The following is a 144,179-nucleotide window of genomic DNA, read 5'->3' on the forward strand; positions in this document are numbered from 1 at the left end:
AGTGGCTAGTATATGAAGTGGCTAGTTATTAAGTGGCAGCTAATATCAATAGCAGTGTTATACCTGTGTTTCATTGGTTGCATCTTCAACTGATATTTGGAATTGACTCCTGTCTCTCCTTTTCACCAACAGGTAACTACAGCGGAGAGCTGATCACTGTGTGTTTATTGCTAAAAGATATATTTGGTAACTACAGCAGAGAGCTGATCACTGTGTGTTTATTGCTAAAAGATATATTTGGTAACTACAGCAGAGAGCTGATCACTGTGTGTTTATTGCTAAAAGATATATTTGGTAAATTGTTAAGTGGATTAATATCTGTAGTCAGCAAAAACTTTGTGATTGACTGGGGCTTAGTGATCTCACATTTGGTAGTTGATTAACACCTTTTGGTGGAGGGTTGCTGTGTGGGGGAGGGGGTTGTAGTCACAAAGAGCATGTGTTTGTAGACTTACTTAACCAGTATAGTATAGGACGCTAGGCCTATTAGGACGCTGCAGTGGCTAGTATATGAAGTGGCTAGTTATTAAGTGGCAGCTAATATCAATAGCAGTGTTATACCTGTGTTATATTGGTTGCATCTTCAACTGATATTTGGAATTGACTCCTGTCTCTCCTTTTCACCAACAGGTAACTACAGCAGAGAGCTGATCACTGTGTGTTTATTGCTAAAAGATATATTTGGTAACTACAGCAGAGAGCTGATCACTTGGGGTGTATTGCTAAAAGATATATTTGGTAACTACAGCAGAGAGCTGATCACTGTGTGTTTATTGCTAAAACATATATTTGGTAAATTGTTAAGTGGATTAATATCTGTAGTCAGCAAAAACTTTGTGATTGACTGGGGCTTAGTGATCTCACATTTGGTAGTTGATTAACACCTTTTGGTGGAGGGTTGCTGTGTGGGGGAGGGGGTTGTAATCACAAAGAGCATGTGTTTGTAGAATTACTTAAACAGTATAGTATAGGACGCCAGGCCTATTAGGACGCTGCAGTGGCTAGTATATGAAGTGGCTAGTTATTAAGTGGCAGCTAATATCAATAGCAGTGTTATACCTGTGTTTCATTGGTTGCATCTTCAACTGATATTTGGAATTGACTCCTGTCTCTCCTTTTCACCAACAGGTAACTACAGCAGAGAGCTGATCACTGTGTGTTTATTGCTAAAACATATATTTGGTAACTACAGCAGAGAGCTGATCACTGTGTGTTTATTTCTAAAAGATATATTTGGTAACTACAGCAGAGAGCTGATCACTGTGTGTTTATTGCTAAAAGATATATTTGGTAAATTGTTAAGTGGATTAATATCTGTAGTCAGCAAAAACTTTGTGATTGACTGGGGCTTAGTGATCTCACATTTGGTAGTTGATTAACACCTTTTGGTGGAGGGTTGCTGTGTGGGGGAGGGGGTTGTAATCACAAAGAGCATGTGTTTGTAGACTTACTTAACCAGTATAGTATAGGACGCCAGGCCTATTAGGACGCTGCAGTGGCTAGTATATGAAGTGGCTAGTTATTAAGTGGCAGCTAATATCAATAGCAGTGTTATACCTGTGTTTCATTGGTTGCATCTTCAACTGATATTTGGAATTGACTCCTGTCTCTCCTTTTCACCAACAGGTAACTACAGCAGAGAGCTGATCACTGTGTGTTTATTGCTAAAAGATATATTTGGTAACTACAGCAGAGAGCTGATCACTGTGTGTTTATTTCTAAAAGATATATTTGGTAACTACAGCAGAGAGCTGATCACTGTGTGTTTATTGCTAAAAGATATATTTGGTAAATTGTTAAGTGGATTAATATCTGTAGTCAGCAAAAACTTTGTGATTGACTGGGGCTTAGTGATCTCACATTTGGTAGTTGATTAACACCTTTTGGTGGAGGGTTGCTGTGTGGGGGAGGGGGTTGTAATCACAAAGAGCATGTGTTTGTAGACTTACTTAACCAGTATAGTATAGGACGCCAGGCCTATTAGGACGCTGCAGTGGCTAGTATATGAAGTGGCTAGTTATTAAGTGGCAGCTAATATCAATAGCAGTGTTATACCTGTGTTTCATTGGTTGCATCTTCAACTGATATTTGGAATTGACTCCTGTCTCTCCTTTTCACCAACAGGTAACTACAGCAGAGAGCTGATCACTGTGTGTTTATTGCTAAAAGATATATTTGGTAACTACAGCAGAGAGCTGATCACTGTGTGTTTATTTCTAAAAGATATATTTGGTAACTACAGCAGAGAGCTGATCACTGTGTGTTTATTGCTAAAAGATATATTTGGTAAATTGTTAAGTGGATTAATATCTGTAGTCAGCAAAAACTTTGTGATTGACTGGGGCTTAGTGATCTCACATTTGGTAGTTGATTAACACCTTGTGGTGGAGGGTTGCTGTGTGGGGGAGGGGGTTGTAATCACAAAGAGCATGTGTTTGTAGACTTACTTAACCAGTATAGTATAGGACGCCAGGCCTATTAGGACGCTGCAGTGGCTAGTATATGAAGTGGCTAGTTATTAAGTGGCAGCTAATATCAATAGCAGTGTTATACCTGTGTTTCATTGGTTGCATCTTCAACTGATATTTGGAATTGACTCCTGTCTCTCCATTTCACCAACAGGTAACTACAGCAGAGAGCTGATCACTGTGTGTTTATTGCTAAAACATATATTTGGTAACTACAGCAGAGAGCTGATCACTGTGTGTTTATTGCTAAAAGATATATTTGGTAAATTGTTAAGTGGATTAATATCTGTAGTCAGCAAAAACTTTGTGATTGTCTGGGGCTTAGTGATCTCACATTTGGTAGTTGATTAACACCTTTTGGTGGAGGGTTGCTGTGTGGGGGAGGGGGTTGTAATCACAAAGAGCATGTGTTTGTAGAATTACTTAACCAGTATAGTATAGGACGCCAGGCCTATTAGGACGCTGCAGTGGCTAGTATATGAAGTGGCTAGTTATTAAGTGGCAGCTAATATCAATATCAGTGTTATACCTGTGTTTCATTGGTTGCATCTTCAACTGATATTTGGAATTGACTCCTGTCTCTCCTTTTCACCAACAGGTAACTACAGCGGAGAGCTGATCACTGTGTGTTTATTGCTAAAAGATATATTTGGTAACTACAGCAGAGAGCTGATCACTGTGTGTTTATTGCTAAAAGATATATTTGGTAACTACAGCAGAGAGCTGATCACTGTGTGTTTATTGCTAAAAGATATATTTGGTAAATTGTTAAGTGGATTAATATCTGTAGTCAGCAAAAACTTTGTGATTGACTGGGGCTTAGTGATCTCACATTTGGTAGTTGATTAACACCTTTTGGTGGAGGGTTGCTGTGTGGGGGAGGGGGTTGTAGTCACAAAGAGCATGTGTTTGTAGACTTACTTAACCAGTATAGTATAGGACGCTAGGCCTATTAGGACGCTGCAGTGGCTAGTATATGAAGTGGCTAGTTATTAAGTGGCAGCTAATATCAATAGCAGTGTTATACCTGTGTTATATTGGTTGCATCTTCAACTGATATTTGGAATTGACTCCTGTCTCTCCTTTTCACCAACAGGTAACTACAGCAGAGAGCTGATCACTGTGTGTTTATTGCTAAAAGATATATTTGGTAACTACAGCAGAGAGCTGATCACTTGGGGTGTATTGCTAAAAGATATATTTGGTAACTACAGCAGAGAGCTGATCACTGTGTGTTTATTGCTAAAACATATATTTGGTAAATTGTTAAGTGGATTAATATCTGTAGTCAGCAAAAACTTTGTGATTGACTGGGGCTTAGTGATCTCACATTTGGTAGTTGATTAACACCTTTTGGTGGAGGGTTGCTGTGTGGGGGAGGGGGTTGTAATCACAAAGAGCATGTGTTTGTAGAATTACTTAACCAGTATAGTATAGGACGCCAGGCCTATTAGGACGCTGCAGTGGCTAGTATATGAAGTGGCTAGTTATTAAGTGGCAGCTAATATCAATAGCAGTGTTATACCTGTGTTTCATTGGTTGCATCTTCAACTGATATTTGGAATTGACTCCTGTCTCTCCTTTTCACCAACAGGTAACTACAGCAGAGAGCTGATCACTGTGTGTTTATTGCTAAAACATATATTTGGTAACTACAGCAGAGAGCTGATCACTGTGTGTTTATTTCTAAAAGATATATTTGGTAACTACAGCAGAGAGCTGATCACTGTGTGTTTATTGCTAAAAGATATATTTGGTAAATTGTTAAGTGGATTAATATCTGTAGTCAGCAAAAACTTTGTGATTGACTGGGGCTTAGTGATCTCACATTTGGTAGTTGATTAACACCTTTTGGTGGAGGGTTGCTGTGTGGGGGAGGGGGTTGTAATCACAAAGAGCATGTGTTTGTAGACTTACTTAACCAGTATAGTATAGGACGCCAGGCCTATTAGGACGCTGCAGTGGCTAGTATATGAAGTGGCTAGTTATTAAGTGGCAGCTAATATCAATAGCAGTGTTATACCTGTGTTTCATTGGTTGCATCTTCAACTGATATTTGGAATTGACTCCTGTCTCTCCTTTTCACCAACAGGTAACTACAGCAGAGAGCTGATCACTGTGTGTTTATTGCTAAAAGATATATTTGGTAACTACAGCAGAGAGCTGATCACTGTGTGTTTATTTCTAAAAGATATATTTGGTAACTACAGCAGAGAGCTGATCACTGTGTGTTTATTGCTAAAAGATATATTTGGTAAATTGTTAAGTGGATTAATATCTGTAGTCAGCAAAAACTTTGTGATTGACTGGGGCTTAGTGATCTCACATTTGGTAGTTGATTAACACCTTGTGGTGGAGGGTTGCTGTGTGGGGGAGGGGGTTGTAATCACAAAGAGCATGTGTTTGTAGACTTACTTAACCAGTATAGTATAGGACGCCAGGCCTATTAGGACGCTGCAGTGGCTAGTATATGAAGTGGCTAGTTATTAAGTGGCAGCTAATATCAATAGCAGTGTTATACCTGTGTTTCATTGGTTGCATCTTCAACTGATATTTGGAATTGACTCCTGTCTCTCCTTTTCACCAACAGGTAACTACAGCAGAGAGCTGATCACTGTGTGTTTATTGCTAAAAGATATATTTGGTAACTACAGCAGAGAGCTGATCACTGTGTGTTTATTTCTAAAAGATATATTTGGTAACTACAGCAGAGAGCTGATCACTGTGTGTTTATTGCTAAAAGATATATTTGGTAAATTGTTAAGTGGATTAATATCTGTAGTCAGCAAAAACTTTGTGATTGACTGGGGCTTAGTGATCTCACATTTGGTAGTTGATTAACACCTTTTGGTGGAGGGTTGCTGTGTGGGGGAGGGGGTTGTAATCACAAAGAGCATGTGTTTGTAGACTTACTTAACCAGTATAGTATAGGACGCCAGGCCTATTAGGACGCTGCAGTGGCTAGTATATGAAGTGGCTAGTTATTAAGTGGCAGCTAATATCAATAGCAGTGTTATACCTGTGTTTCATTGGTTGCATCTTCAACTGATATTTGGAATTGACTCCTGTCTCTCCTTTTCACCAACAGGTAACTACAGCAGAGAGCTGATCACTGTGTGTTTATTGCTAAAAGATATATTTGGTAACTACAGCAGAGAGCTGATCACTGTGTGTTTATTTCTAAAAGATATATTTGGTAACTACAGCAGAGAGCTGATCACTGTGTGTTTATTGCTAAAAGATATATTTGGTAAATTGTTAAGTGGATTAATATCTGTAGTCAGCAAAAACTTTGTGATTGACTGGGGCTTAGTGATCTCACATTTGGTAGTTGATTAACACCTTGTGGTGGAGGGTTGCTGTGTGGGGGAGGGGGTTGTAATCACAAAGAGCATGTGTTTGTAGACTTACTTAACCAGTATAGTATAGGACGCCAGGCCTATTAGGACGCTGCAGTGGCTAGTATATGAAGTGGCTAGTTATTAAGTGGCAGCTAATATCAATAGCAGTGTTATACCTGTGTTTCATTGGTTGCATCTTCAACTGATATTTGGAATTGACTCCTGTCTCTCCATTTCACCAACAGGTAACTACAGCAGAGAGCTGATCACTGTGTGTTTATTGCTAAAACATATATTTGGTAACTACAGCAGAGAGCTGATCACTGTGTGTTTATTGCTAAAAGATATATTTGGTAAATTGTTAAGTGGATTAATATCTGTAGTCAGCAAAAACTTTGGGATTGTCTGGGGCTTAGTGATCTCACATTTGGTAGTTGATTAACACCTTTTGGTGGAGGGTTGCTGTGTGGGGGAGGGGGTTGTAATCACAAAGAGCATGTGTTTGTAGAATTACTTAACCAGTATAGTATAGGACGCCAGGCCTATTAGGACGCTGCAGTGGCTAGTATATGAAGTGGCTAGTTATTAAGTGGCAGCTAATATCAATAGCAGTGTTATACCTGTGTTTCATTGGTTGCATCTTCAACTGATATTTGGAATTGACTCCTGTCTCTCCTTTTCACCAACAGGTAACTACAGCGGAGAGCTGATCACTGTGTGTTTATTGCTAAAAGATATATTTGGTAACTACAGCAGAGAGCTGATCACTGTGTGTTTATTGCTAAAAGATATATTTGGTAACTACAGCAGAGAGCTGATCACTGTGTGTTTATTGCTAAAAGATATATTTGGTAAATTGTTAAGTGGATTAATATCTGTAGTCAGCAAAAACTTTGTGATTGACTGGGGCTTAGTGATCTCACATTTGGTAGTTGATTAACACCTTTTGGTGGAGGGTTGCTGTGTGGGGGAGGGGGTTGTAGTCACAAAGAGCATGTGTTTGTAGACTTACTTAACCAGTATAGTATAGGACGCTAGGCCTATTAGGACGCTGCAGTGGCTAGTATATGAAGTGGCTAGTTATTAAGTGGCAGCTAATATCAATAGCAGTGTTATACCTGTGTTATATTGGTTGCATCTTCAACTGATATTTGGAATTGACTCCTGTCTCTCCTTTTCACCAACAGGTAACTACAGCAGAGAGCTGATCACTGTGTGTTTATTGCTAAAAGATATATTTGGTAACTACAGCAGAGAGCTGATCACTTGGGGTGTATTGCTAAAAGATATATTTGGTAACTACAGCAGAGAGCTGATCACTGTGTGTTTATTGCTAAAACATATATTTGGTAAATTGTTAAGTGGATTAATATCTGTAGTCAGCAAAAACTTTGTGATTGACTGGGGCTTAGTGATCTCACATTTGGTAGTTGATTAACACCTTTTGGTGGAGGGTTGCTGTGTGGGGGAGGGGGTTGTAATCACAAAGAGCATGTGTTTGTAGAATTACTTAACCAGTATAGTATAGGACGCCAGGCCTATTAGGACGCTGCAGTGGCTAGTATATGAAGTGGCTAGTTATTAAGTGGCAGCTAATATCAATAGCAGTGTTATACCTGTGTTTCATTGGTTGCATCTTCAACTGATATTTGGAATTGACTCCTGTCTCTCCTTTTCACCAACAGGTAACTACAGCAGAGAGCTGATCACTGTGTGTTTATTGCTAAAACATATATTTGGTAACTACAGCAGAGAGCTGATCACTGTGTGTTTATTTCTAAAAGATATATTTGGTAACTACAGCAGAGAGCTGATCACTGTGTGTTTATTGCTAAAAGATATATTTGGTAAATTGTTAAGTGGATTAATATCTGTAGTCAGCAAAAACTTTGTGATTGACTGGGGCTTAGTGATCTCACATTTGGTAGTTGATTAACACCTTTTGGTGGAGGGTTGCTGTGTGGGGGAGGGGGTTGTAATCACAAAGAGCATGTGTTTGTAGACTTACTTAACCAGTATAGTATAGGACGCCAGGCCTATTAGGACGCTGCAGTGGCTAGTATTTGAAGTGGCTAGTTATTAAGTGGCAGCTAATATCAATAGCAGTGTTATACCTGTGTTTCATTGGTTGCATCTTCAACTGATATTTGGAATTGACTCCTGTCTCTCCTTTTCACCAACAGGTAACTACAGCAGAGAGCTGATCACTGTGTGTTTATTGCTAAAAGATATATTTGGTAACTACAGCAGAGAGCTGATCACTGTGTGTTTATTTCTAAAAGATATATTTGGTAACTACAGCAGAGAGCTGATCACTGTGTGTTTATTGCTAAAAGATATATTTGGTAAATTGTTAAGTGGATTAATATCTGTAGTCAGCAAAAACTTTGTGATTGACTGGGGCTTAGTGATCTCACATTTGGTAGTTGATTAACACCTTGTGGTGGAGGGTTGCTGTGTGGGGGAGGGGGTTGTAATCACAAAGAGCATGTGTTTGTAGACTTACTTAACCAGTATAGTATAGGACGCCAGGCCTATTAGGACGCTGCAGTGGCTAGTATATGAAGTGGCTAGTTATTAAGTGGCAGCTAATATCAATAGCAGTGTTATACCTGTGTTTCATTGGTTGCATCTTCAACTGATATTTGGAATTGACTCCTGTCTCTCCTTTTCACCAACAGGTAACTACAGCAGAGAGCTGATCACTGTGTGTTTATTGCTAAAACATATATTTGGTAACTACAGCAGAGAGCTGATCACTGTGTGTTTATTTCTAAAAGATATATTTGGTAACTACAGCAGAGAGCTGATCACTGTGTGTTTATTGCTAAAAGATATATTTGGTAAATTGTTAAGTGGATTAATATCTGTAGTCAGCAAAAACTTTGTGATTGACTGGGGCTTAGTGATCTCACATTTGGTAGTTGATTAACACCTTTTGGTGGAGGGTTGCTGTGTGGGGGAGGGGGTTGTAATCACAAAGAGCATGTGTTTGTAGACTTACTTAACCAGTATAGTATAGGACGCCAGGCCTATTAGGACGCTGCAGTGGCTAGTATATGAAGTGGCTAGTTATTAAGTGGCAGCTAATATCAATAGCAGTGTTATACCTGTGTTTCATTGGTTGCATCTTCAACTGATATTTGGAATTGACTCCTGTCTCTCCTTTTCACCAACAGGTAACTACAGCAGAGAGCTGATCACTGTGTGTTTATTGCTAAAAGATATATTTGGTAACTACAGCAGAGAGCTGATCACTGTGTGTTTATTTCTAAAAGATATATTTGGTAACTACAGCAGAGAGCTGATCACTGTGTGTTTATTGCTAAAAGATATATTTGGTAAATTGTTAAGTGGATTAATATCTGTAGTCAGCAAAAACTTTGTGATTGACTGGGGCTTAGTGATCTCACATTTGGTAGTTGATTAACACCTTGTGGTGGAGGGTTGCTGTGTGGGGGAGGGGGTTGTAATCACAAAGAGCATGTGTTTGTAGACTTACTTAACCAGTATAGTATAGGACGCCAGGCCTATTAGGACGCTGCAGTGGCTAGTATATGAAGTGGCTAGTTATTAAGTGGCAGCTAATATCAATAGCAGTGTTATACCTGTGTTTCATTGGTTGCATCTTCAACTGATATTTGGAATTGACTCCTGTCTCTCCATTTCACCAACAGGTAACTACAGCAGAGAGCTGATCACTGTGTGTTTATTGCTAAAACATATATTTGGTAACTACAGCAGAGAGCTGATCACTGTGTGTTTATTGCTAAAAGATATATTTGGTAAATTGTTAAGTGGATTAATATCTGTAGTCAGCAAAAACTTTGTGATTGTCTGGGGCTTAGTGATCTCACATTTGGTAGTTGATTAACACCTTTTGGTGGAGGGTTGCTGTGTGGGGGAGGGGGTTGTAATCACAAAGAGCATGTGTTTGTAGAATTACTTAACCAGTATAGTATAGGACGCCAGGCCTATTAGGACGCTGCAGTGGCTAGTATATGAAGTGGCTAGTTATTAAGTGGCAGCTAATATCAATAGCAGTGTTATACCTGTGTTTCATTGGTTGCATCTTCAACTGATATTTGGAATTGACTCCTGTCTCTCCTTTTCACCAACAGGTAACTACAGCAGAGAGCTGATCACTGTGTGTTTATTGCTAAAAGATATATTTGGTAACTACAGCAGAGAGCTGATCACTTGGGGTGTATTGCTAAAAGATATATTTGGTAACTACAGCAGAGAGCTGATCACTGTGTGTTTATTGCTAAAAGATATATTTGGTAACTACAGCAGAGAGCTGATCACTTGGGGTGTATTGCTAAAAGATATATTTGGTAACTACAGCAGAGAGCTGATCACTGTGTGTTTATTGCTAAAAGATATATTTGGTAAATTGTTAAGTGGATTAATATCTGTAGTCAGCAAAAACTTTGTGATTGACTGGGGCTTAGTGATCTCACATTTGGTAGTTGATTAACACCTTTTGGTGGAGGGTTGCTGTGTGGGGGAGGGGGTTGTAATCACAAAGAGCATGTGTTTGTAGAATTACTTAACCAGTATAGTATAGGACGCCAGGCCTATTAGGACGCTGCAGTGGCTAGTATATGAAGTGGCTAGTTATTAAGTGGCAGCTAATATCAATAGCAGTGTTATACCTGTGTTTCATTGGTTGCATCTTCAACTGATATTTGGAATTGACTCCTGTCTCTCCTTTTCACCAACAGGTAACTACAGCAGAGAGCTGATCACTGTGTGTTTATTGCTAAAACATATATTTGGTAACTACAGCAGAGAGCTGATCACTGTGTGTTTATTTCTAAAAGATATATTTGGTAACTACAGCAGAGAGCTGATCACTGTGTGTTTATTGCTAAAAGATATATTTGGTAAATTGTTAAGTGGATTAATATCTGTAGTCAGCAAAAACTTTGTGATTGACTGGGGCTTAGTGATCTCACATTTGGTAGTTGATTAACACCTTTTGGTGGAGGGTTGCTGTGTGGGGGAGGGGGTTGTAATCACAAAGAGCATGTGTTTGTAGAATTACTTAACCAGTATAGTATAGGACGCCAGGCCTATTAGGACGCTGCAGTGGCTAGTATATGAAGTGGCTAGTTATTAAGTGGCAGCTAATATCAATAGCAGTGTTATACCTGTGTTTCATTGGTTGCATCTTCAACTGATATTTGGAATTGACTCCTGTCTCTCCTTTTCACCAACAGGTAACTACAGCAGAGAGCTGATCACTGTGTGTTTATTGCTAAAACATATATTTGGTAACTACAGCAGAGAGCTGATCACTGTGTGTTTATTTCTAAAAGATATATTTGGTAACTACAGCAGAGAGCTGATCACTGTGTGTTTATTGCTAAAAGATATATTTGGTAAATTGTTAAGTGGATTAATATCTGTAGTCAGCAAAAACTTTGTGATTGACTGGGGCTTAGTGATCTCACATTTGGTAGTTGATTAACACCTTTTGGTGGAGGGTTGCTGTGTGGGGGAGGGGGTTGTAATCACAAAGAGCATGTGTTTGTAGACTTACTTAACCAGTATAGTATAGGACGCCAGGCCTATTAGGACGCTGCAGTGGCTAGTATATGAAGTGGCTAGTTATTAAGTGGCAGCTAATATCAATAGCAGTGTTATACCTGTGTTTCATTGGTTGCATCTTCAACTGATATTTGGAATTGACTCCTGTCTCTCCTTTTCACCAACAGGTAACTACAGCAGAGAGCTGATCACTGTGTGTTTATTGCTAAAAGATATATTTGGTAACTACAGCAGAGAGCTGATCACTGTGTGTTTATTTCTAAAAGATATATTTGGTAACTACAGCAGAGAGCTGATCACTGTGTGTTTATTGCTAAAAGATATATTTGGTAAATTGTTAAGTGGATTAATATCTGTAGTCAGCAAAAACTTTGTGATTGACTGGGGCTTAGTGATCTCACATTTGGTAGTTGATTAACACCTTGTGGTGGAGGGTTGCTGTGTGGGGGAGGGGGTTGTAATCACAAAGAGCATGTGTTTGTAGACTTACTTAACCAGTATAGTATAGGACGCCAGGCCTATTAGGACGCTGCAGTGGCTAGTATATGAAGTGGCTAGTTATTAAGTGGCAGCTAATATCAATAGCAGTGTTATACCTGTGTTTCATTGGTTGCATCTTCAACTGATATTTGGAATTGACTCCTGTCTCTCCTTTTCACCAACAGGTAACTACAGCAGAGAGCTGATCACTGTGTGTTTATTGCTAAAACATATATTTGGTAACTACAGCAGAGAGCTGATCACTGTGTGTTTATTTCTAAAAGATATATTTGGTAACTACAGCAGAGAGCTGATCACTGTGTGTTTATTGCTAAAAGATATATTTGGTAAATTGTTAAGTGGATTAATATCTGTAGTCAGCAAAAACTTTGTGATTGACTGGGGCTTAGTGATCTCACATTTGGTAGTTGATTAACACCTTTTGGTGGAGGGTTGCTGTGTGGGGGAGGGGGTTGTAATCACAAAGAGCATGTGTTTGTAGACTTACTTAACCAGTATAGTATAGGACGCCAGGCCTATTAGGACGCTGCAGTGGCTAGTATATGAAGTGGCTAGTTATTAAGTGGCAGCTAATATCAATAGCAGTGTTATACCTGTGTTTCATTGGTTGCATCTTCAACTGATATTTGGAATTGACTCCTGTCTCTCCTTTTCACCAACAGGTAACTACAGCAGAGAGCTGATCACTGTGTGTTTATTGCTAAAAGATATATTTGGTAACTACAGCAGAGAGCTGATCACTGTGTGTTTATTTCTAAAAGATATATTTGGTAACTACAGCAGAGAGCTGATCACTGTGTGTTTATTGCTAAAAGATATATTTGGTAAATTGTTAAGTGGATTAATATCTGTAGTCAGCAAAAACTTTGTGATTGACTGGGGCTTAGTGATCTCACATTTGGTAGTTGATTAACACCTTGTGGTGGAGGGTTGCTGTGTGGGGGAGGGGGTTGTAATCACAAAGAGCATGTGTTTGTAGACTTACTTAACCAGTATAGTATAGGACGCCAGGCCTATTAGGACGCTGCAGTGGCTAGTATATGAAGTGGCTAGTTATTAAGTGGCAGCTAATATCAATAGCAGTGTTATACCTGTGTTTCATTGGTTGCATCTTCAACTGATATTTGGAATTGACTCCTGTCTCTCCTTTTCACCAACAGGTAACTACAGCAGAGAGCTGATCACTGTGTGTTTATTGCTAAAAGATATATTTGGTAACTACAGCAGAGAGCTGATCACTGTGTGTTTATTGCTAAAAGATATATTTGGTAAATTGTTAAGTGGATTAATATCTGTAGTCAGCAAAAACTTAGTGATTGACTGGGGCTTAGTGATCTCACATTTGGTAGTTGATTAACACCTATTGGTGGAGGGTTGCTGTGTGGGGGAGGGGGTTGTAATCACAAAGAGCATGTGTTTGTAGACTTTCTTAACCAGTATAATATAGGACGCCAGGCCTATTAGAACGCTGCAGTGGCTAGTATATGAAGTGGCTAGTTATTAAGTGGCAGCTAATATCAATAGCAGTGTTATACCTGTGTTTCATTGGTTGCATCTTCAACTGATATTTGGAATTGACTCCTGTCTCTCCTTTTCACCAACAGGTAACTACAGCAGAGAGCTGATCACTGTGTGTTTATTGCTAAAAGATATATTTGGTAACTACAGCAGAGAGCTGATCACTGTGTGTTTATTTCTAAAAGATATATTTGGTAACTACAGCAGAGAGCTGATCACTGTGTGTTTATTGCTAAAAGATATATTTGGTAAATTGTTAAGTGGATTAATATCTGTAGTCAGCAAAAACTTTGTGATTGTCTGGGGCTTAGTGATCTCACATTTGGTAGTTGATTAACACCTTTTGGTGGAGGGTTGCTGTGTGGGGGAGGGGGTTGTAATCACAAAGAGCATGTGTTTGTAGAATTACTTAACCAGTATAGTATAGGACGCCAGGCCTATTAGGACGCTGCTGTGGCTAGTATATGAAGTGGCTAGTTATTAAGTGGCAGCTAATATCAATAGCAGTGTTATACCTGTGTTTCATTGGTTGCATCTTCAACTGATATTTGGAATTGACTCCTGTCTCTCCTTTTCACCAACAGGTAACTACAGCAGAGAGCTGATCACTGTGTGTTTATTGCTAAAAGATATATTTGGTAACTACAGCAGAGAGCTGATCACTTGGGGTGTATTGCTAAAAGATATATTTGGTAACTACAGCAGAGAGCTGATCACTGTGTGTTTATTGCTAAAAGATATATTTGGTAACTACAGCAGAGAGCTGATCACTTGGGGTGTATTGCTAAAAGATATATTTGGTAACTACAGCAGAGAGCTGATCACTGTGTGTTTATTGCTAAAAGATATATTTGGTAAATTGTTAAGTGGATTAATATCTGTAGTCAGCAAAAACTTTGTGATTGACTGGGGCTTAGTGATCTCACATTTGGTAGTTGATTAACACCTTTTGGTGGAGGGTTGCTGTGTGGGGGAGGGGGTTGTAATCACAAAGAGCATGTGTTTGTAGAATTACTTAACCAGTATAGTATAGGACGCCAGGCCTATTAGGACGCTGCAGTGGCTAGTATATGAAGTGGCTAGTTATTAAGTGGCAGCTAATATCAATAGCAGTGTTATACCTGTGTTTCATTGGTTGCATCTTCAACTGATATTTGGAATTGACTCCTGTCTCTCCTTTTCACCAACAGGTAACTACAGCAGAGAGCTGATCACTGTGTGTTTATTGCTAAAACATATATTTGGTAACTACAGCAGAGAGCTGATCACTGTGTGTTTATTTCTAAAAGATATATTTGGTAACTACAGCAGAGAGCTGATCACTGTGTGTTTATTGCTAAAAGATATATTTGGTAAATTGTTAAGTGGATTAATATCTGTAGTCAGCAAAAACTTTGTGATTGACTGGGGCTTAGTGATCTCACATTTGGTAGTTGATTAACACCTTTTGGTGGAGGGTTGCTGTGTGGGGGAGGGGGTTGTAATCACAAAGAGCATGTGTTTGTAGAATTACTTAACCAGTATAGTATAGGACGCCAGGCCTATTAGGACGCTGCAGTGGCTAGTATATGAAGTGGCTAGTTATTAAGTGGCAGCTAATATCAATAGCAGTGTTATACCTGTGTTTCATTGGTTGCATCTTCAACTGATATTTGGAATTGACTCCTGTCTCTCCTTTTCACCAACAGGTAACTACAGCAGAGAGCTGATCACTGTGTGTTTATTGCTAAAACATATATTTGGTAACTACAGCAGAGAGCTGATCACTGTGTGTTTATTTCTAAAAGATATATTTGGTAACTACAGCAGAGAGCTGATCACTGTGTGTTTATTGCTAAAAGATATATTTGGTAAATTGTTAAGTGGATTAATATCTGTAGTCAGCAAAAACTTTGTGATTGACTGGGGCTTAGTGATCTCACATTTGGTAGTTGATTAACACCTTTTGGTGGAGGGTTGCTGTGTGGGGGAGGGGGTTGTAATCACAAAGAGCATGTGTTTGTAGACTTACTTAACCAGTATAGTATAGGACGCCAGGCCTATTAGGACGCTGCAGTGGCTAGTATATGAAGTGGCTAGTTATTAAGTGGCAGCTAATATCAATAGCAGTGTTATACCTGTGTTTCATTGGTTGCATCTTCAACTGATATTTGGAATTGACTCCTGTCTCTCCTTTTCACCAACAGGTAACTACAGCAGAGAGCTGATCACTGTGTGTTTATTGCTAAAACATATATTTGGTAACTACAGCAGAGAGCTGATCACTGTGTGTTTATTTCTAAAAGATATATTTGGTAACTACAGCAGAGAGCTGATCACTGTGTGTTTATTGCTAAAAGATATATTTGGTAAATTGTTAAGTGGATTAATATCTGTAGTCAGCAAAAACTTTGTGATTGACTGGGGCTTAGTGATCTCACATTTGGTAGTTGATTAACACCTTTTGGTGGAGGGTTGCTGTGTGGGGGAGGGGGTTGTAATCACAAAGAGCATGTGTTTGTAGACTTACTTAACCAGTATAGTATAGGACGCCAGGCCTATTAGGACGCTGCAGTGGCTAGTATATGAAGTGGCTAGTTATTAAGTGGCAGCTAATATCAATAGCAGTGTTATACCTGTGTTTCATTGGTTGCATCTTCAACTGATATTTGGAATTGACTCCTGTCTCTCCTTTTCACCAACAGGTAACTACAGCAGAGAGCTGATCACTGTGTGTTTATTGCTAAAAGATATATTTGGTAACTACAGCAGAGAGCTGATCACTGTGTGTTTATTTCTAAAAGATATATTTGGTAACTACAGCAGAGAGCTGATCACTGTGTGTTTATTGCTAAAAGATATATTTGGTAAATTGTTAAGTGGATTAATATCTGTAGTCAGCAAAAACTTTGTGATTGACTGGGGCTTAGTGATCTCACATTTGGTAGTTGATTAACACCTTGTGGTGGAGGGTTGCTGTGTGGGGGAGGGGGTTGTAATCACAAAGAGCATGTGTTTGTAGACTTACTTAACCAGTATAGTATAGGACGCCAGGCCTATTAGGACGCTGCAGTGGCTAGTATATGAAGTGGCTAGTTATTAAGTGGCAGCTAATATCAATAGCAGTGTTATACCTGTGTTTCATTGGTTGCATCTTCAACTGATATTTGGAATTGACTCCTGTCTCTCCTTTTCACCAACAGGTAACTACAGCAGAGAGCTGATCACTGTGTGTTTATTGCTAAAAGATATATTTGGTAACTACAGCAGAGAGCTGATCACTGTGTGTTTATTGCTAAAAGATATATTTGGTAAATTGTTAAGTGGATTAATATCTGTAGTCAGCAAAAACTTAGTGATTGACTGGGGCTTAGTGATCTCACATTTGGTAGTTGATTAACACCTATTGGTGGAGGGTTGCTGTGTGGGGGAGGGGGTTGTAATCACAAAGAGCATGTGTTTGTAGACTTTCTTAACCAGTATAATATAGGACGCCAGGCCTATTAGAACGCTGCAGTGGCTAGTATATGAAGTGGCTAGTTATTAAGTGGCAGCTAATATCAATAGCAGTGTTATACCTGTGTTTCATTGGTTGCATCTTCAACTGATATTTGGAATTGACTCCTGTCTCTCCTTTTCACCAACAGGTAACTACAGCAGAGAGCTGATCACTGTGTGTTTATTGCTAAAAGATATATTTGGTAACTACAGCAGAGAGCTGATCACTGTGTGTTTATTTCTAAAAGATATATTTGGTAACTACAGCAGAGAGCTGATAACTGTGTGTTTATTGCTAAAAGATATATTTGGTAAATTGTTAAGTGGATTAATATCTGTAGTCAGCAAAAACTTTGTGATTGTCTGGGGCTTAGTGATCTCACATTTGGTAGTTGATTAACACCTTTTGGTGGAGGGTTGCTGTGTGGGGGAGGGGGTTGTAATCACAAAGAGCATGTGTTTGTAGAATTACTTAACCAGTATAGTATAGGACGCCAGGCCTATTAGGACGCTGCTGTGGCTAGTATATGAAGTGGCTAGTTATTAAGTGGCAGCTAATATCAATAGCAGTGTTATACCTGTGTTTCATTGGTTGCATCTTCAACTGATATTTGGAATTGACTCCTGTCTCTCCTTTTCACCAACAGGTAACTACAGCGGAGAGCTGATCACTGTGTGTTTATTGCTAAAAGATATATTTGGTAACTACAGCAGAGAGCTGATCACTGTGTGTTTATTTCTAAAAGATATATTTGGTAACTACAGCAGAGAGCTGATCACTGTGTGTTTATTGCTAAAAGATATATTTGGTAAATTGTTAAGTGGATTAATATCTGTAGTCAGCAAAAACTTTGTGATTGACTGGGGCTTAGTGATCTCACATTTGGTAGTTGATTAACACCTTGTGGTGGAGGGTTGCTGTGTGGGGGAGGGGGTTGTAATCACAAAGAGCATGTGTTTGTAGACTTACTTAACCAGTATAGTATAGGACGCCAGGCCTATTAGGACGCTGCAGTGGCTAGTATATGAAGTGGCTAGTTATTAAGTGGCAGCTAATATCAATAGCAGTGTTATACCTGTGTTTCATTGGTTGCATCTTCAACAGATATTTGGAATAGACTCCTGTCTCTCCTTTTCACCAACAGGTAACTACAGCAGAGAGCTGATCACTGTGTGTTTATTGCTAAAAGATATATTTGGTAACTACAGCAGAGAGCTGATCACTGTGTGTTTATTTCTAAAAGATATATTTGGTAACTACAGCAGAGAGCTGATCACTGTGTGTTTATTGCTAAAAGATATATTTGGTAAATTGTTAAGTGGATTAATATCTGTAGTCAGCAAAAACTTTGTGATTGACTGGGGCTTAGTGATCTCACATTTGGTAGTTGATTAACACCTTTTGGTGGAGGGTTGCTGTGTGGGGGAGGGGGTTGTAGTCACAAAGAGCATGTGTTTGTAGACTTACTTAACCAGTATAGTATAGGACGCTAGGCCTATTAGGACGCTGCAGTGGCTAGTATATGAAGTGGCTAGTTATTAAGTGGCAGCTAATATCAATAGCAGTGTTATACCTGTGTTTTATTGGTTGCATCTTCAACTGATATTTGGAATTGACTCCTGTCTCTCCTTTTCACCAACAGGTAACTACAGCAGAGAGCTGATCACTGTGTGTTTATTGCTAAAAGATATATTTGGTAACTACAGCAGAGAGCTGATCACTTGGGGTGTATTGCTAAAAGATATATTTGGTAACTACAGCAGAGAGCTGATCACTGTGTGTTTATTTCTAAAAGATATATTTGGTAACTACAGCAGAGAGCTGATCACTGTGTGTTTATTGCTAAAAGATATATTTGGTAAATTGTTAAGTGGATTAATATCTGTAGTCAGCAAAAACTTTGTGATTGACTGGGGCTTAGTGATCTCACATTTGGTAGTTGATTAACACCTTTTGGTGGAGGGTTGCTGTGTGGGGGAGGGGGTTGTAATCACAAAGAGCATGTGTTTGTAGACTTACTTAACCAGTATAGTATAGGACGCCAGGCCTATTAGGACGCTGCAGTGGCTAGTATATGAAGTGGCTAGTTATTAAGTGGCAGCTAATATCAATAGCAGTGTTATACCTGTGTTTCATTGGTTGCATCTTCAACTGATATTTGGAATTGACTCCTGTCTCTCCTTTTCACCAACAGGTAACTACAGCAGAGAGCTGATCACTGTGTGTTTATTGCTAAAAGATATATTTGGTAACTACAGCAGAGAGCTGATCACTGTGTGTTTATTTCTAAAAGATATATTTGGTAACTACAGCAGAGAGCTGATCACTGTGTGTTTATTGCTAAAAGATATATTTGGTAAATTGTTAAGTGGATTAATATCTGTAGTCAGCAAAAACTTTGTGATTGACTGGGGCTTAGTGATCTCACATTTGGTAGTTGATTAACACCTTGTGGTGGAGGGTTGCTGTGTGGGGGAGGGGGTTGTAATCACAAAGAGCATGTGTTTGTAGACTTACTTAACCAGTATAGTATAGGACGCCAGGCCTATTAGGACGCTGCAGTGGCTAGTATATGAAGTGGCTAGTTATTAAGTGGCAGCTAATATCAATAGCAGTGTTATACCTGTGTTTCATTGGTTGCATCTTCAACTGATATTTGGAATTGACTCCTGTCTCTCCTTTTCACCAACAGGTAACTACAGCAGAGAGCTGATCACTGTGTGTTTATTGCTAAAACATATATTTGGTAACTACAGCAGAGAGCTGATCACTGTGTGTTTATTTCTAAAAGATATATTTGGTAACTACAGCAGAGAGCTGATCACTGTGTGTTTATTGCTAAAAGATATATTTGGTAAATTGTTAAGTGGATTAATATCTGTAGTCAGCAAAAACTTTGTGATTGACTGGGGCTTAGTGATCTCACATTTGGTAGTTGATTAACACCTTTTGGTGGAGGGTTGCTGTGTGGGGGAGGGGGTTGTAATCACAAAGAGCATGTGTTTGTAGACTTACTTAACCAGTATAGTATAGGACGCCAGGCCTATTAGGACGCTGCAGTGGCTAGTATATGAAGTGGCTAGTTATTAAGTGGCAGCTAATATCAATAGCAGTGTTATACCTGTGTTTCATTGGTTGCATCTTCAACTGATATTTGGAATTGACTCCTGTCTCTCCTTTTCACCAACAGGTAACTACAGCAGAGAGCTGATCACTGTGTGTTTATTGCTAAAAGATATATTTGGTAACTACAGCAGAGAGCTGATCACTGTGTGTTTATTTCTAAAAGATATATTTGGTAACTACAGCAGAGAGCTGATCACTGTGTGTTTATTGCTAAAAGATATATTTGGTAAATTGTTAAGTGGATTAATATCTGTAGTCAGCAAAAACTTTGTGATTGACTGGGGCTTAGTGATCTCACATTTGGTAGTTGATTAACACCTTGTGGTGGAGGGTTGCTGTGTGGGGGAGGGGGTTGTAATCACAAAGAGCATGTGTTTGTAGACTTACTTAACCAGTATAGTATAGGACGCCAGGCCTATTAGGACGCTGCAGTGGCTAGTATATGAAGTGGCTAGTTATTAAGTGGCAGCTAATATCAATAGCAGTGTTATACCTGTGTTTCATTGGTTGCATCTTCAACTGATATTTGGAATTGACTCCTGTCTCTCCTTTTCACCAACAGGTAACTACAGCAGAGAGCTGATCACTGTGTGTTTATTGCTAAAAGATATATTTGGTAACTACAGCAGAGAGCTGATCACTGTGTGTTTATTGCTAAAAGATATATTTGGTAAATTGTTAAGTGGATTAATATCTGTAGTCAGCAAAAACTTAGTGATTGACTAGGGCTTAGTGATCTCACATTTGGTAGTTGATTAACACCTATTGGTGGAGGGTTGCTGTGTGGGGGAGGGGGTTGTAATCACAAAGAGCATGTGTTTGTAGACTTACTTAACCAGTATAATATAGGACGCCAGGCCTATTAGGACGCTGCAGTGGCTAGTATATGAAGTGGCTAGTTATTAAGTGGCAGCTAATATCAATAGCAGTGTTATACCTGTGTTTCATTGGTTGCATCTTCAACTGATATTTGGAATTGACTCCTGTCTCTCCTTTTCACCAACAGGTAACTACAGCAGAGAGCTGATCACTGTGTGTTTATTGCTAAAAGATATATTTGGTAACTACAGCAGAGAGCTGATCACTGTGTGTTTATTTCTAAAAGATATATTTGGTAACTACAGCAGAGAGCTGATCACTGTGTGTTTATTGCTAAAAGATATATTTGGTAAATTGTTAAGTGGATTAATATCTGTAGTCAGCAAAAACTTTGTGATTGACTGGGGCTTAGTGATCTCACATTTGGTAGTTGATTAACACCTTGTGGTGGAGGGTTGCTGTGTGGGGGAGGGGGTTGTAATCACAAAGAGCATGTGTTTGTAGACTTACTTAACCAGTATAGTATAGGACGCCAGGCCTATTAGGACGCTGCAGTGGCTAGTATATGAAGTGGCTAGTTATTAAGTGGCAGCTAATATCAATAGCAGTGTTATACCTGTGTTTCATTGGTTGCATCTTCAACTGATATTTGGAATTGACTCCTGTCTCTCCTTTTCACCAACAGGTAACTACAGCAGAGAGCTGATCACTGTGTGTTTATTGCTAAAAGATATATTTGGTAACTACAGCAGAGAGCTGATCACTGTGTGTTTATTGCTAAAAGATATATTTGGTAAATTGTTAAGTGGATTAATATCTGTAGTCAGCAAAAACTTAGTGATTGACTGGGGCTTAGTGATCTCACATTTGGTAGTTGATTAACACCTATTGGTGGAGGGTTGCTGTGTGGGGGAGGGGGTTGTAATCACAAAGAGCATGTGTTTGTAGACTTTCTTAACCAGTATAATATAGGACGCCAGGCCTATTAGAACGCTGCAGTGGCTAGTATATGAAGTGGCTAGTTATTAAGTGGCAGCTAATATCAATAGCAGTGTTATACCTGTGTTTCATTGGTTGCATCTTCAACTGATATTTGGAATTGACTCCTGTCTCTCCTTTTCACCAACAGGTAACTACAGCAGAGAGCTGATCACTGTGTGTTTATTGCTAAAAGATATATTTGGTAACTACAGCAGAGAGCTGATCACTGTGTGTTTATTTCTAAAAGATATATTTGGTAACTACAGCAGAGAGCTGATCACTGTGTGTTTATTGCTAAAAGATATATTTGGTAAATTGTTAAGTGGATTAATATCTGTAGTCAGCAAAAACTTTGTGATTGTCTGGGGCTTAGTGATCTCACATTTGGTAGTTGATTAACACCTTTTGGTGGAGGGTTGCTGTGTGGGGGAGGGGGTTGTAATCACAAAGAGCATGTGTTTGTAGAATTACTTAACCAGTATAGTATAGGACGCCAGGCCTATTAGGACGCTGCTGTGGCTAGTATATGAAGTGGCTAGTTATTAAGTGGCAGCTAATATCAATAGCAGTGTTATACCTGTGTTTCATTGGTTGCATCTTCAACTGATATTTGGAATTGACTCCTGTCTCTCCTTTTCACCAACAGGTAACTACAGCGGAGAGCTGATCACTGTGTGTTTATTGCTAAAAGATATATTTGGTAACTACAGCAGAGAGCTGATCACTGTGTGTTTATTTCTAAAAGATATATTTGGTAACTACAGCAGAGAGCTGATCACTGTGTGTTTATTGCTAAAAGATATATTTGGTAAATTGTTAAGTGGATTAATATCTGTAGTCAGCAAAAACTTTGTGATTGACTGGGGCTTAGTGATCTCACATTTGGTAGTTGATTAACACCTTGTGGTGGAGGGTTGCTGTGTGGGGGAGGGGGTTGTAATCACAAAGAGCATGTGTTTGTAGACTTACTTAACCAGTATAGTATAGGACGCCAGGCCTATTAGGACGCTGGAGTGGCTAGTATATGAAGTGGCTAGTTATTAAGTGGCAGCTAATATCAATAGCAGAGTTATACCTGTGTTTCATTGGTTGCATCTTCAACTGATATTTGGAATTGACTCCTGTCTCTCCTTTTCACCAACAGGTAACTACAGCAGAGAGCTGATCACTGTGTGTTTATTGCTAAAAGATATATTTGGTAACTACAGCAGAGAGCTGATCACTGTGTGTTTATTTCTAAAAGATATATTTGGTAACTACAGCAGAGAGCTGATCACTGTGTGTTTATTGCTAAAAGATATATTTGGTAAATTGTTAAGTGGATTAATATCTGTAGTCAGCAAAAACTTTGTGATTGACTGGGGCTTAGTGATCTCACATTTGGTAGTTGATTAACACCTTTTGGTGGAGGGTTGCTGTGTGGGGGAGGGGGTTGTAGTCACAAAGAGCATGTGTTTGTAGACTTACTTAACCAGTATAGTATAGGACGCTAGGCCTATTAGGACGCTGCAGTGGCTAGTATATGAAGTGGCTAGTTATTAAGTGGCAGCTAATATCAATAGCAGTGTTATACCTGTGTTTTATTGGTTGCATCTTCAACTGATATTTGGAATTGACTCCTGTCTCTCCTTTTCACCAACAGGTAACTACAGCAGAGAGCTGATCACTGTGTGTTTATTGCTAAAAGATATATTTGGTAACTACAGCAGAGAGCTGATCACTTGGGGTGTATTGCTAAAAGATATATTTGGTAACTACAGCAGAGAGATGATCACTGTGTGTTTATTTCTAAAAGATATATTTGGTAACTACAGCAGAGAGCTGATCACTGTGTGTTTATTGCTAAAAGATATATTTGGTAAATTGTTAAGTGGATTAATATCTGTAGTCAGCAAAAACTTTGTGATTGACTGGGGCTTAGTGATCTCACATTTGGTAGTTGATTAACACCTTTTGGTGGAGGGTTGCTGTGTGGGGGAGGGGGTTGTAATCACAAAGAGCATGTGTTTGTAGACTTACTTACCCAGTATAGTATAGGACGCCAGGCCTATTAGGACGCTGCAGTGGCTAGTATATGAAGTGGCTAGTTATTAAGTGGCAGCTAATATCAATAGCAGTGTTATACCTGTGTTTCATTGGTTGCATCTTCAACTGATATTTGGAATTGACTCCTGTCTCTCCTTTTCACCAACAGGTAACTACAGCAGAGAGCTGATCACTGTGTGTTTATTGCTAAAAGATATATTTGGTAACTACAGCAGAGAGCTGATCACTGTGTGTTTATTTCTAAAAGATATATTTGGTAACTACAGCAGAGAGCTGATCACTGTGTGTTTATTGCTAAAAGATATATTTGGTAAATTGTTAAGTGGATTAATATCTGTAGTCAGCAAAAACTTTGTGATTGACTGGGGCTTAGTGATCTCACATTTGGTAGTTGATTAACACCTTGTGGTGGAGGGTTGCTGTGTGGGGGAGGGGGTTGTAATCACAAAGAGCATGTGTTTGTAGACTTACTTAACCAGTATAGTATAGGACGCCAGGCCTATTAGGACGCTGCAGTGGCTAGTATATGAAGTGGCTAGTTATTAAGTGGCAGCTAATATCAATAGCAGTGTTATACCTGTGTTTCATTGGTTGCATCTTCAACTGATATTTGGAATTGACTCCTGTCTCTCCTTTTCACCAACAGGTAACTACAGCAGAGAGCTGATCACTGTGTGTTTATTGCTAAAAGATATATTTGGTAACTACAGCAGAGAGCTGATCACTGTGTGTTTATTGCTAAAAGATATATTTGGTAAATTGTTAAGTGGATTAATATCTGTAGTCAGCAAAAACTTAGTGATTGACTGGGGCTTAGTGATCTCACATTTGGTAGTTGATTAACACCTATTGGTGGAGGGTTGCTGTGTGGGGGAGGGGGTTGTAATCACAAAGAGCATGTGTTTGTAGACTTTCTTAACCAGTATAATATAGGACGCCAGGCCTATTAGAACGCTGCAGTGGCTAGTATATGAAGTGGCTAGTTATTAAGTGGCAGCTAATATCAATAGCAGTGTTATACCTGTGTTTCATTGGTTGCATCTTCAACTGATATTTGGAATTGACTCCTGTCTCTCCTTTTCACCAACAGGTAACTACAGCAGAGAGCTGATCACTGTGTGTTTATTGCTAAAAGATATATTTGGTAACTACAGCAGAGAGCTGATCACTGTGTGTTTATTTCTAAAAGATATATTTGGTAACTACAGCAGAGAGCTGATCACTGTGTGTTTATTGCTAAAAGATATATTTGGTAAATTGTTAAGTGGATTAATATCTGTAGTCAGCAAAAACTTTGTGATTGTCTGGGGCTTAGTGATCTCACATTTGGTAGTTGATTAACACCTTTTGGTGGAGGGTTGCTGTGTGGGGGAGGGGGTTGTAATCACAAAGAGCATGTGTTTGTAGAATTACTTAACCAGTATAGTATAGGACGCCAGGCCTATTAGGACGCTGCTGTGGCTAGTATATGAAGTGGCTAGTTATTAAGTGGCAGCTAATATCAATAGCAGTGTTATACCTGTGTTTCATTGGTTGCATCTTCAACTGATATTTGGAATTGACTCCTGTCTCTCCTTTTCACCAACAGGTAACTACAGCGGAGAGCTGATCACTGTGTGTTTATTGCTAAAAGATATATTTGGTAACTACAGCAGAGAGCTGATCACTGTGTGTTTATTTCTAAAAGATATATTTGGTAACTACAGCAGAGAGCTGATCACTGTGTGTTTATTGCTAAAAGATATATTTGGTAAATTGTTAAGTGGATTAATATCTGTAGTCAGCAAAAACTTTGTGATTGACTGGGGCTTAGTGATCTCACATTTGGTAGTTGATTAACACCTTGTGGTGGAGGGTTGCTGTGTGGGGGAGGGGGTTGTAATCACAAAGAGCATGTGTTTGTAGACTTACTTAACCAGTATAGTATAGGACGCCAGGCCTATTAGGACGCTGCAGTGGCTAGTATATGAAGTGGCTAGTTATTAAGTGGCAGCTAATATCAATAGCAGAGTTATACCTGTGTTTCATTGGTTGCATCTTCAACTGATATTTGGAATTGACTCCTGTCTCTCCTTTTCACCAACAGGTAACTACAGCAGAGAGCTGATCACTGTGTGTTTATTGCTAAAAGATATATTTGGTAACTACAGCAGAGAGCTGATCACTGTGTGTTTATTTCTAAAAGATATATTTGGTAACTACAGCAGAGAGCTGATCACTGTGTGTTTATTGCTAAAAGATATATTTGGTAAATTGTTAAGTGGATTAATATCTGTAGTCAGCAAAAACTTTGTGATTGACTGGGGCTTAGTGATCTCACATTTGGTAGTTGATTAACACCTTTTGGTGGAGGGTTGCTGTGTGGGGGAGGGGGTTGTAGTCACAAAGAGCATGTGTTTGTAGACTTACTTAACCAGTATAGTATAGGACGCTAGGCCTATTAGGACGCTGCAGTGGCTAGTATATGAAGTGGCTAGTTATTAAGTGGCAGCTAATATCAATAGCAGTGTTATACCTGTGTTTTATTGGTTGCATCTTCAACTGATATTTGGAATTGACTCCTGTCTCTCCTTTTCACCAACAGGTAACTACAGCAGAGAGCTGATCACTGTGTGTTTATTGCTAAAAGATATATTTGGTAACTACAGCAGAGAGCTGATCACTTGGGGTGTATTGCTAAAAGATATATTTGGTAACTACAGCAGAGAGATGATCACTGTGTGTTTATTTCTAAAAGATATATTTGGTAACTACAGCAGAGAGCTGATCACTGTGTGTTTATTGCTAAAAGATATATTTGGTAAATTGTTAAGTGGATTAATATCTGTAGTCAGCAAAAACTTTGTGATTGACTGGGGCTTAGTGATCTCACATTTGGTAGTTGATTAACACCTTTTGGTGGAGGGTTGCTGTGTGGGGGAGGGGGTTGTAATCACAAAGAGCATGTGTTTGTAGACTTACTTACCCAGTATAGTATAGGACGCCAGGCCTATTAGGACGCTGCAGTGGCTAGTATATGAAGTGGCTAGTTATTAAGTGGCAGCTAATATCAATAGCAGTGTTATACCTGTGTTTCATTGGTTGCATCTTCAACTGATATTTGGAATTGACTCCTGTCTCTCCTTTTCACCAACAGGTAACTACAGCAGAGAGCTGATCACTGTGTGTTTATTGCTAAAAGATATATTTGGTAACTACAGCAGAGAGCTGATCACTGTGTGTTTATTTCTAAAAGATATATTTGGTAACTACAGCAGAGAGCTGATCACTGTGTGTTTATTGCTAAAAGATATATTTGGTAAATTGTTAAGTGGATTAATATCTGTAGTCAGCAAAAACTTTGTGATTGACTGGGGCTTAGTGATCTCACATTTGGTAGTTGATTAACACCTTTTGGTGGAGGGTTGCTGTGTGGGGGAGGGGGTTGTAATCACAAAGAGCATGTGTTTGTAGACTTACTTAACCAGTATAGTATAGGACGCCAGGCCTATTAGGACGCTGCAGTGGCTAGTATATGAAGTGGCTAGTTATTAAGTGGCAGCTAATATCAATAGCAGTGTTATACCTGTGTTTCATTGGTTGCATCTTCAACTGATATTTGGAATTGACTCCTGTCTCTCCTTTTCACCAACAGGTAACTACAGCAGAGAGCTGATCACTGTGTGTTTATTGCTAAAAGATATATTTGGTAACTACAGCAGAGAGCTGATCACTGTGTGTTTATTTCTAAAAGATATATTTGGTAACTACAGCAGAGAGCTGATCACTGTGTGTTTATTGCTAAAAGATATATTTGGTAAATTGTTAAGTGGATTAATATCTGTAGTCAGCAAAAACTTTGTGATTGACTGGGGCTTAGTGATCTCACATTTGGTAGTTGATTAACACCTTGTGGTGGAGGGTTGCTGTGTGGGGGAGGGGGTTGTAATCACAAAGAGCATGTGTTTGTAGACTTACTTAACCAGTATAGTATAGGACGCCAGGCCTATTAGGACGCTGCAGTGGCTAGTATATGAAGTGGCTAGTTATTAAGTGGCAGCTAATATCAATAGCAGTGTTATACCTGTGTTTCATTGGTTGCATCTTCAACTGATATTTGGAATTGACTCCTGTCTCTCCTTTTCACCAACAGGTAACTACAGCAGAGAGCTGATCACTGTGTGTTTATTGCTAAAACATATATTTGGTAACTACAGCAGAGAGCTGATCACTGTGTGTTTATTTCTAAAAGATATATTTGGTAACTACAGCAGAGAGCTGATCACTGTGTGTTTATTGCTAAAAGATATATTTGGTAAATTGTTAAGTGGATTAATATCTGTAGTCAGCAAAAACTTTGTGATTGACTGGGGCTTAGTGATCTCACATTTGGTAGTTGATTAACACCTTTTGGTGGAGGGTTGCTGTGTGGGGGAGGGGGTTGTAATCACAAAGAGCATGTGTTTGTAGACTTACTTAACCAGTATAGTATAGGACGCCAGGCCTATTAGGACGCTGCAGTGGCTAGTATATGAAGTGGCTAGTTATTAAGTGGCAGCTAATATCAATAGCAGTGTTATACCTGTGTTTCATTGGTTGCATCTTCAACTGATATTTGGAATTGACTCCTGTCTCTCCTTTTCACCAACAGGTAACTACAGCAGAGAGCTGATCACTGTGTGTTTATTGCTAAAAGATATATTTGGTAACTACAGCAGAGAGCTGATCACTGTGTGTTTATTTCTAAAAGATATATTTGGTAACTACAGCAGAGAGCTGATCACTGTGTGTTTATTGCTAAAAGATATATTTGGTAAATTGTTAAGTGGATTAATATCTGTAGTCAGCAAAAACTTTGTGATTGACTGGGGCTTAGTGATCTCACATTTGGTAGTTGATTAACACCTTGTGGTGGAGGGTTGCTGTGTGGGGGAGGGGGTTGTAATCACAAAGAGCATGTGTTTGTAGACTTACTTAACCAGTATAGTATAGGACGCCAGGCCTATTAGGACGCTGCAGTGGCTAGTATATGAAGTGGCTAGTTATTAAGTGGCAGCTAATATCAATAGCAGTGTTATACCTGTGTTTCATTGGTTGCATCTTCAACTGATATTTGGAATTGACTCCTGTCTCTCCTTTTCACCAACAGGTAACTACAGCAGAGAGCTGATCACTGTGTGTTTATTGCTAAAAGATATATTTGGTAACTACAGCAGAGAGCTGATCACTGTGTGTTTATTGCTAAAAGATATATTTGGTAAATTGTTAAGTGGATTAATATCTGTAGTCAGCAAAAACTTAGTGATTGACTAGGGCTTAGTGATCTCACATTTGGTAGTTGATTAACACCTATTGGTGGAGGGTTGCTGTGTGGGGGAGGGGGTTGTAATCACAAAGAGCATGTGTTTGTAGACTTACTTAACCAGTATAATATAGGACGCCAGGCCTATTAGGACGCTGCAGTGGCTAGTATATGAAGTGGCTAGTTATTAAGTGGCAGCTAATATCAATAGCAGTGTTATACCTGTGTTTCATTGGTTGCATCTTCAACTGATATTTGGAATTGACTCCTGTCTCTCCTTTTCACCAACAGGTAACTACAGCAGAGAGCTGATCACTGTGTGTTTATTGCTAAAAGATATATTTGGTAACTACAGCAGAGAGCTGATCACTGTGTGTTTATTGCTAAAAGATATATTTGGTAAATTGTTAAGTGGATTAATATCTGTAGTCAGCAAAAACTTAGTGATTGACTGGGGCTTAGTGATCTCACATTTGGTAGTTGATTAACACCTATTGGTGGAGGGTTGCTGTGTGGGGGAGGGGGTTGTAATCACAAAGAGCATGTGTTTGTAGACTTTCTTAACCAGTATAATATAGGACGCCAGGCCTATTAGAACGCTGCAGTGGCTAGTATATGAAGTGGCTAGTTATTAAGTGGCAGCTAATATCAATAGCAGTGTTATACCTGTGTTTCATTGGTTGCATCTTCAACTGATATTTGGAATTGACTCCTGTCTCTCCTTTTCACCAACAGGTAACTACAGCAGAGAGCTGATCACTGTGTGTTTATTGCTAAAAGATATATTTGGTAACTACAGCAGAGAGCTGATCACTGTGTGTTTATTTCTAAAAGATATATTTGGTAACTACAGCAGAGAGCTGATCACTGTGTGTTTATTGCTAAAAGATATATTTGGTAAATTGTTAAGTGGATTAATATCTGTAGTCAGCAAAAACTTTGTGATTGTCTGGGGCTTAGTTATCTCACATTTGGTAGTTGATTAACACCTTTTGGTGGAGGGTTGCTGTGTGGGGGAGGGGGTTGTAATCACAAAGAGCATGTGTTTGTAGAATTACTTAACCAGTATAGTATAGGACGCCAGGCCTATTAGGACGCTGCTGTGGCTAGTATATGAAGTGGCTAGTTATTAAGTGGCAGCTAATATCAATAGCAGTGTTATACCTGTGTTTCATTGGTTGCATCTTCAACTGATATTTGGAATTGACTCCTGTCTCTCCTTTTCACCAACAGGTAACTACAGCGGAGAGCTGATCACTGTGTGTTTATTGCTAAAAGATATATTTGGTAACTACAGCAGAGAGCTGATCACTGTGTGTTTATTTCTAAAAGATATATTTGGTAACTACAGCAGAGAGCTGATCACTGTGTGTTTATTGCTAAAAGATATATTTGGTAAATTGTTAAGTGGATTAATATCTGTAGTCAGCAAAAACTTTGTGATTGACTGGGGCTTAGTGATCTCACATTTGGTAGTTGATTAACACCTTGTGGTGGAGGGTTGCTGTGTGGGGGAGGGGGTTGTAATCACAAAGAGCATGTGTTTGTAGACTTACTTAACCAGTATAGTATAGGACGCCAGGCCTATTAGGACGCTGCAGTGGCTAGTATATGAAGTGGCTAGTTATTAAGTGGCAGCTAATATCAATAGCAGTGTTATACCTGTGTTTCATTGGTTGCATCTTCAACAGATATTTGGAATTGACTCCTGTCTCTCCTTTTCACCAACAGGTAACTACAGCAGAGAGCTGATCACTGTGTGTTTATTGCTAAAAGATATATTTGGTAACTACAGCAGAGAGCTGATCACTGTGTGTTTATTTCTAAAAGATATATTTGGTAACTACAGCAGAGAGCTGATCACTGTGTGTTTATTGCTAAAAGATATATTTGGTAAATTGTTAAGTGGATTAATATCTGTAGTCAGCAAAAACTTTGTGATTGACTGGGGCTTAGTGATCTCACATTTGGTCGTTGATTAACACCTTTTGGTGGAGGGTTGCTGTGTGGGGGAGGGGGTTGTAGTCACAAAGAGCATGTGTTTGTAGACTTACTTAACCAGTATAGTATAGGACGCTAGGCCTATTAGGACGCTGCAGTGGCTAGTATATGAAGTGGCTAGTTATTAAGTGGCAGCTAATATCAATAGCAGTGTTATACCTGTGTTTTATTGGTTGCATCTTCAACTGATATTTGGAATTGACTCCTGTCTCTCCTTTTCACCAACAGGTAACTACAGCAGAGAGCTGATCACTGTGTGTTTATTGCTAAAAGATATATTTGGTAACTACAGCAGAGAGCTGATCACTTGGGGTGTATTGCTAAAAGATATATTTGGTAACTACAGCAGAGAGATGATCACTGTGTGTTTATTTCTAAAAGATATATTTGGTAACTACAGCAGAGAGCTGATCACTGTGTGTTTATTGCTAAAAGATATATTTGGTAAATTGTTAAGTGGATTAATATCTGTAGTCAGCAAAAACTTTGTGATTGACTGGGGCTTAGTGATCTCACATTTGGTAGTTGATTAACACCTTTTGGTGGAGGGTTGCTGTGTGGGGGAGGGGGTTGTAATCACAAAGAGCATGTGTTTGTAGACTTACTTACCCAGTATAGTATAGGACGCCAGGCCTATTAGGACGCTGCAGTGGCTAGTATATGAAGTGGCTAGTTATTAAGTGGCAGCTAATATCAATAGCAGTGTTATACCTGTGTTTCATTGGTTGCATCTTCAACTGATATTTGGAATTGACTCCTGTCTCTCCTTTTCACCAACAGGTAACTACAGCAGAGAGCTGATCACTGTGTGTTTATTGCTAAAAGATATATTTGGTAACTACAGCAGAGAGCTGATCACTGTGTGTTTATTTCTAAAAGATATATTTGGTAACTACAGCAGAGAGCTGATCACTGTGTGTTTATTGCTAAAAGATATATTTGGTAAATTGTTAAGTGGATTAATATCTGTAGTCAGCAAAAACTTTGTGATTGACTGGGGCTTAGTGATCTCACATTTGGTAGTTGATTAACACCTTTTGGTGGAGGGTTGCTGTGTGGGGGAGGGGGTTGTAATCACAAAGAGCATGTGTTTGTAGACTTACTTAACCAGTATAGTATAGGACGCCAGGCCTATTAGGACGCTGCAGTGGCTAGTATATGAAGTGGCTAGTTATTAAGTGGCAGCTAATATCAATAGCAGTGTTATACCTGTGTTTCATTGGTTGCATCTTCAACTGATATTTGGAATTGACTCCTGTCTCTCCTTTTCACCAACAGGTAACTACAGCAGAGAGCTGATCACTGTGTGTTTATTGCTAAAAGATATATTTGGTAACTACAGCAGAGAGCTGATCACTGTGTGTTTATTTCTAAAAGATATATTTGGTAACTACAGCAGAGAGCTGATCACTGTGTGTTTATTGCTAAAAGATATATTTGGTAAATTGTTAAGTGGATTAATATCTGTAGTCAGCAAAAACTTTGTGATTGACTGGGGCTTAGTGATCTCACATTTGGTAGTTGATTAACACCTTGTGGTGGAGGGTTGCTGTGTGGGGGAGGGGGTTGTAATCACAAAGAGCATGTGTTTGTAGACTTACTTAACCAGTATAGTATAGGACGCCAGGCCTATTAGGACGCTGCAGTGGCTAGTATATGAAGTGGCTAGTTATTAAGTGGCAGCTAATATCAATAGCAGTGTTATACCTGTGTTTCATTGGTTGCATCTTCAACTGATATTTGGAATTGACTCCTGTCTCTCCTTTTCACCAACAGGTAACTACAGCAGAGAGCTGATCACTGTGTGTTTATTGCTAAAACATATATTTGGTAACTACAGCAGAGAGCTGATCACTGTGTGTTTATTTCTAAAAGATATATTTGGTAACTACAGCAGAGAGCTGATCACTGTGTGTTTATTGCTAAAAGATATATTTGGTAAATTGTTAAGTGGATTAATATCTGTAGTCAGCAAAAACTTTGTGATTGACTGGGGCTTAGTGATCTCACATTTGGTAGTTGATTAACACCTTTTGGTGGAGGGTTGCTGTGTGGGGGAGGGGGTTGTAATCACAAAGAGCATGTGTTTGTAGACTTACTTAACCAGTATAGTATAGGACGCCAGGCCTATTAGGACGCTGCAGTGGCTAGTATATGAAGTGGCTAGTTATTAAGTGGCAGCTAATATCAATAGCAGTGTTATACCTGTGTTTCATTGGTTGCATCTTCAACTGATATTTGGAATTGACTCCTGTCTCTCCTTTTCACCAACAGGTAACTACAGCAGAGAGCTGATCACTGTGTGTTTATTGCTAAAAGATATATTTGGTAACTACAGCAGAGAGCTGATCACTGTGTGTTTATTTCTAAAAGATATATTTGGTAACTACAGCAGAGAGCTGATCACTGTGTGTTTATTGCTAAAAGATATATTTGGTAAATTGTTAAGTGGATTAATATCTGTAGTCAGCAAAAACTTTGTGATTGACTGGGGCTTAGTGATCTCACATTTGGTAGTTGATTAACACCTTGTGGTGGAGGGTTGCTGTGTGGGGGAGGGGGTTGTAATCACAAAGAGCATGTGTTTGTAGACTTACTTAACCAGTATAGTATAGGACGCCAGGCCTATTAGGACGCTGCAGTGGCTAGTATATGAAGTGGCTAGTTATTAAGTGGCAGCTAATATCAATAGCAGTGTTATACCTGTGTTTCATTGGTTGCATCTTCAACTGATATTTGGAATTGACTCCTGTCTCTCCTTTTCACCAACAGGTAACTACAGCAGAGAGCTGATCACTGTGTGTTTATTGCTAAAAGATATATTTGGTAACTACAGCAGAGAGCTGATCACTGTGTGTTTATTGCTAAAAGATATATTTGGTAAATTGTTAAGTGGATTAATATCTGTAGTCAGCAAAAACTTAGTGATTGACTAGGGCTTAGTGATCTCACATTTGGTAGTTGATTAACACCTATTGGTGGAGGGTTGCTGTGTGGGGGAGGGGGTTGTAATCACAAAGAGCATGTGTTTGTAGACTTACTTAACCAGTATAATATAGGACGCCAGGCCTATTAGGACGCTGCAGTGGCTAGTATATGAAGTGGCTAGTTATTAAGTGGCAGCTAATATCAATAGCAGTGTTATACCTGTGTTTCATTGGTTGCATCTTCAACTGATATTTGGAATTGACTCCTGTCTCTCCTTTTCACCAACAGGTAACTACAGCAGAGAGCTGATCACTGTGTGTTTATTGCTAAAAGATATATTTGGTAACTACAGCAGAGAGCTGATCACTGTGTGTTTATTTCTAAAAGATATATTTGGTAACTACAGCAGAGAGCTGATCACTGTGTGTTTATTGCTAAAAGATGTATTTGGTAAATTGTTAAGTGGATTAATATCTGTAGTCAGCAAAAACTTTGTGATTGACTGGGGCTTAGTGATCTCACATTTGGTAGTTGATTAACACCTTTTGGTGGAGGGTTGCTGTGTGGGGGAGGGGGTTGTAATCACAAAGAGCATGTGTTTGTAGACTTACTTAACCAGTATAGTATAGGACGCCAGGCCTATTAGGACGCTGCAGTGGCTAGTATATGAAGTGGCTAGTTATTAAGTGGCAGCTAATATCAATAGCAGTGTTATACCTGTGTTTCATTGGTTGCATCTTCAACTGATATTTGGAATTGACTCCTGTCTCTCCTTTTCACCAACAGGTAACTACAGCAGAGAGCTGATCACTGTGTGTTTATTGCTAAAAGATATATTTGGTAACTACAGCAGAGAGCTGATCACTGTGTGTTTATTTCTAAAAGATATATTTGGTAACTACAGCAGAGAGCTGATCACTGTGTGTTTATTGCTAAAAGATATATTTGGTAAATTGTTAAGTGGATTAATATCTGTAGTCAGCAAAAACTTTGTGATTGTCTGGGGCTTAGTGATCTCACATTTGGTAGTTGATTAACACCTTTTGGTGGAGGGTTGCTGTGTGGGGGAGGGGGTTGTAATCACAAAGAGCATGTGTTTGTAGAATTACTTAACCAGTATAGTATAGGACGCCAGGCCTATTAGGACGCTGCAGTGGCTAGTATATGAAGTGGCTAGTTATTAAGTGGCAGCTAATATCAATAGCAGTGTTATACCTGTGTTTCATTGGTTGCATCTTCAACTGATATTTGGAATTGACTCCTGTCTCTCCTTTTCACCAACAGGTAACTACAGCGGAGAGCTGATCACTGTGTGTTTATTGCTAAAAGATATATTTGGTAACTACAGCAGAGAGCTGATCACTGTGTGTTTATTTCTAAAAGATATATTTGGTAACTACAGCAGAGAGCTGATCACTGTGTGTTTATTGCTAAAAGATATATTTGGTAAATTGTTAAGTGGATTAATATCTGTAGTCAGCAAAAACTTTGTGATTGACTGGGGCTTAGTGATCTCACATTTGGTAGTTGATTAACACATTGTGGTGGAGGGTTGCTGTGTGGGGGAGGGGGTTGTAATCACAAAGAGCATGTGTTTGTAGACTTACTTAACCAGTATAGTATAGGACGCCAGGACTATTAGGACGCTGCAGTGGCTAGTATATGAAGTGGCTTGTTATTAAGTGGCAGCTAATATCAATAGCAGTGTTATACCTGTGTTTCATTGGTTGCATCTTCAACTGATATTTGGAATTGACTCCTGTCTCTCCTTTTCACCAACAGGTAACTACAGCAGAGAGCTGATCACTGTGTGTTTATTGCTAAAAGATATATTTGGTAACTACAGCAGAGAGCTGATCACTGTGTGTTTATTTCTAAAAGATATATTTGGTAACTACAGCAGAGAGCTGATCACTGTGTGTTTATTGCTAAAAGATATATTTGGTAAATTGTTAAGTGGATTAATATCTGTAGTCAGCAAAAACTTTGTGATTGACTGGGGCTTAGTGATCTCACATTTGGTAGTTGATTAACACCTTGTGGTGGAGGGTTGCTGTGTGGGGGAGGGGGTTGTAGTCACAAAGAGCATGTGTTTGTAGACTTACTTAACCAGTATAGTATAGGACGCTAGGCCTATTAGGACGCTGCAGTGGCTAGTATATGAAGTGGCTAGTTATTAAGTGGCAGCTAATATCAATAGCAGTGTTATACCTCTGTTTCATTGGTTGCATCTTCAACTGATATTTGGAATTGACTCCTGTCTCTCCTTTTCACCAACAGGTAACTACAGCAGAGAGCTGATCACTGTGTGTTTATTGCTAAAAGATATATTTGGTAACTACAGCAGAGAGCTGATCACTTGGGGTGTATTGCTAAAAGATATATTTGGTAACTACAGCAGAGAGATGATCACTGTGTGTTTATTTCTAAAAGATATATTTGGTAACTACAGCAGAGAGCTGATCACTGTGTGTTTATTGCTAAAAGATATATTTGGTAAATTGTTAAGTGGATTAATATCTGTAGTCAGCAAAAACTTTGTGATTGACTGGGGCTTAGTGATCTCACATTTGGTAGTTGATTAACACCTTTTGGTGGAGGGTTGCTGTGTGGGGGTTGTAATCACAAAGAGCATGTGTTTGTAGACTTACTTAACCAGTATAGTATAGGACGCCAGGCCTATTAGGACGCTGCAGTGGCTAGTATATGAAGTGGCTAGTTATTAAGTGGCAGCTAATATCAATAGCAGTGTTATACCTGTGTTTCATTGGTTGCATCTTCAACTGATATTTGGAATTGACTCCTGTCTCTCCTTTTCACCAACAGGTAACTACAGCAGAGAGCTGATCACTGTGTGTTTATTGCTAAAAGATATATTTGGTCACTACAGCAGAGAGCTGATCACTGTGTGTTTATTTCTAAAAGATATATTTGGTAACTACAGCAGAGAGCTGATCACTGTGTGTTTATTGCTAAAAGATATATTTGGTAAATTGTTAAGTAGATTAATATCTGTAGTCAGCAAAAACTTTGTGATTGACTGGGGCTTAGTGATCTCACATTTGGTAGTTGATTAACACCTTTTGGTGGAGGGTTGCTGTGTGGGGGAGGGGGTTGTAATCACAAAGAGCATGTGTTTGTAGACTTACTTAACCAGTATAGTATAGGACGCTAGGCCTATTAGGACGCTGCAGTGGCTAGTATATGAAGTGGCTAGTTATTAAGTGGCAGCTAATATCAATAGCAGTGTTAAACCTGTGTTTCATTGGTTGCATCTTCAACTGATATTTGGAATTGACTCCTGTCTCTCCTTTTCACCAACAGGTAACTACAGCAGAGAGCTGATCACTGTGTGTTTATTGCTAAAAGATATATTTGGTAACTACAGCAGAGAGCTGATCACTTGGGGTGTATTGCTAAAAGATATATTTGGTAACTACAGCAGAGAGATGATCACTGTGTGTTTATTTCTAAAAGATATATTTGGTAACTACAGCAGAGAGCTGATCACTGTGTGTTTATTGCTAAAAGATATATTTGGTAAATTGTTAAGTGGATTAATATCTGTAGTCAGCAAAAACTTTGTGATTGACTGGGGCTTAGTGATCTCACATTTGGTAGTTGATTAACACCTTTTGGTGGAGGGTTGCTGTGTGGGGGTTGTAATCACAAAGAGCATGTGTTTGTAGACTTACTTAACCAGTATAGTATAGGACGCCAGGCCTATTAGGACGCTGCAGTGGCTAGTATATGAAGTGGCTAGTTATTAAGTGGCAGCTAATATCAATAGCAGTGTTATACCTGTGTTTCATTGGTTGCATCTTCAACTGATATTTGGAATTGACTCCTGTCTCTCCTTTTCACCAACAGGTAACTACAGCAGAGAGCTGATCACTGTGTGTTTATTGCTAAAAGATATATTTGGTAACTACAGCAGAGAGCTGATCACTGTGTGTTTATTTCTAAAAGATATATTTGGTAACTACAGCAGAGAGCTGATCACTGTGTGTTTATTGCTAAAAGATATATTTGGTAAATTGTTAAGTAGATTAATATCTGTAGTCAGCAAAAACTTTGTGATTGACTGGGGCTTAGTGATCTCACATTTGGTAGTTGATTAACACCTTTTGGTGGAGGGTTGCTGTGTGGGGGAGGGGGTTGTAATCACAAAGAGCATGTGTTTGTAGACTTACTTAACCAGTATAGTATAGGACGCTAGGCCTATTAGGACGCTGCAGTGGCTAGTATATGAAGTGGCTAGTTATTAAGTGGCAGCTAATATCAATAGCAGTGTTATACCTGTGTTTCATTGGTTGCATCTTCAACTGATATTTGGAATTGACTCCTGTCTCTCCTTTTCACCAACAGGTAACTACAGCAGAGAGCTGATCACTGTGTGTTTATTGCTAAAAGATATATTTGGTAACTACAGCAGAGAGCTGATCACTTGGGGTGTATTGCTAAAAGATATATTTGGTAACTACAGCAGAGAGCTGATCACTGTGTGTTTATTGCTAAAAGATATATTTGGTAAATTGTTAAGTGGATTAATATCTGTAGTCAGCAAAAACTTTGTGATTGACTGGGGCTTAGTGATCTCACATTTGGTAGTTGATTAACACGTTTTGGTGGAGTGTTGCTGTGTGGGGGAGGGGGTTGTAATCACAAAGAGCATGTGTTTGTAGACTTACTTAACCAGTATAGTATAGGACGCCAGGCCTATTAGGACGCTGCAGTGGCTAGTATATGAAGTGGCTAGTTATTAATAGAGATGAGCGGGTTCGGTTTCTCTGAATCCGCACCCGCCAGAACTTCATGTTTTTTTTCACGGGTCCGAGCGACTCGGATCTTCCCGCCTTGCTCGGTTAACCCGAGCGCGCCCGAACGTCATCATGACGCTGTCGGATTCTTGCGAGGCTCGGATTCTATCGCGAGACTCGGATTCTATATAAGGAGCCGCGCGTCGCCGCCATTTTCACACGTGCATTGAGATTGATAGGGAGAGGACGTGGCTGGCGTCCTCTCCGTTTAGAATTAGAATAGATTAGAGAGACACTTGATTTACTAATTTTGGGGAGCATTAGGAGTACTCAGTAGTGTACAGTGCAGAGTTTTGCTGATAGTGACCAGTGACCACCACTTTTATTTATAATCCGTTCTCTGCCTGAAAAAAGCGATACACAGCACACAGTGACTCAGTCACATACCATATCTGTGTGCACTGCTCAGGCTCAGGCCAGTGTGCTGCATCATCTATTATCTATATATAATATTATATATATCTGTCTGACTGCTCAGCTCACACAGCTTATAATTGTGGGGGAGACTGGGGAGCACTACTGCAGTGCCAGTTATAGGTTATAGCAGGAGCCAGGAGTACATAATATAATCCGTTCTCTGCCTGAAAAAAGCGATACACAGCACACAGTGACTCAGTCACATACCATATCTGTGTGCACTGCTCAGGCTCAGGCCAGTGTGCTGCATCATCTATTATCTATATATAATATTATATATATCTGTCTGACTGCTCAGCTCACACAGCTTATAATTGTGGGGGAGACTGGGGAGCACTACTGCAGTGCCAGTTATAGGTTATAGCAGGAGCCAGGAGTACATAATATATTATATAGTGAGTGACCACCAGACACACAGTGCAGTTTATTTAATATATCCGTTCTCTGCCTGAAAAAAGCGATACACACAGTGACTCAGTCAGTCACATACCATATCTGTGTGCACTGCTCAGGCTCAGGCCAGTGTGCTGCATCATCTATATATATTACATATCTGTCTGACTGCTCAGCTCACACAGCTTATAATTGTGGGGGAGACTGGGGAGCACTACTGCAGTGCCAGTTATAGGTTATAGCAGGAGCCAGGAGTACATAATATTATATTAAAATTAAACAGTGCACACTTTTGCTGCAGGAGTGCCACTGCCAGTGTGACTAGTGACCAGTGACCTGACCACCAGTATATAATATTAGTAGTATACTATCTCTTTATCAACCAGTCTATATTAGCAGCAGACACAGTACAGTGCGGTAGTTCACGGCTGTGGCTACCTCTGTGTCGGCACTCGGCAGCCCGTCCATAATTGTATATACCAGTGACCTAACCGTGGTTTTTTTTTCTTTCTTTATACATACATACTAGTTACGAGTATACTATCTCTTTATCAACCAGTCTATATATTAGCAGCAGACACAGTACAGTGCGGTAGTTCACGGCTGTGGCTACCTCTGTGTCGGCACTCGGCAGCCCGTCCATAATTGTATATACCAGTGACCTAACCGTGGTTTTTTTTTCTTTCTTTATACATACATACTAGTTACGAGTATACTATCTCTTTATCAACCAGTCTATATATTAGCAGCAGACACAGTACAGTGCGGTAGTTCACGGCTGTGGCTACCTCTGTGTCGGCACTCGGCAGCCCGTCCATAATTGTATATACCACCTAACCGTGGTTTTTTTTTCTTTCTTTATACATACATACTAGTTACGAGTATACTATCTCTTTATCAACCAGTCTATATATTAGCAGCAGACACAGTACAGTGCGGTAGTTCACGGCTGTGGCTACCTCTGTGTCGGCACTCGGCAGCCCGTCCATAATTGTATATACCACCTAACCGTGGTTTTTTTTTCTTTCTTTATACATACATACTAGTTACGAGTATACTATCTCTTTATCAACCAGTCTATATATTAGCAGCAGACACAGTACAGTGCGGTAGTTCACGGCTGTGGCTACCTCTGTGTCGGCACTCGGCAGCCCGTCCATAATTGTATATACCACCTAACCGTGGTTTTTTTTTCTTTCTTTATACATACATACTAGTTACGAGTATACTATCTCTTTATCAACCAGTCTATATATTAGCAGCAGACACAGTACAGTGCGGTAGTTCACGGCTGTGGCTACCTCTGTGTCGGCACTCGGCAGCCCGTCCATAATTGTATATACCACCTAACCGTGGTTTTTTTTTCTTTCTTTATACATACATACTAGTTACGAGTATACTATCTCTTTATCAACCAGTCTATATATTAGCAGCAGACACAGTACAGTGCGGTAGTTCACGGCTGTGGCTACCTCTGTGTCGGCACTCGGCAGCCAGTCCATAATTGTATATACCACCTAACCGTGGTTTTTTTTTCTTTCTTTATACATACATACTAGTTACGAGTATACTATCTCTTTATCAACCAGTCTATATATTAGCAGCAGACACAGTACAGTGCGGTAGTTCACGGCTGTGGCTACCTCTGTGTCGGCACTCGGCAGCCCGTCCATAATTGTATACTAGTATCCAATCCATCCATCTCCATTGTTTACCTGAGGTGCCTTTTAGTTGTGCCTATTAAAATATGGAGAACAAAAATGTTGAGGTTCCAAAATTAGGGAAAGATCAAGATCCACTTCCACCTCGTGCTGAAGCTGCTGCCACTAGTCATGGCCGAGACGATGAAATGCCAGCAACGTCGTCTGCCAAGGCCGATGCCCAATGGCATAGTACAGAGCATGTCAAAACCAAAACACCAAATATCAGTAAAAAAAGGACTCCAAAACCTAAAATAAAATTGTCGGAGGAGAAGCGTAAACTTGCCAATATGCCATTTACCACACGGAGTGGCAAGGAACGGCTGAGGCCCTGGCCTATGTTCATGGCTAGTGGTTCAGCTTCACATGAGGATGGAAGCACTCAGCCTCTCGCTAGAAAACTGAAAAGACTCAAGCTGGCAAAAGCACCGCAAAGAACTGTGCGTTCTTTGAAATCCCAAATCCACAAGGAGAGTCCAATTGTGTCGGTTGCGATGCCTGACCTTCCCAACACTGGACGTGAAGAGCATGCGCCTTCCACCATTTGCACGCCCCCTGCAAGTGCTGGAAGGAGCACCCGCAGTCCAGTTCCTGATAGTCAGATTGAAGATGTCAGTGTTGAAGTACACCAGGATGAGGAGGATATGGGTGTTGCTGGCGCTGGGGAGGAAATTGACCAGGAGGATTCTGATGGTGAGGTGGTTTGTTTAAGTCAGGCACCCGGGGAGACACCTGTTGTCCGTGGGAGGAATATGGCCGTTGACATGCCAGGTGAAAATACCAAAAAAATCAGCTCTTCGGTGTGGAGGTATTTCACCAGAAATGCGGACAACAGGTGTCAAGCCGTGTGTTCCCTTTGTCAAGCTGTAATAAGTAGGGGTAAGGACGTTAACCACCTCGGAACATCCTCCCTTATACGTCACCTGCAGCGCATTCATAATAAGTCAGTGACAAGTTCAAAAACTTTGGGTGACAGCGGAAGCAGTCCACTGACCAGTAAATCCCTTCCTCTTGTAACCAAGCTCACGCAAACCACCCCACCAACTCCCTCAGTGTCAATTTCCTCCTTCCCCAGGAATGCCAATAGTCCTGCAGGCCATGTCACTGGCAATTCTGACGAGTCCTCTCCTGCCTGGGATTCCTCCGATGCATCCTTGCGTGTAACGCCTACTGCTGCTGGCGCTGCTGTTGTTGCCGCTGGGAGTCGATGGTCATCTCAGAGGGGAAGTCGTAAGCCCACTTGTACTACTTCCAGTAAGCAATTGACTGTTCAACAGTCCTTTGCGAGGAAGATGAAATATCACAGCAGTCATCCTACTGCAAAGCGGATAACTGAGTCCTTGACAACTATGTTGGTGTTAGACGTGCGTCCGGTATCCGCCGTTAGTTCACAGGGAACTAGACAATTTATTGAGGCAGTGTGCCCCCGTTACCAAATACCATCTAGGTTCCACTTCTCTAGGCAGGCGATACCGAGAATGTACACGGACGTCAGAAAAAGACTCACCAGTGTCCTAAAAAATGCAGTTGTACCCAATGTCCACTTAACCACGGACATGTGGACAAGTGGAGCAGGGCAGGGTCAGGACTATATGACTGTGACAGCCCACTGGGTAGATGTATGGACTCCCGCCGCAAGAACAGCAGCGGCGGCACCAGTAGCAGCATCTCGCAAACGCCAACTCTTTCCTAGGCAGGCTACGCTTTGTATCACCGCTTTCCAGAATATGCAAACATCTGAAAACCTCTTACGGCAACTGAGGAAGATCATCGCGGAATGGCTTACCCCAATTGGACTCTCCTGTGGATTTGTGGCATCGGACAACGCCAGCAATATTGTGTGTGCATTAAATATGGGCAAATTCCAGCACGTCCCATGTTTTGCACATACCTTGAATTTGGTGGTGCAGAATTTTTTAAAAAACGACAGGGGCGTGCAAGAGATGCTGTCGGTGGCCAGAAAAATTGCGGGACACTTTCGGCGTACAGGCACCACGTACAGAAGACTGGAGCACCACCAAAAACTACTGAACCTGCCCTGCCATCATCTGAAGCAAGAAGTGGTAACGAGGTGGAATTCAACCCTCTATATGCTTCAGAGGTTGGAGGAGCAGCAAAAGGCCATTCAAGCCTATACAATTGAGCACGATATAGTAGGTGGAATGCACCTGTCTCAAGTGCAGTGGAGAATGATTTCAACGTTGTGCAAGGTTCTGATACCCTTTGAACTTGCCACACGTGAAGTCAGTTCAGACACTGCCAGCCTGAGTCAGGTCATTCCCCTCATCAGGCTTTTGCAGAAGAAGCTGGAGGCATTGAAGAAGGAGCTAAAAGGGAGCGATTCCGCTAGGCATGTGGGACTTGTGGATGCTGCCCTTAATTCGCTTAACAAGGATTCACGGGTGGTCAATCTGTTGAAATCAGAGCACTACATTTTGGCCACCGTGCTCGATCCTAGATTTAAAGCCTACCTTGGATCTCTCTTTCCGGCAGACACAGGTCTGCTGGGGTTGAAAGACCTGCTGGTGACAAAATTGTCAAGTCAAGCGGAACGCGACCTGTCAACATCTCCTCCTTCACATTCTCCCGCAACTGGGGGTGCGAGGAAAAGGCTCAGAATTCCGAGCCCACCCGCTGGCGGTGATGCAGGGCAGTCTGGAGCGACTGCTGATGCTGACATCTGGTCCGGACTGAAGGACCTGACAACGATTACGGACATGTCGTCTACTGTCACTGCATATGATTCTCTCAACATTGATAGAATGGTGGAGGATTATATGAGTGACCGCATCCAAGTAGGCACGTCACACAGTCCGTACTTATACTGGCAGGAAAAAGAGGCAATTTGGAGGCCCTTGCACAAACTGGCTTTATACTACCTAAGTTGCCCTCTCACAAGTGTGTACTCCGAAAGAGTGTTTAGTGCCGCCGCTCACCTTGTCAGCAATCGGCGTACGAGGTTACATCCAGAAAATGTGGAGAAGATGATGTTCATTAAAATGAATTATAATCAATTCCTCCGCGGAGACATTGACCAGCAGCAATTGCCTCCACAAAGTACACAGGGAGCTGAGATGGTGGATTCCAGTGGGGACGAATTGATAATCTGTGAGGAGGGGGATGTACACGGTGATATATCGGAGGGTGAAGATGAGGTGGACATCTTGCCTCTGTAGAGCCAGTTTGTGCAAGGAGAGATTAATTGCTTCTTTTTTGGGGGGGGGTCCAAACCAACCCGTCATATCAGTCACAGTCGTGTGGCAGACCCTGTCACTGAAATGATGGGTTGGTTAAAGTGTGCATGTCCTGTTTTGTTTATACAACATAAGGGTGGGTGGAAGGGCCCAAGGACAATTCCATCTTGCACCTCTTTTTTCTTTTCTTTTTCTTTGCATCATGTGCTGATTGGGGAGGGTTTTTTGGAAGGGACATCCTGCGTGACACTGCAGTGCCACTCCTAGATGGGCCCGGTGTTTGTGTCGGCCACTAGGGTCGCTAATCTTACTCACACAGTCAGCTACCTCATTGCGCCTCTTTTTTTCTTTGCGTCATGTGCTGTTTGGGGAGGGTTTTTTGGAAGGGACATCCTGCGTGACACTGCAGTGCCACTCCTAGATGTGCCCGGTGTTTGTGTCGGCCACTAGGGTCGCTAATCTTACTCACACAGCTACCTCATTGCGCCTCTTTTTTTCTTTGCGTCATGTGCTGTTTGGGGAGGGTTTTTTGGAAGGGCCATCCTGCGTGACACTGCAGTGCCACTCCTAGATGGGCCCGGTGTTTGTGTCGGCCACTAGGGTCGCTAATCTTACTCACACAGCTACCTCATTGCGCCTCTTTTTTTCTTTGCGTCATGTGCTGTTTGGGGAGGGTTTTTTGGAAGGGACATCCTGCGTGACACTGCAGTGCCACTCCTAGATGGGCCCGGTGTTTGTGTCGGCCACTAGGGTCGCTAATCTTACTCACACAGTCAGCTACCTCATTGCGCCTCTTTTTTTCTTTGCGTCATGTGCTGTTTGGGGAGGGTTTTTTGGAAGGGCCATCCTGCGTGACACTGCAGTGCCACTCCTAGATGGGCCCGGTGTTTGTGTCGGCCACTAGGGTCGCTAATCTTACTCACACAGCTACCTCATTGCGCCTCTTTTTTTCTTTGCGTCATGTGCTGTTTGGGGAGGGTTTTTTGGAAGGGCCATCCTGCGTGACACTGCAGTGCCACTCCTAGATGGGCCCGGTGTTTGTGTCGGCCACTAGGGTCGCTAATCTTACTCACACAGCTACCTCATTGCGCCTCTTTTTTTCTTTGCGTCATGTGCTGTTTGGGGAGGGTTTTTTGGAAGGGACATCCTGCGTGACACTGCAGTGCCACTCCTAGATGGGCCCGGTGTTTGTGTCGGCCACTAGGGTCGCTTATCTTACTCACACAGCGACCTCGGTGCAAATTTTAGGACTAAAAATAATATTGTGAGGTGTGAGGTATTCAGAATAGACTGAAAATGAGTGTAAATTATGGTTTTTGAGGTTAATAATACTTTGGGATCAAAATGACCCCCAAATTCTATGATTTAAGCTGTTTTTTAGTGTTTTTGGAAAAAAACACCCGAATCCAAAACACACCCGAATCCGACAAAAAAAATTCGGTGAGGTTTGGCAAAACGCGTTCGAACCCAAAACACGGCCGCGGAACCGAACCCAAAACCAAAACACAAAACCCGAAAAATTTCAGGCGCTCATCTCTAGTTATTTAGTGGCAGCTAATATCAATAGCAGTGTTATACCTGTGTTTCATTGGTTGCATCTTCAACTGATATTTGGAATTGACTCCTGTCTCTCCTTTTCACCAACAGGTAACTACAGCAGAGAGCTGATCACTGTGTGTTTATTGCTAAAGATATATTTGGTAACTACAGCAGAGAGCTGATCACTGTGTGTTTATTTCTAAAAGATATATTTGGTAACTACAGCAGAGAGCTGATCACTGTGTGTTTATTGCTAAAAGATATATTTGGTAAATTGTTAAGTGGATTAATATCTGTAGTCAGCAAAAACTTTGTGATTGACTGGGGCTTAGTGATCTCACATTTGGTAGTTGATTAACACCTTTTGGTGGAGGGTTGCTGTGTGGGGCAGTGGGTTGTAATCACAAAGAGCATGTGTTTGTAGAATTACTTAACCAGTATAGTATAGGACGCCAGGCCTATTAGGACGCTGCAGTGGCTAGTATATGAAGTGGCTAGTTATTAAGTGGCAGCTAATATCAATAGCAGTGTTATACCTGTGTTTCATTGGTTGCATCTTCAACTGATATTTGGAATTGACTCCTGTCTCTCCTTTTCACCAACAGGTAACTACAGCAGAGAGCTGATCACTGTGTGTTTATTGCTAAAACATATATTTGGTAACTACAGCAGAGAGCTGATCACTGTGTGTTTATTTCTAAAAGATATATTTGGTAACTACAGCAGAGAGCTGATCACTGTGTGTTTATTGCTAAAAGATATATTTGGTAAATTGTTAAGTGGATTAATATCTGTAGTCAGCAAAAACTTTGTGATTGACTGGGGCTTAGTGATCTCACATTTGGTAGTTGATTAACACCTTTTGGTGGAGGGTTGCTGTGTGGGGGAGGGGGTTGTAATCACAAAGAGCATGTGTTTGTAGACTTACTTAACCAGTATAGTATAGGACGCCAGGCCTATTAGGACGCTGCAGTGGCTAGTATATGAAGTGGCTAGTTATTAAGTGGCAGCTAATATCAATAGCAGTGTTATACCTGTGTTTCATTGGTTGCATCTTCAACTGATATTTGGAATTGACTCCTGTCTCTCCTTTTCACCAACAGGTAACTACAGCAGAGAGCTGATCACTGTGTTTTTATTTCTAAAATATATATTTGGTAACTACAGCAGAGAGCTGATCACTGTGTGTTTATTGCTAAAAGATATATTTGGTAAATTGTTAAGTGGATTAATATCTGTAGTCAGCAAAAACTTTGTGATTGACTGGGGCTTAGTGATCTCACATTTGGTAGTTGATTAACACCTATTGGTGGAGGGTTGCTGTGTGGGGGAGGGGGTTGTAATCACAAAGAGCATGTGTTTGTAGACTTACTTAACCAGTATAGTATAGGACGCCAGGCCTATTAGGACGCTGCAGTGGCTAGTATATGAAGTGGCTAAATATTAAGTGGCAGCTAATATCAATAGCAGTGTTATACCTGTGTTTCATTGGTTGCATCTTCAACTGATATTTGGAATTGACTCCTGTCTCTTCTTTTCACCAACAGGTAACTACAGCAGAGAGCTGATCACTGTGTGCTTATTTCTAAAAGATATATTTGGTAACTACAGCAGAGAGCTGATCACTGTGTGTTTATTGCTAAAAGATATATTTGGTAAATTGTTAAGTGGATTAATATCTGTAGTTAGCAAAAACTTTGTGATTGACTGGGGCTTAGTGATCTCACATTTGGTAGTTGATTAACACCTTTTGGTGGAGGGTTGCTGTGTGGGGGAGGGGGTTGTAATCACAAAGAGCATGTGTTTGTAGAATTACTTAACCAGTATAGTATAGGACGCCAGGCCTATTAGGACGCTGCAGTGGCTTGTATATGAAGTGGCTAGTTATTAAGTGGCAGCTAATATCAATAGCAGTGTTATACCTGTGTTTCATTGGTTGCATCTTCAACTGATATTTGGAATTGACTCCTGTCTCTCCTTTTCACCAACAGGTAACTACAGCAGAGAGCTGATCGCTGTGTGTTTATTGCTAAAAGATATATTTGGTAACTACAGCAGAGAGCTGATCACTGTGTGTTTATTTCTAAAAGATATATTTGGTAACTACAGCAGAGAGCTGATCACTGTGTGTTTATTGCCAAAAGATATATTTGGTAAATTGTTAAGTGGATTAATATCTGTAGTCAGCAAAAACTTTGTGATTGACTGGGGCTTAGTGATCTCATATTTGGTAGTTGATTAACACCTTGTGGTGGAGGGTTGCTGTGTGGGGGAGGGGGTTGTAATCACAAAGAGCATCTGTTTGTAGACTTACTTAACCAGTATAGTATAGGACGCCAGGCCTATTAGGACGCTGCAGTGGCTAGTATATGAAGTGGCTAGTTATTAAGTGGCAGCTAATATCAATAGCAGTGTTATACCTGTGTTTCATTGGTTGCATCTTCAACTGATATTTGGAATTGACTCCTGTCTCTCCTTTTCACCAACAGGTAACTACAGCAGAGAGCTGATCACTGTGTGTTTATTGCTAAAATATATATTTGGTAACTACAGCAGAGAGCTGATCACTGTGTGTTTATTTCTAAAAGATATATTTGGTAACTACAGCAGAGAGCTGATCACTGTGTGTTTATTGCTAAAAGATATATTTGGTAAATTGTTAAGTGGATTAATATCTGTAGTCAGCAAAAACTTTGTGATTGACTGGGGCTTAGTGATCTCACATTTGGTAGTTGATTAACACCTTTTGGTGGAGGGTTGCTGTGTGGGGCAGTGGGTTGTAATCACAAAGAGCATGTGTTTGTAGAATTACTTAACCAGTATAGTATAGGACGCCAGGCCTATTAGGACGCTGCAGTGGCTAGTATATGAAGTGGCTAGTTATTAAGTGGCAGCTAATATCAATAGCAGTGTTATACCTGTGTTTCATTGGTTGCATCTTCAACTGATATTTGGAATTGACTCCTGTCTCTCCTTTTCACCAACAGGTAACTACAGCAGAGAGCTGATCACTGTGTGTTTATTGCTAAAACATATATTTGGTAACTACAGCAGAGAGCTGATCACTGTGTGTTTATTTCTAAAAGATATATTTGGTAACTACAGCAGAGAGCTGATCACTGTGTGTTTATTGCTAAAAGATATATTTGGTAAATTGTTAAGTGGATTAATATCTGTAGTCAGCAAAAACTTTGTGATTGACTGGGGCTTAGTGATCTCACATTTGGTAGTTGATTAACACCTTTTGGTGGAGGGTTGCTGTGTGGGGGAGGGGGTTGTAATCACAAAGAGCATGTGTTTGTAGACTTACTTAACCAGTATAGTATAGGACGCCAGGCCTATTAGGACGCTGCAGTGGCTAGTATATGAAGTGGCTAGTTATTAAGTGGCAGCTAATATCAATAGCAGTGTTATACCTGTGTTTCATTGGTTGCATCTTCAACTGATATTTGGAATTGACTCCTGTCTCTCCTTTTCACCAACAGGTAACTACAGCAGAGAGCTGATCACTGTGTTTTTATTTCTAAAATATATATTTGGTAACTACAGCAGAGAGCTGATCACTGTGTGTTTATTGCTAAAAGATATATTTGGTAAATTGTTAAGTGGATTAATATCTGTAGTCAGCAAAAACTTTGTGATTGACTGGGGCTTAGTGATCTCACATTTGGTAGTTGATTAACACCTATTGGTGGAGGGTTGCTGTGTGGGGGAGGGGGTTGTAATCACAAAGAGCATGTGTTTGTAGACTTACTTAACCAGTATAGTATAGGACGCCAGGCCTATTAGGACGCTGCAGTGGCTAGTATATGAAGTGGCTAAATATTAAGTGGCAGCTAATATCAATAGCAGTGTTATACCTGTGTTTCATTGGTTGCATCTTCAACTGATATTTGGAATTGACTCCTGTCTCTCCTTTTCACCAACAGGTAACTACAGCAGAGAGCTGATCACTGTGTGTTTATTTCTAAAAGATATATTTGGTAACTACAGCAGAGAGCTGATCACTGTGTGTTTATTGCTAAAAGATATATTTGGTAAATTGTTAAGTGGATTAATATCTGTAGTCAGCAAAAACTTTGTGATTGACTGGGGCTTAGTGATCTCACATTTGGTAGTTGATTAACACCTTTTGGTGGAGGGTTGCTGTGTGGGGGAGGGGGTTGTAATCACAAAGAGCATGTGTTTGTAGAATTACTTAACCAGTATAGTATAGGACGCCAGGCCTATTAGGACGCTGCAGTGGCTTGTATATGAAGTGGCTAGTTATTAAGTGGCAGCTAATATCAATAGCAGTGTTATACCTGTGTTTCATTGGTTGCATCTTCAACTGATATTTGGAATTGACTCCTGTCTCTCCTTTTCACCAACAGGTAACTACAGCAGAGAGCTGATCGCTGTGTGTTTATTGCTAAAAGATATATTTGGTAACTACAGCAGAGAGCTGATCACTGTGTGTTTATTTCTAAAAGATATATTTGGTAACTACAGCAGAGAGCTGATCACTGTGTGTTTATTGCCAAAAGATATATTTGGTAAATTGTTAAGTGGATTAATATCTGTAGTCAGCAAAAACTTTGTGATTGACTGGGGCTTAGTGATCTCATATTTGGTAGTTGATTAACACCTTGTGGTGGAGGGTTGCTGTGTGGGGGAGGGGGTTGTAATCACAAAGAGCATCTGTTTGTAGACTTACTTAACCAGTATAGTATAGGACGCCAGGCCTATTAGGACGCTGCAGTGGCTAGTATATGAAGTGGCTAGTTATTAAGTGGCAGCTAATATCAATAGCAGTGTTATACCTGTGTTTCATTGGTTGCATCTTCAACTGATATTTGGAATTGACTCCTGTCTCTCCTTTTCACCAACAGGTAACTACAGCAGAGAGCTGATCACTGTGTGTTTATTGCTAAAATATATATTTGGTAACTACAGCAGAGAGCTGATCACTGTGTGTTTATTTCTAAAAGATATATTTGGTAACTACAGCAGAGAGCTGATCACTGTGTGTTTATTGCTAAAAGATATATTTGGTAAATTGTTAAGTGGATTAATATCTGTAGTCAGCAAAAACTTTGTGATTGACTGGGGCTTAGTGATCTCACATTTGGTAGTTGATTAACACCTTTTGGTGGAGGGTTGCTGTGTGGGGCAGTGGGTTGTAATCACAAAGAGCATGTGTTTGTAGAATTACTTAACCAGTATAGTATAGGACGCCAGGCCTATTAGGACGCTGCAGTGGCTAGTATATGAAGTGGCTAGTTATTAAGTGGCAGCTAATATCAATAGCAGTGTTATACCTGTGTTTCATTGGTTGCATCTTCAACTGATATTTGGAATTGACTCCTGTCTCTCCTTTTCACCAACAGGTAACTACAGCAGAGAGCTGATCACTGTGTGTTTATTGCTAAAACATATATTTGGTAACTACAGCAGAGAGCTGATCACTGTGTGTTTATTTCTAAAAGATATATTTGGTAACTACAGCAGAGAGCTGATCACTGTGTGTTTATTGCTAAAAGATATATTTGGTAAATTGTTAAGTGGATTAATATCTGTAGTCAGCAAAAACTTTGTGATTGACTGGGGCTTAGTGATCTCACATTTGGTAGTTGATTAACACCTTTTGGTGGAGGGTTGCTGTGTGGGGGAGGGGGTTGTAATCACAAAGAGCATGTGTTTGTAGACTTACTTAACCAGTATAGTATAGGACGCCAGGCCTATTAGGACGCTGCAGTGGCTAGTATATGAAGTGGCTAGTTATTAAGTGGCAGCTAATATCAATAGCAGTGTTATACCTGTGTTTCATTGGTTGCATCTTCAACTGATATTTGGAATTGACTCCTGTCTCTCCTTTTCACCAACAGGTAACTACAGCAGAGAGCTGATCACTGTGTGTTTATTGCTAAAAGATATATTTGGTAACTACAGCAGAGAGCTGATCACTGTGTGTTTATTGCTAAAAGATATATTTGGTAAATTGTTAAGTGGATTAATATCTGTAGTCAGCAAAAACTTTGTGATTGACTGGGGCTTAGTGATCTCACATTTGGTAGTTGATTAACACCTATTGGTGGAGGGTTGCTGTGTGGGGGAGGGGGTTGTAATCACAAAGAGCATGTGTTTGTAGACTTACTTAACCAGTATAGTATAGGACGCCAGGCCTATTAGGACGCTGCAGTGGCTAGTATATGAAGTGGCTAAATATTAAGTGGCAGCTAATATCAATAGCAGTGTTATACCTGTGTTTCATTGGTTGCATCTTCAACTGATATTTGGAATTGACTCCTGTCTCTCCTTTTCACCAACAGGTAACTACAGCAGAGAGCTGATCACTGTGTGTTTATTTCTAAAAGATATATTTGGTAACTACAGCAGAGAGCTGATCACTGTGTGTTTATTGCTAAAAGATATATTTGGTAAATTGTTAAGTGGATTAATATCTGTAGTCAGCAAAAACTTTGTGATTGACTGGGGCTTAGTGATCTCACATTTGGTAGTTGATTAACACCTTTTGGTGGAGGGTTGCTGTGTGGGGGAGGGGGTTGTAATCACAAAGAGCATGTGTTTGTAGAATTACTTAACCAGTATAGTATAGGACGCCAGGCCTATTAGGACGCTGCAGTGGCTAGTATATGAAGTGGCTAGTTATTAAGTGGCAGCTAATATCAATAGCAGTGTTATACCTGTGTTTCATTGGTTGCATCTTCAACTGATATTTGGAATTGACTCCTGTCTCTCCTTTTCACCAACAGGTAACTACAGCAGAGAGCTGATCACTGTGTGTTTATTGCTAAAACATATATTTGGTAACTACAGCAGAGAGCTGATCACTGTGTGTTTATTTCTAAAAGATATATTTGGTAACTACAGCAGAGAGCTGATCACTGTGTGTTTATTGCTAAAAGATATATTTGGTAAATTGTTAAGTGGATTAATATCTGTAGTCAGCAAAAACTTTGTGATTGACTGGGGCTTAGTGATCTCACATTTGGTAGTTGATTAACACCTTTTGGTGGAGGGTTGCTGTGTGGGGGAGGGGGTTGTAATCACAAAGAGCATGTGTTTGTAGACTTACTTAACCAGTATAGTATAGGACGCCAGGCCTATTAGGACGCTGCAGTGGCTAGTATATGAAGTGTCTAGTTATTAAGTGGCAGCTAATATCAATAGCAGTGTTATACCTGTGTTTCATTGGTTGCATCTTCAACTGATATTTGGAATTGACTCCTGTCTCTCCTTTTCACCAACAGGTAACTACAGCAGAGAGCTGATCACTGTGTGTTTATTGCTAAAAGATATATTTGGTAACTACAGCAGAGAGCTGATCACTGTGTGTTTATTTCTAAAAGATATATTTGGTAACTACAGCAGAGAGCTGATCACTGTGTGTTTATTGCTAAAAGATATATTTGGTAAATTGTTAAGTGGATTAATATCTGTAGTCAGCAAAAACTTTGTGATTGACTGGGGCTTAGTGATCTCACATTTGGTAGTTGATTAACACCTTTTGGTGGAGGGTTGCTGTGTGGGGGAGGGGGTTGTAATCACAAAGAGCATGTGTTTGTAGACTTACTTAACCAGTATAGTATAGGACGCCAGGCCTATTAGGACGCTGCAGTGGCTAGTATATGAAGTGGCTAGTTATTAAGTGGCAGCTAATATCAATAGCAGTGTTATACCTGTGTTTCATTGGTTGCATCTTCAACTGATATTTGGAATTGACTCCTGTCTCTCCTTTTCACCAACAGGTAACTACAGCAGAGAGCTGATCACTGTGTGTTTATTGCTAAAAGATATATTTGGTAACTACAGCAGAGAGCTGATCACTGTGTGTTTATTTCTAAAAGATATATTTGGTAACTACAGCAGAGAGCTGATCACTGTGTGTTTATTGCTAAAAGATATATTTGGTAAATTGTTAAGTGGATTAATATCTGTAGTCAGCAAAAACTTTGTGATTGACTGGGGCTTAGTGATCTCACATTTGGTAGTTGATTAACACCTTTTGGTGGAGGGTTGCTGTGTGGGGGAGGGGGTTGTAATCACAAAGAGCATGTGTTTGTAGAATTACTTAACCAGTATAGTATAGGACGCCAGGCCTATTAGGACGCTGCAGTGGCTAGTATATGAAGTGGCTAGTTATTAAGTGGCAGCTAATATCAATAGCAGTGTTATACCTGTGTTTCATTGGTTGCATCTTCAACTGATATTTGGAATTGACTCCTGTCTCTCCTTTTCGCCAACAGGTAACTACAGCGGAGAGCTGATCACTGTGTGTTTATTGCTAAAAGATATATTTGGTAACTACAGCAGAGAGCTGATCACTGTGTGTTTATTTCTAAAAGATATATTTGGTAACTACAGCAGAGAGCTGATCACTGTGTGTTTATTGCTAAAAGATATATTTGGTAAATTGTTAAGTGGATTAATATCTGTAGTCAGCAAAAACTTTGTGATTGACTGGGGCTTAGTGATCTCACATTTGGTAGTTGATTAACACCTTTTGGTGGAGGGTTGCTGTGTGGGGGAGGGGGTTGTAGTCACAAAGAGCATGTGTTTGTAGACTTACTTAACCAGTATAGTATAGGACGCTAGGCCTATTAGGACGCTGCAGTGGCTAGTATATGAAGTGGCTAGTTATTAAGTGGCAGCTAATATCAATAGCAGTGTTATACCTGTGTTTCATTGGTTGCATCTTCAACTGATATTTGGAATTGACTCCTGTCTCTCCTTTTCACCAACAGGTAACTACAGCAGAGAGCTGATCACTGTGTGTTTATTGCTAAAAGATATATTTGGTAACTACAGCAGAGAGCTGATCACTGTGTGTTTATTTCTAAAAGATATATTTGGTAACTACAGCAGAGAGCTGATCACTGTGTGTTTATTGCTAAAAGATATATTTGGTAAATTGTTAAGTGGATTAATATCTGTAGTCAGCAAAAACTTTGTGATTGACTGGGGCTTAGTGATCTCACATTTGGTAGTTGATTAACACCTTTTGGTGGAGGGTTGCTGTGTGGGGGAGGGGGTTGTAATCACAAAGAGCATGTGTTTGTAGACTTACTTAACCAGTATAGTATAGGACGCCAGGCCTATTAGGACGCTGCAGTGGCTAGTATATGAAGTGGCTAGTTATTAAGTGGCAGCTAATATCAATAGCAGTGTTATACCTGTGTTTCATTGGTTGCATCTTCAACTGATATTTGGAATTGACTCCTGTCTCTCCTTTTCACCAACAGGTAACTACAGCAGAGAGCTGATCACTGTGTGTTTATTGCTAAAAGATATATTTGGTAACTACAGCAGAGAGCTGATCACTGTGTGTTTATTTCTAAAAGATATATTTGGTAACTACAGCAGAGAGCTGATCACTGTGTGTTTATTGCTAAAAGATATATTTGGTAAATTGTTAAGTGGATTAATATCTGTAGTCAGCAAAAACTTTGTGATTGACTGGGGCTTAGTGATCTCACATTTGGTAGTTGATTAACACCTTTTGGTGGAGGGTTGCTGTGTGGGGGAGGGGGTTGTAATCACAAAGAGCATGTGTTTGTAGACTTACTTAACCAGTATAGTATAGGACGCCAGGCCTATTAGGACGCTGCAGTGGCTAGTATATGAAGTGTCTAGTTATTAAGTGGCAGCTAATATCAATAGCAGTGTTATACCTGTGTTTCATTGGTTGCATCTTCAACTGATATTTGGAATTGACTCCTGTCTCTCCTTTTCACCAACAGGTAACTACAGCAGAGAGCTGATCACTGTGTGTTTATTGCTAAAAGATATATTTGGTAACTACAGCAGAGAGCTGATCACTGTGTGTTTATTTCTAAAAGATATATTTGGTAACTACAGCAGAGAGCTGATCACTGTGTGTTTATTGCTAAAAGATATATTTGGTAAATTGTTAAGTGGATTAATATCTGTAGTCAGCAAAAACTTTGTGATTGACTGGGGCTTAGTGATCTCACATTTGGTAGTTGATTAACACCTTTTGGTGGAGGGTTGCTGTGTGGGGGAGGGGGTTGTAATCACAAAGAGCATGTGTTTGTAGACTTACTTAACCAGTATAGTATAGGACGCCAGGCCTATTAGGACGCTGCAGTGGCTAGTATATGAAGTGGCTAGTTATTAAGTGGCAGCTAATATCAATAGCAGTGTTATACCTGTGTTTCATTGGTTGCATCTTCAACTGATATTTGGAATTGACTCCTGTCTCTCCTTTTCACCAACAGGTAACTACAGCAGAGAGCTGATCACTGTGTGTTTATTGCTAAAAGATATATTTGGTAACTACAGCAGAGAGCTGATCACTGTGTGTTTATTTCTAAAAGATATATTTGGTAACTACAGCAGAGAGCTGATCACTGTGTGTTTATTGCTAAAAGATATATTTGGTAAATTGTTAAGTGGATTAATATCTGTAGTCAGCAAAAACTTTGTGATTGACTGGGGCTTAGTGATCTCACATTTGGTAGTTGATTAACACCTTTTGGTGGAGGGTTGCTGTGTGGGGGAGGGGGTTGTAATCACAAAGAGCATGTGTTTGTAGAATTACTTAACCAGTATAGTATAGGACGCCAGGCCTATTAGGACGCTGCAGTGGCTAGTATATGAAGTGGCTAGTTATTAAGTGGCAGCTAATATCAATAGCAGTGTTATACCTGTGTTTCATTGGTTGCATCTTCAACTGATATTTGGAATTGACTCCTGTCTCTCCTTTTCGCCAACAGGTAACTACAGCGGAGAGCTGATCACTGTGTGTTTATTGCTAAAAGATATATTTGGTAACTACAGCAGAGAGCTGATCACTGTGTGTTTATTTCTAAAAGATATATTTGGTAACTACAGCAGAGAGCTGATCACTGTGTGTTTATTGCTAAAAGATATATTTGGTAAATTGTTAAGTGGATTAATATCTGTAGTCAGCAAAAACTTTGTGATTGACTGGGGCTTAGTGATCTCACATTTGGTAGTTGATTAACACCTTTTGGTGGAGGGTTGCTGTGTGGGGGAGGGGGTTGTAGTCACAAAGAGCATGTGTTTGTAGACTTACTTAACCAGTATAGTATAGGACGCTAGGCCTATTAGGACGCTGCAGTGGCTAGTATATGAAGTGGCTAGTTATTAAGTGGCAGCTAATATCAATAGCAGTGTTATACCTGTGTTTCATTGGTTGCATCTTCAACTGATATTTGGAATTGACTCCTGTCTCTCCTTTTCACCAACAGGTAACTACAGCAGAGAGCTGATCACTGTGTGTTTATTGCTAAAAGATATATTTGGTAACTACAGCAGAGAGCTGATCACTGTGTGTTTATTTCTAAAAGATATATTTGGTAACTACAGCAGAGAGCTGATCACTGTGTGTTTATTGCTAAAAGATATATTTGGTAAATTGTTAAGTAGATTAATATCTGTAGTCAGCAAAAACTTTGTGATTGACTGGGGCTTAGTGATCTCACATTTGGTAGTTGATTAACACCTTTTGGTGGAGGGTTGCTGTGTGGGGGAGGGGGTTGTAATCACAAAGAGCATGTGTTTGTAGACTTACTTAACCAGTATAGTATAGGACGCTAGGCCTATTAGGACGCTGCAGTGGCTAGTATATGAAGTGGCTAGTTATTAAGTGGCAGCTAATATCAATAGCAGTGTTATACCTGTGTTTCATTGGTTGCATCTTCAACTGATATTTGGAATTGACTCCTGTCTCTCCTTTTCACCAACAGGTAACTACAGCAGAGAGCTGATCACTGTGTGTTTATTGCTAAAAGATATATTTGGTAACTACAGCAGAGAGCTGATCACTTGGGGTGTATTGCTAAAAGATATATTTGGTAACTACAGCAGAGAGCTGATCACTGTGTGTTTATTTCTAAAAGATATATTTGGTAACTACAGCAGAGAGCTGATCACTGTGTGTTTATTGCTAAAAGATATATTTGGTAAATTGTTAAGTGGATTAATATCTGTAGTCAGCAAAAACTTTGTGATTGACTGGGGCTTAGTGATCTCACATTTGGTAGTTGATTAACACCTTTTGGTGGAGGGTTGCTGTGTGGGGGAGGGGGTTGTAATCACAAAGAGCATGTGTTTGTAGACTTACTTAACCAGTATAGTATAGGACGCCAGGCCTATTAGGACGCTGCAGTGGCTAGTATATGAAGTGGCTAGTTATTAAGTGGCAGCTAATATCAATAGCAGTGTTATACCTGTGTTTCATTGGTTGCATCTTCAACTGATATTTGGAATTGACTCCTGTCTCTCCTTTTCACCAACAGGTAACTACAGCAGAGAGCTGATCACTGTGTGTTTATTGCTAAAGATATATTTGGTAACTACAGCAGAGAGCTGATCACTGTGTGTTTATTTCTAAAAGATATATTTGGTAACTACAGCAGAGAGCTGATCACTGTGTGTTTATTGCTAAAAGATATATTTGGTAAATTTTTAAGTGGATTAATATCTGTAGTCAGCAAAAACTTTGTGATTGACTGGGGCTTAGTGATCTCACATTTGGTAGTTGATTAACACCTTTTGGTGGAGGGTTGCTGTGTGGGGCAGGGGGTTGTAATCACAAAGAGCATGTGTTTGTAGAATTACTTAACCAGTATAGTATAGGACGCCAGGCCTATTAGGACGCTGCAGTGGCTAGTATATGAAGTGGCTAGTTATTAAGTGGCAGCTAATATCAATAGCAGTGTTATACCTGTGTTTCATTGGTTGCATCTTCAACTGATATTTGGAATTGACTCCTGTCTCTCCTTTTCACCAACAGGTAACTACAGCAGAGAGCTGATCACTGTGTGTTTATTGCTAAAACATATATTTGGTAACTACAGCAGAGAGCTGATCACTGTGTGTTTATTTCTAAAATATATATTTGGTAACTACAGCAGAGAGCTGATCACTGTGTGTTTATTGCTAAAAGATATATTTGGTAAATTGTTAAGTGGATTAATATCTGTAGTCAGCAAAAACTTTGTGATTGACTGGGGCTTAGTGATCTCACATTTGGTAGTTGATTAACACCTTTTGGTGGAGGGTTGCTGTGTGGGGGAGGGGGTTGTAATCACAAAGAGCATGTGTTTGTAGACTTACTTAACCAGTATAGTATAGGACGCCAGGCCTATTAGGACGCTGCAGTGGCTAGTATATGAAGTGTCTAGTTATTAAGTGGCAGCTAATATCAATAGCAGTGTTATACCTGTGTTTCATTGGTTGCATCTTCAACTGATATTTGGAATTGACTCCTGTCTCTCCTTTTCACCAACAGGTAACTACAGCAGAGAGCTGATCACTGTGTGTTTATTGCTAAAAGATATATTTGGTAACTACAGCAGAGAGCTGATCACTGTGTGTTTATTTCTAAAAGATATATTTGGTAACTACAGCAGAGAGCTGATCACTGTGTGTTTATTGCTAAAAGATATATTTGGTAAATTGTTAAGTGGATTAATATCTGTAGTCAGCAAAAACTTTGTGATTGACTGGGGCTTAGTGATCTCACATTTGGTAGTTGATTAACACCTTGTGGTGGAGGGTTGCTGTGTGGGGGAGGGGGTTGTAATCACAAAGAGCATGTGTTTGTAGACTTACTTAACCAGTATAGTATAGGACGCCAGGCCTATTAGGACGCTGCAGTGGCTAGTATATGAAGTGGCTAGTTATTAAGTGGCAGCTAATATCAATAGCAGTGTTATACCTGTGTTTCATTGGTTGCATCTTCAACTGATATTTGGAATTGACTCCTGTCTCTCCTTTTCACCAACAGGTAACTACAGCAGAGAGCTGATCACTGTGTGTTTATTGCTAAAAGATATATTTGGTAACTACAGCAGAGAGCTGATCACTGTGTGTTTATTGCTAAAAGATATATTTGGTAAATTGTTAAGTGGATTAATATCTGTAGTCAGCAAAAACTTTGTGATTGACTGGGGCTTAGTGATCTCACATTTGGTAGTTGATTAACACCTATTGGTGGAGGGTTGCTGTGTGGGGGAGGGGGTTGTAATCACAAAGAGCATGTGTATGTAGACTTACTTAACCAGTATAGTATAGGACGCCAGGCCTATTAGGACGCTGCAGTGGCTAGTATATGAAGTGGCTAGTTATTAAGTGGCAGCTAATATCAATAGCAGTGTTATACCTGTGTTTCATTGGTTGCATCTTCAACTGATATTTGGAATTGACTCCTGTCTCTCCTTTTCACCAACAGGTAACTACAGCAGAGAGCTGATCACTGTGTGTTTATTGCTAAAAGATATATTTGGTAACTACAGCAGAGAGCTGATCACTGTGTGTTTATTTCTAAAAGATATATTTGGTAACTACAGCAGAGAGCTGATCACTGTGTGTTTATTGCTAAAAGATATATTTGGTAAATTGTTAAGTGGATTAATATGTGTAGTAGGCAAAAACTTTGTGATTGACTGGGGCTTAGTGATCTCACATTTGGTAGTTGATTAACACCTTGTGGTGGAGGGTTGCTGTGTGGGGGAGGGGGTTGTAATCACAAAGAGCATGTGTTTGTAGACTTACTTAACCAGTATAGTATAGGACGCCAGGCCTATTAGGACGCTGCAGTGGCTAGTATATGAAGTGGCTAGTTATTAAGTGGCAGCTAATATCAATAGCAGTGTTATACCTGTGTTTCATTGGTTGCATCTTCAACTGATATTTGGAATTGACTCCTGTCTCTCCTTTTCACCAACAGGTAACTACAGCAGAGAGCTGATCACTGTGTGTTTATTGCTAAAAGATATATTTGGTAACTACAGCAGAGAGCTGATCACTGTGTGTTTATTGCTAAAAGATATATTTGGTAACTACAGCAGAGAGCTGATCACTTGGGGTGTATTGCTAAAAGATATATTTGGTAACTACAGCAGAGAGCTGATCACTGTGTGTTTATTTCTAAAAGATATATTTGGTAACTACAGCAGAGAGCTGATCACTGTGTGTTTATTGCTAAAAGATATATTTGGTAAATTGTTAAGTGGATTAATATCTGTAGTCAGCAAAAACTTTGTGATTGACTGGGGCTTAGTGATCTCACATTTGGTAGTTGATTAACAGCTTTTGGTGGAGGGTTGCTGTGTGGGGGAGGGGGTTGTAATCACAAAGAGCATGTGTTTGTAGAATTACTTAACCAGTATAGTATAGGACGCCAGGCCTATTAGGACGCTGCAGTGGCTAGTATATGAAGTGGCTAGTTATTAAGTGGCAGCTAATATCAATAGCAGTGTTATACCTGTGTTTCATTGGTTGCATCTTCAACTGATATTTGGAATTGACTCCTGTCTCTCCTTTTCACCAACAGGTAACTACAGCAGAGAGCTGATCACTGTGTGTTTATTGCTAAAACATATATTTGGTAACTACAGCTGAGAGCTGATCACTGTGTGTTTATTTCTAAAATATATATTTGGTAACTACAGCAGAGAGCTGATCACTGTGTGTTTATTGCTAAAAGATATATTTGGTAAATTGTTAAGTGGATTAATATCTGTAGTCAGCAAAAACTTTGTGATTGACTGGGGCTTAGTGATCTCACATTTGGTAGTTGATTAACACCTTGTGGTGGAGGGTTGCTGTGTGGGGGAGGGGGTTGTAATCACAAAGAGCATGTGTTTGTAGACTTACTTAACCAGTATAGTATAGGATGCCAGGCCTATTAGGACGCTGCAGTGGCTAGTATATGAAGTGGCTAGTTATTAAGTGGCAGCTAATATCAATAGCAATGTTATACCTGTGTTTCATTGGTTGCATCTTCAACTGATATTTGGAATTGACTCCTGTCTCTCCTTTTCACCAACAGGTAACTACAGCAGAGAGCTGATCACTGTGTGTTTATTGCTAAAAGATATATTTGGTAACTACAGCAGAGAGCTGATCACTGTGTGTTTATTGCTAAAAGATATATTTGGTAAATTGTTAAGTGGATTAATATCTGTAGTCAGCAAAAACTTTGTGATTGACTGGGGCTTAGTGATCTCACATTTGGTAGTTGATTAACACCTATTGGTGGAGGGTTGCTGTGTGGGGGAGGGGGTTGTAATCACAAAGAGCATGTGTTTGTAGACTTACTTAACCAGTATAGTATAGGACGCCAGGCCTATTAGGACGCTGCAGTGGCTAGTATATGAAGTGGCTAGTTATTAAGTGGCAGCTAATATCAATAGCAGTGTTATACCTGTGTTTCATTGGTTGCATCTTCAACTGATATTTGGAATTGACTCCTGTCTCTCCTTTTCACCAACAGGTAACTACAGCAGAGAGCTGATCACTGTGTGTTTATTGCTAAAAGATATATTTGGTAACTACAGCAGAGAGCTGATCACTGTGTGTTTATTTCTAAAAGATATATTTGGTAACTACAGCAGAGAGCTGATCACTGTGTGTTTATTGCTAAAAGATATATTTGGTAAATTGTTAAGTGGATTAATATGTGTAGTAGGCAAAAACTTTGTGATTGACTGGGGCTTAGTGATCTCACATTTGGTAGTTGATTAACACCTTGTGGTGGAGGGTTGCTGTGTGGGGGAGGGGGTTGTAATCACAAAGAGCATGTGTTTGTAGACTTACTTAACCAGTATAGTATAGGACGCCAGGCCTATTAGGACGCTGCAGTGGCTAGTATATGAAGTGGCTAGTTATTAAGTGGCAGCTAATATCAATAGCAGTGTTATACCTGTGTTTCATTGGTTGCATCTTCAACTGATATTTGGAATTGACTCCTGTCTCTCCTTTTCACCAACAGGTAACTACAGCAGAGAGCTGATCACTGTGTGTTTATTGCTAAAAGATATATTTGGTAACTACAGCAGAGAGCTGATCACTGTGTGTTTATTGCTAAAAGATATATTTGGTAACTACAGCAGAGAGCTGATCACTTGGGGTGTATTGCTAAAAGATATATTTGGTAACTACAGCAGAGAGCTGATCACTGTGTGTTTATTTCTAAAAGATATATTTGGTAACTACAGCAGAGAGCTGATCACTGTGTGTTTATTGCTAAAAGATATATTTGGTAAATTGTTAAGTGGATTAATATCTGTAGTCAGCAAAAACTTTGTGATTGACTGGGGCTTAGTGATCTCACATTTGGTAGTTGATTAACAGCTTTTGGTGGAGGGTTGCTGTGTGGGGGAGGGGGTTGTAATCACAAAGAGCATGTGTTTGTAGACTTACCTAACCAGTATAGTATAGGACGCCAGGCCTAATAGGACGCTGCAGTGGCTAGTATATGAAGTGGCTAGTTATTAAGTGGCAGCTAATATCAATAGCAGTGTTATACCTGTGTTTCATTGGTTGCATCTTCAACTGATATTTGGAATTGACTCCTGTCTCTCCTTTTCACCAACAGGTAACTACAGCAGAGAGCTGATCACTGTGTGTTTATTGCTAAAAGATATATTTGGTAACTACAGCAGAGAGCTGATCACTTGGGGTGTATTGCTAAAAGATATATTTGGTAACTACAGCAGAGAGCTGATCACTGTGTGTTTATTTCTAAAAGATATATTTGGTAACTACAGCAGAGAGCTGATCACTGTGTGTTTATTGCTAAAAGATATATTTGGTAAATTGTTAAGTGGATTAATATCTGTAGTCAGCAAAAACTTTGTGATTGACTGGGGCTTAGTGATCTCACATTTGGTAGTTGATTAACACCTTTTGGTGGAGGGTTGCTGTGTGGGGGAGGGGGTTGTAATCACAAAGAGCATGTGTTTGTAGACTTACTTAACCAGTATAGTATAGGACGCCAGGCCTATTAGGACGCTGCAGTGGCTAGTATATGAAGTGGCTAGTTATTAAGTGGCAGCTAATATCAATAGCAGTGTTATACCTGTGTTTCATTGGTTGCATCTTCAACTGATATTTGGAATTGACTCCTGTCTCTCCTTTTCACCAACAGGTAACTACAGCAGAGAGCTGATCACTGTGTGTTTATTGCTAAAAGATATATTTGGTAACTACAGCAGAGAGCTGATCACTTGGGGTGTATTGCTAAAAGATATATTTGGTAACTACAGCAGAGAGCTGATCACTGTGTGTTTATTTCTAAAAGATATATTTGGTAACTACAGCAGAGAGCTGATCACTGTGTGTTTATTGCTAAAAGATATATTTGGTAAATTGTTAAGTGGATTAATATCTGTAGTCAGCAAAAACTTTGTGATTGACTGGGGCTTAGTGATCTCACATTTGGTAGTTGATTAACACCTATTGGTGGAGGGTTGCTGTGTGGGGGAGGGGGTTGTAATCACAAAGAGCATGTGTTTGTAGACTTACTTAACCAGTATAGTATAGGACGCCAGGCCTATTAGGACGCTGCAGTGGCTAGTATATGAAGTGGCTAAATATTAAGTGGCAGCTAATATCAATAGCAGTGTTATACCTGTGTTTCATTGGTTGCATCTTCAACTGATATTTGGAATTGACTCCTGTCTCTCCTTTTCACCAACAGGTAACTACAGCAGAGAGCTGATCACTGTGTGTTTATTGCTAAAGATATATTTGGTAACTACAGCAGAGAGCTGATCACTGTGTGTTTATTTCTAAAAGATATATTTGGTAACTACAGCAGAGAGCTGATCACTGTGTGTTTATTGCTAAAAGATATATTTGGTAAATTTTTAAGTGGATTAATATCTGTAGTCAGCAAAAACTTTGTGATTGACTGGGGCTTAGTGATCTCACATTTGGTAGTTGATTAACACCTTTTGGTGGAGGGTTGCTGTGTGGGGCAGGGGGTTGTAATCACAAAGAGCATGTGTTTGTAGAATTACTTAACCAGTATAGTATAGGACGCCAGGCCTATTAGGACGCTGCAGTGGCTAGTATATGAAGTGGCTAGTTATTAAGTGGCAGCTAATATCAATAGCAGTGTTATACCTGTGTTTCATTGGTTGCATCTTCAACTGATATTTGGAATTGACTCCTGTCTCTCCTTTTCACCAACAGGTAACTACAGCAGAGAGCTGATCACTGTGTGTTTATTGCTAAAACATATATTTGGTAACTACAGCAGAGAGCTGATCACTGTGTGTTTATTTCTAAAATATATATTTGGTAACTACAGCAGAGAGCTGATCACTGTGTGTTTATTGCTAAAAGATATATTTGGTAAATTGTTAAGTGGATTAATATCTGTAGTCAGCAAAAACTTTGTGATTGACTGGGGCTTAGTGATCTCACATTTGGTAGTTGATTAACACCTTTTGGTGGAGGGTTGCTGTGTGGGGGAGGGGGTTGTAATCACAAAGAGCATGTGTTTGTAGACTTACTTAACCAGTATAGTATAGGACGCCAGGCCTATTAGGACGCTGCAGTGGCTAGTATATGAAGTGTCTAGTTATTAAGTGGCAGCTAATATCAATAGCAGTGTTATACCTGTGTTTCATTGGTTGCATCTTCAACTGATATTTGGAATTGACTCCTGTCTCTCCTTTTCACCAACAGGTAACTACAGCAGAGAGCTGATCACTGTGTGTTTATTGCTAAAAGATATATTTGGTAACTACAGCAGAGAGCTGATCACTGTGTGTTTATTTCTAAAAGATATATTTGGTAACTACAGCAGAGAGCTGATCACTGTGTGTTTATTGCTAAAAGATATATTTGGTAAATTGTTAAGTGGATTAATATCTGTAGTCAGCAAAAACTTTGTGATTGACTGGGGCTTAGTGATCTCACATTTGGTAGTTGATTAACACCTTGTGGTGGAGGGTTGCTGTGTGGGGGAGGGGGTTGTAATCACAAAGAGCATGTGTTTGTAGACTTACTTAACCAGTATAGTATAGGACGCCAGGCCTATTAGGACGCTGCAGTGGCTAGTATATGAAGTGGCTAGTTATTAAGTGGCAGCTAATATCAATAGCAGTGTTATACCTGTGTTTCATTGGTTGCATCTTCAACTGATATTTGGAATTGACTCCTGTCTCTCCTTTTCACCAACAGGTAACTACAGCAGAGAGCTGATCACTGTGTGTTTATTGCTAAAAGATATATTTGGTAACTACAGCAGAGAGCTGATCACTGTGTGTTTATTGCTAAAAGATATATTTGGTAACTACAGCAGAGAGCTGATCACTTGGGGTGTATTGCTAAAAGATATATTTGGTAACTACAGCAGAGAGCTGATCACTGTGTGTTTATTTCTAAAAGATATATTTGGTAACTACAGCAGAGAGCTGATCACTGTGTGTTTATTGCTAAAAGATATATTTGGTAAATTGTTAAGTGGATTAATATCTGTAGTCAGCAAAAACTTTGTGATTGACTGGGGCTTAGTGATCTCACATTTGGTAGTTGATTAACACCTATTGGTGGAGGGTTGCTGTGTGGGGGAGGGGGTTGTAATCACAAAGAGCATGTGTATGTAGACTTACTTAACCAGTATAGTATAGGACGCCAGGCCTATTAGGACGCTGCAGTGGCTAGTATATGAAGTGGCTAGTTATTAAGTGGCAGCTAATATCAATAGCAGTGTTATACCTGTGTTTCATTGGTTGCATCTTCAACTGATATTTGGAATTGACTCCTGTCTCTCCTTTTCACCAACAGGTAACTACAGCAGAGAGCTGATCACTGTGTGTTTATTGCTAAAAGATATATTTGGTAACTACAGCAGAGAGCTGATCACTGTGTGTTTATTTCTAAAAGATATATTTGGTAACTACAGCAGAGAGCTGATCACTGTGTGTTTATTGCTAAAAGATATATTTGGTAAATTGTTAAGTGGATTAATATGTGTAGTAGGCAAAAACTTTGTGATTGACTGGGGCTTAGTGATCTCACATTTGGTAGTTGATTAACACCTTGTGGTGGAGGGTTGCTGTGTGGGGGAGGGGGTTGTAATCACAAAGAGCATGTGTTTGTAGACTTACTTAACCAGTATAGTATACGACGCCAGGCCTATTAGGACGCTGCAGTGGCTAGTATATGAAGTGGCTAGTTATTAAGTGGCAGCTAATATCAATAGCAGTGTTATACCTGTGTTTCATTGGTTGCATCTTCAACTGATATTTGGAATTGACTCCTGTCTCTCCTTTTCACCAACAGGTAACTACAGCAGAGAGCTGATCACTGTGTGTTTATTGCTAAAAGATATATTTGGTAACTACAGCAGAGAGCTGATCACTGTGTGTTTATTGCTAAAAGATATATTTGGTAACTACAGCAGAGAGCTGATCACTTGGGGTGTATTGCTAAAAGATATATTTGGTAACTACAGCAGAGAGCTGATCACTGTGTGTTTATTTCTAAAAGATATATTTGGTAACTACAGCAGAGAGCTGATCACTGTGTGTTTATTGCTAAAAGATATATTTGGTAAATTGTTAAGTGGATTAATATCTGTAGTCAGCAAAAACTTTGTGATTGACTGGGGCTTAGTGATCTCACATTTGGTAGTTGATTAACAGCTTTTGGTGGAGGGTTGCTGTGTGGGGGAGGGGGTTGTAATCACAAAGAGCATGTGTTTGTAGAATTACTTAACCAGTATAGTATAGGACGCCAGGCCTATTAGGACGCTGCAGTGGCTAGTATATGAAGTGGCTAGTTATTAAGTGGCAGCTAATATCAATAGCAGTGTTATACCTGTGTTTCATTGGTTGCATCTTCAACTGATATTTGGAATTGACTCCTGTCTCTCCTTTTCACCAACAGGTAACTACAGCAGAGAGCTGATCACTGTGTGTTTATTGCTAAAACATATATTTGGTAACTACAGCAGAGAGCTGATCACTGTGTGTTTATTTCTAAAATATATATTTGGTAACTACAGCAGAGAGCTGATCACTGTGTGTTTATTGCTAAAAGATATATTTGGTAAATTGTTAAGTGGATTAATATCTGTAGTCAGCAAAAACTTTGTGATTGACTGGGGCTTAGTGATCTCACATTTGGTAGTTGATTAACACCTTGTGGTGGAGGGTTGCTGTGTGGGGGAGGGGGTTGTAATCACAAAGAGCATGTGTTTGTAGACTTACTTAACCAGTATAGTATAGGATGCCAGGCCTATTAGGACGCTGCAGTGGCTAGTATATGAAGTGGCTAGTTATTAAGTGGCAGCTAATATCAATAGCAATGTTATACCTGTGTTTCATTGGTTGCATCTTCAACTGATATTTGGAATTGACTCCTGTCTCTCCTTTTCACCAACAGGTAACTACAGCAGAGAGCTGATCACTGTGTGTTTATTGCTAAAAGATATATTTGGTAACTACAGCAGAGAGCTGATCACTGTGTGTTTATTGCTAAAAGATATATTTGGTAAATTGTTAAGTGGATTAATATCTGTAGTCAGCAAAAACTTTGTGATTGACTGGGGCTTAGTGATCTCACATTTGGTAGTTGATTAACACCTATTGGTGGAGGGTTGCTGTGTGGGGGAGGGGGTTGTAATCACAAAGAGCATGTGTTTGTAGACTTACTTAACCAGTATAGTATAGGACGCCAGGCCTATTAGGACGCTGCAGTGGCTAGTATATGAAGTGGCTAGTTATTAAGTGGCAGCTAATATCAATAGCAGTGTTATACCTGTGTTTCATTGGTTGCATCTTCAACTGATATTTGGAATTGACTCCTGTCTCTCCTTTTCACCAACAGGTAACTACAGCAGAGAGCTGATCACTGTGTGTTTATTGCTAAAAGATATATTTGGTAACTACAGCAGAGAGCTGATCACTGTGTGTTTATTTCTAAAAGATATATTTGGTAACTACAGCAGAGAGCTGATCACTGTGTGTTTATTGCTAAAAGATATATTTGGTAAATTGTTAAGTGGATTAATATGTGTAGTAGGCAAAAACTTTGTGATTGACTGGGGCTTAGTGATCTCACATTTGGTAGTTGATTAACACCTTGTGGTGGAGGGTTGCTGTGTGGGGGAGGGGGTTGTAATCACAAAGAGCATGTGTTTGTAGACTTACTTAACCAGTATAGTATAGGACGCCAGGCCTATTAGGACGCTGCAGTGGCTAGTATATGAAGTGGCTAGTTATTAAGTGGCAGCTAATATCAATAGCAGTGTTATACCTGTGTTTCATTGGTTGCATCTTCAACTGATATTTGGAATTGACTCCTGTCTCTCCTTTTCACCAACAGGTAACTACAGCAGAGAGCTGATCACTGTGTGTTTATTGCTAAAAGATATATTTGGTAACTACAGCAGAGAGCTGATCACTGTGTGTTTATTGCTAAAAGATATATTTGGTAACTACAGCAGAGAGCTGATCACTTGGGGTGTATTGCTAAAAGATATATTTGGTAACTACAGCAGAGAGCTGATCACTGTGTGTTTATTTCTAAAAGATATATTTGGTAACTACAGCAGAGAGCTGATCACTGTGTGTTTATTGCTAAAAGATATATTTGGTAAATTGTTAAGTGGATTAATATCTGTAGTCAGCAAAAACTTTGTGATTGACTGGGGCTTAGTGATCTCACATTTGGTAGTTGATTAACAGCTTTTGGTGGAGGGTTGCTGTGTGGGGGAGGGGGTTGTAATCACAAAGAGCATGTGTTTGTAGACTTACCTAACCAGTATAGTATAGGACGCCAGGCCTAATAGGACGCTGCAGTGGCTAGTATATGAAGTGGCTAGTTATTAAGTGGCAGCTAATATCAATAGCAGTGTTATACCTGTGTTTCATTGGTTGCATCTTCAACTGATATTTGGAATTGACTCCTGTCTCTCCTTTTCACCAACAGGTAACTACAGCAGAGAGCTGATCACTGTGTGTTTATTGCTAAAAGATATATTTGGTAACTACAGCAGAGAGCTGATCACTTGGGGTGTATTGCTAAAAGATATATTTGGTAACTACAGCAGAGAGCTGATCACTGTGTGTTTATTTCTAAAAGATATATTTGGTAACTACAGCAGAGAGCTGATCACTGTGTGTTTATTGCTAAAAGATATATTTGGTAAATTGTTAAGTGGATTAATATCTGTAGTCAGCAAAAACTTTGTGATTGACTGGGGCTTAGTGATCTCACATTTGGTAGTTGATTAACACCTTTTGGTGGAGGGTTGCTGTGTGGGGGAGGGGGTTGTAATCACAAAGAGCATGTGTTTGTAGACTTACTTAACCAGTATAGTATAGGACGCCAGGCCTATTAGGACGCTGCAGTGGCTAGTATATGAAGTGGCTAGTTATTAAGTGGCAGCTAATATCAATAGCAGTGTTATACCTGTGTTTCATTGGTTGCATCTTCAACTGATATTTGGAATTGACTCCTGTCTCTCCTTTTCACCAACAGGTAACTACAGCAGAGAGCTGATCACTGTGTGTTTATTGCTAAAAGATATATTTGGTAACTACAGCAGAGAGCTGATCACTGTGTGTTTATTTCTAAAAGATATATTTGGTAACTACAGCAGAGAGCTGATCACTGTGTGTTTATTGCTAAAAGATATATTTGGTAAATTGTTAAGTAGATTAATATCTGTAGTCAGCAAAAACTTTGTGATTGACTGGGGCTTAGTGATCTCACATTTGGTAGTTGATTAACACCTTTTGGTGGAGGGTTGCTGTGTGGGGGAGGGGGTTGTAATCACAAAGAGCATGTGTTTGTAGACTTACTTAACCAGTATAGTATAGGACGCCAGGCCTATTAGGACGCTGCAGTGGCTAGTATATGAAGTGGCTAGTTATTAAGTGGCAGCTAATATCAATAGCAGTGTTATACCTGTGTTTCATTGGTTGCATCTTCAACTGATATTTGGAATTGACTCCTGTCTCTCCTTTTCACCAACAGGTAACTACAGCAGAGAGCTGATCACTGTGTGTTTATTGCTAAAAGATATATTTGGTAACTACAGCAGAGAGCTGATCACTGTGTGTTTATTTCTAAAAGATATATTTGGTAACTACAGCAGAGAGCTGATCACTGTGTGTTTATTGCTAAAAGATATATTTGGTAAATTGTTAAGTGGATTAATATCTGTAGTCAGCAAAAACTTTGTGATTGACTGGGGCTTAGTGATCTCACATTTGGTAGTTGATTAACACCTTTTGGTGGAGGGTTGCTGTGTGGGGGAGGGGGTTGTAATCACAAAGAGCATGTGTTTGTAGACTTACTTAACCAGTATAGTATAGGACGCCAGGCCTATTAGGACGCTGCAGTGGCTAGTATATGAAGTGGCTAGTTATTAAGTGGCAGCTAATATCAATAGCAGTGTTATACCTGTGTTTCATTGGTTGCATCTTCAACTGATATTTGGAATTGACTCCTGTCTCTCCTTTTCACCAACAGGTAACTACAGCAGAGAGCTGATCACTGTGTGTTTATTGCTAAAAGATATATTTGGTAACTACAGCAGAGAGCTGATCACTGTGTGTTTATTTCTAAAAGATATATTTGGTAACTACAGCAGAGAGCTGATCACTGTGTGTTTATTGCTAAAAGATATATTTGGTAAATTGTTAAGTGGATTAATATCTGTAGTCAGCAAAAACTTTGTGATTGACTGGGGCTTAGTGATCTCACATTTGGTAGTTGATTAACACCTTTTGGTGGAGGGTTGCTGTGTGGGGGAGGGGGTTGTAATCACAAAGAGCATGTGTTTGTAGACTTACTTAACCAGTATAGTATAGGACGCTAGGCCTATTAGGACGCTGCAGTGGCTAGTATATGAAGTGGCTAGTTATTAAGTGGCAGCTAATATCAATAGCAGTGTTATACCTGTGTTTCATTGGTTGCATCTACAACTGATATTTGGAATTGACTCCTGTCTCTCCTTTTCACCAACAGGTAACTACAGCAGAGAGCTGATCACTGTGTGTTTATTGATAAAAGATATATTTGGTAACTACAGCAGAGAGCTGATCACTTGGGGTGTATTTCTAAAAGATATATTTGGTAACTACAGCAGAGAGCTGATCACTGTGTGTTTATTGCTAAAAGATATATTTGGTAAATTGTTAAGTGGATTAATATCTGTAGTCAGCAAAAACTTTGTGATTGACTGGGGCTTAGTGATCTCACATTTGGTAGTTGATTAACACCTTTTGGTGGAGGGTTGCTGTGTGGGGGAGGGGGTTGTAATCACAAAGAGCATGTGTTTGTAGACTTACTTAACCAGTATAGTATAGGACGCCAGGCCTATTAGGACGCTGCAGTGGCTAGTATATGAAGTGGCTAGTTATTAAGTGGCAGCTAATATCAATAGCAGTGTTATACCTGTGTTTCATTGGTTGCATCTTCAACTGATATTTGGAATTGACTCCTGTCTCTCCTTTTCACCAACAGGTAACTACAGCAGAGAGCTGATCACTGTGTGTTTATTGCTAAAAGATATATTTGGTAACTACAGCAGAGAGCTGATCACTGTGTGTTTATTTCTAAAAGATATATTTGGTAACTACAGCAGAGAGCTGATCACTGTGTGTTTATTGCTAAAAGATATATTTGGTAAATTGTTAAGTGGATTAATATCTGTAGTCAGCAAAAACTTTGTGATTGACTGGGGCTTAGTGATCTCACATTTGGTAGTTGATTAACACCTTGTGGTGGAGGGTTGCTGTGTGGGGGAGGGGGTTGTAATCACAAAGAGCATGTGTTTGTAGACTTACTTAACCAGTATAGTATAGGACGCCAGGCCTATTAGGACGCTGCAGTGGCTAGTATATGAAGTGGCTAGTTATTAAGTGGCAGCTAATATCAATAGCAGTGTTATACCTGTGTTTCATTGGTTGCATCTTCAACTGATATTTGGAATTGACTCCTGTCTCTCCTTTTCACCAACAGGTAACTACAGCAGAGAGCTGATCACTGTGTGTTTATTGCTAAAAGATATATTTGGTAACTACAGCAGAGAGCTGATCACTGTGTGTTTATTTCTAAAAGATATATTTGGTAACTACAGCAGAGAGCTGATCACTGTGTGTTTATTGCTAAAAGATATATTTGGTAAATTGTTAAGTGGATTAATATCTGTAGTCAGCAAAAACTTTGTGATTGACTGGGGCTTAGTGATCTCACATTTGGTAGTTGATTAACACCTTTTGGTGGAGGGTTGCTGTGTGGGGGAGGGGGTTGTATTCACAAAGAGCATGTGTTTGTAGACTTACTTAACCAGTATAGTATAGGACGCTAGGCCTATTAGGACGCTGCAGTGGCTAGTATATGAAGTGGCTAGTTATTAAGTGGCAGCTAATATCAATAGCAGTGTTATACCTGTGTTTCATTGGTTGCATCTTCAACTGATATTTGGAATTGACTCCTGTCTCTCCTTTTCACCAACAGGTAACTACAGCAGAGAGCTGATCACTGTGTGTTTATTGCTAAAAGATATATTTGGTAACTACAGCAGAGAGCTGATCACTGTGTTTATTTCTAAAAGATATATTTGGTAACTACAGCAGAGAGCTGATCACTGTGTGTTTATTGCTAAAAGATATATTTGGTAACTACAGCAGAGAGCTGATCACTATGTGTTTATTGCTAAAAGATATATTTGGTAAATTGTTAAGTGGATTAATATCTGTAGTCAGCAAAAACTTTGTGATTGACTGGGGCTTAGTGATCTCACATTTGGTAGTTGATTAACAGCTTTTGGTGGAGGGTTGCTGTGTGGGGGAGGGGGTTGTAATCACAAAGAGCATGTGTTTGTAGACTTACTAAACCAGTATAGTATAGGACGCCAGGCCTATTAGGACGCTGCAGTGGCTAGTATATGAAGTGGCTAGTTATTAAGTGGCAGCTAATATCAATAGCAGTGTTATACCTGTGTTTAACCGAAGGAAAACAGAAGTCAAACAAACTTACAAATTAACAGAAGGACTGCATTACAACCTAAAAACTCTGGAACTTTATGTGGCCTCTCCTCGCCTCAAACATGAGAACACCAAGACCAGGCTTACCACCTCTCTGGCTGAGAACATCAAGTCTGCCCCTGGGCCTAACCATCAAGATGAACAGGGAACTGTGGGGGAAGAGCACCAGGATCAGCAGGGACATCCCCATTGCGTCTGAGTATGCCCCCCTCATTCTCCTACCCACCCGAACTAAGATCTGATCAAAATGTTATCCCACTCCTACTTCTGCCACTAGTTACCTGCTATTGTGTTTTTTTTCTCTCCATTGCTCGCTTCCAACCCACCATGTGTTTTTCCTGTAATGTTTACCTCCACTGATTGCACACCTTTCCATTGTGCCCTACATGCAGGGTACATCATACTACTACATAAGCATCAGTTTTCCCATATATGAACTTGGCCCTTGTATGGCTCACCTCCCACAGTGTAACCTTCAAAGTGCACCCAACATGGCTGCCCCATATGGTACACTTGTGGATGGGATGAAAAATACATGGACCTTGTGGTTTTGTTGTAACCCTACTCTAAACTTTAGGACTCTGAAATCACCCCCATTTTGTGTCATCTCTTCTAGGGGTAGACTATTCCACCCTGGGTAATCCTACGCTTAGCGCCCAAGATGGCTGCTGCACTTGGTACCTATAAGGGTGGAATACACAACCCTTGGAAGTTATTACCCCAAATGCCTGCACCAATCCTGCGTTATGCTTTCTGTGGACTTAAGATTTTTCTTTTATGTCTGTGTTGCTTGTCTATTGTTGTATTACTCAAATCCTCTGTATCATGTGCATTGTTTTTGATGTCTGTAAAGCGCCTTGAGTCCTGTTGGAGAAAGAGCGCTATATAAATAAAATTATTATTATTATTATTATTATTATTATTATTATTATTATATGAAATATGCGTCATCGGGGAGAACATATGGGACAGAATATGACATAACCATTTACAAACCTTCCATGTAAAAAGTCCTATCCCTAACTCTCTCATTTGTCTAGTACATGTATCAGTCTGTATGATATGTGCACAGTATCCTGGTGATACTTCTCCAACTCGCATGATCCTACTTCCTAGAGTGTACCTATACTGGAAATATTTTCCACTGTTGGCTATTTGGCGTATAAGTTCTGAGTCTAGGGGCATTCTTTCGGCTCTGTGTGAGAATGTCATGGTTTGGTTGTTCCATGACACCTCCCAATTTCCCGGCTTTCGGGGATTGGAAATGTTAAAACATATTTGGGACCTATCTACATGGTATTGATGGAGCTTCAAACTAGGAGGACTAGAAATATTAAATCTCTTGTCCACCGGTCTCCCACCCTTTAACTCAAGTACCTCATCTACCGTTAAAGGATATGGCACTAGTCCTGACTTTCTATGACCTTGAGGTACTTGTGAGCACACCCAACAGTCTGTCTGATTTAACACTTTACCCACCAATGAGTGATAGTCACTCAATGGATGCCGGTCCATATTAATATTAAAACGGGACTGACATTCCTTGATGTAGCAGTCCTCAACTATGTTGTCACAATTCCTACAGATGCAGTTCTCTTCAGCTAACAATCCTTCACAATGTCTATTAATAACATGGCTACCAGATCGTTTTCTGATACTCGCCTTTGCTCGGTGATTGTGTTGTTCTTGGAACTCTACGCCTCCATCCTGATCATCAGATCCCATTCCAGATCCTTTCTCGACCTCACTGGTACTCTCACCGAAACAGACTGCTCTGGTCAACAACAGGGTCAACAGGAAAACACGGACTGCAGTCTCTTGGGGCGAGTCCATCTTACAGGAGGAGAAAGGGAAAGTTGTAATGGGGGTACAGATAATAATTGAAGGGGGGAAAAAACTTGTTACGATAATTTGTCCTCTGGTCTTGTTGTTCTTCTTGCTCAAATGTCATCTCAAAGGTGCTGTCTCTCAGTCTTCCCAAAACGAACACTCCGGTGATACAATATTCTTTCCAAATCAGCGATCTTTCTGTAAGGAGCATAAATCTTGCATTACCATTTGTCTAACTGATGTGTGACATACTATCCGTAAAACATGAAAGAACAAAAAGAGAGAGAACAATGGAAAAGAAAAACATTATCAGATTTTTATCAACAGGCTGTCGCATCAACATGTCCACCAGTATCTCTGCATAGTCTCCCCCCACCAGTATTTCCCCTCTCCACCCTTTGCGTCTGGCCAAACACAACGATGCTGGTAAGATATACTGGGGTTGGGTAGACCTCTGAAAAAGACCAAGTAGTCATGTGACGTTTGAGTTCTGTTGGTGAACGTTACAGATGTGAAGAAAACATTTAAAGATAAATTACAAAGTTTTACCCGGCCGTCCCTGTGTCTACAAGGAACTGACCTCCCAATTTCATTAACTGTAACCTCAGGCTTACTATCAAGGCTGATGATCAGCTTTACTGGCTGCAAATTGCAGGTGCGGCCCAAAATTCTTCCTATATGATCCCTGATTACAATTTCGCGTGTCATAACTTTGCTCGTGTTCTTGTCTAGGGGGTCTGACTTTATGTGGGCTGTTACAGTTGCTGGCATAATGCCCTTCTCTTTTACAAAGATAACAAACCCTTGGTTTCCTCCATGTGCCAGGGGCCTGGGGTTTTGGTCGATTTGTTGCCTCCTCTAGTGCTTGGATGCTCATCACCATCAACCGCTCTCCCTGTGCTTCCCTGGTTCTTTGGATATTACGGTCATGCTCGATAGCGGACTCTCTTAATGCAGCCACCGAGATACCTCTCCAGTGAGGTAGAGAGGTTTGTACCCTAATTCTTAGTGTGTCTTTTAAGCAGTCCATTAATACGGACACAGCTACCTCCCTATGATGTACATTATCCTCAATGTCCGTGATCCCAGTGTATCTAGATATTTCCTGCAGTGCTCGATGGAAATATTCCGCTGCCATTTCACCTTCTTTTTGTCTAATGGAGAAAATTTTGTTCCACTCGACAATAGTTGGGAAATATACTCCTAATTGCAGATTGATTTGTCGTACATTCTCCTGGGTGTATTCCTCAGTGAGGGGTACGTCTGCGTCTAATCTACAATCAGTGATGAATTTTGCAGGATCAATGTTGGAAGGTAAACATACTCGTAGCACTGTTCGCCAATCTTTGTTTGTGGGTTCTGCGGCGTTACCTAATTCTTTAATAAACCTCTGACATGCGGCTAGATCTCTCCTGGGATCAGGAAATTCAGACATAATTGTCCTCAATTCCATCCGGGACCAGGGATAATGCATAGCAATGTCTCTGACGGGAGTGACTCCCTGAGCGTCAGTCCTCCCATTGGGGACTGTGATCACCCTGACAGGATTTAGTTCAATTACACCATCTTGTGTTGACTCTACAATGTGAGGTGCAATTGTCTGTGCATGATATACAATACCATACTTACCGGTGGACACGACCTCACCTGACCCTCCGTTAGGGGGTTTGACTACTGCCTTTACCGATTGGGCCGTGCCCACCTGGGTGTCTCGTATGATGGCTGCTGGAAGAGGTGCCGACATCGTGTTGGGCTCACTTTCTTGCTTGTAATCCTGAGGGAAGTTTAACATGGAGTGCAACTTGCACGGGTTAGAATTTGTACATTTATCAGTTTCCTTCTATCATTATTACATTTATCACATTTACTCTTATCATTAATAATACAGTTACTAAGTGCACAATTATCATCATATCCCAGTATGTCATTCTCTGCAGCCATTTGCTCTCCAGTTGCCATATGTTTCCTGCTAAGGTGAGAACCAGCTGTGTAAGCTAATTCCCTTTGTATCTCACTTTCCTGTTGCCATATCTGTTAACAATCATAATGTCTAATCTGTTGCTTCCCGGATTTTATGAGACAGATCCTTCTCCTTAAATTATGCAATACCTCTGAGTCAAAACTACCTATCCCAGGAAATGGTGCTTTATCCCCCAGTCATTCGTGTCCATTCATCACAAAAGGTCTCAGTGTGGGGACCATACTTCCCCCACATTACTAACCAAGCAGACCCTCGGGGTCTGCAAGCCTCTTCAGTCTGAACCCTGACTGCTAAACGTCCCTGTGTTGTGCACTTGGCTTCCATTGTGGACCTTTTAACACAGAAAAACTTCCTAAAATGCACCAAACACAGTAGTCCACGGTGGAAGTTATCCAAGCTCTTCCACCTGCTTCTTCTGCTCCGAGTACCACGGTTCCGCCTTTTTTTTTTTAGCAGATGCGTGTAGTCGTTGCAGGCCCTAAAATTCCCTACATTTATCTCTTACACAAATCACGCTTGCATGTGCTCCCTACAACACGCATGACGGCAATTGAATATACGACCTCATATCACGTTGCGTTATTGGTCACACATACAACCGTGCGGTCCAATCGTACCACTTATAGACACTTGTTGCCTATAAATGGTAGGATCATTGGAGTCTCCCTACTGTGCTCCAGAACAGCCGGAGTGTAATACCACAAAATTATCACACTTCGTCCCACATGTTTACCAAGACCGTGCACGCACGTTTTCACCTAGACCGTGATTCACCAAGATTCACCAAGTTTCACCAAGACTTCACCAAGACTTCACCAAGAGGGGTTAAATTCACTCATACCTTTTTTTTCCTTTTTGCCCACACTATCATTCTATAGTTTTCTGATCAGAAAAAAAAAAAAAATTCCCGTAATCTGATAGCTCTCCCCAGAGGTATTACAGTAAAGTAAGGTATTTAAACTAAATTTTGGAAACTGAACAAATGTGTGCTATTATCTTCGTGGCTTCCGTATCGCCTACTAAAACAATACTATCGTGTGATTTGTATTTAGTGGGCGTATCCGTATGCTTTTTGCGTAAACACGCCACGTGTGAAGGCCTTTGTGTTTGCGTACGTAATCTCGCACGTTGCCCGAGACACGTATGCAAAAGGCCAGATATGCTCACAGTAACGCAAATAACACACTTCTATAAATATAAACGATATTTAACTATAATCGCTTATCGAACACCACACAGTATCTGCTATGTTGTGTGCGTGCTTTTACAATTACTCCCTTAAGTATTACTGTTTACTTTTAACTAAAATAGCAGCAAATTTTCTCAGTATGTTATCAATGCAAATGGCAAACAGGAAGGTAGATAGGTGAAAATACACAGATACAATACAATTCTAAATTAATCTAATAATCTTCCAATAGTATGATTCACATTGTATAGCTATCATGTAGAACATACATTGATGTAAGCACATATATATAGTATTACACCTATGTACTAATCACTATTACATCTATGAGACCCATTCACTTCTCTAATTTGCATATGAATGTGCCCTTGACTGTGTGTGAGGGTGAGTCTCTTCACTGCTGGGGGGAAAAACCAATTACACAGGTTAATTTGCATTTCAATGGTTATCCTACAACCAGCAGAGAATCCTAGAAGCTTGGAGGTAAACATAAAAAAAAAACCAAAACTTTGCTTTATCTGTGTATTTCCTAAATCAAATATTCTTTTTACTATTAACTTACATTAAACTCTATCTAAACTATTTATAATTGATTATGATATGGATTAAATAAATGCATTGGAAACTCATAAATGGTGATTTCTTTTAGACAAAGGACGGCTGATTATTCCTGAGTCAACTGAAAATCAGCCATTCAGAAAAAAAAATTTGACCTTCCCAAAATGGCAGCTGCTCCTCCCCCTTCCACATCCATGAGGGTTACACAAAATGGAGGACAGACCATGCGGCTTCTTTTGTCACAAAGAAAAAAAATCACCATGCAAGCCCCTGAAGTTATTTTAGGCCTGGGTTAAAAACAAAACTATCAAGCTATGCAGAGCGATTAAAAATACTTTTAAACCTATTTAAACAGATAAGCAATCCAATATGAATCAAACACGATATAACTTATTTGAACCTTGTTTTGCAACAATATAATCGGATATGCAGAGTACAGGTGTATGCTTGTATTGTGTGCGCATTTGGAGCCAAACAGAAATGAAAAACCAGATTTAAAAAAAAAAGACAATAGCTTAATGTTCTTACCTTCTTCGGATTCCACCAGCATCCCTACAAACCAAGAGAATCAGACGCAGACACTCATCTGATCAGCACTACAAGATACCACCTATCTACCTATCCGCCCTTTGCTGATCGATAAAGTCTGCGCGTTTTCGCCTGACTGCGGATATGAGGTGGACCGGACTTGCCCCCAATTGATAGAGTCAGTTATCTACCTTTTAACATAAGCTATTTACTAATACCGTGTAGCCGTAAGGGCCGCTAAACCACGTGCACGTGCTACGCACTTCGTACGCTATTTGCGTACAAAGACCTCACACGTGGTACGCAAGTTACGTACACACGCTGCGCTGGGTGTACGGAATACACACAGCGAGCGTACACACAGACAGTAACCTTCATAAACTTTAAACACAGAATATGCTTACACTGTAAACCTTAATACCGTGGTACTATAATGGTGTAACACTGAACCTTTGTGAGTATGCAAGCTGTTTGAGCAATTGAGATGCTCTGAAACCCTTAGCACTTATATGGTGAATCACACAAACACTTGTTAAGGTTCCAACACCTTACCAGATGATTTTTAGTAAGTAAAAGGGAAAAGTACAGTTAACAGCTTATACACTACAAAACTAACATTAATATCTAAACAGAATAACTAGACATGAATATACAATAGCGGCACAATTGCAAACAATAACCGAGAGTGAGAGAGAGTAAATGGCAAACACAGAAGGAGAGCAAGATGGTCACAGAGAAACTTACACACGTGGGAATGATCGCTAGCGCAGTCCTGGAAACCAGCTCTCAGTCATCACAGGGAAAACCTTTATGGAGAGAAGTGAGAGCTGGTCTGGCTATGGGGGTCTTTATATACACAGCATACTGTACACTACAAAGGGCCCTACAATCTCATTGTTCATTGGACACAGGAATGTCCCTCTGCATTATAACCAAAGGTCATAGGTGGGTTCATACGGGGGGAATGTGTCTCTCTCCAACTGCTCAGGTGGGAGGCATCCTCAGGACTCCCACCACATGTGTAATAAAACAGCAAATACTGTAAATGTCCATAAACTTCTTTTAAACATAACTATACGCAGGAGCGACTAATCTCTTCCTAACCAACACCGGAATGTTTCTAATAAAATACTCTTCAGTTAGGTACTAGACACCACTGTTCAACCTTTGTCAGACCCTTCGTATCATGCAAAGAGGAATCCATATGTCCACGAACAATTTACATTAAACATACTTGCAGACATTATTAAGGGGATTAATATCTACAAAACACACTATAAAGGTTAACTATGCTATAAACGAGTCGCCCGCTATGAGCTCATAAACTCTACTGTAAATACGCATATACCGCGCGTAATCGCCGGAGCGAGTGTACGCAATTTGCGGACATGTGCACGTACGGCAGACTGAATGCACGAGCAGCGGGCATGTGCATGGGGTTAGTATATGGCAATGTGTAGCATGATATTTTTCGACTTTGACAGGAGGCTACGTAAGTTAAATCTTGCCTATGCCATGCTCTTTCCTTCAAAATTGTGGGTGATTGCCAATTGCAAAACACACTTCTTTTTAACTCCCTGCGATTTAACAGTTTGGCTGGATAGACACTTTCCAGCACGGAGAGCCCTCGCTGATGACTGGAAATGTGTGCTCCCTGCTGCAAGTATTATCTGTCACTGTATGGCGAATCCTGTTATGGTGCGATGCAGGGGTGTTCGGCTCGGTTCCTTCATGTTTCATTATTGTGACTAGTTTACAAAGTCTTATGTGTACCATGCTCTCGAATCCGATTGTGCTATGGTTTGCTGTAGCTCTAGGCGGGGTTAGACTTTTGCTGGAAGTCTCTCCTACCTTGGTGCCATTAAATTCTTGGCTCCCCTCTTCACTGTTACTGGGGTTTTCATAGTGTGTATGTTATTGTTTATACCACAGTTGGTATCTCTATAGGGATAGTTTTGTTTAGTTAAGGTATTAGGTATGCTGCAGTATTGGAGTGGTATATGGGGTGGGGTAGAGGTTCTCTTATGGTTTGTTTGATGTTTTTGTTTTTTTATTGGTTGTATTGTGTGTCAGATATTGTTATATTTGTATTGAGAGTGAGAGTGCTTGTGTCTTTCCAGGTATGATACGGCCGCAGTTGACTAGGGGATGTCGACTTCATTACTTTGACCATCTCTCATGGCTACAGTTAATGTTCTGGCTTGGAAGTGTGCGGGGGATTAATAACAAAATCAAGCAGTCCCTCATGCTCAGACAGGTGAAGCAATATGCATCAGACATAACCTGCCTCATGGAAACTCACTTAGTGTGCAGCAGCAAGATATTGGGGGTCATTCCGAGTTTATCGTAGCTGTGCTAAATTTAGCACAGCTATGATCATGTTCCCAGACATGCGGGGGGATGCCCAGCACAGGACTAGCCCCCCCTGCATGTCTGTCCGCCCCCCCCCCCTCACAAGCACGAACAGCGGCGATGCTTTTGTACTTGTTGAGCTGCTGCGGCTGACAGGGAGTTGCTCGTCGCAGCGGCTGCGTGTGATGTCACACAGCCGCTGCTGCAGCCCACCCCTGCACGGTCCGGCCACGCCTGCGTTGGCCGTACCGCGCCCCCGAAATGGCAGCCAAATGCTGCAGTGCTGCTCCTTCCGCCCAGCGACCGCCTCTCAGTCAGGCAGAGTAGATCGCTAGGGAGCGACGGCCTTCAGCCATCCGGCATGCGCCAGCACACTGTGGCGCCAGCACATGCACAGTTCCAACCCGAACGCTGCTGATAATGTCGGTATTATCTTAGACCGCAAAGCTATATCCCTTTGTACACTATTACCGTTGAGTCACTATGGCTGCTAGACCACGTGCACGTGCTATGCACTTTGTACGCTATTTGCGTACAGAGTCCTGTATGTGGTACGCACTTGGCGTACGCACGCCGCGCTGAGTGTACGGAATACACACAGCGAGTGCACACAATGGATAACCTTTAAACCTTGTTAATGATACAATGTAATGATATGCTTATACTTTAAACCTTTGGCAGCAATGTACTGTAACGATGTTAATACCTTTAAACCTTAAGTAGCGCTGGCGATACAAAGTATCCACAGTGCGTACACCTTAACAATGCTTATACACCTTAAACAGGTTAATCTACTTTAAAGGCCCAGGCAGGAAAGTGAAAACACAACACTGTTTGCAGTTTAAACCACAGGGTTCTAAGGCCACCGTGGATTGATTCCAAAAAGGGTAAAACAGTACAGTTTATACACTTCAGGCTAACAAGTAAATCTAAACAGAAACAATGGCTACAGAGAATGTACGTACGTGAGAATATTCGCAAGTGCAACCCGAACTCGGTCCTCCGCTCGTCATGCAGATAACGTTTAGAGTCATCTGACCAGCCAGGCAACAATGGTCCTTATATACACAACATGCATACACAATACAATGGTCACTGTAATCTCATTGTTCATTGGACACAGAGATATGTCTCCACATTATAGCAAAGGTCATAGGTGGATTTGAAAAGGTGGGCAATGTCATTCTCAACTGCTCTTGTGGGTGGTATCCTTTGGATTCCCGCCGCATATGTAATTTACAGTAAATACAGTTAATGTTCATAATCTACTTTTGTACATAACTATACGCAGGAGCAAGCGATCTTTCTCTAACTAACACCGGAATGTTACCCTAAAAATACCCTACAGCTGGATACTAGACATCACCTTCCAACCTTTATCTGACCCTTCCTATCATGCAAAGGCGAATCTCTCTGTCCAGGAACTGTTTAAACTAATAATACTCGCTGTCATGGTCTAGGGGAACTATATCTACAAAATACGCTATATGGGTTAAATATGCTATGTTCTAATAACACGCTACACGCTCACAAACTCCGCCTTAAATACCCATATTATGCGCACGATCGCCGGAGCGATCTTGCGCAACTTGCGGATATGTGCACGTACGGCGGACTGAGTGCACGAGCAGCAGGCATGTGCATGGGGTTAGTACAAGACATATGCATTATGATATTTTTCGACTTTGACAGTCCACCCTTTGGCAGTCAACAATAACTGCCACTAAATGTGGCAGAAACCACGAAAAAAATAACTGCCACTATCTGAACATTTAAACAGAAAAATATACACTACAATATCTATAAATGGTTGGGTGGTAGGAGGAGAGGAGTAGGTGGGAAATCTATGACCTAGTGGGATAGTAAAAGCATGTATGTATGAAATTCATGTCTGAGGGGCATGTATCATCGTGCCGTACATGTTTCTAGATAAGCTTCGAGGTATTGCGAAGTATACATTAAATCCTTCGTATCCCGTATCAAGGGTCTGTAAGTGGGCCAACAAACACTACCGAGCTCTTTTCGGCTTCTTGTTCCAACAAATGGGGTGCACATTTAGTTGATGATACATGCGGGGGGGAAACATGTGAGTGCTAATATGTGGATATATATATCACCTGTCGACTATGTGTGTCACTACCTGAAGGTTGTAGAGATGAAGATAAGACACGTGTCATAAATACATTCACATAATAATGTGTGTCATCGTCCTTGGGTGTTGATTGGAGTCTTGTCCGGATAGGTGTATCCTTGCTGTGGGTGGTAATCAAAGTCTTTCAAGTGTCCATAATAGTCTTTAAAGTGTCTATCAAAGTCTTTAGAAATGTCCTTAAAAGTCTGTAAAAATGTCCATCAAAGTCTGTAGTCTTCTTCCGAATGGATGTATTTTTGCTTGGGAGAAAAACAAAGGAGAAACGGGTGAAAGAAACGGACCGTGGAATCACGTCTTATCACAACATTGTCTCTATTGATGGGTCATAAATTAAACCAGTTTGTGTAACAATGCCCCCGCTCCTCAAACTCATCACTTTGGTACTGCGCTTGCGACGCGTTAAAATCCGAACATATCTAAATATCAAACCAATCATTATGACAACTCCCAGGATACAAAGGAGAAACTTTCCTACATTCACGATAACATTTTGAGCCCATTCTCCTAAACCTGAGAACCAATTGCGTGGGTTCAACCATGAGACCCAGCCGGTCAGTTCATTACTCACAGCAGTAAGGGTAAGGTTGTGTCTCCTTCGGAACTCCCATTTCAACTGCAAGATATCGTCCATCTTTTGATCTCTGACCTCGGTGGGGTCATCAGTGCTGTTTGTAATATACGTGCAGCACTTCACACCATACTGAGTTGCTAGGGTGACACAGTACCCGCCTGTCACCGCTGTGATGTAATTGAGAACCATCCTGTGCTGGATCAGTTCCGTTTTATAAGCTTGCAATTCCCTCCCAGTATACCTGAAGGTGTCATCATACATCTCAGTGATATTGTCTATCAGGTTCGCCAGCGCATGAATATACCTAAAATTTATAATTCCTCTGGCGGTATGGGTGATATCTAACGCGAGTAGGAATTGAATCCCGGTGGATTCGTGGATCAAATCAGAGGCTGCGTGCTCTGTCCTATCTATAAGGTGTCTCTTAACGATGTGTTCGTAATGAGCGTGAGTGTAAGGAGCTTGAGCATTGCGGTGAATGTCTTTCTTCTTATTATGAATTATGGTCATTACTTCTGGCAACACTCTTCCAATGTAACACAATCCCTCTGAGTTTGGGGCAAGCCACTTATACGCCTTCCTCCCGCATATGAAATATGCATCATCGGGGAGAACATATGGGACAGAATATGACATTACCATATTGCAAACCTTCCAGGTGAAAAATCCTACCCCTAACTCTCTCATCTGTTCAGTACACGTATCAGGCTGTATGATATGCGCACAGTACCCTGGAGATACTTCTCCAACCCGCATGGTCCTACTTCCTACAGTATACCTGTACCAAAAATATCTCCCACCGTCGGCTATTTGGCGTATAAGTTCTGGGTCTACGGGCATTCTATCGGCTCTGTGTGAAAATGCCATGGTTTGGTTATTCCATGTCACTTCCCAATTTCCCGGCTTTCGGGGATTGGAAATGTTGAAACATACTAAGGACCTATCCACATGATATTGGTGGAGCTTCAAACTAGGGGGCCTAGAAATATTAAATTTCTTGTCCACCGGTCTCCCACCCCTTAATTCAAGTACCTCATCTAGTGTTAAATGGTACGGTACTAGTCCTGACTTGCTCTGACCTTGAGGTACTTGTGAGCACACCCAGCATTCCGTTTGGTTTAAAACCTTACCCACTAATGAGTGATAATCACTCAATGGATGACGGTCCATGTTGATATTAAGGCTGGACTGACATCTCTGGATGCACCCGTCCTCAACTATTTTTTCACAGTTTCTACAAATACAATTTTCCTCAGCCAAAAACCCTTCACAGTGCCTCCTAGTTTCATGACTACCAGATCGTTTTCTGATACTCGCCTTTGCTCGGTGAATGCGTTGCTCTTGGAATTCTATCAATCCGTCCTTGCCATCAGAACCCATTCCAGATCCTTTCTCGACCTATCTGGTACTCTCACCAAAACAGACTGTTCTGGTCAACAACAGGGTCAACAGGAAAACCCGGAATGCAGTCTCTTGGGGTAAGTCCATCTTGCTAAGGGGAGAGAAAAAGGAGCAAGGAAGAGGGAAAGGAGGGTAATGGGAGATGGGGAAAATAATAAAAAGGAAAAAAGAAATTTGGTGCGACAACCGCCTGTGGTCTTGTAGTTCTCTGTGCTCAGGTGCCGTGACAACAGTCCTGCCTCTCAACCTTCCCGGAACAGGCACTCCAGTGATACGATTTCCTCCACACTCTGCTCTTTGTCACGGGCTTTCTCTGGGTCAGCGACCTTCTTACAGTGGGACGAGTGGACCCAAGTCTCTCTCTCTGCAACCTTCAATGCTGTCGTGCTGGTCAGTAAGACTTGGTACGGTCCTTCCCACCGGTCAATAAGGCAACCTGAGCGTAGAAAATTTCGAATCATTACATAATCCCCAGGTTCAATGTCATGACAATTACTGTCTGGCAGGTCAGGAATCACCAGCTTTAGATTGCTGTTTTGATTCCTCAACTGCTTGCTCATCTTAACCAGGTATTTCACAGTTACTTCATTATTGCATTTCAAATCATCCTGGGGGTCAATCATTACATGGGGTTGTCGACCAAAAAGAATCTCAAAGGGTGATAGATTAAGGGGGGACCTGGGAGTGGTTCTGATGCTGTACAGTACAAGTGGCAAAGCTTATGGCCACAACAATCCAGTTTCAGCCATCACTTTGCTCAACTTGTTCTTAATAGTGCTGTTTACTCTTTCCACTTTCGCACTCGCCTGTGGGCGGTACGGAGTATGCAGCTTACTATTAATTCCCATTAATTTGCACATAACCTGAAAGACTTCACCTGTAAAATGGGTACCCCTATCACTTTCAATTATCCTAGGGATACCATATCTGCACACAAATTCCTGCACGATCTTCTTTGCAGTAAATGTGGCAGTATTTGTGGCAGCGGGGAACGCTTCTACCCAATTTGAAAACACATCAATACAAACCAACACATACTTTAAATTTCGACAGGGTGGCAATTGTATGAAATTAATATGTATTACCTGAAAAGGGCCATCTGTTGGCGGGATATGGGATGGTTCTGTTGGTATTGACTTTCCAATATTCTTCCTCAAGCAGGTAAGGCATGTCATTGCTCTCTTACCCGCATGAGAAGAGAATCCTGGCGTGCACCAGTAGGCTCTTACCAACTTGCACATACCCTCTTTGCCCAGATGAGTCAGACCATGTGCCGCCTCAGCTAAACTTGGAAGGTATGCTCTGGGAGCTACTGGCTTACCCTGTCCATCTGTCCAGAGTCCTGAGGACTCCTGGCCATACCCTTTTGACCTCCAGACTGCCTTTTCCTGTGGAGAACACAAATTTTGCATTTCACTCAATTTTTGTGTGTTGACGGTATTGAATTCCATCAGTTGTGTGATGTCTGTCTGTATGTGGGTGCTGGCTGCTGATTTAACAGCTTCGTCTTCCCGGCTGTTACCAAGTGACACTGGGTCTTGGCTGTAAGTGTGGGCTTTGCACTTGATAACAGCCACTCTGTCAGTCTCCTGTATCGCTGCTAGAAGTCTTTTGATGTGAGTCGCATGCGCCACGGGTGTGCCAGCTGCCGTCATGAAATTTCTGAGGCGCCATAGGGCCCCGAAATCATGCACTACTCCAAAGGCATACCTAGAATCCGTGTAGATATTGGCTGACTTACCCTTAGTCAATTCTCACTCTCTGGTTAGGGCGACCAGCTCGGCAACTTGTGCTGAGTGAGGTGGGCCCAGGGGTTCCGCTTCTATGGTACCTTTGTCATCTACGACTGCGTATCCAGTACACAAGTCTCCCGAGTCAGTCTGTCTGTGGCAACTACCGTCAGTGTAAAAAGTAAAATCTACGCTTTCCAGTGGGTTGTCACTAATGTCGGGCCTTGCAGTGAAAGTTTGGTTCAAATATTCCATACAATCATGTGTGTCAGTGTCTGTACTAAATCATCCTTCACCATCACTCTCATCCCCCACCCTTTGTGCCTGTCCAGGCACACCTGAGAGATACATTGCAGGATTTAGTGCGCTGCATCTCCTTATGGTGATGTTTACAGGGGCCATTAGTGCTAATTCCCACCTTGTAAATCGTGCTGATGAGACGTGTCTGGTTTGGGCAGAATTCAGTAAGGCTGACACTGCATGAGGTGTATGGATGGTCAGGTTGTGTCCCAACACTACATCTTCGCTTTTTCTCACTAGCAAGGCTATCGCTGCAACACTTCGCAAGCATGTGGGGAGAGACCATGCTACGGTGTCCAATTGTGCACTGTAGTAAGCTACCGGCCTGCTGGCATCACCATGTCTCCGGGTAAAAACACCTGCCACACACCCAGCACTATCCGTACCGTATAATTCAAAGGGTTTCCCATAATCTGGCGTACCTGTGATAGGCACTGTTTGAGTCTCTCAAATGCTAGTTCGGACTCATCTGTGTGCGAAATCCGATCTGGTTTGTTTGAAGAGACCATCTCTTGCAAAGGTAAAGCTAGTATGGAGAACCCTGGGATCCAGTTTCGGCAGTACCCACACATTCCTAAGATGGTGCGGATCTGTTGCTGGGTTTGTGGCAGAGTCATGTCGCGAATCGCCTGTATTCTATTAGCGGTGAGGTGTCTCAGTCCTTGTGTTAAGCAATGTCCCAAGTATTTCACTTTGGTCTGGCACAACTGCAACTTATCCTTTGAAACCTTGTGTCCCGTATTAGAAAGGTGAAACAGAAGCTGTTTCGTGTCTTTCAAGGACGATTCGAGTGAATCAGAACACAGCAGTAAGTCATCTACATACTGTATTAATACTGATCCGCTCTCAGGTTGAAAGGATTGTAAACAGTCATGCAAAGCCTGGGAAAAAATACTTGGGCTGTCAATTAAACCTTGGGGTAAGCGAGTCCAGGTGTACTGTAATCCTCTGTATGTAAATGCAAACAAGTATTGGCTGTCAGGGTGCAGAGGGACCGAAAAGAAAGCGGAGCAGAGGTCAATGACAGTGAAAAACTTTGCAGTAGGAGGAATTTGCATGAGGATGACAGCTGGATTTGGCACTACGTGGAATTGGCTCTCAACTATTTTGTTTATCCCCCTTAGATCCTGCACTAGCCTGTAACCCCTCCCCCCACTCTTTTTCACTGGGAAGATGGGACTATTGGCAGTGCTGGACGTCCTAACTAGGATGCCCTGTTGTAGCAAGCGCTCTATGACTGGGTACACTCCTAATTCCACCTCTGACTTCAGAGGATACTGTGGGATTTTTGGAGATATCCTACCATCTTTTACTTGCACCACTACAGGAGCTACATTTGCCATCAATCCGGTGTCTTGTCCGTCTTTGGTCCAGAGGGACTCCGGTATCTGGGAGATCATTTCCTCTACCTTGGATGGACACCTGTCTATAACAGCAGAGTGTGACATCAACATTTGTGGAGTGTCTAACATATCCTGCACTTCCTGAACGTGATTCTTGGGTATATCTAAGAAGAAACCCTCAGGAGTACAATATATGACACACCCCATCTTGCACAATAAATCTCTCCCAAGTAGATTAGTCGGAGCCGATGCAGCCAGCAAAAAGGAGTGCTTAGTCTGCAAAGGCCCTATCGTAATCTCTGCTGGTTACTAAAAGGATAGTGTTGCACTACTCCTGTTACCCCCATTGCTGAAATTGTTTTACCCGTGGTCTTCATACCTACCATTGAATTTAACACTGACCTGGCCGCCCCTGTATCTACAAGGAAAGGTAGTGATCTACCAGCTACATCAACTGTAACCTCGGGTTCATTTCCAAGGCTAGCAATCAACTTCACTGGCTGCAAACTACAGGTGTGGCCTAACCCCTATTGTAAGTTGTGACCCTCCCGCAGCACGGTGGCAGCTACAATATGTGAGGGGGGTAGCTGAAAATTTCCAGAGGTCTGCCAGTCCTTCTTAGGTGGGTACCTCCTGGTTTCCCCTGCATGTGGCTCATAACTCCTCCTCTGCGGTCCCTGATCCCAATTGCGTGCGCCATACTGTGTGTCATGTTCTGGTCTAGGGGGTCGATATACCTTATGTGGGTCTTTAAAATTACAGTTTCATGCGTAATGTCCTTCCCTCTGACAGTTAAAACATTTTACCACATACGACTTACCACCAGGGGTCTGGGGTTTAGGCTGATGTGGCTTCGTTGTCAGGGCTTTTATACTTACTGTCATCAGCTTATCCCCCTGTGACTCCCTGTGCCTAATGATGTTCCGATCATGCTCAATAGCGGACTCTCTTAATGCAGCCACCGAGATACCTCTCCAACTTGGTTGAGTGGTTTGTACTCTTGTTCTCAACGTTTTCTTTAAACCGTCCATTAATACGGACACCGCTACCTCCCTATGATGCACATTTTCCTTAATGTCCGCAACCCCAGTATATCTAGCCATTTCCTGCAGTGCTCGATGGAAATAGTCAGAAGCAGTTTCACCTTCTTTTTGTCTAATGGAGAAGATTTTATTCCACTTGACAACAGTTGGGAAATATACTCCTAACTGCAGATTGATCTGTTTTACGTTCTCCTGATTGTATTCATCAGTGAGAGGTACCTCTGCATCTAATCTACAGTCAGCAATGAATTTCACAGGGTCAATATTAGAGGGCAAACATGCCCGTAGCACTGTCCGCCAATCTTTGTTATTGGGTTCGGTGGCGTTACCTAGTTCTCTAATAAACCTCTGACATGCGGCTAGATCTTTCCTGGGATCGGGAAATTCAGACATAATTGTCTTCAATTCTGTCCGGGACCGGGGGCAATGCATAGCAATGTTCCTGACGGGAGTGATTCCCAGAGCGTCAGTCTTCCCATTGGGGACTGCGATCACCCTGACAGGATTAAGTTCAATTACATCATTCTGGGTTGCTTCTACAATGTGAGGTGCAATTGACTCTGCATAATGTACTGTACCGTACTTACCTGTGGACACGACCTCGCCTGTCCCTCCGCTAGGGGCCTTTGCTACTGCTCTTACTGGTTGGGCCGTGCCCACTTGTGTGTCTTGTATGGTGGCTGCTAGAGAGAGTGCCGATATCGTGGTGAGCTCATCTTCTTGGTCGCAGTCCTGAGGGAAGTTTAAGATGGGATACAACTTGCACGGGTTAGTATTAGTACATCTATTAAGTTCACTCTTATCATATATTAGTACGCCATTCTCTGTTGCCACTTTCTCTCCTGTAATGTACGGTGGTGGTGGTGCAGTTGCTATCAGTTTCCTGCTAGGGTTGGAACCAGCTGCTTGAGCTAATCCCCGTTGTATATCACCCTCCTGTTGCCATAACTGTAAACTATCATAATGTCTAATCCTTTGTTTTCCGGATTTTATCACACATATCCTTCTCCTTAAATTTTGCAACACCTCAGGACTAAAACTGCCTACCTTAGGGAATGGTTCCCTATCTTCCGCAGTCATACGTTTCCATTCATTGCATAAGACCTCTGCGTGTGATCCATATTTCTCACACATTATGTACCTCGCCGACCCTTTGGGCCGCGGAATATCAACCTGAACCCTGTTTGATCGTCCCTTACTTGAGCAACTGGCCCCCATTCTTTGCAGGTATTGCATTCTCAGCTAATCCCTACAAAAACCAAATTACTCATAGGTTAAGGTGACGGTGAAAGTTCTCAGAGCGCTCTCACCCACTCACGCCCACGTTGGCCAATACACCTACACACTGTTCCCAATGCTGGTCGTACCCAACCTAGGGCCCTGCATAACCTCTATTTACTGAGAGTATGTGGGAGTGACTTACCCTTCCCAGTAAATATCAGTTGTTGGAGATTTCCTGAGTGACCAGCGAAACTCCCTTAAAATAAAAAAACTGTTACACAAATCACGTTGCGTGTACAATTAGCGTCTATTATCCCGCGATTTTACGCAAATGGCGTAATGGGTATCAAGTTGAACTAACTAATGCACACACTAACGCGCGGTACAATCGCACGGCGTATAAGTAACTGTTACTTATCCGCTATACGACCAATGGAATCATTTTTCAGGCTGCGAAACCTCAGCCGGAGCGTATTTGAACGGGCCTATATGGGTACTATGCAAACCCCCGGGGCTGCGCTCTCACCGCTGACCTTTCTCAGGCCACGGTTTTCAGACCTTCGCTTGACTTAGTCAGCGGATTTCTGACTTCGCTGACCTCTTGGTCTGCTGTTATACTAATTGCTCCTTTATACCTTTATCAATGTTAACGTGAGAAAGCCACTTCCACGCCACCAAGTGTCCACTCACCTGATGTGGTCTCCTACGGGATCCCGAATTCTGGGTTCACAAAACCTTTATTTGCACACTCACGCTTGTTCACTCATATACACTTTGATTTTTCTGTACAGAAAATTAACTTTCATTCAGATAAAACAGTCTAGTTCCAGAGGTGACACAGTAAGAGAAGGTTCTTTTAAACTAAATATTGGGAACTGAACAAATTTGTGCTATTATCGCGTGGCTACCGTATCGCCTAAACTGAAACAATACTATTGTGTGATTTGTAGTTAGTGGGCGTATCTGTACGCACATTGCGTAAACACGCCACGTGTGTAGGCCTTTACGTTGCGTACGCAGTCACGAACGCTGTCCGAGACACGTGTACAAAGGCCGTACGTCCGCAATACTACAAATCCCACGCTTATATAAATGTAAGCGATATTTAACTATAATCACTTACTTAACACATACACAGTTTCCACTGTATCAACCTTTACAACTAGGCCAGGCTGTGTGTGCGTTTTACACTTACTCCCTTAAATATTAACTCTATATGTTAACTAAATAGCAACAAATTTTCCAGTACAGGTCAAAATAAACCTAGTAATCACTAATTACAGCAACAGTGTGAGCAGATATGCAAAGTACAAAATACAGGTGTGTGCATGTGATGCGTGTGCATTTGGCGCCAAAACAGAAATTTACAGATTTTAAAAAGAAAAATAGCTTTTGCGTTCTTACCTTACGGATCCCTCCAGCATCCCTTCAAACCATGCAGGGCAGACGCTTATCTAATCAGCACTTATTATATCCCCGACCATGAAAAGGCTACATGGGATACTCCGCCCTTTGCTGATAGATAAAGTCTGCGAAAACTCTGCTAGGCTGCGGGTATGAGGAAGAATTGGACGATGCCCCCAATTGATAATGTCGGTATTATCTTAGACCGCAAAGCTATACCCCTTTGTACACTATTACAGTTGAGCCACTATGGCTGCTAGACCACATGCACGTGCTATGCACTTTGTACGCTATTTGCGTACAGAGTCCTGCACGTGGTACGCACTTGGCGTACGCACGCCGCGCTGAGTGTACGGAATACACACAGCGAGCGCACACACAATGGATAACCTTTAAACCTTGTTAATGATACAATGTAATGATATGCTTATACTTTAAACCTTTGGCAGCAATGTACTGTAACGATGTTAATACCTTTAAACCTTAAGTAGCGCTGGCGATACAAAGTATCCACAGTGCGTACACCTTAACAATGCTTATACACCTTAAACAGGTTAATCTGCTTTAAAGGACCAGGCAGGAAAGTGAAAACACAACACTGTTTGCAGTTTAAACCACAGGGTTCTAAGGCCACCGTGGATTGATTCCAAAAAGGGTAAAACAGTACAGTTTATACACTTCAGGCTAACAAGTAAATCTAAACAGAAACAATGGCTACAGAGAATGTACGTACGTGAGAATATTCGCAAGCGCAACCCGAACTCTGTCCTCCGCTCGTCATGCAGATAGCGTTTAGAGTCATCTGACCGGCCAGGCAACAATGGTCCTTATATACACAACATGCATACACAATACAATGGTCACTGTAATCTCATTGTTCATTGGACACAGAGATATGTCTCCACATTACAGCAAAGGTCATAGGTGGATTTGAAAAGGTGGGCAATGTCATTCTCAACTGCTCTTGTGGGTGGTATCCTTTGGATTCCCGCCGCATATGTAATTTACAGTAAATACAGTTAAATACAGTTAATGTTCATAATCTACTTTTGTACATAACTATACGCAGGAGCAAGCAATCTTTCTCTAACTAACACCGGAATGTTACCCTAAAAATACCCTACAGCTGGATACTAGACATCACCTTCCAACCTTTATCTGACCCTTCCTATCATGCAAAGGCGAATCTCTCTGTCCAGGAACTGTTTAAACTAATAATACTCACTGTCATGGTCTATGGGAACTATATCTACAAAATACGCTATATGGGTTAAATATGCTATGTTCTAATAACACGCTACACGCTCACAAACTCCGCCGTAAATACCCATATTATGCTCATGATCGCCGGAGCGATCTTTTACGCAACTTGCGGACTGAGTGCACGAGCAGCGGGCATGTGCATGGGGTTAGTACAAGACATATGCATTATGATATTTTTCGTCTTTGACACTGCGCTGTGAACTGCAGCGAGCGATCAGGTTGGAATGACCCCCATTGTCCCTTAAAAATCCTTGGGTGGGTTGGACTTTTCATTCCATGCATACCTCAGCATCACGCTGGGTGTCTGTTCTTATTAGAAAGACCGTCCCTTTTTCCCTTGCGAGTGTGCAATTGGATTCCTGGGGTAGGTACGTCTCTTTACCGCACAATTAATTCTATACCCCTGCTTCTCCTGGCGGTGTATGTACTGCCTTCCTATTCGCATGATATATTCAAAAATTAGCAACTTTTATGGCATTAACACCGGGTGTGCCCACCATCTGCTTGGGGGATTTTAACAATGTTCTTGACCCGGGGTTGGATAGGCTCTCTGCAGTGTCGTCTTTGGGAATACACAATTTGCGGATTCTGTCTTTGAGCTGGGCATGATTTATCCTTGGAGGTTGAGGCACCCCTCGTCGAGACAATATTCGTGCTTCTCACATTCACACTCCTCCTTTTCTCAATTTGATATGGCCTTCCTTTCCAAAGAGTTGGTGCCCAGAGTTCATGAGGATCGAAATGAGACAAGGGGCATCTCCGATCACTCTCCTATATCGCTCCATATTGATCTAAATTGTCAAAGGGGCCAGGCGGTTTGGAAATGTAACCCCTTTTGGCTGATGCATATGGGGGAGGGATCTGATTGGAGGCTGCCTGGTTGGACCTTTTTTTTTAACATAATAGGGGGACAGTCGCTATTTCCTTGTTATGGGATACATTTAAGGCCTTCCTGAGGGGGACTTTGATCGAAAGGGCTGGTCTTAAATCTTTCTTTAAGAAGAGGGAATCAGACTTGTAGGCCCGGGTTGTTGCTTCTGAACTGGCCTACCTGCAGGATAGATTGGATGACTCCAAAACGGTTTGGCTGTCTGCTCAAAAAGAGTGGAAAGACTTTTTGATAGAAAAAATTCAGCATAGGCTTCTTTTCTCTTCGCATCTCCTATGTGCTACGAAAGATAGGCCAGGTTCTTATTTAGCTAATCTTGCCCATGGTGATCGTTACTCCAATACGGTAGTGTCAATTATGGGGCCTGGTGGTACCAGTTTAGATCAAACTCCTCAAATTGTAGCAGAATATGTTGCTTACTACCAGCAGCTGTATAGTTCCAAACTGAACTGTCCCTTACTGGAACTGACTGACTATATACATGAAATACAACTTTCATGCCTATCAGCTTCTTGAAGCTCCTTTAACATCAGATGAGATTGAAGCTGCGATTAAAGCTTCTCCTGGTGGTAAGGTTTCAGGTATGGACGGTATCCCATCGGAATTATATAGGAAGTAGCTTTCTTAGTACCCCAGTTACTTAATTTATTTAATTCCATCTTTGTACAAAATATGCTCCCTCCTTCTAATGCAGAGGCACTGATTATTGTAATTCCCAAGCCGGACAAGGACCCTAGGTATGTTGAGTCCTACCATCCTATCTCTCTTTTGCCTAACAATATTAAATTATTAGCAAAGATCCTAGCAAATAGACTCAACCAGGTTATAACTCAGATCATTAACCCCAATCAAAGGGGTTTTATGCCTAGCAAATCCACTTCTATTAACTTGAGATATTTGTTTACTCACTTTCAGGTTCCCCGGGGAAAGGCCGACTCCCCTGTTATAGTCTCATTAGATGAGGCTAAGGCTTTTGATTCAGTGGAGTGGACTTTTCTCTGGGAAACTATGAGCAAGTTTGGTATTGGCCCTAATTTTATAAGATATGTTAAATTGCTGTATTCATTACCAATGGCTAGAGTTTCGGTGAATGGCTATGTCTCACAGCCCTTTCCGTTGTCACGGGGAACAAGACAGGGTTGCCCCTTGTCTCCCACTTTGTTTGCCCTTGCTATTGAGCCACTGGCCTGCTTGATACGGGCTAGCCATGACATACTGGCAATCAGGGTGGGAACAAGGGAGGATAGAATACCATTATATGCTGATGATTTACTATTATTCGTGGATGATTGTGCCTTCTCTATGCCCAAGATCCTGGCTATGATAAATACTTTTGGATGCTACTCTGGGCTTAAAATTAATTGGGACAAGTCCTGTATCGCTCTGTTCAAGGGTAAATTCCCTGAGACTCCTTTACTCCCTCTGCCGCTCAAGTGGGTGGATTCTTTTAAGTATTTGGGCGTATGGGTGTCAAATTATCCTTTTACTTATGCCTCTCTTAATATTACACCGCAGATAGCCTATCTTCACTCTAAAGTTAAGATTTGGGGGAAATTGCCATTGACTGTCACAGGCAGGGTCAACCTCGTTAAAATGGTCTATCAGCCCAAGCTCCTCTATGCTCTCCAGCAATCACCTGTGTGTATATAAATATGAAAATATTTAAACAAATAGACAGTTTGCTGTCATCCTTGATATGGGCCAACAAGAGGGCGGGTTTAAAACTGATCATTTTGTCTAGACCCAAACTGTTAGGAGATTTGCCCCTTCCTGTTTTCAAATGTTATTATTATGCAGCTCAACTAGTACATATCTGGGATTGGATTAATGATTCTAATCCTCTTTTCCTACATTCACAGGAATATCCAGGCGGTACACCCCTTCAAGTGCTTCTGTGTGGGCACACCAAAATGTCTAAGGTCCCCCTGATAAAACAAGCTATTCTTATTTAGAAGTCGGTGCATTCTGTTTTACATGGTCAGGGGGTAGACCCGGATACTCCACTGGATAACACCTTTGGTTTTCCAGAATTGTCCTCTTTGCAGGCCAGGGAAGTGTGGGGGAGGTGGGGTATAGCTTCCTTGGGGCAGTTATATACTGGCGACGTATTTAAATCCTTTCAACAACTCCAGCAAGACTACCATATGCCCTCCTCCTATTTCTATTGTTTCTTGCAGCTAAGGCATGCGAATTCTGCCCAGTTTTCTGACTCCCCTCCGCTGCTTATTGACTCTCCAGTCAAGTCTCTGTTGCAGAACCGGGAAAATAGGCATTTGGTATCTTGTATTTTATCACTATTCTCGAATCCTACCATTCGGACCCGCTGTCTTCTCTTAGACACAAATTGGAATCTGATTTAGGCTCTCTCACAGATAAGTTCTGGGAATGTGCCTGGGGCTCTCCCCACTTCTCAACTACCAGCATCAGGTACCAACAAATTCAACTGTTTATACTTCATCGGGTATATATTACGCCAGTGAGTGTTTCATTTTGGGGGTGCCCATTCCAAGAAGTGCCCTAAATGTGGAACTTTAGATGCCGATTTTTGCCACTTAATCTGGTTATGCCCCCGGGTAGCAATATTCTGGACTGGTGTTATTTATGTTTTAGTGATAACGGGTCTTCCATCATCTATCTTTACCCCTGCGGTATGTGTTCTCTTAGCCGTAGAGGAGTAGACTCTAGATGCTTCTAGTAGACGTTATATACTCAATATGTGTGTGTTGGCTAAGGTATGTATTGCTAGACTGTGGCTTGCTAGTGAAGCCCCAACATTACAATCTTGGATGTCACTGGTCAATGACATGGCTGCACATGAGAAGTTTGTATACTTAGCCATAAAAGCAATCAATAAATATGATATTGTGAGTAGATGGCTTGAGTCTCCTCACTCGACAGGTTGGCTGGACTGATCTTTGACACCACATGTCTTCTACTGACTTGTCTTAAGTGGGATGTGTCTATTGTTTACTGTGGTGGCTTTTCTGTTTATATTTGGGATTACCTAACGGCCTGTAGCCGGCCATTCAGTCAATTGACCGGTCACTCGATCACTCTACACATTTGTCTCTCTCTAACTGTGTTTACTTATTTGTGCAAGTTGGTTTCCTATATGTTATAATGTCTGTACTATGGAATTAGGCTATGTAGTCTTCTCTGTTGTCTTAAACAATTTGCACTGACAACTTACTCTTTTTTTGTTTTATGTATAATAAAATGACTCTGCACACAAACATTTTAGTTCACATTTATTATCTGATTAGTTTTAGTTTATTGTACTTCAGTGTATGTATAATTACAAAAGTCAATAAAATGACTGAATTAAATAAAAGAAAGAAAAGAGCAGGGATGGGAAGAGGAAAACAGGAGGAAGGAACAAAGGAACAGGGACATATCAAGTTGTTCAATGCGTAAATGATAATAGAGATTAAAATATTAACTACTGGTCAAGGTGAGGGGGGGGTGCACTATGGGTCATATTAAGGAGCTAGGGGCCCCAAGTAAGGTCACATTTATGACGACCGTCATGAAGATAATAGGTAATCTTTTCCATATTATCTATGAACCAAACATAATTGATTAGAGCAGGGATTGCAGGGGTGTCAGTGGACTTCCAGTTTCTAGCAATTAGAGACTTAGCCGCAGCTAAAATGTGTGAAACAATTTGTTCATAGAGGAATCCACATCTGGAAATAGACAAGCAAGTAGGAACACCTATGGGTCCAAGGAGAGCGGAAGGCCCGAGAGGGATCTTAAAATAACAAGAACCTTATTCCAGAATGGAACTATATAGGGATATACCCACCAAATGAATAGAGTTCCCCTATGGCCACAGTTCCGCTAACAAACAGGGATGGAAGAGGGGAACATTTTAGATAGTTTGTCAGGAGTATAATACCATTTGTTTATATGATTTTTCCGTAATTTGGGCAGAGAGAGAATTTCTGGCTATTCCCTCTCTTCCACCCATCAGGATTCATCTGCTGATGGACCCAGGTCTTTTTTCCACTCCTGTTTGTGACAGACCTGAGGGGCTGGGGTAACTTCGATCAACATTGAATAAATAAAAGAGCTCACGCCTCTACGGAGAGGGTTCCTAATGTATGAGGTTTGCTCAAAGGCGGTGGGTGAATGGAGATTTAGGAAGAGACATAAGAAAGTGACGGAAAAGGAAATATTCAAAAAAGGGACAATAAATTCCTCTTAATATCGTCAATAGAAGCCCATGAATCATGAATGCAAATATCAGATTTTAAATGTATCCCAGCCTTGAACCAGAGCTTAAAATGGAGAGAAGAGACTCCAGAAGGAAAGGCAGGGTTGTTCCAGAGCAGAACAAGAGGAGAGAAAGGAGAGTACAGCTTGTATCTATTACTATTGACAGAGGAAGTTCTCGTCCCTATCCCCACCTTTTTTTAATATTTATAGTAATAGAGGAGCCCCATAAAGACAGAAGTGACATGTCTAATTTTATAACTGAATTAACCCTGACGTGTACTCTTCAGTTTACCTACACCCCCTCAAGATGCCTGTGGCAAACTAATTCAATGGGACTGAGTCGGAAGAGTTTGAATTGGTGGAAGAGAGCATAAATACAGGATTCAAATGACCTTGGTGTTTGTGAGGTAGTTCATTTTTGTTCAGTGTGTGACAGTGATAGCCATTATCCTTGTCTAGTAAAAATAGGATTTTAATACCTACCGGTAAATCCTTTTCTCTTAGTCCGTAGAGGATGCTGGGGATGCTTCAAGAACCATGGGGTATAGACGGGATCCGCAGGAGACATGGGCACACTATTAGACTTTGAATGGGTGTGAACTGGCTCCTCCCTCTATGCCCCTCCCCCAGACTCCAGTTATAGGAACTGTGCCCAGGGAGATGGACATTTCGAGAAAAAGGATTTTTCTCTAGCTGGGTCCACAGGATTATCCACAGGATAACATTGGGATATTGTCGAGCGACAGCGAAAATGGCACCAACACGGTCACAAGCTTTCTGGCCTCCCAGGATGCATTGGGGCCTCCACTATATAGTCCCGCCCACTGACTCCGTCAGATCAGTTTTTTGCTTAGTGCGGCAGGAAGCCGCATGGTCACAGGGCTGCTGTGAAAGCAGCCTCAAGTTTTCATTACTTTATTTTTATAGACTTACTGTTTTGGTTTTTGAGCGACTTCTCTTAAACAGCGTCTTAAACGCATGTTAGAAAGAATCGCTCCAACAACTCCCCACCGGGTCGCAACAACGCTTACCTTCGCGGTACAGTGCTGTCTCGACGGTCGTCTGTGTCGGATGTTCTAGCAGGTCCAGCAGACGTAACCAGGCTGTGGCCGGAGCATGGGGAGACGGTGAGTCTGTGGACTTCCTCTTACTAGAGGGATCAGGACACAGCTACACTGATTTGGTGGAGACTGCAAACAGTGTGTTGATGCGCCAAACATCTCGAGTGTGACAGCGCTACGCTCTGGGGATCATAGGCGCCAGGACTAGGTGAGGAAGCGATCCTGGGAGTTTAAGTCAACAGGGGGTTTCAGACGCTCTCCTGGCCGTCCCTCCTCCGAGTTCATGGCCAGTTCCCGCGTGTCTCTCGTTTCATGAACTGAATGACCTCACTTCCGGCTCAGACGCTACCACTAGGGTACTCGGTCGCAGCTTAGACGCTGCGGTTGTGTACACTGGATATAAACCCGCCCAGACCGAGTCGCAGGCCTTTAGCGTCTGCATTCACGTGGAGTCGCTCAGCGTCCATGTCCGTTGGTGAGCGTCCGTGTCCGTTATCAGTTACCAAGAGCAGCAGTGTACACCAGTAGCGTCTGAATCCACTCAGCGTCTTACGAGCGTCTTTGCTTGGATATGGAAGTGTGGTGAGTCTCCCTGTATCCCGCTCTCTGGAGGCAGGGTATACAGTACTAAAAATTCCTTCTACTTCTTAGTGTGCATTGTTAATTTTTAGTACCTATTGCATATGAGACCTGTATATTACTGTGTTTTCTGCATGTTATGTTGAAAAAAGAACCAGTTAAACAGAAGTACAATTTTCCTACTTATGTATAAGTTATTATGGAGGTTGTATTCTCATATGACAATGTCTAATGCTTTAACATGTGACTGACTGCTAGTATGCGTGCTGACTTTTCTGTGTAATGTCAGTCCTGTTCTGACCCTCAAATCAGGTGCACTGTGGTCAGATTGATTTCACCTCTATATACTGATTATAGGGTGTTTTTCAGTCACAAAATTGTGTAGTCGATAACAGGTTAATACCATGTCTATGAGCGGCAAAAGTGATGAGGAGAATTTACCAAGCACTCCTATAACCCTAACATGCTTACCTTGTAAGTCAGGGGTAATTGATATGAATCAATTAGTCACTTATGAGGGTTTGTGTGCAAACTGTTTCGCTTTTCAGCGAAGTAAAAAACAGGAGTTAGTTCAACCTCCAGTAGAGCCACCATGGAATATGTTCGCAAAGACTCTGTCTTCAATAGCGGACAGGTTAGCTCCGGTAGCACCACCTCAAGGGTTAGGTTACACTATGAACCCATACATGCAGCTCCCTTCCTATGGTTTGGTTCCAGTAGCCTCTACAAGCAACCAAGGGGCAGGTAAGACTAAGACAGATACGTCTGTCTGGCAGACTACACAAGAGGATACATCGGATGATGATGCGGAAACAATAGATTCAACTCCGTATGATGATCAGTCGCAGAGCTTTAGTTCAGATGATGTAGCTGAACTCATTAATGCAATAAAGGCTGTGCTTTCCCTGGAAGAACCAGCCAAGACAGCGTTAAAAGCAAAAGCACCTGTATTCAAATGAACAAAGTCAGTGAAAGCTGAATTTCCAGCGTCAGAGGAATTGATGGAAATGATGGATGAGTCTTGGGCAGCGCCCGGTAAAAAGTTTAAGATTCCTAGGAGATGGGATTCTTATTATCCATTTCCTGCTGGAGACTGTTCGAATAGAGAAGTTCCTCCAAAAGTAGATGCACATGTTCTGCGACTCGTGCATAAATCTGCTTTGCCACTGTCATCTACCTCTTTGAATGATGTCACAGACAGGAGGGTAGAGAGCCTATTGAAAAATATTTTTTCTCTTGTGGGTGCAGTGGCAAGACCTGCTATGGCTTCGGCCTGGGTAGCAAAGGCAATGGGTGAATGGATAGAGGAACTAGAGAATGATCCCCTCTCCTACTAGGGAGCAAGAGGATCGTCTTTGCCGTTTAAGACAATCTGCCCAGTATTTAGAAGAAGCAGCTATTGATGTTGGCACCTTACTTCTAAAGCTTCAGCCCTGGCAGTAGTCGCTCGCAGAGCAGTTTGGCTACGGACGTGGAAGGCAGATGCGGAGTCCAAGAAGGAATTGGAAGCATTGCCTTTCGTGGGTAATATATTATTTGGAAAACCTTTATCGGATATCCTAGAGTCAGAGGCTGAATCGAAGAAGGTCAGATTTCCGGCTACCTATAACCCTAAGTCCAAGGGTTTAAAATTTCGCTCATTTCGCTGGCAAAGCAAAGCGAAAGGTAAAGAGGAGCCTAAACAACCCCAGTTTAAATCCAGGGGTAGGAAGCAGTGGGCTAGCAAAAAGCCAGCTTCCAAACCTGAACAGAAACCCTCAGCCTGAAGAGACGGGCCTCCGCCTGGAGGATTCCAGGGTTGGGGGCCAACTCCTGCAATTTGCACACACATGGCAACAGTCAACAACAGATGCCTGGGTGCAGAAGGTAGTATCTCAGGGGTATGGGTTCCCATTCAGGAGCAGCCTCCTCAAAGATTTTTTTGCACCAGCCCATCTCGTATAGAGTCGAAGGCCAATGCCCTGCAAGAAGCAGTCCAAAAATTACTGCAGTCAGGTGTGATTGTCCCAGTACCTCCATCACAAAAGGGACAGGGGTATTACTCCAATCTGTTTCTAATCCAGAAACCAAATGGGTCATATCGACCAATTCTAAATCTGAAGATGTTGAACAATTACATATGGATCCCGAAGTTCCACATGGAGACGTAACGCTCCATAATGTTGGCTATGGAACCGGGAGACTATATGGTGTATCTGGTTGTACGGGATGCTTACCTACATGTGCCTATAGCACTATCACATCAGTGTTACCTCAGGTTTGCCATCCTCAAGGAACACTTCCAGTTCCAAGCTCTGCCCTTCGGGCTAGCTACAGCACCCAGGGTGTTTACCAAGATCATGGTGGCTATGGCAGCTTGTCTGCGCAAACAAGGGATAAGAATATTCCCATACCTAGATGACCTATTAATCTTAGCACAGTCGCAAGATTTACTGTTGAGCCATCTCCAACAGACGATAGTTTGTTTACAGAGACACGGGTGGCTCATAAATTGGGAGAAGTCGTCCCTGAATCCGTCACAGCGGATGGTTCATTTGGGAGCCATATTGGATTCAGACCTACAGAGAGTTCTCTTACCAGAGAAGAAAATAGTCAAGGTGCAGGTCATGGCTCAGGAAGCGTTGCAAGCCCAGACAATGTCAGTCCATGCAGCAATGCGACTGTTGGGTCTGATGGTATCAACGTTCGACATGGTGGAGTATGCGAAATTCCACTCCAGACCGTTGCAGCATCTCATTTTGACAAAATGGAACGGAAATCATCAAACGATAAAGAAGCAGATGATAAAGATTCCAGTAAATGTAAAAAGGTCTCTAGCATGGTGGCTACAGACAGACCATTTAAACAAGGGGAGACCCTTTTTGATAAAAGAGTGGCAAGTCCTGACGACAGATGCCAGCCTGCAAGGCTGGGGGGCGGTACTCGGAAGCCTATGGTTCCAGGGAAAATGGACAGCAAGGGAAAGTCGCCTGCCGATAAATCTGTTAGAAATAAGAGCCATTTACTTCGCCCTAGTTCAGGCAAAGGACAATCTACAAGGAAGACCAGTCCAGATCCGCTCAGACAATGCGACGGCAGTAGCATACCTCAATCATCAAGGAGGAACTCACAGCAAGAGTCTAATGGAGGAAGTAACTCCCATTCTAAAATGGGCAGAACTCCATCTCCCGGCATTGTCAGCAGTATTTGTCCCGGGTGTACTAAATTGGGAAGCAGATTTTCTCAGTCGGCACACCATTCAGGAAACCGAATGGTCACTACACCCAGAAGTATTTCAGACACTGGTGAACAGATGGGGTCTACCGGAGATAGACCTTATGGCGTCTCGTCTAAACAACAAAGTTCCGAGGTACGGATCAAGAACAAGGGACCCAGGAGCGATCCTGGTAGACGCACTGTCAGTAGAATGGAGGTTTCAGCTGGCATATCTGTTCCCTCCAATATCTCTGTTACGCAGAGGAGTGAGAAAGATAAAACAGGCAAAAGGAGCAATCATTCTAATCGCTCCAGCTTGGCCAAGAAGGCATTGGTACACAGATCTGTTGAGAATGTCCGTGGAAGCACCGATACTGCTCCCTCAACGTCCAGATCTGTTAAGGCAGGGTCCTTGTTGTCACAGTCATCTGGATCGCCTATCTTTGACGGCGTGGCTGTTGAAACCTGTATCTTAGAGGCTAAAGGATTTTCAAAGCAAGTAATCCAAACCATGCTTAGAGCAAGAAAGCCTTCTTCGACTCGTGTATATCATAGAATATGGCAAGCCTATATTCATTGGTGTTCTGGAAAAAATTATAATCCGAGATCTTTTAAAGTAGCTAGAATTTTGGATTTCCTGCAGGCCGGATTGGATAAAGGGTTGAAGGTTGCTTCCTTGAGGGTGCAAGTCTCAGCGTTGACTGTATGGTTTCAGCAGAAGATTGCTGACCTACAGGATGTACGTACATTTTTCCAAGGAGTAGTACATAATCAACCTCCATTTGTTCCTCCTGCAGCTCCCTGGGATTTGAATTTAGTTCTTAAATTTCTCCAGGGTCCTTTGTTTGAACCACTTGAGAGAGCAGATCTTAAGTGGTTAACGGTTAAAGTTCTTTTTTTACTGGCAATGGCATCAGCCAGAAGAGTGTCAGATTTAGGAGCATTATCATGTAAGTCTCCTTTCCTAAGTTTTTTTCCAGACAGAGCAGTTCTCAGAACGAGATCTAGCTATCTCCCAAAGGTGGTATCAAAGTTTCACCTGAACGAAGAAATTGTAGTCCCAGCTTTTCAGGTATCGGGACTTTCTGCGGGAGAAGCGTCGCTGGACGTGGTCCGGGCTTTAAAAATCTACATAGATCGTACTAGTGCCATCAGGAAAACTGATTCCCTCTTTATCCTCTACGGATTCCATAGGAGAGGTTGGCCTGCTAGTAAACAGACGCTGGCGAGATGGCTCCGAATGGTAATATCTGAAGCTTATTCTCATGCAGATCTCCCTATTCTGGCTAATGTCTCTGCACACTCTACACGTAAGGTAGGTCCTTCTTGGGCAGCACAACAGGGTGCATCAGCAGAACAGATATGTAGGGCAGCCACATGGTCTTCCATAAACACATTTATCAGACATTATTCCTTGGATACTTTTGCCTCTCATGACGCAGACTTCGGGTGAAAGGTCCTCCTGTGCAATCAGGAGCGTCCCCACCACTAAAATGGCTTTGGGAATCCCAATGTTATCCTGTGGATAATCCTGTGGACCCAGCCAGAGAAATAAACGTTATGGTAAGAACTTACTGTTGATAACGTGATTTCTCTTATGTCCACAGGTATCCACAGGGATCCCACGCTGACGCATCTTATTTGAGGATCTAGACAAACACTAAAAACCTCTTCCTTCTTGTATGGAAGGGTGTGCATGTGTGTTCTTATCGCCTGTACAGGTCTCTACCTAATGTTCCTGCCTAAAATTGCTGTGGAAAGAACTGATCTGACTGAGTCAGTGGGCGGGACTATATAGTGGAGGCCCCAATGCATCCTGGGAGGCCAGAAAACTCGTGACCGTGTTGGTGCCATTTTCGCTGTCGCTCGACAATATCCCAATGTTATCCTGTGGATACCTGTCGACATAAGAGAAATCCTGTTATCAACGGTAAGTTCTTACCATAACGTTTATATTTAATTAATTTAAACTAAGGTGAGATACAGACCAGCTCACACCACTAACCCGCCGTACAACATGGCATTCAACAACAATGCATGCAACGGCATGACCAACAACAGTCACAGATTGACTGAACTAACGCAACATGAGCGTAACTATAACTAAACTGCAGATACAGCCCGCACTGGGACGGGTGCCCAGCATCCTCTACGGACTAAGAGAAAAGGATTTACCGGTAGGTATTAAAATCCTATTTTCTCATACGTCCTAGAGGATGCTGGGGATGCTTCAAGAACCATGGGGTTTATACCAAAGCTCTAGAACGGGCGGGAGTGTGCGGATGACTCTGCAGCACTGATTGACCAAACAAGAGGTCCTCCTCAGCCAGGGTATCAAACTTGTAAAACTTCGCAAAGGTGTTTGAACCCGACCAAGTAGCAGCTCGGCAAAGTTGTAACACCGAGACTCCCCAGGCAGCCGTCCAGGATGAGCCCATCTTTCTGGTAGAATGGGCTTTCACCGATTTCGGTAACGGCAATCCTGCCGTAGAATGAGCCTGCTAAATCATATTACAAATCCAGCGCGCAATAGTCTGCTTAGAAGCAGGAGCCCCAATCTTGTTGGGAGCCCACAGGACAAACAGAGCCTCTGTTTTCCTAATCTGCGCCGTTCTGGCGACATAGATCTTCAAAGCCCTGACCACATCGAGAGACTTTGACTCTGCCAAGGCATCAGTAGCCACTGGCACCACAATTGTCTGGTTAACATGAAACGATGAAACCACTTTTGGCATAAATTGCTGATGAGTTCTCAACTCCGCTCTATCAGCATGGAAAATCAACTAGGGGCTTCTGTGAGACAAAGCCTCCAACTCAGACACTCGCCTTGCAGACGCCAAGGCCAACAACATGACCACTTTCCAAGTAAGGAATTTTAACTCAACCTTGCGCAAAGGTTCAAACCACATTATGGTCCCATGGTGCCACTGGGGGCACAAAGGGAGGTTGGATATGCAGCACGAAGGTCTGAACTTCTGGAAGGGAGGCCAATTCTTTTTGAAAAAAGGTCGACAAGGCCGAAATCTGTACTTTAATAGAGCCCAACTTTAGTCCCGCATCTACACCTGCTTGTAGGAAATGGAGCAAACGCCCCAGGTGAAATTCTTCCATAGGAGCCTTCTTGGATTCACACCAAGACACATATTTTCTCCAAATACGGTGGTAATGCTTTGCTGTTACTTCTTTTCTAGCCTGAAGAAGTGTGGGAATGACTTCACTGGGAATACCCTTTCAGGCTAGGATTTGGCGTTCAACCGCCACGCCATCAAACGCAGCCGCAGTAAGTCCTGATACACGCACGGCCCCTGTTGTAACAGGTCCTCTCAAAGAGGAAGAGGCCAGGGATCTTCTATGAGCAACTCCTGAAGATCTGGATACAAGGCCCTTTTTGCCCAATCCGGAACAATGAGGATCGCCTGAACCCTTGTTCTTCTTATCATTTTTTATCACCTTTGGAATGAGTGGAAGTGGAGGGAACACATAGACCGACTGAAAAACCCACGGTGTCACTAGGGCGTCCACCGCTATCGCCTGAGGGTCCCTTGACCTGGAACAATATCTCTGAAGTTTCTTGTTGAGGAGGGACGCCATCATGTCCACTTGAGGAACTCCCCAACGACTTGTCACTTGTGCAAAGACCTCTTGATGAAGACCCCACTCTCCTGGATGGAGATCGTGTCTGCTGAGGAAGTCTGCTTCCCAGTTGTCCACTCCTGGAATGAAGACCGCTGCCAGAGCGCTGGCATGTCTTTCCGCCCAGCGAATAATATTCGTGTCCTCGGCCATCGCCGCTCTGCTCTTTGTTCCACCTTGGCGGTTTATGTACGCCGTTGCTGCCACGTTGTCTGACTGAATCAAGACCGGCAGACCTCGAAGATGATGTTCTGCTTGCAGTATGCCGTTGTGGATGGCTCTTAATTCCAGAATGTTTATGTGTAGACAAGCTTCCTGGCTTGACCACTTTCCCTGAAAGTTTCTTCCCTGCGTGACTGCTCCCCAGCCTCGGAGGCTTGCATGTGTGGTCACCTGGATCCAATCCTGAATCCCGAACCTGCGTCCCCCCAGAAGGTGAGAACTGTGCATCCACCACAGAAGGGAAATTCTGGTCCTGGGAGAGAGAATGATTTTCCGGTGCATGTCCAGGTGAGACCCGGACCACTGGTCCAGCAGGTTCCACTGAAACACCCTGGCATGGAACCTGCCATACGGAATGGCCTCGTAGGCTGCCACCATCTTCCCCAGCAGCCGAGTGCAGTGAAGAACTGACACCTTTGCCAGTTTCAGAATCTGTTTTAACATGTTCTGTATTTCCAGAGCTTTTTCCCCTGGAAGAAAAACTCTGCAATTCTGTATCCAGAATCATACCCAGGAACGACAGCCGTGTCGTTGGATCCAACTGTGATTTGGGAAAAATTTAGGAGCCAACCGTGGTGTTGCAAAATCGTCAGTGAAAGAGCAACATTCTTCAACAATTGCTCCTTGGACCTCGCCTTTATGAGGAGATCGTTCAAGTACGGGATAATTGTGATTCCCTGCCTTCGCAGGAGAACCATCATTTCCGCCATTACTTTGGTGAAAATCCTCTGACCCGTGGACAGACCAAACGGCAACGTCTGAAATTGGTAATGACAATCCTGCACAGCAAATCTCAGGTAAACCTGATGTGGAGGATATATAGGGACATGTAAGTAGGCATCCTTTATGTCGACCGACACCATAAAATCCCCCTCCTCCTGCCTGGAGATCACTGCTCGTAGAGACTCCATCTTGAACTTGAATCTTTTCAGAAAGAAATTGAGGGATTTTAGGTTTAGAATCGGTCTGACTGAGCCATCCGGCTTCGGGACCACGAACAGGCTCCAATAAAAACCTTCCCCCTGTTGAGACGGGGGCACCGTGACAATCACTTGATTTTGACACAACTTTAGTATCGCAGCGCTTACTATTTCCCTTTCTGGAAGAGAAGCTGGCAAGGCCAGTTTGAAAAATTGGTGAGGGGGCACGTCTTGAAGCTCTAATTTGTACCCTTGGGTTACTATGTCTACTATCCAAGGATCCAGGTCCGAGCGCACCCAGACCTGACTGAATAGTTTTAGCCGTGCTCCCACTGGAGCGGACTCCCTCAGAGGAGCCCCAGCGTCATGCGGTGGATTTGGTAGAAATCGGGGAGGACTTCTGCTCCTGGGAACTTGCCACAGCCTGTGACCTTTTTCCCCTTCCTCTCCCCCTCGCAACAAGGAAGGAGGACCCACGTCCTTTTTTGAATTTGTTGGGCCGAAAGGACTGCATCTGATAGTGAGGCGATTTCTTCTGCTGTGCAGGAACATAAGGTAAAAAAGATGACTTCCCGCGGTAGCCGTAGACACCAGGTCAGTGAGGCCGTTACCAAACAAGACCTTACCGTTAAACGGTAGAGACTCCATTGCTTTCTTAGAGTCAGGATTCCATTGATGAATCCACAATGCTCTTCTTGCTGAGACTGCCATGGCATTGGGCCTTGATCCCAAAAAGCCAATATCCCTTACAGCTTCCTTTAAATATGCTGCAGCGTCCTTGATGTGACCCAAAGTCAAAATCACACTATCCCTGTCTAGGGTATCTACCTCAGAGGACAGGTTATCTGCCCACTTTTCAATAGCGCTACTCACCCGAGCCGAAACAACGGCAGGCCTGAGTAGCGACCCTGTAGTGACATAAATGGATTTCAGGGTATTTTCCTGCTTACGATCCGCAGGATCCTTTAGGGCTGCCGTGTCAGGGGATGGATGCGCTACCTTTTTGGATAGACGCGATAAAGCTTTGTCTACCGTGGGGATTGACTCCAACCTTTCCCTGTCCCTAGGGGGGAACGGATATGCCATTGGAATTCTTTTGGGAACATGTATCTTTTTGTCAGGATTTTCCCAAGCTTTTTCAAAATGTGCGTTCAGTTCATGAGAGGGAGGAAACGTTACCTCAGGTTTCTTTCCTTTAAACATACAGACCCTAGTATCAGGAACAGCAGGGTCCTCAATGATATGTAATACGTCTTTTATCGCCACAATCATGTACTGAATGCTCTTAGCCAGTTTAGGATTCAATCTGGCATCACTATAGTCGACACTGGAATCAGAGTCCGTGTCGGTATCTGTATCTGCTATCTGGGTAAATGCACGTTTCTGTGACCCCGAAGGGGTCTGGACCTGTGACAAAGCATCACCCATGGACTTCCTCCATGTCTGGTTCTTAGACTCAGATTTATCAAATCTCTGAGCCAACTTAGTCACATTTGTGTTTAAAACACTTAACATATTCACCCAATCATCTGTCGGTAGTGCCGACACTGCCACTCTCACAGAATTGTCTATCCCCACTCCAGCGTCCTCCTGGGAAGAGCAGTCAGCCTCAGACATGTTGACACACACACGTACCGACAGCCACAACCACACTGGGGCTATAGGAGACAGACCCACACTAAAGCCTGCCAGAGAGACACAGAGGTCTGCCTGCTCACACCCAGCGCCTATCTCGGTACTAAGGCCAGTAATAAGACTGCCCAGACCTGCCAGCGCTTTTTTTATATAAAAATAAACCACCAAACTGCCAGTGCACCCCCCCCCCCTGTTTTGCACCTGTTACTTGCACAGTGTGGAGGACAGGGCCAGCATCTCTGCAGCCTTCTGTGAAGAGAAAAATGGCGCTGGTCAGAGCTGTGCGGGCTAAGCCCCGCTCACTACATGGCACGCTTCCTTCCCGCTCAAATTCTTTAAACTTGGAGGGGGTCCCTTAACTAGTGCCCGGGCACTGTTAACTACTATGCCAGGGCGCACACCCCCACCCCCGCGCCCTGCACCCTCAGTGCCGTGATCTGTGTGGGAGCATGGCGCGCAGCGCGGCCGATGTGCGGTACCTCAGACACGTCTTCTGCTGTCACTGAAGTCTTCATTTCTTCTCATACTCACCCAGCTTCTGTCTTCTGGCTCTGTGAGGGTGGTGACGTCGCGGCTACGGGAACAAGCAGCTAGGCATACCAAGTAATGGAACCCTCTGGAGCTAATGGTGTCCAGTAGCCTAAGAAGCAGAGCCCTTGAACTCTTAAGAGTTCTCTCCCCTCGCTCCCACGATGCAGGTAGCCTGTAGCCAGCAGGTCTCCCTGAAAATAACAAACCTAAATAAAGTATTTTTCAGAAAAACTCTGGAGAGCTCCTCAGTGTGCATCCAGTCTCACTGGGCACAGAATCTAACACGAGTCTGGGGGAGGGGTATAGAGGGAGGAGCTAGTTCACACCCATTTAAAGTCTTATAGTGTGCCCATGTCTCCTGCGGATCCCATCTATACCCCATGGTTCTTGAAGCATCCCCAGCATCCTCTAGAACGTATGAGAAATATACAGGATACTCAAGGGGGGTAATTCCAAGTTGATCGCAGCAGGACATTTTTTAGCAGTTGGGCAAAACCAAATCTAACTCTCTCTGCACATGTTATATCTGCCTCCCATGTAGTGCACATGGTTTTGCCCAACTGCTAAAAAATGTCCTGCTGCGATCAACTTGGAATTACCCCCTAGGTCAAATAGGATCCATGAGAGAAACCAAGGTTGTCACAGATGGGAGTTATGGACAGAGAGAATGCTTTCTGATCCTAGAATTAGTAGCAACATTTATATACAGCAAATTAGCTGGGACAGGTCTAAGTAGTGTGTGATAAGTTAAACGGCATGTGGTTACCATCCCGGCGGTCCTCATACAGACGCCGGGATCCCGACCGCCACAATGCCAGTAAGGGGCCCAGGGCTATTCCCAATTGTGGGTGTCCACAACACCCATAGAGTGGGAATAGAACCTGTGGTGAGCGCAGCAAGCCTGCAAGGGGCTTTGTTGCACTCGCCTCCCTGCTGGCATTATGGTGGCCAGGATCCCAGTGTCGGTATGCTGACCACCGGTAACCCATACCCCACGCAGTTAGACCTATACAAGAGGTTAGATTAATATCTTAGCAGGAAAGCATTTAGAAATGTGCTTAGGTCAGTTACACCAGGGCACTGCCAATGCTTTATGTCCCCAAGTTTTCGCCATAGTTCCATAGACAGTTTTTTTTAACCCTTTCAGTGGTTTGTCTGGAAATCTTCCAGGCTTGCCAGCGCTAGCAACCCCGGAAGATTTCCGGACATACTACTGACAGCAGTGTGCACAGCACCCGGGAATCAGTATACTCCATTATGGAGTTTAGCCCGCCGCCTGGACTGCTTTAGGCCGGGGGGTGGGCTTAGATGCAAAATGCCTTATGCTGATTCCTGGGCACTGCAAGGCGGCCGGGAATCAGCGCTGGGGCGGGCAATTTGCCAGGTGATTACCTTGCCCTGCCCCATCACTCGCCCCCCCCACCCCCTGCATCTCCCCCCCCTCCCGCTCCCACTTCAACTTACATAGAGCTTTAATAGAGTTTGGGGTCCAATTACCAATACTGCCAGAGACTAGTAAAATACATACTCTAGTGATTAGATGTGTGACCACTTACGCCAGGTAAAAAAAAATAATAATAAATAAGTGACTAACATAAGATTATACTGTGCATAGCTACATGGCAGTAAGACGCCTACTAGGCATGAATTTTCTTCAGTATTTGTTATTATTTATTAACAGTTTCTTATATAACACAGCACATTCCATTATGCTTTAGAACTGGACACCATTAGAATACAAAACTGAGTAAAAACAAACAGTCATAGAGGTAGGAGGGCCCTGCTCGCAAGCTTACAATCTATGGCGATGTAGACATTGATACACAAGGATAGGTGCTATCGGATAGTTGTCCACCAAATTGCAAAGGTTCTTGGTAGGCTGCATGATATCACATCACAGCAATGATGAACACAGCAATGATGAACCGGGGTCAGAAGGAAGGGAGAGTGAAGAAAGAAAATATGTGGGGGATATGCAAAGCTGGCCCTAGGCATAGACAAACTAGGCAAATGCCTAGGGCATTTGGAATGCCCAGGGGCACTAGCAGCTTCTGCTGATTAAAATTATATGCAGCATGCTTATATTCTGTGTGTGACTGCGGCTCTATCTGCATACGAAATGCATTACTAATGTGCGGCATTATGTGTATAAGGTGTACTACTGTATAAAAAGGCATAATGTATACAAATGGCACTACTCTGTGGTCTAATGTGAATAAAGAGCAATAGGGTGTGGTGTAATGTGAATAAGGGGCACTACTGTGAGGAGTAATGTGGTACTACTGTATGATGTAACGTGAATAAGAGACACTATTGCATGATATAATGTGAATAAAGTTGCAGTACTGTGTGGTGTAATTTCAACTGGGGGTATTATTGTGTGGTCATGCCCCTTCCCAGGAAGAACACGCCCCATTTTTGTCTGCGCACCGAATGTGCACACTGTTCCTATTTAAAGTATAGGGGGTAGGAGCACCAAAATGAGGACTGCTATGGGTGAGGGGTGATGGTGCTGGGAAAGGGGCACAGGGACAGAGGCGGAACTAGCGTCTGTGCCTGGGGGCATCAGCCAAAATCTTGCCTAGGGCATCATATTGGTTAGGGCTAGCTCTGGATATGTGTGGACTGTACTGTGGGGATATAATGGGATAGGAAAGATATGAAGGTTATTATTATTATTAATATTATTACCAGTTATTTATAAAGTGCACACATATTCCACAGTACTTTACAGAGAATATTTGGCCATTCACATCAGTCCCTACCCCAGTGGAGCTTACAATATATGTTCCCTACCACATATACACACACATTCATGCTAGTGTTAATTTTGTTGGGAGCAAATTGCCCTACCAATATATTTTTGGATTGTGGGAGGAAACCCATGCAATCACGGGGAGAATATATAAACTCCACACTGTTGTTACGCACACCAGTGCTAACAGGAGTATACCGGTGTATGAACAGAGAGGGAAGCGAAGCAAACAAACTCACAGACAGTATAACATAACATACACAGGAGGTGATGGAATAACTAATAAACACAAAGTGAACGGAGAAGCCCAAAGGCTCAGGAATTGGGTGTCTCCCTAGTGTCAGGAATGCTCAGATGGAATAGAGCGGACAATGAAGCGAGGTGTAGTGATTTAACATGTGGAGCACCTGAAATTATGTTGCTAAGAGCAACAGAAAAAACCCCAAAGGGTTACCAACGGGTGTGGGAATAAACTCCTTGGTCAGAGATAGAAATATAGACACAAGGAGAGTATCCACAATCCTAACCCCCACTTGCAGGGCACAGGTTCAGCTTACTGCCACTAAACTGACACCTGGACGCCCTGCACAGTGAGGGAGGATTAAGCAAGCAGGTCTGAGAGTACAGCCGTAAACCTGCTGGGTTCACAGAATAGCAAAAGAACCCCAGCAGGTCAAACAACTGACTCCAGTCTTACTGCTAGGTCCGGATTGGCAGAATGAAGTACCGAATCCCAAGGCCTATACGCAGTAAGCAACAAGTAAATACAAAGTCACACAGTACTAGCTAACTCTCTGGAACTGACTAACAAACAAAGATTCAGCAGCATTTGCCTAGCCTGAGAGGATGGTTTATATAGCAGGTGCTGTCCACGCCCCACTCAGACCTCACAGACTGTGAGCACAAAACCAGCGCCGGATTCCCTGCCGTGCACAGAGCCTGTAACCACTACACAGTAAAAACCCGGACCGGAGTATCAGCTGCGCTCAGGTTACTTCGCTAACACTTGCCTCCCGGTTGCCATGGCGACGTGGCAGCACAGAGCAGGAGATCCTAACAACTGTTTGGGCCAGTGAGCGGTTCAGGAATTTGATAAGCTTGTCTGAATAGGTGAGTTTTTAGGGAATGCTTAAAGGTTTGAAGACTAGAGGGGAGTCTTATTGTACGTGGTAGGGCATTCCACAGAGTGGGTGCAGCCCAAAGAAAGTCCTGTATCCGTGCATGGCATCAAGTAATAAGTGTGGATGAGAGACGTAGACAAATTTCTTTCTGGTATACGAATGCAGCAAATGAGTTACACGATCCTATTACCACTTATATTATCGAGAACCATCAGGAGTGTAAATGGTGGGCAGCGGCATATATACACTGCTCAAAAAAATAAAGGGAACACTTAAACAACACAATGTAACTCCAAGTCGATCACACTTCTGTGAAATTGAACTGTCCACTTAGGAAGCAACACTGATTGACAATCAATTTCACATGCTGTTGTGCAAATGGAATAGACAACAGGTGGAAATTATAGGCAATTGGCAAGACACCCCCAATAAAGGAGTTGTTCTGCAGGTGGTAACCACAGACCACTTCTCAGCTCCTATGCTTTCTGGCTAATGTTTTGGTCGCTTTTGAAAGCTGGCGGTGCTTTCACTCTAGCGGTAGCATGAGACGGAGTCTACCACCCACACAAGTGGCTCAGGTAGTGCAGCTCATCCAGGATGGCACATCAATGCGAGCTGTGGCAAGAAGGTTTGCTGTGTCTGTCAGCGTAGTGTCCAGAGCATGGAGGCGCTACCAGGAGACAGGCCAGTACATCAGGAGACGTGGAGGAGGCCGTAGGAGGGCAACAACCCAGCAGCAGGACCGCTACCTCCGCCTTTGTGCAAGGAGGAGCACTGCCAGAGCCCTGCAAAATGACCTCCAGCAAGCCACAAATGTGCATGTGTCTACTCAAACGATCAGAAACAGACTCCATGAGGGTGGTATGAGGGCCCGACGTCCACAGGTGGGGGTTGTGCTTACAGCCCAACACCGTGCAGGATGTTTGGCATTTGCCAGAGAACACCAAGATTAGCAAATTCGCCACTGGCGCCCTGTGCTCTTCACAGATGAAAGCAGGTTCTTACTGAGCACATGTGACAGAGTCAAGGAGAATGTTCTGCTGCCTGCAATATCCTCCAGCATGACCGGTTTGGCAGTGGGTCAGTAATGGTGTCGGGTGGCATTTATTTGGAGGGACATGTATCTGGCACTGAGTGGGGCAAGGTAACTGGCACTGTGGGGCAATGTAACTGGCACTGTGGTGCAATGTAACTGGCACTGTGGGGCATGTATCTGGCACTGTGGGGCATGTATCTGACACTGTGGGGCATGTATCTGGCATTGTGGGGCATGTATCTGGCACTGTGGGGCAATGTAACTGGCACTGTGGGGCAATGTAACTGGCACAGTGGGGCATGTATCTGGCACAGTGGGGCAATGTATCCGGCACTGTGGGGCAATGTAACTGGCACTGTGGGGCATATATCTGGCACAGTAGGGCATGTATCTGGCAATGTGGGGCATGTATCTGGCACTGGGGGGCAATGTATCCGGCACTGTGGGACAATGTAACTGGCACTGTGGGCAATGTATCTGGCACTGTGGAGCAATGTAACTGGCACTGTGGGGCAATGTAACTGGCACTGTGGGACATGTAACTGGCACAGTGGGGCATGTATCTGGCACTGTGGGGCAATGTATCCGGCACTGTGGGGCAATGTATCCGGCACTGTGGGGCAATGTATCCGGCACAGTGGGGCAGTGTAACTGGCACTGTGGGGCAATGTAACTGGCACTGTGGTCCATTTTCAGTGGCCACACCCCTTCTGGTGTGTGGCCACGCCCATTTTTTGGGGCGCACACATGCTGCTTTGACTGTTTTTGTTTGTTTGTTTTTTTTGGGGGGCGCCATTTTCCATCTTGCCCTGGGCTCCGAAATCCCTAGCTACGCCTCTGCCTCCAGGACGTAAGAGAAATTGGCTACATTCAATGTGTTAATTATAATTATTAGCCTACAATGGAACATTTAAGTATCTCCTCTTAAGGCAACTATATTTAGTTTTGATGTTTCATATGTTTTGGTGTGGAGAATCCTACTCTGTTGATCAGAGGTATTACATTTCTTTGATCTACAGCAGTGTTTCTCGAGCTTGCTCCTCAGTGCCACGTAGCTGGAACACAGATTCATTACTAATTGTCACATTTTAAAAGATGTGATTAATTTTAGTTCTAACTGACACAATGTACAGATACATAACATACGCTGAAACCACTTCTCACCCATAAAGACCCTTAATACATCTGCCCCATAATGAGGAGGTTTGCACAGGGGCTATCAGAATATTTTCCATGGATAATTTAAATTCCCAATCCTGTCCTGTATATCAATCACTAAAAATGGTGTGTGTATTTTATTTGGGTCTTTTCGATGCCCCCTATACTGTATATCAGTAACTAGAATCCTTTCTATATCAAACAGTTAAAGGAATCCTTTGATTTATTAGTAGTCCCTAAATAGTCTTGTAGGTATATTTGTTTATAGCTCTTTTACATAACATTTTTATTTCTTATAGATCATTGCCTGTTTATGTCACATCCACATTATATAAATCACACCCACTGTTTGTCTTTTACCCCACCCATTTTTCAATTGCAATGTGCCAGGGACACTTGCTTGTGTTTGCCCCCAAGACTGAAAGTTGCCAGCCAGCCCCTGAATGGCATCATAGGAATAAATCACTCCTAAAAGTCATCCTTCTGCTATTACTATATAGATGAGTTTATAGCTAGGTTTTATAAAGAGTTGTTTCTGTATAGTTATTTGCCTCCTCTTACATTAACCAGCTGTACTGTCTTATATACATGACATTATTAACTGCATGATATTAAAGACCAAAATACAATAAGGGATACAATTCAGACAAGATCAAAAATACCCCATGTGTGGTTTTATGGTGTAAAGGTCATGTCGGAGTGACCCACTCCAGTCTGAGATAGTCAGCAGAACGTCAGTGCAGAGAAATACTCTAGACGTGGTCTATCTAAATCTGCAGAGCCTTTTGATATAATGCCAGCACCACACAGGAGGGTTCCTCTAAATCAAAAGATAAAGAATGAAAAGAGAACATTTTGCCAGAGGATTAAAAACAGTCTTATAGACAGAGCCCAGACATTTCAATTTGGATAAACATTACAAGGAGAAATTATTAAGGATATATGTAGTTACATTTTGTAATTAATGACCACAATTACACACTTTGAGCCTCTTAAAAATGTAAGATGGGTACTCACTATAAGATTTTGCCCAATGATACTAATGACGTTAGACATACCAATACAATCCTGAAAACGTCCTATATACACTGTACACATCATTTAGTTCCAAACGATATTTTCAATTCCAAATTTTCTCGCCGATATAGGGGTCTATTTACTAAGCCTCTGAGAGAGATAAAGTACCAGCCAACCAGCTCCTGACAGGTTTCAAAAACAGCCTGATTAGCTGGTACTTTATCTCCATCCACTTTATCTCCATCCAAGGCTTAGTAAATAGACCCCATAATGGGGGTCATTACGTGTTGATTGCTCGTTAGCAGTTTTTAGCATCTGTGCAAATGCTATGCCACCGCCCACTGGAAGTGTATCTTAGCTTAGCAGAAGTGCGAACGAATGTATCGCAGAGCGCATGCAAAAAAAATTGTGTCGTTTCAGAGTAGCTCAAAACTTACTCAGCACTTGCGATCACTTCAGCCTATTCAGTTCCGGATTTGACGTCACACCCGCCCAGCTTTCGCCCAGCCACGCCTGCATTTTTTCTGTCATGCCTCCCTGAAAATGGTCAGTGTGACGGAATGTGGCCATGCCCAAGTCACGTCGCGTATTTTTTGGCCAGCCTGGTCCTGCGCTTCAGTAGTGATGGCAGAATGCCAGAGATAACTGCGGCCGGGATCAGCAAACCAGTATCCGCAAGGAGTTGCCAAACGCAAGTATTCCCTGAGGTGGCTAGTGACTGTGTAGGGGCAGGAGTTGTTGCTTTGTGTGGTTCTTTCTGTGATATAATCTTAATCGTAATCATTATTAATGCTACCTGTATATATTGTACAAAGTGTGTTACGGATTTTCCTGTATAATTAGTGTGTATGAAAATAAAGGTACCGTTGTACCTTGCTATTGCATTCTTACTGTGTGATCTTGGGAACTCGGTAGCGACCTCGGGGCGCAGTGCAGAGCTTTAAACGCTGCCTTTCTCAAGGCAGAGATAGCAAAAGGCGAGAATAATGCACACATGAACCCGGGGTCCTTCACAATGGTGGCAAGCGGTGGGATCACACAGTACAGGCAGAGCCAGGGGTCCGTATCGGTATATATGGCCAAGCTCTGAAGGCACAATAGCCCGTAACCCAGTAGTATAGAACCACATAGAGGAGAGCTCTTGTAAACCTAGCAGGGATGCCAGGGAGAAGTAAATGGATCATGTGTGAGGGCATTAAGCGAGGGCAAAATTCCGCTTAAGTGTCCGCTTGTCCAGGGGGACATTCCCTGCAAGCGAGGGAGCAGCAGAGTGTGCTGTAGCCCAGAAACAGAGGCTGAAGTGAGGGAGTCCAGCAAGTGAGGCTGACCGAGCCCTACTAGTGCAGCCCGTTGGAAGAATGGCGCCGGGAAAGAAGCGCCTTCGGAGAGGCAAGAAGTGCCCAAAGTCTCCCAGAGCAGGAGAACTCGTGGATGAGGGATCATCATGGAGTCGGCTGGCTGAGGAATGGGACCTGAGGAGTCCATCCACAAAGATGCAGCCCTTCTGGGAGCACTGGGAGGCAGCGTGCCTGTGGACTAGCTTGTGGACCGGAGCTACCAGAGGAGAAAGTTGCCTACCTGACAGAGGAATTTCTGCAGTATGAAAGTGATGCTGCTGGGGACAATCTGCTAGGAACTCTGGAGTGGAGAGCATTAGTTACAGAAGTGAGTAACTCCATGTCGCAGATAATGCAGAGAAGCCGGATCGCTGAGGCCAGCACGCCAGCACCGGGTGATCTGGCTCCTGGGAAGGAGCCAGCGAAGAGAACCCAGAGGGAGGAGGAGTTGATGGTGCCATGTGGGTGGACGACCGAGGGGTCCACCGCAGAGGAAATGTGGCGTGCAGAATCGGGAGATCCGTTAACACGAATGAGTCTAGAGGACCTATGTGCAGAATGGAAGCTACGATACAGCACCCCCACCGAAGACCGCTCACACCGCACCCTTATCCGATGGGTGTATGAGCAACAGGAGGACCCACTACATGCATTCAGTGTGTACAGGAAATGGGTCCTGTGTCCAGGAGAACTGAGAAGTGTCTGGGTGCAGCTGCAGTGTCTCCTGCAATGCTTTGAGGATGCGGAGGAGGTCGCAGCGGCACAGGGACAGTTGAATTCCCCAGACTGGCTGGACCAGTGTCGCAGGGGGCAATCTGAGGAGCGCTGTCTGCTACAGCTTATGCACACTAAGAAAGCGGCAGAACTAGACCCCCCACTGACGCAAGGAGAAATAGCAGAACTGTTCCCATTTAGTGAATTGGAAAATGAGGAGCTAGCTGTGGAGTGTCCCTGCCGTGTGACACCAGGGCCCCGTGACTCAGAAGGAGCCCTAACATCAGAGACTGGGGCAGGGGCAGATAAAAGTCTGGGAGAGGATATTTATTTGCCCTACATGGTGCCGGAGAGTATGGTGGAGCTGGACACTGTGACCCTGCAGGACGGACCGATGCACCCAGAGCATGCAATGGATGAAGCAGAGCCAGGGTCCAGGGTGAGTGCTGCACCAGAATATAGCCCCATAGCAGACCAGAGCCCAGAGAATGTGCCTGTTATTGCAGAGACTCCAGCGCCAGAAACAGAAGAGGCAGAGAGCTTCTACCTGCAGCTGTTACAAGCTGTCGCCCCAGGTACTAGGCTGGAAGAGAAGGAGATGGAGGTGCCCTGTGTGTACTCTGCCCCCCTAACACCCCAACACCCCAGGAGGATTCTGCGGTATTGTTCCCATTTAGCGAGTCAGACAATGAGGAGCTGAAATCAGAGACATGGTATGTACTCGGGAAGCTACAAGAGACATGGGTACCAGAGATGGCTAATACAAGATCGGAGCTGGAAGTGGATGGTAAGAGGCACAGCGCACAATCCCCCTGCCTCTCAGAGGAGTACTCCTCACTACCCAGCACTGCACCAGCGAGAGAAGGGGAGGATGCACCTGGAGGCGGCCGGAAGGTGTCAGTAGTACCGATGTACCGTGTCGTCCCATCAGTCCCTATGCCAGTCAGGCTGGGGAAACCAGGTGAGCTGGAGAAGATGGAAGGTCCCCCTGGTGAGACCCTACAGTTGTTGTTTAGGGGAGGAGCTAGTCCCAAGTGAGGGATTTGGGGAGGCTTTTGAGGGGGGAGCACATGGAGAATTGCTGATATTCCCTGCTCCTCTGCAGCCATTGTCCCCCTTGTTGCCCAGTGTGGGAGGAGCCCACCCCCCACTGCCTATGACGGGTGGCAGGGGGTTGCGGATTATGCTCAGACCCTGGGAGGTGGGTGAGCAGGAAGAGATGGAGAGTTGCTCAGGTGAGACCCAGCGATTATTGTTTAAGGGGTCAGTAAATGTAAGCCCCTGGAAGGGAGTAGAGGCTTTTGAGGGGGGAGCATGGGGAGACACATTGTTAATACCCACTGCTCCCCTGTAGCCGACATCGGCACTGTCGTTAAGAGCAGAAGGAGAGTGCCCGGCCAGGTTCCCTGATGCTGGTCTGCATGCGCAGATTGGGCCCCTCCCGGTTGCGCCAGAGGCGAATGGAGGGCGATCACCCATAAAGGAAAGACAATTTCCCCAGGAAGGAGACAAACCAAGTACCTGGGATACTGGAGGTTGTGCTAAGAACTGTGAACTGCGGAGCCCAGACCCAGAGGACACTTTAAGCCCACGGTTGCTGAACATAGGAGTTCCAGGTGTAAACCTTACCCAGGGGCACTGGATAGTTGTGGTCACTGAATCGCAGTGGCTGGAAAAAAATGGAGAGGTGTGTGACGGAATGTGGCCATGCCCACGTCATGTCGCGTATTTTTTGGCCAGCCTGGTCCTGCGCTTCAGTAGTGATATAGTATATATATAGTAGAATGCCAGAGATAACTGTATTTTATCCAGTATAACACACAGCTGTTATTCATATCTGAGCTACATACCCCATACTACTGTATGCAGTGGACATATGTATTTAGGTAATTGTCCCTTTTCTTTATATGGTTGTGACTCTCTGTGAGTATCTTTCTAGCCCTGATGTGCTCCCTACACAATGCCTATGAAATGTATGTGTGATTGTATTGTATTCTATTGCACTAATGGGAGTAAGTGCTTGGTGTCAGGTGGGTGCCCAGCCAGGTAAACGGTCAAGGACATCTGGCTATGTGATGTACCAAAAGTGCAGGGCTGACCCCCCCCCCTGTCACAGCCCCCCCGGCCTTCACAGGAAGCATCTCTTAGCTGAGGAGGCTTTGACATCACAAATGACTATACAGGGTTAACTTCCACTCAGGTTATGGCCTCAGGGCAGCCAACCTTCTTATCTCCATAATTAGTGCCCATTGTTCTGGATGGCCTTCCAGTAGACTTAGTGACTCCAAAGCCACAGGGGGCCACCTGGTGTCCCTTGACACTTTTAAATATTAGGATTGAAAATCCCTCCAATCAGGGCACCCTGCCACATCACCAGGTGAGCAAAGCAGCATGGGAGTTTAAGAGGTTTCAAAAAGGCCTGCAGAGAGATTGGAGGAGGATTCTGACTAAGGAAATGCAGGCTGTTGCCAGGAGTCGAGAGATCCTGTCAGCCCATTTGTCTGGAGACCTGGCTTTGTGGAGAGGGTCCAGTCTACACAGTTAAGCGTTAGCTCCATCGGGAGCTGTCCCAGGTGTGTGACTGGTGTGCGGGCTGGAGCCGGGTGACTGGTCAGCACACCCTACCCCTGCATGGTAGAGGACCATCAGGCCATGCGGCCGGGATCAGCAAACCAGTATCCGCAAGGAGTCGCCAAACGCAAGTATTCCCTGAGGTGGCTAGTGACTGTGTAGGGGCAGGAGTTGTTGCTTTGTGTGGTTCTTTCTGTGATATAATCTTAATCGTAATCATTATTAATGCTACCTGTATATATTGTACAAAGTGTGTTACGGATTTTCCTGTATAATTAGTGTGTATGAAAATAAAGGTACCGTTGTACCTTGCTATTGCGTTCTTACTATGTGATCTTGGGAACTCGGTAGCAACCTCGGGGCGCAGTGCAGAGCTTTAAACGCTGCCTTTCTCAAGGCAGAGATAGCAAAAGGCGAGAATAATGCAAACATGAACCCGGGGTCCTTCACAGCCACCCAGAAACGCCCTCATGTCAATCACTCTGCGGCAACCAGTGTGACTGAAATGCATCGCTAGATCCTGTGCAAAACTACATCATTCGTTGTGCCCGTACGTTGCGCGTGCGGATTGTGCCGCACTGCTGTTTTTTAGCCTGATCGCTGTGCTGCGAACAAATGCAGCTAGCGATCAACTCTGAATGACCCCCAGTGTCTCCAATGCGTTTCACACCGACCATTAGTCACTGGTGCTGCATACACACTACACAATTATCAGTACTAACTGATATAGCCATGTCTGACCAAAAATCGCCCATCTTTACTGATTTTTTTATAGTGCATTATTCTAGATTTTTGTAGTACAGCGTAGGTATTCAAATTACTTTGTTTATTCAACCTTATTTCTGTACATATTTTAATAGGATCCTGTTAGCATACTGGCAGTCAGAATACCAATGTCGGAATCCCGACACTGGTCAGAACTTGAAGACCAACGCCAGGATCCCAACATCGATCACAATGACAGAATCCCAACTGGGAAGTGGGGAGGTTAGGGTTAGGTTGCAGGGTGGAGGGGGGGGAAGAGAGTTATGGTTAGGCCCTAAAAAGGGGGGGTACAGGTTAGGCACTAATGGGGGAGGGTTAGGCTATGGGGGTGATTGTTAGTGTTACACTGCTAGAAGGGAGGGTTAGAGGGTGAAGGTTAGCATACATACCTAAATGGTGTCGGGATCCTGTCCATTAGGATGCTGCTGCTGGCCTTCCTATTTTAATCACCGAAGTGGATAATCATTTAAATAGGCTAGAACTGATAAACCCAGATTATCAGTTCCAAAAGCATCCAGCAAAATGGTCCCTGTTCGGCTGCCAAATGTGACAAGGATCACATACTGTACACCGGGCAAAAGTTCCATCTTTCCGAAAGGTTTTATTTTTCCACAGCTTTCTACAGCTTTCCACAGACAGGAGTTCTTAGATGAATGCCAGCAGTTTACAGTGGTCCTAGAATTTAGTGGTCTCTGGAGCAGTTAAACCCTGTTTGCAAAAGACCTGCTGTGATCTGTTATATGACCTGTGACTTGCTTGTAAACAGCTGACATTCTGCTAATAACTGCTTGTCTGTGGAAAGCTGTATAATGCTGTGGAAAAATAAAACCTTTCAGATGGAACATTTACCTGGTGTATGTTATTCTTGTCGCAGTTGGTGCCAAAACAAGGACCCTTTTGCTGGATGCTACTATGTAGCAAAGAGTCCTGGAAAAGTTGACTGGATCCACCCACAGTGGCAACAAGATGCATTGCAGAACGCTACCCAATGCATCGCGACTTGGTGAGACTAAGCCGCATGGACAGCAGCTAGGTAAGTGAGTCAGGCAGGCCTGCCATAAAATGGCAATTGGTCACAGTTAACATTATTGATGTGGGTATATGTGGCTTAGAGACCAGGAAACGCTGTGTGTGTTTATGGCAGTGTGGCCAGTAGGGGTGAAGCACTCACTTAGTCAGCTGCTATTTGTTTTGTTTAGTTGTTAAGACTGGCATGCCAGAGAGATTTTGTCAAGCCTGCTAAGTTTTTTCACAGAGAGGAACCCCAGCATAAAATGGAGTGGGTCTGGAAACTGTTTGCTGAAATGGCCGTGGCCCAGCAGACCCCGATACAAGGCCAGAAAACCCAGGTCCAGTAGAAGCATTTCTATGTACCCTTGAATGCACTGCTGCCAGGCTAAAATGGGTAGAAGGGCAGTGGGTGGCAATGTTAGCTCCTTGTCTAACAGGGAGGCTTAAATAGCCTATATGGATTTGCCTGTGGCTAAAGCCAATTCCTATCCTCTCTTGAAAGAGCTATTCTCACCAGGGTTGATGTGATGGGACCCAGCAAACCCCGGAAATACCATGAGGCTCCGAAGGTTCAGCTGGTGGAACTGGCCAGACTAGGTAGACCATGGTCACAGCCAGAAAAGAACACTGCTCAGGGCATAAGTTGTTGCTTTAGACCATGCTATTAGAGCATGGTGTACAGCAGTGGGTCCTTCAAGCTGACCCCCAAACATTTGAGGAGTTGGCAGCGGTGGTTGAATGGTACGTGACCCTTGGAAAGCTGAATAAATCTAAGCAAGGGTTATGGCCAGTTCCCAAATCAAGGACCCAGGTCCTGCCTCTCAGAGCTGATAAATCACTACCAATTGTATGTTTTGACTGCAGTGAGCCTGGCGTGACAGCGAAAGTAAGCCAATGGCTGGGGTTCCCATAGATATGAGAACTGTGAGATGTCTGAGTCATGAGGCTGTAAAACCTTTCTTAATTGGTGAACAGCAGGACAGAAGTGGGGTAGCAGAGAATTTGTTACCCATTGATAAAAATCTCTCCTTATGGAACTTTTCTTGATAAGCAGAGTGATGGGAATCTCATAAATGCTTTTGAAAATGTTGTGATGACAATGGTAAAAAAGTAACTGCCTTACCACCTGAAGACACCATATTTTGTGTTAAGTTACTTTGTACAGCAAATCATTCTTTATGTGCAAGGTAAAAGGAGAGACCAGTTGCTGGTCCCAAGACATCACGAGCAGTTGATACTGAGGGCAGCTCATACGCATTTGTAGGCTGGTCATTTAGGAGAAGAGAAAACTCTCCAACAAATTCAGCTAAGGTTCTTTTGGTCAGGCATCCATGCTTTAGTGAAAAAGAATTGCCATGAATGCCCAGGGTGCCAAAAGACAGCGTCCCAGCTAGAGTTTAGAGTACACTTGGGGGGGTCATTCCGAGTTGATTGCTTGCTGCTGATTTTCACAGCGCAGAGCGCAGTGATCAGGTAAAAAAAACTGGCAAAACTGCGTATGCACCGCAATGCGCAGGCGCGTCGTATGGGTACAAAGAGGATCAGTGCTGGGCGATGGATTTAGTGATTCCATTTGCACAGCCGAACGCAAGGTGATTAGCAGAACGAGGGCGTTTATGGGTGTCAACTGACTGTTTTCTGGGAGTGTTTGGGAAAACGCAGGCGTGTCCAGGCGTTTGCAGGGTGGTCGTCTGACATCAATTTCAGCACCAAAAAGACTGAAGTGATCGCAAGGGCTGAGTAAGTCCAGAAACTGCACAAAATGTTTTTGCTGCACTTGGGGGCAAAGGCGTTTGCACACTTGCAAAGCGAAAATACACTCCCTCGTGGGCGGCGACTATGCGTTTGCACGGCTGCAAAAAGTAGCTAGCGAGTGATCAACTCGGAATGACCCCCTTGGTTCCCTAACGTAATTTCCATACTTTTTGAGCGGATTCATATGGACCTGGTAAGTGGAAAAGTCTGCTGGTGCCGGCGCTGCATGGAGAGCTGCAGGGACAGGGGAGACTGGTGTTCCTGGAGCAGGAGAAAATGGAGTCCCAGATACCAGGGAGAGCGGTAACGAGGAACACAGGGGTAGGGGGGGAGGGCACACGACCCTGCACACTGGATTGATATTAGGTAGGCAGAGGGGCAGCATTGTACTCACCAGTACGTTTGTGCCCAGTGCCCCTGGTGGTTCTGCAGTGTGCAGGCAGTTTACTGTCCTACAGAAAAATTGGTTTAAAGGAACAAGCACACAGAACAGTTCCCTACAGCTGACATGTAGTTGCTGCATTAGTGCGTTCGCTATCAGTCAAGGGCTACAGTATGGGGGTTATTCAGGTACAGTTGCACCTACAACTATCGGTGAAACTGCAAAGTACCACTTTTAGGTATGTTGCACATGTGCAGGACCTGTTCTGTACGTGTGCAAAAAGGTATGTTGCACATATGCAGGACCTGTTCTGCACGTGTGCACGTCAGCATAGGACGCAGCTGGCATCAGACTGTTTGACAGTCTAATGCCGTTTCGGGGGCGTCTGCCTGCATTTGTGAAAACGGAGAGTGTAGCCGCCATTTAAGGGGAGGGAAGAGGCCTGGGATCTATGTGGTAACACTGAGATATCCTGGCCTCTGTGACAGGCGCGGCACCATAAGTGCCGTAAGCCGCCCAATGGTGTGTCAGTGATCAGGTTGGATCACTATTGCAGCAGGAGATGTCTGCGTGTAATAGATGCCTCCTGCTGCTGGTTCCAAGGAAGTGATAGCACCTCTAACCATCCTGAATGACCCCCTCTATATTCATTCTCTATCACCCACATCAGTGAGGCAGATTGCTCTGTTATTACGGGGACCCAGAGGGCCCAATGTTGATTCTGTGAGGAGACCTGCAAGACATGCACTGTGTGTGTTTCTGAGGGCCGAGTTTGAGAACCTGTGTTCCCAAAAAACACTCCTCAACATATAATATGTGAGCCTTGAGGAATACATCTGTCCCTATGTGTGATGCACCATCATATTTAAGACACACAAACTTACTGTAATCAGGAATAATTTATTTCCTAATGTTTGATGCTGTAAACTTGATGATGTGTAAGTAAATACAGTTTGCCACACATATACATTATTAAACACATTCTTTGATTTTTGTAGTAAAAGTACATATTTGTTTGTTTCAGCATCATGTGTAAAAACATTCTTACTAATTTTTAACACACACAAACATGTCCCAATAATACTGACATTCATTTTGTCAATGTTTTTACAACAAAACAAAGCCAACATATTACAAGCTTTTTTCGCAACTCAATTGTGTTTTTCTTGTAATGTTGTATAGAGAAGAAGGCTAAAATATGTATCAATAACATTGTAATTTGGATTGTCTGCAGGAAAAGAGAATGATTGGAATCTAGAAAGAGTAATGATTAGAAAAAAATCAAGTGGTCAGTTTACTTCCTGCTAAAGACATACTGCCTGGCTGGCAATTATTGTGTCTGCAGGAAAAGAGAATGATTGGAATCTAGAAAGAGTAATGATTATAAAAAAATCAAGTGGTCAGTTTACTTTCTGCTAACATGTATGTGTGGATCCATCAACATTTCCCTCCTCCAATACCTAAAAAAATGGTAAAGAATAAATGTGCGTACATTTTTTTGTTTGTTTGTACCACTTATAAATTATTGATGTTGAAAAAAGTGTCTAGGAGCTAAGTGTTCTATATTTTTGCAAAAAAATAAACTTACTAACTATTTTGAGTTACTTATCACAAATGTCTAACTTGTTATTTTTTCACGTTTTTTTGGGTGGCTGCTTGTCCTGCCCTTTGCCTTTAGCACTGTCATGTTGTCGTGCCCTGGTGGAGCGTCTTGGTGGTGATGAGGCTGGCGTGATATTTGGAGTAGTCGTACCAGAACTGCTGCTTGTTTGCTGTTGGTGCATGCATCTGAGTGTTTCATTCAGGTTAGTGAGGGTGGCATTGAGTTCATGTGTAGCAGCATTTTGATTGTCTACTATTCGGAATAAACTTTCATTAATCTTTTGATTGTTTTGAAAAATGCTCATATAACTTTGCTGTTGTCTGTGCTGTTCCTCCATTATGCGCTGTAAGTTGCCCATGACCTGTGTAATGTCTGTACGCATGAGTTCCATGGTATTGCCTATTCTGGTTGTTTGTTCATTTTTCTACTCAGATTTCTTGATATTGAGGTGAGATGGTAGGCTTGCAAACATTTGTGTCTGCTTACGCAGACAATCTTCATTAGTGGCGTGCTGTCTAGCCCAAAGAGACCAAAACACCTGATCAGGGCCTTGTGTTCCTGGTGGTGTTGGGCTGTGTTGTGGTGGTGGTGTGCTTTGCTGTGGTGGTGTACTCACAGGTGCTGGAGGGCTCATTCCTTGCATTAATGGCTGCATTTCTAAGATGTTTGTCTCCTCCATGTCACTGTGTTGCTGTTGTTGCGGAGGGATGCTGTTCCCAGGACTCGAAGCTGAAATGTTAAACAAATCTCCGTTAGCTATCCATATGTTTCATAAATGTAAACAAATCACTACACATGGAACACATGTCATTCACTGTTGCTTACAACTATTCTGCCTAGCAACATCATCACTCATAGCTTAAATACATACATATGCCTGTTTGTGGCAAATGTGTCTGGTGACTTAATTGTGAAAGCAAACACTTTAGTTTTATTGTAGCTCACACATACTCCACCATAAAAACACATTGGAATACATAATGTGTTACCTTATAGCTTTGTTCAAAAAAAATAGTAATGTTTTTATATGTATTTTGCAATGTTACCTCAAACACACATGTTAAATTTTGAAAAACAACCTTACTTTTTGCATAAAAACCAACATGCTTTTTTGTTGCAGCATCTTACACACAATGTCATACTGTACGGCTCAAGTGGACATACATATCTTTACTGGATGTGGACAAGGCCATTTAGCTTGGATTCCATTTCTGCTTTTACTTACTGCGGTAAGTATTTAAGTTTTTGATGTGTTTTGACTTAATGCGGTTATGAAATTTTAGGATTACGTTCTGATTTGTTTCACATTTTTTTCAGTTTGATACTCACAATCAAGATGAGGGGAGTGTGGATGACGTCTTGGAGGTGTGTCCAAAATTTGGAGTTGGGGGTACAGAACACACGGACGATAATCTTCGTGGCGGGGTAGCCTGCTGTGTTTGGGCCGGGACATACGACCTTACTTTCTTTTCGGCCACAGTTTTTTTGTGGTGATGTCTTTCAGAAGTGCCACTTCTGCTGCTCCATACTTCTTTTGATGTACCTTTTAATGAAAGTGCAATTTTGTTATGGCCATTCCTTTACAAGCATACCCTATACTACAATAGACACTTTACCTGCTTCCGCAGCATCATCATCATCAGATGTGATAGGAGTTACTGGCCGACGAGTAGTACTGCTTTTTTCTAACACTGTATAAAAGAAATAAAAAAATTTTTTAGCATGCTATTGTGTATCCATCCACCCATTATGCTTCTAAACATTTATTCTTTAAGAAATGCTTGGTTTTTATTTATAAAAAAACATAAGAACCGGAAATACAAAAATAAAAAAAATAAAAAAAAATTGACCAAAACACATATGCACTATGGCAACATCAACACAGGAAAACATGTACAGGACACTGACATAGGCCACAAGTTAAAGAAAAAAACAACAAAAAAAACACATCTTCATTTTGTATTGATAAATATTACAGATGCAATAAATAAATTGCTCTGTGATGTGGCACTCCAAAGACACATTACCACTATATGAGCCAAAACAAAATGTAGCAATTTTTCCCACAAATTACACTGCAGTGTGGTGTCACGGTACAAATACAAGCAAAAAAAACAAAAAAAATAAATGTTAATTTTAATTAAAAATTAACATTATCTAATAATGACACTACACATGTAAGTGGTTTCAAAACCACTTTCCAGTACTCCAGCCTCTAACATGACAACCACTGTTTTTTAAACATTGAACATGGATCACTTAAATATAAAACATAGTCACAATTTAAAATAAAAAAAAACGGCCAAAAGGAAAACATTATTGCAGGACAATTCAGAGACACACCAAGTCCAAACTACACATGCAAAATATCTGTCAGAAAAAAACATGACATACAGTAAAGTAAGATGTTACATTGGCTATTGTATAAAACATTACACAAAACAATGTATTTTCTGACACACACTTGAAGATGGGAGTAATATGCAACTTCACATGACACACATTTAAAAAAAATAAACATAGAATTTAAATGCAAATACACATGCTCACCATTCTTCCTGGGCCTATCTGAATCCCGGACATGGGTTGCAGAGACAACTTCTGGAGGGATTACACTCCGCATGGGCTCCTCATACTCCATATATCTTGCACAATAGGGCTGCCCACCACCGGTTTTCCGAGCCGACTTGGCCTCCTTGGCCATTTTGGACTTGACACGTCGCTTTATGTCATAGTACCGTTTGCGGCACGTGTCCTCCGTCCGCTTGACCACCCCCTCACTATTGACAGCAGCAACAACTTTCGCCCACAACACCGTATTCCTCCGTGTTGGCACCTTGGCGGACTCAGGGCCAAATAGCTGCCTCTGATACTTCATCAGCTCACGATCCAATGCCACATTTTCAGCAAAACTAAACTTTACATTCCGCCCAGTCTTAGTAGTGTGTGGCTGCGGAGCACTCTGACTGTCACTATCACTTGAGGCTGCTGCAGCAACCTCACCCACCTCCTCCACCTCACTAACCTCACTAACACTCACCTCCTCCACCTGACCGACCTCCTCCCCCTCACTCACACCCTCCACCTCACCCACCTCTGAATCACACATAATTGTGTGTAAACAGTTAACACAGGAAAAAAAAAGACAAACGACACACTCCTCCACTACCACTACACAACTCACACACACACACCCACACACACACAAACACTGACAAGGGACTATAAAGAAAAATAACTTGGACTAAAAATTAGACAAAACCACAAAATACAAGACAACAAGAATGACAACACAACTTTCAAACACAATACCACACTCAGAAATCGCTACCAACACTCCTCACCAAACCACAAATTCACCTACCTCCACAGCACAACCTCCCTCCTCCTCACCACTAACTAAACCCACGAGGTGCGGACGGTTTGGGGCGTATTTATATGGTTGCGCACAGACACTCCTACCATCTGAAACACAACCAATCCCGAATGGGGATGAAAATCTAAACTGAAAGTGAAAATGCGGTCGCAGGAAAAAAAAACCCTGCCGCGTTTAACTTAGGAAAAAAAAACAGCAAATACAACAAAAACACGTACGCAAACGACAATGACGGCCGTAAATGTGCATCGACATCGGAAAACACGACAACCATAAAGTCGACTGCTTCGTAACTTTGCGTATATGGATTCAAAAAGATGCATGAAAATGCACCAGATGCAAAACGAGTTTAAACACTACACAAACCGACTCAAACACGAATATTAGTAAATACTGGCCCTGGTTGGGGGTGACATGCAGCACTGCTCTTCATTCCAGGCTCTTTCACAGACTACTCAGGGGCAGATTTATTAATCTCGGTGAAGTGACAAAGGACCAGCCAATCAGATTTTAACTTCCATGTCACAGGCTGGGTTTGAAAAATGACAGGAGCTGACTGGCTGGTCCTTTAACACCTTCCACTTTATCACTTCACCAAGCTTAATAAATCTGCCCCACAGTCCCAACTCTGCACTGCAGCATGCAGGTAAGGTGGCTGCACAGTGCATTCTCTGCATTGATAAGGAAGAAGGGGAAAGAAGCAGTCTGGAGATGGGGGGATTGGGGGCGGGGAGGATCAGCAGGCATGCACACAGTCTGGGGGGATGAGCAGCACCATGCACACAGATGGTGAGGGGGATAGAACAGCAGACACTTATCAGAGTAAGGGGGAGGAGGTGAGAGCAGCATGCCTTGCATCTGAAGGGTGGGTAGGGGGATGGGGCAGTAGGCAGAAGTTTTGTCTAGGGTGCAGAGAAACCTTGCACCGGCCCTGATCACATGGCAGGTACCAGAGCAGCCAGTAGATAATTAGGATTGGAATACTGGCCCATTTCACCATTAAGTAAACCAGAAATTCTGCTGACCTATATTAAGTGGAGAGCCTGGAGCTGTAGCTTCACCTGCCCCATAGTTAATCCAGCCATGTGTGTATAAAATAAATAATTATATATAAAATAAATACACACAGTGAATGGAGCACTCACCAGGCTTTTCAATTAATCTAAACAAATTTTAATGCATATACTCAGCTTCTCATTGTACTGCAGAACAAACGTTTTCGGTCAAGTACTGACCGTCATCAGGAGACACAACCATATTCAAGAGCTGTCACATCCACATCCTTAAGCACCAGCAGTCCGTCTGACCGTGCCTCACCGGCTCCTTATCTACCCTCTAATCACAAAACGGCGCCAAATCGGCCATCAAAGTGACATCATAATTAAAGTGGAGTTACAATGATAAGTGCTAACTAACATAGGGTACAGATGAGAATGAATTCACATCGCAGCCATAAATACAATAAGGATACAGGACAGCAGATCAAAACGAGACCATAATTTTACCAATGTAATGCCCAGCAGCATACAGCGCAATCAGTGAAATGTGCCAGCGATTTCCCATGTCAGTGATCCACATCACTTACACCCGGAAGTGACATACCGAGAAGGTAATCATATCGACCGCCGCATCTCCAGATCAATGAAACGCATCACGTGCACCCGGAAGTGACATACCCGGAACGGTAACCATAGCAACCGCCGTATCACCGGCGGAATAGAATGCTCATAAATCGCTGTTGCAGCCTCTTGCTATTTTTGTGGACATTTTTTGCAGGAACTTGTGCTCCTTATACTGAGTTACCTTCGAGATACAAGTGATTTTTTTGGAGAAGGTGCTTGGGATTGGGGAGATAGGTAGTGAAGTTCTTTTTGCAAACATGGATGTGTCCTCGCCGTACACAATTATTCCTCATTCAGCTGGCATTGATGCAGTGAGGAAACTCCTGACAACCCGTGCTAGACAGAACCCTCCATGTGAGTGTATCCTTGAGTTGATATTGATTCATAACAATTTTATGTATCAAGGAAACTATATGCAGTGCTCGGGGACCACAATGGGTTCTAATGTGGCCCCCGATGTATGCAGGCATTTTTATGCATGATTATGAGTCTACTAACATCTTCCCTAAATATGGTACTAGGATTACTTATAGGGGGTAATTCCAAGTTGATCGCAGCAGGAATTTTGTTAGCAGTTGGGCAAAATCATGTGCACTGCAGGGGAGGCGGATTTAACATGTGCAGAGAGAGTTAGATTTGGGTGTGGTGAGTTCAATCTGCAATCTATATTGCAGTGTAAAAATAAAGCAGCCAGTATTTACTAGTGATGAGCGGGTTCGGTTTCTCGGAAACCGAACCCCCCCGAACTTCACGCTTTTTACACGGGTCCGAGGCAGACTCGGATCTTCCCGCCTTGCTCGGTTAACCCGAGCGCGCCCGAACGTCATCATCCCGCTGTCGGATTCTCGCGAGGCTCGTATTCTATCGCTAGACTCGGATTCTATATAAGGAGCCGCGCGTCGCCGCCATTTTCACACGTGCATTGAGATTGATAGGGAGAGGACGTGGCTGGCGTCCTCTCCGTTTAGAGTAGACTAGAGAGTAGTAGAGACACTTGATTTACTAATTTTGGGGAGCATATTAGGAGTACTACTTGCTGATAGTGTGACCAGTGACCACCAGTTTAATTAATCCGTTCTCTGCCTGAAAAAAAACGATACACAGTGTGACACAGTCACATACCATATCTGTGCTCAGCCTCAGTGTGCTGCATCATCTATGTAATACTGTATATCTGACTGCGCTGAGTGCTCACTGCTCACACAGCTTAATTGTGGGGGAGACTGGGGAGCAGTTATAGCAGGAGTACATATTTTAACAGTGCACACTTTTGCTGCCAGAGTGCCACTGCCAGTGTGACTGACCAGTGACCACTGACCACCAGTATATTGTGATTGTCTGCCTGAAAAAGTTAAACACTCGTCGTGTGGTGTTTTTATTCTATAAACGCATTCTGCTGACAGTGTCCAGCAGGTCCGTCATTATATAATATATACCTGTCCGGCTGCAGTAGTGATATATATATATATATTTTATATCATTATCATCCAGTCTATATTAGCACTGCAGCAGACACAGTACGGTAGTCCACGGCTGTAGCTACCTCTGTGTCGGCAGTCGCTCGTCCATCCATAATTGTATACCACCTACCCGTGGTGTTTTTTTTTTTTCTATCTTCTTGATACTAGTAGCTTACTTTAGGAGTCTGCAGTGCTGAGCTGACAGTGTCCAGCAGGTCCGTCATTATATAATATATACCTGTCCGGCTGCAGTAGTGATATATATATATTTTTTTATATCATTATCATCCAGTCTATATTAGCAGCAGACGCAGTACGGTAGTCCACGGCTGTAGCTACCTCTGTGTCGGCAGTCGCTCGTCCATCCATAATTGTATACCACCTACCTGTGGTGTTTTTTTTTTTTCTATCTTCTTGATACTAGTAGCTTACTTTAGGAGTCTGCAGTGCTGAGCTGACAGTGTCCAGCAGGTCCGTCATTATATAATATATACCTGTCCGGCTGCAGTAGTGATATATATATATTTTTTATATCATTATCATCCAGTCTATATTAGCAGCAGACGCAGTACGGTAGTCCACGGCTGTAGCTACCTCTGTGTCGGCAGTCGCTCGTCCATCCATAATTGTATACCACCTACCTGTGGTGTTTTTTTTTTCTATCTTCTTGATACTATTAGTAGCTTACTTTAGGAGTCTGCAGTGCTGAGCTGACAGTGTCCAGCAGGTCCGTCATTATATAATATATACCTGTCCGGCTGCAGTAGTGATATATATATATTTTATATCTCATTATCATCCAGTCTATATTAGTAGCAGACGCAGTACGGTAGTCCACGGCTGTAGCTACCTCTGTGTCGGCAGTCGCTCATCCATCCATAATTGTATACCACCTACCTGTGGTGGGTTTTTTTTTTCTATCTTCTTGATACTACTAGTAGCTTACTTTAGGAGTCTGCAGTGCTGAGCTGACAGTGTCCAGCAGGTCCGTCATTATATAATATATACCTGTCCGGCTGCAGTAGTGATATATATATATTTTATTTCTCATTATCATCCAGTCTATATTAGCAGCAGACGCAGTACGGTAGTCCACGGCTATAGCTACCTCTGTGTCGGCAGTCGCTCGTCCATCCATAATTGTATACCACCTACCTGTGGTGTTTTTTTTTTTTTTCTATCTTCTTGATACTAGTAGCTTACTTTAGGAGTCTGCAGTGCTGAGCTGACAGTGTCCAGCAGGTCCGTCATTATATAATATATACCTGTCCGGCTGCAGTAGTGATATATATATATATTTTTTATATCATTATCATCCAGTCTATATTAGCAGCAGACGCAGTACGGTAGTCCACGGCTGTAGCTACCTCTGTGTCGGCAGTCGCTCGTCCATCCATAATTGTATACCACCTTCCTGTGGTGTTTTTTTTTTTTATTATCTTCTTGATACTAGTAGCTAACTTTAGGAGTCTGCAGTGCTGACAGTGTCCAGCAGGTCCGTCATTATATAATATATACCTGTCCGGCTGCAGTAGTGATATATATATATATTTTTTATATCATTATCATCCAGTCTATATTAGCAGCAGACGCAGTACGGTAGTCCACGGCTGTAGCTACCTCTGTGTCGGCAGTCGCTCGTCCATCCATAAGTATACTAGTATCCATCCATCTCCATTGTTTACCTGAGGTGCCTTTTAGTTGTGCCTATTAAAATATGGAGAACAAAAATGTTGAGGTTCCAAAAATAGGGAAAGATCAAGATTGACTTCCACCTCATGCTGAAGCTGCTGCCACTAGTCATGGCCGAGAAGATGAAATGCCAGCAACGTCGTCTGCCAAGGCCGATGCCCAATGTCATAGTACAGAGCATGTAAAATCCAAAACACCAAATATCAGTAAAAAAAGGACTCAAAAATGTAAAATAAAATTGTCGGAGGAGAAGCGTAAACTTGCCAATATGCCATTTACCACACGGAGTGGCAAGGAACGGCTGAGGCCCTGGCCTATGTTCATGGCTAGTGGTTCAGTTTCACATGAGGATGGAAGCACTCAGCCTCTCGCTAGAAAAATGAAAAGACTCAAGCTGGCAAAAGCACAGCAAAGAACTGTGCGTTCTTCGAAATCACAAATCCACAAGGAGAGTCCAATTGTGTCGTTTGCGATGCCTGACCTTCCCAACACTGGACGTGAAGAGCATGCGCCTTCCACCATTTGCACGCCCCCTGCAAGTGCTGGAAGGAGCACCCGCAGTCCAGTTCCTGATAGTCAGATTGAAGATGTCAGTGTTGAAGTACACCAGGATGAGGAGGATATGGGTGTTGCTGGCGCTGGGGAGGAAATTGACCAGGAGGATTCTGATGGTGAGGTGGTTTGTTTAAGTCAGGCACCCGGGGAGACACCTGTTGTCCGTGGGAGGAATAGGGCCATTGACATGCCTGGTGAAAATACCAAAAAAATCAGCTCTTCGGTGTGGAAGTATTTCAACAGAAATGCGGACAACATTTGTCAAGCCGTGTGTTGCCTTTGTCAAGCTGTAATAAGTAGGGGTAAGGACGTTAACCACCTCGGAACATCCTCCCTTATACGTCACCTGCAGCGCATTCATCATAAATCAGTGACAAGTTCAAAAACTTTGGGCGACAGCGGAAGCAGTCCACTGACCAGTAAATCCCTTCCTCTTGTAACCAAGCTCACGCAAACCACTCCACCAACTCCCTCAGTGTCAATTTCCTCCTTCCCCAGGAATGCCAATAGTCCTGCAGGCCATGTCACTGCCACTGGCAATTCTGACGAGTCCTCTCCTGCCTGGGATTCCTCCGATGCATCCTTGCGTGTAACGCCTACTGCTGCTGGCGCTGCTGTTGTTGCTGCTGGGAGTCGATGGTCATCCCAGAGGGGAAGTCGTACTCGTAAGACCACTTTTACTACTTCCACCAAGCAATTGACTGTCCAACAGTCCTTTGCGAGGAAGATGAAATATCACAGCAGTCATCCTGCTGCAAAGCGGATAACTGAGGCCTTGGCATCCTGGGAGGTGAGAAACGTGGTTCCGGTATCCATCATTACTGCAGAGGCAACTAGAGACTTGTTGGAGGTACTGAGTCCCCGGTACCAAATACCATCTAGGTTCCATTTCTCTAGGCAGGCAATACCGAAAATGTACACAGACCTCAGAAAAAGACTCACCAGTGTCCTAAAAAATGCAGTTGTACCCAATGTCCACTTAACCACGGACATGTGGACAAGTGGAGCAGGGCAGACTCAGGACTATATGACTGTGACAGCCCACTGGGTAGATGTATTGACTCCCGCCGCAAGAACAGCAGCGGTGGCACCAGTAGCAGCATCTCGCAAACGCCAACTCTTTCCTAGGCAGGCTACGCTTTGTATCACCGCTTTCCAGAATACACACACAGCTGAAAACCTCTTACGGCAACTGAGGAAGATCATCGCAGAATGGCTTACCCCAATTGGACTCTCCTGTGGATTTGTGGCATCGGACAACGCCAGCAATATTGTGTGTGCATTAAATCTGGGCAAATTCCAGCACGTCCCATGTTTTGCACATACCTTGAATTTGGTGGTGCAGAATTTTTTAAAAAACGAGAGGGGCGTGCAAGAGATGCTGTCGGTGGCCAGAAGAATTGCGGGACACTTTCGGCGTACAGGCACCACGTACAGAAGACTGGAGCACCACCAAAAACGCCTGAACCTGCCCTGCCATCATCTGAAGCAAGAAGTGGTAACGAGGTGGAATTCAACCCTCTATATGCTTCAGAGGTTGGAGGAGCAGCAAAAGGCCATTCAAGCCTATACAACTGAGCACGATATAGGAGGTGGAATGCACCTGTCTCAAGCGCAGTGGAGAATGATTTCAACGTTGTGCAAGGTTCTGCAACCTTTTGAACTTGCCACACGTGAAGTCAGTTCAGACACTGCCAGCCTGAGTCAGGTCATTCCCCTCATCAGGCTTTTGCAGAAGAAGCTGGAGACATTGAAGGAGGAGCTAACACAGAGCGATTCCGCTAGGCATGTGGGACTTGTGGATGGAGCCCTTAATTCGCTTAACAAGGATTCACGGGTGGTCAATCTGTTGAAATCAGAGCACTACATTTTGGCCACCGTGCTCGATCCTAGATTTAAAACCTACCTTGGATCTCTCTTTCCGGCAGACACAAGTCTGCTGGGGTTCAAAGAACTGCTGGTGACAAAATTGTCAAGTCAAGCGGAACGCGACCTGTCAACATCTCCTCCTTCACATTCTCCCGCAACTGGGGGTGCGAGGAAAAGGCTCAGAATTCCGAGCCCACCCGCTGGCGGTGATGCAGGGCAGTCTGGAGCGACTGCTGATGCTGACATCTGGTCCGGACTGAAGGACCTGACAACGATTACGGACATGTCGTCTACTGTCACTGCATATGATTCTCTCCCCATTGAAAGAATGGTGGAGGATTATATGAGTGACCGCATCCAAGTAGGCACGTCAGACAGTCCGTACTTATACTGGCAGGAAAAAGAGGCAATTTGGAGGCCCTTGCACAAACTGGCTTTATTCTACCTAAGTTGCCCTCCCACAAGTGTGTACTCCGAAAGAGTGTTTAGTGCCGCCGCTCACCTTGTCAGCAATCGGCGTACGAGGTTACATCCAGAAAATGTGGAAAAGATGATGTTCATTAAAATGAATTATAATCAATTCCTCCGTGGAGACATTCACCAGCAGCAATTGCCTCCACAAAGTACACAGGGAGCTGAGATGGTGGATTCCAGTGGGGACGAATTGATAATCTGTGAGGAGGGGGATGTACACGGTGATATATCGGAGGATGATGATGAGGTGGACATCTTGCCTCTGTAGAGCCAGTTTGTGCAAGGAGAGATTAATTGCTTCTTTTTTGGTGGGGGTCCAAACCAACCCGTCATTTCAGTCACAGTCGTGTGGCAGACCCTGTCACTGAAATGATGGGTTGGTTAAAGTGTGCATGTCCTGTTTATACAACATAAGGGTGGGTGGGAGGGCCCAAGGACAATTCCATCTTGCACCTCTTTTTTCTTTCATTTTTCTTTGCGTCATGTGCTGTTTGGGGGGTGTTTTTTGGAAGGGCCATCCTGCGTGACACTGCAGTGCCACTCCTAGATGGGCCAGGTGTTTGTGTCGGCCACTAGGGTCGCTTAGCTTACTCACACAGCTACCTCATTGCGCCTCTTTTTTTCTTTGCGTCATGTGCTGTTTGGGGAGTGTTTTTTGGAAGGGCCATCCTGCGTAACACTGCAGTGCCACTCCTAGATGGGCCAGGTGTTTGTGTCGGCCACTAGGGTCGCTTAGCTTACTCACACAGCTACCTCATTGTGCCTCTTTTTTTCTTTGCGTCATGTGCTGTTTGGGGAGTGTTTTTTGGAAGGGCCATCCTGCGTGACACTGCAGTGCCACTCCTAGATGGGCCAGGTGTTTGTGTCGGCCACTAGGGTCGCTTAGCTTACTCACACAGCTACCTCATTGCGCCTCTTTTTTTCTTTGCGTCATGTGCTGTTTGGGGAGTGTTTTTTGGAAGGGCCATCCTGCGTGACACTGCAGTGCCACTCCTAGATGGGCCAGGTGTTTGTGTCGGCCACTAGGGTCGCTTAGCTTACTCACACAGCTACCTCATTGCGCCTCTTTTTTTCTTTGCGTCATGTGCTGTTTGGGGAGTGTTTTTTGGAAGGGCCATCCTGCGTGACACTGCAGTGCCACTCCTAGATGGGCCAGGTGTTTGTGTCGGCCACTTGGGTCGCTTAGCTTAGCCATCCAGCGACCTCGGTGCAAATTTTAGGACTAAAAATAATATTGTGAGGTGTTCAGAATAGACTGAAAATGAGTGGAAATTATGGTTATTGAGGTTAATAATACTTTGGGATCAAAATGACCCCCAAATTCTATGATTTAAGCTGTTTTTTAGGGTTTTTTGAAAAAAACACCCGAATCCAAAACACCCCCCCAAATTCTATGATTTAAGCTGTTTTTTAGGGTTTTTTGAAAAAAACACCCGAATCCAAAACACATCCGACAAAAAAAATTCGGTGAGGTTTTGCCAAAACGCGTTCGAACCCAAAACACGGCCGCGGAACCGAACCCAAAACCAAAACACAAAACCCGAAAAATTTCCGGTGCTCATCACTAGTATTTACCCTGCACAGAAACAAAACAACCCACCCAAATCTAACTCTCTCTGCAAATGTTATATCTGCCCCCCCTGCAGTACACATGGTTTTGCCCAACTGCTAAAAAATTTCCTGCTGCGATCAACTTGGAATTACCCCCATTATAAGAGGTACATTGATATCTTCATGTTGTGGAATGGCACTCTTCCTGTTGTGGAATGGCACTAAGGGCGATGTTTATTTGATGTTGAGGGAGCTTAATGACCTGGACTCCACTGTCTGGTTTACTGGGCTTTGTGGCTTTGAATTCATTAATTTCCTGGATGTGACTGTTTTCCGTGATGGAACACAATTAGGCACTACGCTCTTTAGAAAGGAGACGGACAGAAGTACTTTTTTTGCATGCTGCCAATAACCATCCGCCCGCTCTCAAAGCAAGTTTCCCCGTTTCACAATTTATGAGGGTTCTTCGGAACAATACAAATCCTGACATTGCAGATGCCCAGATTGCGCAGATGAAGGAGCGGTTTATCAAAAGAGGATATAAAATAAATGTTGTGGAGAGCTGTCTCATTAAGGCCCACAGTAGGCTTAAACAAAAACAGAAAACAGAATCGAAAGGTCTTTGTTACACAATATGATGATATGTCCCCTGAAATCTCCAAAACCACCAGGTGACATTGGCCAGTGATAAGATCTGAGCTGAGATTTAAGGGCACCATAGATGATCCACCTTTGATGGCGTACAGGCGTGGTAGAAACCTTAAGCAAATTTTGATGCAGCCTGCGCGACAGTTTGAGGCTAAGGATGATGTGACATGGTTAAATACCAAGAAACCAGGCTGTTATAAATGTGTGGGGTGTGTGACCTGTTGCTCGCTTCTGCCGGGAAGCACCTTTCCACATTCTTAAACTGGTAAGCCAATAAAGATCCGATATCAGCTCCATTGCAGACTGAATTTCGTGGTATACATGTTGCTATGCCCATGTGGGTTAGCCTATGTTCGAATGACCACTTGCACGTTCCGTGAATGAATGGCAAACCACAGGAGCTCAATACATCAGGCTATATTGACGGGGGCAACAGATAAACCTGTTGCACAACATTTCTTGATTGCTGGGCATCAAGTATCAGCACTTCGATGCATTATGATCAATTGGGTACCGGCCCCGGTGAGAGGTGGTGACCGTGCTTTGATCTTGAAGCTGGAAGTGCAGTGGATTTTTAGATTGGGTACTCTGGCCCCTGATGGCCTCAATGAGTCAAACACTTTAGGTATTTTTCTAAGATAGGTTATTTTTTTCTATTTTTTTTTTTCTATTTTTCCCTCTGACCAATGCACTCCTCATTTAATGTAATAATGTGATGGGCATTAATGTGTTGATGGTTTTTAATTGTTTTGTGTATGTGTGTCTTTATACTCATGCTGCAAGGTGGCATCATCCATGTCCTACCGCCTCCTGCTATCCTATTTTTAGTGTTTGAGACAATTGTTTACTCCTCAATACCTTATGTGCTTGTTTATGTTAGGATCTCCTGCTCTGTGCTGCCACGTCGCCATGGCAACCGGGAGGCAAGTGTTAGCGAAGTAACCTGAGCGCAGCTGATACTCCGGTCCGGGTTTTTTCTGTGTAGTGGTTACAGGCTCTGTGCACGGCAGGGAATCCGGCGCTGGTTTTGTGCTCACAGTCTGTGAGGTCTGAGTGGGGCGTGGACAGCACCTGCTATATAAACCATCCTCTCAGGCTAGGCAAATGCTGCTGAATCTTTGTTTGTTAGTCAGTTCCAGAGAGTTAGCTAGTACTGTGTGACTTTGTATTTACTTGTTGCTTACTGCGTATAGGCCTTGGGATTCGGTACTTCATTCTGCCAATCCGGACCTAGCAGTAAGACTGGAGTCAGTTGTTTGACCTGCTGGGGTTCTTTTGCTATTCTGTGAACCCAGCAGGTTTGCGGCTGTACTCTCAGACCTGCTTGCTTAATCCTCCCTCACTGTACAGGGCGTCCAGGTGTCAGTTTAGTGGCAGTAAGCTGAACCTGTGCCCTGCAAGTGGGGGTTAGGATTGTGGATACTCTGCTTGTGTCTATATTTCTATTTTTGACCAAGGAGTTTATTCCCACACCCGTTGGTAACCCTTTGGGGTTTTTTCTGTTGCTCTTAGCAACATCATTTCAGGTGCTCCACATGTTAAATCACTACACCTCGCTTCATTGTCCGCTCTATTCCATCTGAGCATTCCTGACACTAGGGAGACACCCAATTCCTGAGCCTTTGGGCTTCTCCGTTCACTTTGTGTTTATTAGTTATTCCATCACCTCCTGTGTATGTTATGTTATACTGTCTGTGAGTTCGTTTGCTTCGCTTCCCTCTCTGTTCATACACCGGTATACTCCTGTTAGCACTGGTGTGTGTAACATATTCAGCAGCCCTACTCCTGTTGAAATTTTGTGGGAATATGGAGCATACCCCTCAAAATACTTTGCAACAGGTGGTCGATCAGGTGCAGGTCCTGACTCGACAATTTAATGAGATGTCCATTAAAATGAACACCCCGCAGGCCGCTAGCGGAGCTCCCGCAGCAGCAGCGGCAAGTTCAGGGGTTAAGGAGCCAAAAGTAAATCTCCCGTATCGTTTTTCTGAAGATCGCTCGCCGTTCTTTTGTTTCAAGGAGAGCTGTAAGCTATATTTCAGGCTTAGGCCCCA

Source organism: Pseudophryne corroboree, chromosome 1, assembly GCF_028390025.1.
Source record: "Pseudophryne corroboree isolate aPseCor3 chromosome 1, aPseCor3.hap2, whole genome shotgun sequence".
Lineage (NCBI taxonomy): Eukaryota > Metazoa > Chordata > Amphibia > Anura > Myobatrachidae > Pseudophryne > Pseudophryne corroboree.